General features: G+C 44.9%; 1 protein-coding gene, 2 long non-coding RNA genes and 2 pseudogenes across 4 annotated transcripts; 3 read left to right on the forward strand and 2 right to left on the reverse strand.

The window, feature by feature from the left end:
• Positions 1-294: 294 nt before the first annotated feature.
• On the reverse strand, positions 295-63,322 carry Ak4 (adenylate kinase 4). 2 transcript variants are annotated; one of them, XM_021160493.3, is made up of 6 exons: positions 63,241-63,322; positions 62,635-62,871; positions 23,112-23,231; positions 6,574-6,746; positions 4,152-4,270; positions 295-3,668 (listed from the first exon to the last, which is right to left on the reverse strand). In XM_021160493.3, the coding sequence occupies exons 2-6, from the start codon at positions 62,777-62,779 to the stop codon at positions 3,554-3,556; spliced, it is 672 nt and encodes a 223-aa protein (XP_021016152.1). In that variant the 5' UTR covers positions 62,780-62,871; positions 63,241-63,322; the 3' UTR covers positions 295-3,553. The 2 variants fall into 2 exon arrangements, with proteins under 2 accessions (XP_021016152.1, XP_021016151.1); XM_021160492.3 differs by lacking the exon at positions 63,241-63,322 and adding an exon at positions 63,055-63,136.
• On the forward strand, positions 62,751-63,891 carry LOC147004243 (uncharacterized; annotated as a pseudogene).
• Positions 63,892-76,818: 12,927 nt separating this feature from the next.
• LOC147004244 (uncharacterized) lies at positions 76,819-122,507 on the reverse strand. The gene is made up of 3 exons (XR_015047337.1): positions 122,373-122,507; positions 97,703-97,768; positions 76,819-77,703 (listed from the first exon to the last, which is right to left on the reverse strand). It is a non-coding gene; the product is annotated as an uncharacterized LOC147004244 (long non-coding RNA).
• LOC110293374 (large ribosomal subunit protein uL6-like) lies at positions 115,503-121,321 on the forward strand (annotated as a pseudogene).
• Positions 121,408-131,628, forward strand: LOC110293487 (uncharacterized). Its single transcript, XR_002377801.3, has 2 exons — positions 121,408-122,181; positions 131,045-131,628. It is a non-coding gene; the product is annotated as an uncharacterized LOC110293487 (long non-coding RNA).
• The last annotated feature ends 12,551 nt before the right edge of the window (positions 131,629-144,179 follow it).

Consider the following 144,179-nt stretch of genomic DNA (forward strand, 5'->3'; position numbering starts at 1 on the left):
GACAACCTTGCAAAGGGCTCCGGGTTTAACAGGTAAAGGACGGGGCAAGCAGGGAACACGAGGGCACAAGGACATAGCAACGATACAGCGGGAAAACAAACAGAACCAGAGGCATGTTTGCTTCACCATCATTACTTTGTGTAGGTTCCATTGCTTGCCTCTTTTTGCAAATTATCGACAACTGTGGATAACAGAAGAACTCCCAAGTGGTACAAATCAGAGAGAGCCTGTGAAGCTTTACAGGGTATAAACAGCAATGCAAAGAATAATGAATTTATGAAAACCCATCACATATTAAGCGGAAAAACATTTATTTCTATCAAATTCAATACAAATCAATCTTCAAGCAAGGTAACAAAACAAAACAAAAATCAATGAATACAATGAATAGTTAGGATAGCAGATACAGAACAGACTCTGAATTAAGCACATATACCCAAATCAAGAGGAACACCAACTGTCACTGAAGAAAAGCTGACGTGTCAGCTCCAGGGAAACTTAAACCAACATTGAGTTAAAGACTAGCTTGAACTTGGGGGATCACAGTGAAATGCCATCATAGCTCAATGTAGTCCCCCAGAGATCGGTCCAGCTCAAAAAAAAAACAAAATTCGCAAATTCAGTAGTACAAGTTCTCATAAAACTAGAGAAGCCTTGAGCCCTACCATTTCTTGCAGTTCACACAAAACCCGGGGTTTTCAATTTTTCTTCCCTTTTCCCAAATCCCAGAGAGAAGGTGCAGTACTCCCTGCAAAGGTTTTAAACAGGAGCCTTTTATTAAAAGACACTGTGCTTCCTGTCTGTCACTAGAGGGAGTCAGGATGGAGTCCTGGGCAATGGCTTCCTTAGCCTGTCCCCCTCACACCCAACCACATAAAGAACAGTCAAACCAAGGAGTGCCCTGAGGCAGTTGATGGCATTTATTCTGGCAAGAATTGTGCAGTTTGCCACACCAAAAATAAGGGTAACAGTTATGGCTAATTTTAATGTTTCAGTAGATGTCAGCTTTCATATGGCTTCCTGACACCTAGAATTGAGGCAGATTGACCTGGTCTAAACCCAGCCTGCCTTAACGTCTTGTGTCTGGGAACTCCTTTTGCTTAGGCAAAGAGCATAAAAAGAAATAGCCTCGCGCAGCCACTCTCCCTGAGGCCACAAGCAGACCTAAGAGGCTCAGGGCCCCAGGTTGCTTAGGTCAAGAGAGACAACTAACACCCTGTAAAAGGCCAAGGGTTCCAGAAGCAGGAAAGCCTGGGCAAGACTTCATATCCTGGACTCTTGTTTATAGGAAATATTGGTTGTGCCTGGGAAGATTCACCACAATGCTTATAAAGGCTCGGCGAGTGCGCACTTCACTCAGAGGGCCTCCTTCATAGCACCTTTTTTTTGACATAAATACTGGAGGAATAAACATGCAGCCTTTCCCAAGAGGTTTGTGGGAAGCAAACTGAACGAGGAGTCCGTGAACGTAAAGTCAGAACCTCAGAGACCACCCAGACTCTTGGCCACGTGTGGCCTGAGAAGGAAAGGACGTTGCTTCCACTGAGCCTTCGTCAAGACACTGTCAGTATTTATGACCATTTCCACAAAGTCAGCCAAGCCTGCCGCAGAAAACACCTTTACACCAATAGACATGAAATCACCCAAGACTTTGGAAAAGATGTCTCTGCCCCTTGCTGCTCTTCTGACCCTGGGGTCTCACTGGGGCTACTGTAGTCTACTGAGCTTGAACTGCATAGAGAAACAGCAGTGTGAAGGCAAGGAACTGCTCACACCCTATTGCTCTCCCCAGACTCTACAAGAGGGGAAGAAAAGTTTGAAGTTTTCCTACCTCTCTTCAATTACCCTGAATCCCTTTTACTCCCTACTTCCCTTGGTTCCTGGGAATAATCTCAGGGTTTCCCTCTCCTGACCTGCTCCTCCAGGAAGCCTGGGCTTTTATCACCCAATCCCTACCAAGTGCCAGCCAGATGTAAGCTTCCAAGGTGCTCAGCATCACGACACTGCCCAGATGGTCACCTGCCCCGTGCAGCTGCACTCCGGAAGCTTACTTCTCTGTACTGAGAACATGAGTGGGAATGCTGGCCTGCATCTCCACTAAGGCAGCCGCAGAACATGCACATGAAAAACGACTGAGAGGAACCACGGGAGTCCAGGCAGTACAGGAAGGCAGACAGACTCAGGAGCACAGAACACACGACACCTTCAGAATGGAATAATATCTTAATCCACTAAAGTGCTAAGCCCACCCCACACCCTGACCCCACACAGACTATGAGATGTCACACTAAGTCACCACCAATAATAAAGGACCACCTCCTGGGGACAGGCGGATGCAGGACACCTTTTTAAGGCAGTGGGAAGACATTTCCCTGTTCTTCCCAGAAAAGAGTAAAAATTATAACAAGGTGGCCAACAAGTCTGGGATCCAGGAAGGAAAGTCTTAACAAATGCTTTCTTGACACACAATGACTGATAAAACCTTAGTATCTTCATTTCTGGACTTTATGACCACCTATAGACTGCATCTTTGGAATAGGAAGAAAATAAACAAAAGGACTCTGCATTCCCAAAACAGTAAAGCTGTCTTACTCAGTGCAGGTGCTATGTATAGCTAGTGCAAGATGCTCCAAGCCCTCAGAGGCTTGCTCCCTTTTCTGACCTCTCACCGTCTGGTTAGTCACTCACAGAAGAAAAACACTGACAGCGTTAATATTTAGCAGCATGTTCAATATTCACCTTTCCTTGCACCCAACCATCTCATTAGTCCAGTGATTTCCATACAATTACTACTACTTCTACATAGAAGATACAATCACCCCACATTTCCATAAGGAAGCATTTCCCTTGGTTTTCGAGAACCCTGAAGACTTTGGGAGGATCTTTTTTTAAACAATAAAAGGTACAGGGTGGGCTCAAGATAGAGCAGCTGTTTAGGGAGAAGGAAAAGACTGAACCCAGTCACCTACTTCTCAGTTTGTATAAAGGAAATTCAAGGGGTAAATGCAGAAGCCATCGTGGGACTGAATAGCCTGAGAAGGGAGCAAGCAGACGAGAAGATTCAGACAACAGAAACGAGGATGTCTGAGAGCCAGGGAGAGACAGTCATTGGAGAAAAGCAACCACCGAGTGCAATTAGCATCAACTGTCAGAGTGTATGGCAATGGACAAGCCAGGACCACAGCCCTTCAAGTTCTCAGGCATACAGTGCTGTGGTTTCATAGCCTGTGGAAGGTGGGATAAACCAAAGAGCCCACCACTGCATGCAAAAAGGCTCTGGTAGCTAGCACGTGGCTCAACACTGGTGGAGATCCAGTCTATACTCGTTCCTGTGAAGGGCGTGATGCACCCGCAGAGCCCTTTTCAAAGGCAGAGGAGGGTTTCCCTCTTCCTGAATTCTTTCTACCTACTAGATTTTCCTCATTACTTCAACACTGAAACTAGAAAAGATGCTGCAAGCTATCTCAGCTGGCTTCTAATTGGGCCAGGTCACCAAGACTACACGCATGATTGAGTGGGCGGCCACGTCTTCTTGGTTCTTCCCATGGCAGGCTCAGTATGCTTCTTTGGATTGAATAGGTGTGATCTTGTTGGAGAAAAGTGTGTAAACATAAGGCCAGATTCTGTTAGTCTCCGTCCCAGAAAACTGGTGGAGCACTCCACGGCTCCTAAAAGACAAGCCAAATAAACACCATTTAGGCTGCTTAACATTGCATCAGGATAGGCAAAGATCCAAGGTCAAAAGCAGGTACCATCTTCTAGGCTATTTATAATTTTCCAGCCAAGCCTAGTCTGAATCACTTATTTATACAAATGAATATCAAAATATCTGAGCCGATTAAATAGGAAGACAAGGGTCTGGAGCTGTGAGATGGGACACCTGGATAACATACGTGGAATCTCAATATCAACTGCCAACCCCACCCACCACAGGAGAGAAGTCTGGACAATTTTACAGACAGGTAACTAGACTTAGGTCCTCATGTTCTAATAGTTCCGGAATAAGCACAACAGACTTTAACTCCTATATACCTCCCCACCACTTCGTCTACCTTCTGGGAGGAACGAGCCTTTATACTTAGCCTTGGTCCAGTGCTCTTCCCATCACCAGGCTCTTTGTTATGAATACACTGAGACACATACATACTCACTTGTACAGTTCGATGACTGGTTTTGCCGCATCCTTGTACCGTCTTAGCCTGGCAGCAACTGCTTCAGGTTTATCATCTTCCTGTTGGACAAGTGGCTCACCAGTGATGTCATCAATCCCCTAAAATACCAGAAAGCCAATTAACGTGGTCAACTGTTACTGGGCATTGCCAAGGTCTTTCTTGTTCCCATGTGATCAAAGTGAACTCCAACCACATATGCAACGGGCTTGGGGCTTCGTTGTGACTCTGTGTCCTGAAAAGGCATTAAATCTTAACTATTCACATAGTTATAAATACATCCCACAAATGATACTTAAGATTTATTTATTTTATGTGCATTGGTGTTTTGCTTGCATGTGTGTCTGTATGATGGAGTCAGAACCTCTGGAGCTGGAGTTAAAGTTGTGAGCTGCTATGTGCTGGGAATTGAGCCCTGCAAATTGACCCGAGTCCTCCATACCTGCGCGGTGGCACCCACACGTGTGCACAGTCATATGTACAAACAAATAACTGTAATGTAAGGACAACAACAAAACTCTGGTTCAGTCTCTGGAATTAATGACATGTCCTAAGGTCAAAATAGCCATGATACTAATATCTAGGACCATCAGAGACAAGCATTCTAATGCCAGCAGAGGCAGAAGCAGGTGTTTCTGTCTGTGAGTTCAAGGCCAACCTGGTCTATATAGTTAGTTCTAGACAAGTCAGGCTACATAAACAGATCTCCTTTCCCATACTTTCAATCCCCTAGGAAGCATGGCTGCCTGCACATAGCACAGCAGCAGCATCAGAACTCTGCTCCCGACCCCACAGCTGTCCTCTCTGGGGAAAGCTGCAGACATGAATCTGGCAAAGACATTCTAGGGAAGAACTCTGGGGTCTCAGATGGACCACGAAAGGTAACCACACACACTGAAATCCTGCTGCAGCTGGGGGCTTTGGGATTCACACTGATATTTCGTAATAATACACACCATTATCACAGGCGCTGTGTTGGTGTGAAAGGAGAGGAGAGGCCGTGCCTGACCTGAGAGCCACAAAGCCACTCCCTTTGGAGTATCAGCAAACACAGCACAGTTTCCAGAAGTAGAGTGGCTCCAGGGCAGCAGCCTCACTCTATCCTGGGAAGACACCAATGGCTGGTAGAACAGGCTATTCACTTCCACATGTAATGGTAATTATATGTTCTTTCAGGGGGAGCTGCCCTTTGCATGTAGCATACCAGTAAGAAGAGTTTTTTGGGTATTATAAGAATCGATCAGCTTCTGTGAGATAGGTTTCTGCTTTCCTGACTGGATTTTCAAACTCCATTCTTCTCTCCCTATTGGTTTTCCTATCACTGTACCTTGGGTTACACTTGAGCGGCACACTCCTGCTCACCCAGCCACTCAGAAGGCTAGGACCAGTCTGGCCAACACAGTGAAACCAAGAACGAATGAAAGATTGAATGAACAAACAGATCAATTAAGAGAAAGAAAAAAAGAAAAAAAGGGGACACATCACACATGAACTGACATCATTAAGGGCATTATTGGCACAACAGCGACCAGCAGGGTGACACCAGCTTAGGTCCCTGCAATCATTTACTGCTTCACCTATACTCAAGGTACCACGTCACCTACTCCAGTCCAAAAACCACCAACTGGGCTCCTGCATTAGTTCAGTCAGTCAGAGAGCCAGAGGGAGATCCTAACAAAATGCTGGTCAGAAGTAGTCTGAGCAGACATGGGGTACACACCCATAATCCCAGGCATTTGGGAGACCAAAGCTAGAGCACTGTGAATTTGAGTTGGGCACCTACAGCAGGGAATGGGGTGGAGGTCCACTTCAATGGTAGGATTCTTGAGGAATATACACAAAGGCCCAGGGATTCTGAACCCCAGTACTGAAGAGCAGAGACAACACCATGTTTGTTCTTTCTCCCAACTCTGTAATCGAAGATCCTGCAGCTATTGCCCAGGTCTTATAAAGTCTTATAGCTGAACACTAGTTTTTATTTGCTTTTTGGCCACTCTAATCCCTGAAATCATCACACTTTTTTTCACTTGCTACCGTCATCTTCACAACAGTTGGCTGAACAGAAATTTAAACTTTAGTCCTTTTTAAACTGTACACTGTCATTTGGCTTTAAAAGGGGTCTTCCCAGCATTCTGAGTCTGAGGACTAATCAGATAGAGGTCTGTCTCAATCAGTCAATCAATCAATGATCACCTACAGTTTAATGAAATAACAAGGAGAGCGACACTTTTCCCAGGTCACCAGCAATGCCCTGTCTTGTTAAGCTTTCTAGTCCTAGCTTTCTCCACTCTGGTGGATACTGAATGTAAACTCTTTTCCTATGCTGTTTGGCTAATGCTTTCCTATACCCCCTACCCCCAGACACCTCATACTCCTGTCCTCTATCCAGCATGGTGTATCTTACCTGCACTTGAGGTGGGTTGAAGTCCAGGTTATAGACCCTCCCGCTAGAAGGGTGAATCCACCGTCGGCTCAGACGATCTTTAAGTGTCTCAAAAGGGATATTCAAACTGATTACTAGGTCCACATCACAGATTCCGTCCAGGGCTTCTGCCTGCACTAATGTCCTCGGGAATCCTAAGGGCCAAACAAACAAACAGACAAACAGAAAAATCAACTGTAAGTCTGGGAATAATAAAATCTATATAGTCCAAAAGGATTTAATAGAGACTCTGTAACTACCTCTGTATACTCTTTTATAGCCCAGCTTCTATGCTTGGTCTAAGGAGTCGCATGATCAAAACAGACTGCACTGAACTGAAAAACCACTAACCCAGCCTGTTAACCACTCCCCTTGTGTTGTTGGGCAAACTGTATTTTCCCTATTTTCTCTTCTGCTCAAGAGAGAGTACAGACTCCTATCTGGGTCCCTATAGCTCTTAAAGCCTGTTATTTATTCTCCGGTTACCACAAGTAAATATAGGCCTTGAAATCCTGAATCAATAGACACCTTTACCTACACTTTATGTAACATGTAACCTAAGAAATCCATATGGTACACTTGAAATATGTCAGGAGCAAACGCCCATGATTCCATTATTTGGGAGGCTGCATCAGGAGAGTGGTGAATTCCAGGCCATCTTGGGAAATAAGTGAGACCCTGTCTCAAAAAGAAAAAGAAAGGGAAAAAAAGAAAAAGGAAGGTTAGCCTAAAAGATTTAAGCCTGAGTGAATGTTGTGTCATACACCTTTAATCCCAGTACTGGAAGGAGGAGGTTTGTTTGAGGTTAGCCTAGTCTATATAGCAAGTTCCAGGGCAGTCAGGGCTACAAGTTAAGCCTGATTTCAAAAGTAGCTAGTCCTTTAGAAACTATCTGGTTGCTGCAAAATTTACAGGTCTGTCCAGTTTTCTAAATGTGGAAAAATGACAAGATATAAATCTGGGCTCATACGCACTGTCACTTTCTTCTTCAATAATAAGGTATGAGGAGGAGACTCAGTCACAGAAGCTGAAGTGGGACAGGGAGCTTGCCTTTTAGCTCACGCCCACTCGTTACAGAAACCGTGGTTAGAAGCAACAGGCCTTGAACAGCGTTGTCAGGGTAGGTGCAGCATCCTAAAGCCCTGAACATACTCTGAGCCACTAAAGATATCTGAGCTGTTGTCGTAGGTCCTGAAGAACAGGTTGCCACTTTGATCATGAGGCTTTGAAAAGTTGGCAGTGTCATTTAACGACTTTCAAGATTTTAAAAAATATGCTTCTTAGTCTCAGCTTTAGGCCCAGCTGAAGTCTTAAGGCCTGGATCCCAAGAGTGGTAGGTGGTGTACTCCTCAGGCTGGGTTGAGCACAAGTCATTCAGATGTAATTCTAGCACTGTAGGCTGCCAAGCACACTGCCAGGGAAAGTATGGTGAGCCGGCCCTTTAGCCACTGCTGGCACACCTGTTTTTGAAATGAACACACTGGCAGGAGTACTGTATAAAGGCCTGTCAATCAAGAACATCTATAGGAATGAGCTATCATAGAGACTGAAGGGAGATGTTAAAGAAACGTAGGCATTTTGCTTTTCTGACCTATACAGCTAGCCTTCATTATCTGTTGATCCAAGTTCCCTTTTAGAGGTTTATCCTTGAAATTGAATGGGATTCAAGTTCTTGGAACAATGATCGAACTGTTAGGATATCCGCTCATGAAAAGAACCCCTCATATAAATTCCAGGTTAAAATGTGGTCTATGAAAATCTTTGAGTAAACAAACCCACATCTAAGTAAGAGGAGTCATTTCTGGGGACATGGAGAGAGGCTCAGCAAGAGGGAGGATTTAAGACTCTGGACTCCAACCTCAGCACTCGCATGTGCGCATGTGCACACACATAAGGGAGGGGGAGACAGAGGGAAGGAGAAAGGTGGAGAGGGAGACAGAAAATATGAATCTGACTGAAGAGGTTACTACTCATCGCAACGGTGACCCAAGACAGACTGCCAACCCAGAGAGGTACTTATCCCACTAAACCAGGTTGCTGACAGCCCCTGAGACCTGGGTAAGTGCCCAGAACACAGGGAGATGCTGCCTGGGCAGGGATGCTGAAAGTGGGTTGGATGCACATGCACATTTGGTCAACAGGTGGCAGCATTTACAACTTCTCCACTAATAAGAGATTTTTTTACAACTGGAAGTTGACCCTGTAATCAACATTTGGGAGGAGCTGAGACAGGAGGACTGCTGTAAATTTTAGACTAGTGTGACTACAGAATAAGGGCCAGTTTCAGAGATAGTATCAGGGAGAGGGAGAGAGAGAGAGAATTATTGGTAAATGAGTGTCTTGAAGAACAGGGTGGCAGTACCTACTGTATGGTTAAATATCCCAGCAGAGTGAAGACCAAACTCAATACCCACCTGTCTTAGTCAGGATTTCTATTCCTGCACAAACATCATGACCAAGAAGCAAGTTGGGGAGGAAAGGGTTTATTCAGTCAGCTTACTCTTCCACACTGCTGTTCATCACCAATGAAAGTCAGGACTAGAACTCAAGCTGGTCAGGAAGCAGGAGCTGATGCAGAGGCCATGGAGGGATGGGACTTACTGGCTTGCTTCCCCTGGCTTGCTCAGACTGCTCTCTTATAGAACCAAGACTACCAGCCTAGGGATGGCACCACCCACAAGAGGCCTTTCCCCCTTGATCACTAACTGAGAAAATACCCCACAGCTGGATCTCATGGAGGCATTTGCCCAACTGAAGCGCCTTTCTCCTGATAATTCCAGCCTTACAGGAATTGTCTACCTTATCCTTCCACACCCATCACCACATGGCCATTAATCCAATCTAGAAAACATGCTGTCGCCTAGTTCATTCAGCCTCGAGGTGGAAAAGCTGAAACCTTTCTGAATCCACCACACTGCGCCACTGACTGCAGCATCAACAGGTCTGCCTCAGATCCTCAAGGACTTCTGATGTACAGTGAGAAGTGGCTTCTGGCCACTGGAACTTGGCATCTGGTCCTCGGAACCACCACACGAGTCTGAGGAGGGCGACGAGAGGGGAGGCCTCAGCAACAGCTGCGGTCGGTGGGAGCAGGGCAATGGAAGCAGGGTGCATCCGGCTTTCTAATTTGGAGAGCATTCACAGGGAGGTGCAGAGTCAGGGTCAGCTGCCCCACGCTCACAAAGAACAGGCCCTTTGCCTAAGTGAATGTAACCGTGCAGCTCTGTAAGGCAACAGCCTCACATGTCTGCCCCAGTTGGCACCTTGTGAGAAGCCACTTCCTGCCTATGGTCACTTCTGACCATTCCAACTGTGGGTGTCCAGTTAAAAGATAAGATGCGGCTCCTGGTCATGAGCCACAGGGAGTAGCTATGGCTGGAGGCAGGTGGCATTCACCCAGGCATCCCTAGTGAGGGAGTGTGTATCAGCCCAGAGTCCTTAGCAGCAAAGGAAAAGGAATCCTAACGAGCACGCATCTCAGAGGCCCTGCTCTGTGCCCATATGTGACTGTTCTTTGTTTCCCCGTGTGTGGTTCTAACCTCTGAATCCATCTCATTCCACCTTCACTAAGACAATGAAGAGATTCAGTAGCATCTTGGTAAGAGCTGTGGCCTCTGTAGCCCCTTCTGTACCAGGTGCTCTAGAGCTCCTCCCCCCTTGCTCACTGCAGTGTCCTGGGGTTCTCTAGAACAGTGGTTCTCAACCCTTGGGTCACAACCCCTTCGGCAGCTGCAGAGCAGATATTTATAGTACGATTCATAACAGTAGCAAAATAACAGGAAGAAAGTATCAACAAAATAATTTTATGGCTGAGGTCACCACAGCACGAGGAATTGTGTTAAAGTGTCACAGTATTAGGAAGGTTGAGACCCACTGCTCTAGAACATGATATAAATGAAATGAGAGCTGTGTAATAAGGGGCCCCACCCGTAAGAGCTTATGAGTTAGTGATGATGAACTGACAGACATGATCCAGGCTTTCAAAATTCAAAAACTGTGAGCTAGACAGGGTAACACAAACCTGTTCCCAGCACATAGGAGGGTCCTGGTTCACTTTTTAAAGCAACTTGGTGCAAAAGTAACTTTAACAACTTAGGGTGGAAAGCGTTATTTGGCTGACATGTTCCCGTAAGAGTCCATTCCTGAGAGAAGTCAGACAAGATCTCAAGCAGACACAGAGGCAAGAACCATGGAGTGCTGCTTACTGGCTTGCTCCCAGGCCCACACTCAGCTGTCTTTCTTACACTTCCCAGGACTACCTGCCCAAGAATGGGACCAGCCACAGCAGGCCGGGCCCTCCCCCACATCGATCAACCACCAAGAGGATGCCCACACAGACACCCCACCGGCCATCACTCAGTTGAGATCCCCTCCTCTTAGGAATGTCTAGGTTTGTGCTGATAACAAGCACACAGACGCAGGAGGCTCGGGGTTCTATGTCGTGAAGCCGGCCTGGTTATGAGGCCCTGTTTCAAATACCAAAAGTCTATCTACGTCTGCCTCTTCAAAGTGACCTTAGCAAATAAAGGAAAACTCTTGGGAGACGGTCTACACTAAGCTCTCCTGAGGTCCTCCAGGAAGGAAGATTCTTCCAATCTAATCCTTGGTCTTCTACTTATTTGCGTGAGATATTCTGTATGTCTTGCTGGTGTGCACTTATGTGCATCGCACACATGGCTAATGCCTGCAGAGGCTGTACGAGGTCTAGGATACTCTGGTGTCATAGATGGTTGAGAGCGGTCTTGAGGGTGTGGGATCCTCTGTTCTCAAGCACTGAGCCATCATCTACCTGGCCCCACTGGTTCTTAAAGCACAGAATTCCCATACTGTACCTCCTCCCCTGTAAGGGAAGAGGCCCCTTGTGTGGAAGCAGGAGCTACCACCTGCGAAGCCATATGTAAGAATTCTCTTTGTTCTCTGTGCATAGACAAATTGGGGGAAAACTGGGACCACTATATCTCAAGACAAAGGGACCCAAAGGATTTCACCACAGGCCATTCATGTCTGCACTAAGGAAAATAGCTGGACAAGCATCCTTTGAGGGCCCAGCCACTGGTTAAAGGTGAGGTCTTTCTGAAATGGACGATGTTCATTCAGAAGCCATGTGGAGAACTATGGTAAACCCTGACAATCCAGCTATGAACACATAGTGTCTGCCTACTGGAGGGAAGGGAGTGAGGGCTCTAAGAAATCAAGTATGCAACAAACACGGTGTCATGTAATTCTGACATAAGAATGAACCAGACATGATGCTCGTCCTATAACCCCAGGAGGTAAAAGATCAGGAGTTTAAAGCCATCCTTGGCTACATTAGGGAATCAAAAGCCAGTCTGGGCTACATGAGACTGTCTCAAAAAACTCCAAGAGAAAAGAATGCCACAAGAGCCAGGCATGGTGGCGCACGCCTTTGATCTCAGCACTTGGGAGGCAGAGGCAGGAGGATTTCTGAGTTCAAGGCCAGCCTAGTCTACAGAGTGAGTTCCAGGACAGCGAGGGCTACAGAGAAACCCTGTCTCAAAAAAACAAACAAACAAACAAACAAAAAAAAAAAAGAAAAGAATGCCACAGCACAAGTTATATTGATATTAATAACTAACACATGCCTAGGATTTGACCATGTCTACTAGTAGCCTTGTTAGGAAGTGCATGACAGGACACAGGAAAAGCAGAGACCTTCTGAATGTCTAGAACAAGCCTGATTTTTAAAAATGTTAAGCACACAGACCCATACCAGCTACTGGGAAGGCTGGGAAGGCAGGGCCTTGGAGGCTGGCCTAGGCAACTAAACAAGTGCCCGGGATAGAGCTGTGGTTGAGCACTTCCCCAGCATCACGTGGACTGACTGTGATGGAGATGTCTGTAATCCCAGCGCTCAAGAGGTAGAACCAGGATTAGCAGTCAAGGTCAGTCTCTACTGTCTAGGGAATCGGAAGCCATCCTAGGATACAGGAGGGCCTATCTCAAGGGGGTTAGGTGGATCCAAGCCAGGTATCAAAATGTGATTGTATGTCCCCATTGGCTGTAACTCACCAATTACTGCTATTTAGAAAACCATCACTAGCAGCCTTTGGATGAAGATGTAGAACTCTCAGCTCTGCCTGCACCATGTCTACCTGGATACTGCCATGCTTCCACCTTGATGATAATGGACTGAACCTCTGAACCTGTAAGCCAGCTCCAAGTAAATGTGTGTTTTTTTTAAGACTTGCCTTGGTCATGGTGTCTGTTTACAGCAGTAAAACCCTAACTAAGACAGAAACTAGTACCAGGGACTGGGGTATTGCTGTGATAGGCCTGACCATGCTTTTATTTGAAAGAATGTGGATTTTGGGATTTCGGATTTGGAACTCAGTGGAATGCTTTAAATGGGGCTTAATGGGTCATCCTAGTAGGAATATGGAAGACTTTGTTGCTGGGAGTGATGTGAACTGTGTTGACCTGGCCCAAGAGATTTCAAAGGAGAATAATTTCAGAATGTGGCAAAAAGATTGTTTTTGTGGTATTTTGGTGAAGAATGTGGCTACTTTTTGCCCTTGTCTGAAAAGTCTGTCTGAGGCTAAGGTGAAGAGACTCAGATTAATTACATTGACAAAGGAAGTTTCAAAAAAGCTCAGCAGAGATTTTGTTCTCTGGTTAAGTCTTATGAAGAGAAGTTTGAACAAGCATAGCAAGCTTAGAAAGGAAAAATATAAAATATATGGTTCGAGTATTAAAGGCATACCAGGAAGTGAAATGGAGCAAAATCCTGTGTTCTAGGAGATAACAGATTAAGGTAGTGGGACCTTGGGGCAAGATCCTACTCAGCTAAATTTAGATCCAGGCATAGTGGTACACACCTTTAATCCCATGAGACAGGCTTGCTGATCTCTGCGTTCAAGGCCAATCTACAGAGCAAGACCCAGGATAGCCAAGCTTAGGCAGTGAAGGATTTGGAAAACAGAAAGCCAGTGACAATGTAATAGTACAAGCGGGTCATGTTCTAATTCCTGCAAGCAGCAGAACTCGGCAGCTTCAGCCATGTGGCTCTGGCTCTAGAGTTAAGAATGGAAGGAACTACTGGGACAATTGATGCTGGTTAGCTGGAGCTAAGAAATTAGCAGTGATTATGAAGAGACCAGCATCACTGAAGTGAAATCTTCTGGTACATGTTTTCTGGGAGCACAAAGAAGTTGTGTTCTAGAGATACCCAAGGTTGTACCTTATGCTGCAGCTGGACTTGGTAATGTATAAGAGTCACCCAGGTGGTACTGGTTTTGAAGGCATGAAGGTGTTATGAAGAACAGCTGAGGCTTGGCACTGTGAGAGGTCATGGGAGGCCATTGGAGAAGGTATAGCCTCAGCTGTAGTTGATGACCCAGGACTGAAGGGGTCGGGCAAAGGATTTGAGGCTTGGCATCATGAAGAGAGCCTATGAGAGGCTATTGGTGAAGCCTAGTTGGAGTGGAACACCCCAGTGTATTGGAGATGTCAGTACCATGGGATGATCACCAAGAACAGCAGCTGTAGTGGAGTGATCAACCTGAGCTTAGAGTGCTACAGAGGGCAGAGCTGGAGACGTGATGCCAGCCCTTAGGAGGAATCCAAAAGATCAGGTGGAATCCCAGACACTGAAACAAGAAGCTGTAATTGAAATTGCCTTGGAGACTCCAAGATGTTAAAGATGCCAGAGCCATGGGATATGTGCTGAGGAAAGCTGCTAACAGGGTGTGGAACTAGTCCAGGAGAAAGCAGTTTGTTGCAGTCAACAAAGATGAAAAAGGAATGGAGATCTGAAGACTGCTTTGACATCAGCCATGGAGATGCAGAATTTGGAGTTTGCCCAGCTGGTTTCCTGCCTTGCTTTGGAGATTACAGTTAATTAGTTGGATGAATCTCAGAAGAGCCCTTGAACTTTGGACTTTAACATTGTTGAGTCTGCTATAGACTATGAGGATTTTGAATGGCCCCTATAGACTCATGTTTTTGATCAAGTCTATGAGGGCCAGGGAGTGGAATGTGATGGTTTGTATATTCTTGGACCAGGGAGTGGCACTATCTGGAGGTGTGGCCTTGATGGAATAGGTGTAACCCGGTTGGAATAGGTGTGTCACTGTGGGTGTGGGCTTAAGACTCTCACCTCAGTTGCCTGGAAGTCAGTCTTCCACTAGCAGCCTTTGGATGAAGATGTAGAACTCTCAGCTCTGCCTGCACCATGCCTGCCTGGATACTGCCATGCTCCCACCTTGATGATAATGGACTGAACCTCTGAACCTGTAAGCCAGCTCCAAGTAAATGTGTGTTCTTTTTTTATAAGACTTGCCTTGGTCATGGTGTCTGTTCACAGCAGTAAAACCCTAACTAAGACAGTAACATTCAAATTTACCTCTAGTAGAGACAGTGAAAGTAATCAGGCATTACAATTTACTTGAATAGAGCTAGAAATCTCAGGGCTAGTCTACATAGTAAATAATTAGAACAATAGCCGACTCTCTCCCATACACAGGAATTTACAATGGCCTAGGAAGAAGGTGGGTTGTGGTTTTAGGAGGAACTGTAGTATTATTCATGAAAGGGTTAGCAGACTGGAATTCCCCTGGTGCATGGTTTTCAATGCCCCAGAGGAACAGCATAATCAGGTATTTACTAAAGGACCTCTGATGGTGGGTTTAACAATAGACTAGAATTACAACTATGGCAAGGGCATGAAGCCCTTGCCCCTGACTTCTAAGATTAAGCTGACCTTAGGTGGGGCTGCTTTTGATCCTGGTTGTTAACCTTGATTTTATCCCAGTTGGTTCCTGTTAGCTTTTAGTATGCATTCATCTGTTTTGTTGTAAAAGTAATTTTGCATCCGATAACTTCAGTGTACCTTGGATGGCCTTAATGTATCACTTCTTTGTTTTCTGTAATATATAAGACTGATGCTCACTTTGACAAATTACATTCAGATACAAAAAAAAAAAAAAAAAAAAAAAGAAAACCATTAGCCGGTTTCAATGAAACTAGACGCCGTGTGAAGCTCTGTGCTTTCCCTTAGCATACTACTTAAATGGAAATAAGATGATTTCTCAAGAATATCAAGATATTTAATGACCTTGTTATAAAGTAGAATCTTGGGGACCAAAGAGACGGTTCCACAGTTGAGAGCACTTGTTCTTCCTAGGATCAGAGTTCAGTTCCTAGCGCCCACGTTAGATGGCACATCGCTGACCTCCTCGGGTACATGCTCATAGATGGCATGGCCTCCTCGGGTAGATGCTCATAGGTGGCAGACACTTAAACATATACATAAATTTAAGAAATAAATTTAAAAACTTAAAAGGTAGAATCAAACAGGTCTTGGCTTGATCACACCTTTAGTATCAGCACTCAGAAAGCAGGGGCAAGCAGATCTAAGTTTGAGGCCAGCCTGGTCTACAGACTCAGTTCCAGGCCAGCCAGGGCTGCCCAGAGAAACCCTCTCTTGAAAAAATAACATACACACCTCCCAAAAATGTGATTGATTTTTAATGCACAAACTGAAAGATTTACCCATCTGGGGATAATATCATGGCTACCTGGCTATAAAAATAACCATGGGGTGGCAACCAAACCCAATAGCATTATTTGGTCACCATGATTTGCACGAGAAAGGTTCTCCAAAGATTCAAGTGTTTGAACACTTGGTCCCCAAACTGGCAGGTTTTGGGGGGAAAGTTATAGAACTTTAGGAGGCAGAGCCTTGTGGCAGTTAGCCTGTTCCCAGGGACAGGCTTTGAGACTTACCCTCCTCTCCCTCCCTCACCTACATGCAGATGAAATGTGATCAGCCGGCCTCCAGCTTCCCTGCCATGACATGCCTTCCTCACCATGATGAGCTTGGTTGATTTGGAACTGAAAGCTAAAATAAACCCCTTCTTCCTTAACTTGCTCTTGATCATGGCATTTTATCACGGCAACAGAAAACAAATACTGATCCCTCAGGAAAACCAAACACACAGGAGACACCTCTCTCAAGTTCTACATGTTAAGTACAAAAAAGAAAAAAAAAATATATATATATAGAAAAAGGAATGCAAAAAAATATATATAACCTAAACTTTAAAGAGATGGTTTCACCATGTATCCCAGGATGGCCTGGAACATGCCGTGTATGACCTCGTAGATACCTACCTGCCTCTGCACCAAGGGCGAGGATATAAAATGTGCATCATCACACTGGCGTAACCATGTTCATTTAAGTGCCATTAGGGACAGAAAAACTGTCAAACAACTTGCACTGTATCAGAGCCTCTAGGAGTGTGACAGAGACTATTCTAACACAAGCCTATTTGTCCCCTGAACACAGATGTCACCTCATCTAACAAGTTGGCATCACCTTCCACCCCTGCTATGTCGGAGAGCTTAAGTATGCTTCTAACACTTGTGTGTGTGTGTGTGCACATGTGTTCTTGCATGTTCACACTCCAGTGCTCACACACATGTCCGTGGAAGTTCCAAGGACTACAATGAAGTCACCAAGGTCTGAGTGGCAAGCATGGTCACCTCTATCTCTGGAACTCTCTCTGTCATAGCCCTCCTAAACCCATTGCTTTCTCCTTCACTGTCAAGTCAAGTGCAAAATCAGCTACAAACCGATTTCATATACTTCAGAAACATGCAGAACCATCTTATGGAACACATGGTGGGGTAGCACTCATACACTTTTTCTATTTTACCTTACAGCAACTCCTTAGCCACCTAAACTGGTCTACCAAGCACCCAGAATCACACACAATCACAAGGGCAGCAGGGGAAGCTCCGAGCATTCCCTACAAGGTGTGAGGGAACAGTGAGTGTACTGCTCATTCCCAGTAGACATCTGCTGCGCAGTGGGGAGCAGCACTCCTCAGAGGTCAGCCTGGAAAAGGAAATTAGAAAATGCAGAGAGAACGATGGCAAACCCAGTCTAACCAACTGAAAACAACACCGAAAATGCACTGTGAAACCCTCAGCCCAAGGACCCCTGGTCCAGTGTCTGGGCATGCATCTCCTTCTGAGGGCTAGGTGGGTGGGCAAGCACACCAGGATGCCTCAGGTCTGAGAGCACTCTCCAGGAAAACAAGCATGCCAGGCAAGACTGTAAATGCAAATACCCTGGCTTTCGCAGCAAAGTGAGTACAAACAAATAAACAGAAATCCCTTCAGAAAGATCCAGTGAGCTCGTACTCACAATGCAATACAGCCCCCTTAATACAATTCCAGCTTCTTAAAATGTGAGTCTCAACCCATATGTAACTGATTGTGGGGCTGCAAAAAAAAAAAAAAAAAAAAAAAAAAATCTGGCAATAGAAAATGTTTCTGAATTCAAAATCAAGTGTCTAAGGAATCCAAGCAAGCAATGGTGACCTCACGGCAGTCTTGCAGTCTTTACACGGAGAAGGCCACTGTGCTCAAGGCAGATGATGGCAGGCGTATGGCTACTGGAATTGGGATTCCGTCTCCCTCAGCTTAAGGACAGCCTAAGCTCCATGAGACCCTGGATCGAATGGGGAAGGAGAGGGAGAAAGATAGTTTCATATTCCTAAGGCTGGCACAGAACTGACCGTCTGTCAAGTGTGCCACCGAAACCAGCCGCAGTGTTTCTCTTCTTATAAGAACCGTAATGATGCTGTGCGTGGTGTGACATGTCTTTAATCCTAGCACTCAGTGGGCAGAGGCAGGAGGATCTCTGTGAGTTAGAGGCCAACCTGGCAGAGAGAGCTCCAACACTACATAGTCCCTGTCTCATGAATGAACAGCAAAAGTGTTGTCTGTAAGCCTATTTTAGAACGTTATATTACAGTTACTTATTTGGGGGAGGAGGCAGAAATGGGTATGCCTGTGATGGTCAGAGGACAACTTACAGGACTGAGTTCTGATCAAACTCGAGTAGTTAGCTTTTGTATCAGGAACATTAGCTTGATGAATATCACTCTCGCAAGCATTGTGTACCTATTTTATATACTTATATGCCAAAGGCAACATAAAATCCAGCAAAATGGTGCCAGTGAAAACTGTCTACAAAACCTTCAAGTTATCTTTATCTTGAATTAAAAAGCTTAAAAATTATTTTCCAAACTGCAAGGATGCTTTTTTCCCCCAGGAAAACTAATGCTATGATTTGGATATGAGCTGTGCGCATCCCCCAAAGATCTGTGTGCTGAGACTTAGTTACCAGCGAGACAATGCATGCGATTACGTGACCTTTTTAGAGATGGAGGGTGGTGAACCTTTCTTGGGAAGGATTAACATGGTCCTTGAGGATTCTAACTAATTCCCATGAAATGTGCACAACATCAAGGAACAAGGCACCCTCCCCACTCTGGCTTCCTGAATCCCAACAAGGAGCACCTCCTTGTGTGTGCCCTTACTAAGACGCAGCCCGCCATGATACGATGCAGTCAAGGGGACGCTCGCTATGCTGCTGTCTGACCTTGTGGTTTGAGTAATAGCTGTTCTCCACACCCCGGGCATTGAAACACTTGGTCCCCAGCTGGTGATGCTGCTTGGGAAGGTGACAGATATATAGGATGCCTAAGCATACTTCCAGTTTGCTGTCTTGCTCTGTGTCTGACACTGTAGGGGTGATCTTTCTGCTTCCTACCCCAGCTGCCTGCTGCCATGTCTTCCCTGGTATTATGGACTCTAAAGCCCTGGCACGAACTAATTCATTCTTCCAAGAACTGCTTCTGGTTGTGGTAACTAACTAAAGTAACTAACACAACCTCTACAACGTCAAACTAAATACAACTTTTTGTTTATTCACTGCTCTACTCAGTGTTAGAGCAATGAAAGCTGACCAATGCACCAAATTAAAATATTTTGAAAATCTACCATGGTGGCTTACATCTGTAATCTTGGCATTTGGGGAGCTAAAGAAGACGATTGCTGTGAGTGTGAAGTCATCTGAGCTATTTAACGAGACTCTACCTCAAAAAGAGAACAAAATAAAATAGGTGTTTCCTATCTAAGTGCCGTGGAAGCAGACAGAGATGAACATTTTAACAAGGATGGAGCTGGCCCAGTCGGAGCACGCAGCATCTCTCTGACCGACTTGCTGTTCCCTTGGCTCGCATCCACAGCACTGACTTCCACCCACGGTTAGCAGGATGCTTCTCCAAAGCCATATGGACCGAGACGATGAGTCATCTGTCATGCAGAATTCCTTCTAAGACAGGCCTTTGCACATCCAATCACCTCTAGCACACTCAACAGGCGCATCCTCTGCGGAGCACAAGCATGTGCCTGTGACATAAGGCTTCTAAAGCAGAAGGTGGGGACCGGGCGGTCCTTACACCCTCAATGTGCCAAATGGACAGGCTCCAGAGCTTTGAAGAAAAATCAAAACTGAAAATGTCCAGATGGGCTTTCCGGAAGAGAGATGGGGGGCGGGGGGGGGGGGGGTAGACTAAGTCAGTTGGGAGACTGACGCATTTCACTAAGAACAGTCCTGTGATGTAAAAGACGGAGAACAGCTAAGAGAAACGCAAGCGAGAAAGGACATAACCCAGCCCATACGTGCCTCTGCAACTCAGCTAGACCACATCTTTTCAAGCTATTTTTGAACTTCATACTTCATGTAGTAACCTAAATATTCAGGCCCTATACACCAGCCGACAAATACTAGGAAAACCTCATTTACTTAAGCATTGCTCTCCTAAGCATTTTCATCCAGTCAGTCAGTTCATCCTAAACTCCTTCCTAGACCATCCTCCGCGATGAGTCAAATGCACAAACAGGTGAGGTGAGGGATCTACCTAAGGATGCACAGCCAGGAGCAGTCTGGCTGTCCGCAATACCCATTAGCCACCTCTTCTAAGGAGTTTAATAAGTGAATGATCTCTTAAAAGTACACAAATTTTATTTTACACGGCACGAGGCCTTAATAACTTAAGGACATTTAAAGGAATTACTGACAGGTATTAGCAAAATCAGAGGTCATTCCTAATACACAAAAAATATCTGGGAAATGAATGGTGGTCACACTTAGAACGCCAATTTGGGGAAGGGGTCATTCAGCTGTGACCCCTGCATGTGACTTATTGGGCAAACTATGCCAACTAATCATAGTGGCATGACAGTTACACGGGGAGTAACCAACTGCTTTCTGCTTGGATTTGAGGTCCAATCTACAGAGGGAATTCACATCTAATACTGTAACCTTGTTCAACAGCCCAGTGGGAAAGCAATTGCTGCTGCTTTGCTAAGGGGACATGATGTGCCTGACAAACTGACTTCTAAATATTTATGTTTACGACCACAGATTAGTCCTGCCATCCGGTCTGGTCAAAGACGCTTCTGTTTGCAATGGGTGACTGTTTAAGGAGAAGCTGTAAGGATAAGTGGCTCTTCAGTGTTCATCCCTAAACAGGACATCTGTGTTACCAACCCACCCACACTCACAACCTCACACACCAAGGTTCAGAAAATACCACAGAAAAGCGGGTAGGTGCTGGCTATTTATGGAAACTTGACACAAGCCAGATCACCTGAATTGAAGAAGGAACCTCAATTGAGAAACTGCCTCCATTAAGATTGGGCTTTAGGCAAGCAAGCCTGTGGATCATTTTCTTAATTAGTGATTGATGTCAGAGGGCCCAGCCCACTGAGGATGGTACCACTCCTGGGCTGATGGTCCTAGATGCTACAAGAAAGCAGACCGAGTATGCAAGTAAATCCATGGCCTCTGCATCAGCTCCTGCCTTCAGGTTGCTACCCTGCCTGCCTTCTATGATGAACTGTGACGTGGAAATGTAAGCAAATAAACCCTTCCCTCCCCAGGATGCCTCTGGTCATGGTGTTCATCACAGTGGAAATCCTAACTGAAATAGGGGAGGAGCCTAAGAGCTAGGCATGACACGGCCTTTGCACTTTTGACCTGCCTAGATCGGGCCCATGGCGTTCTGTCCTGGGGAGGATCACAGGCTCTGCCCCTCTCTGAGGCAGTTATATAGACTGCTCCAGAAGGAAGAGACATCTTCCTCAGTGGAGCAGCTGGTGGTTAAGTTGCCCTCACCCATGCTCCTTAATGAAACGCACCCGGGTACATACAAAAGAGTTGGGAAGCAGGGATGGGGGTGAAGGGGGTCAGCTGGAGTGGGACAACAGACAACAAGAGTAAATATGATCAAAACATTTATGTACAAAAGTTCATAACGAAACTCTTAAAGGTATTTTAAGTCTTTCTCCATTAAAATGCTTCCCTTGGTTGTTTGATCAGGGACATAGAAGTTGAGTAATGCCGGGCGGTGGCTCGGACACCTTTAATCCCAGCACTGGGAGGCAGAGGCAGGCGGATTTGAGTTCAAGGCCAGCCTGGTCTACAGAGTGAGTTCCAAGACAGCCAGGGCTACACAGAGAAACCCTGTCTTGAAAAAAACAAAAAGACAAAAAAAAACAAAAAAAACAAAAAAAAAAAAAACAAAAACAAAAAAAAGTTGAATAACACACACAAAAAAGGACTTCCTTTGCCTTTTTTGAATCCCATTGCACTGACTCTGTATTTATCCAATCCCCCTCCCCTCAAATGCATATTTTTTTAATCCACACATTTTTCACCAGGGGGATGTCCATTATATTTTATGTGTGTGAATGTGTCCTTTTACATGTTCACATGTATACCATGTACGTGCCTGGTGCTCAGGAAGGCCAGAAAGAACTAGGACACCTAGAATCGGAGTTGGATTCACGTGAGCTACCGTGCTCCGCAGGGAACCTGCAAGACCAGCACCTGCTAACCACTGGGCCATCCGTCCAGAGCCGACTCTCCTTTTCAAAAACACTAACCCAACTCTCTCGTCAGTAAAAGGCTGAGTCCTTGAAGGAAGAAAAAATGTTTTCTCTTATAAATTTGCAGCCTTTTAAAAAACATTTCTTTACACAGATTTCTACTTTGCTGAGACAGATAAACCTTAAAACAAGAAACAAACTTTTAAACTATTTGCCAAAAATGGGGTCCTTGAAGACACAGCCCTGGCAGAAATTCAGAATGGAATGGCTGGATCATAAATATGCACAGCCCTACACTGTCCCACCAAGGCCCCACTCTGTAACCAGTGGCCTAGTATGTATTATAGTCCAGCCTGACTTACAGCTTGCTGTAATTCCCTGCCTCAGCCTCTCAAGTGCAGAGATAAGATGCATGCCCTCACACCGAGGCTACCATTTTTATAATCATTTCCTATGTAGTCAATATAGACTTTTTAGACACCGTATCTCTGTTGATCTGTGGAAAAACAAGAAAACTCATAGCTGGAATTTTTGCAATGCCAGTGAATGAAGAAGCCTCCTAGTTTAACATGGTATACACAGTGTGAGTTCATCCCTGAATTGTGAACCAAAGCAGTGACAGGCCTCCCTTGGTCAAAGCTTTCACAGTAACGGTCAGCAGATAAAAAACTAAGAGGCTCCATGTTGCCAAATTATAATAGTAAATCAATTATAATATTAAATCATTGCTGAAAGGAACAGCTAATAAACTGTAAAAACATTATGAGAGCAATCAAGGGTGGCCAAGTCCAGCCTGCCCATCACCCACTCACCATCTAACAGCCAGTGCTGGGCACTCCGAGTCTCCAGTTCTGACATCATTAGGCGAGTGATCACATGATCTGGAACCAAAAGACCTTTTTCTAGGTACTGTTTTGCCACGTCACCAACTTCTGTTAAAGAGAGGAAAAAGAAACACTCAAGAAGGCTTCAATGACTGCATTGGCACAAGCCTATAATTCCAGCACTGAGGAGGTGGAGGGAGGACGACCAGAAGTCCAATGTTAGTTATCCTCAGCAATTAGCAAGCTGGAGGCTAAACTGGGCTACATGAGATCTGTTTTCCAAAATATGAGAGGAAAAGAATTTAATACACTCTTGGCAGTTTAGCCTTCTGGTTCATCATCCATGGCACAGTAACAAAGTTTGGATGAAGGTAACTATTACAGTGCTTTATTTAATATTGGTTTTTACTATGGGGCATTGCTTTTTAAATGCCTAGGAGACTATAAAAAACAACTCTTTGAGATATCACAAGCACAAACACAAGAAAAGGAATGGCCAAGATTGAAATAAGGAGGGAGGTGGGACACAAAAGGCTTAGAAGCACTGGAGGTCACCAGGACAATGGACAATGACAAGAACAGGGCCGGAAGACTGGAGAAGGCTCAACCATTCCTGGGGAGACCTGCTGGATTGCCTAAAACCTTGAGCTGTTATCTCATATCCCACGTAGCATCTCACTCAAAGGAGCGAGTCACTGAGAATGACCAGAACAAGTGGCCAGCTATATGGCCAACAGGTGTGTTGATCCTGGCAGTGCTGGGGGTGAGCCCAGAGGCTCACATGCAGACAAGTGCACGATCACTGAGCATCTTACACACCTGGCCATCCACAGGCCCAGAGGAAAGAAGTGAGAAGACACTTCATGTGATGGGGGCACTCAGCATACATGAGGATCCTCAAGCCTCTCAGGTGGAAGGCACACCCATGAGACACGGGGCTACATACGGAGGGCATGGCCTTTAAAGCAGCTTTAGAAAGGTCACGCCCAAACCCAAGATCAGCTACTTAGATTGAGTGAGGGGCCTGGTGCAAACTCAAAATGTAGTCATGGTACTCCATGAAAAGCAAAAGACTTCAGTGGCACAGCAGAGCATTAACTAAGCAGGTGGAGGTCACAGAGCAAGGCAGTGACACTGGAGCAGAATGCCATGGCATAAGCAAAGGAGGCTGATGGGGTCCCAGGCTTGATGTAGGAAGCAGAAGCACAGGAAGATGCCCTTCATCTATCCCTTGAGAGTCCCTTGGCTTGAGTCAAAGCAAGCTTAAAATAACCCCAGGGAAGGCACTCACCCCACTATGTGGCTGACTGAGAGAAGGGTTCAAGTGTGGCATAGGGCCCCAAAGATTTCAGGCAGCTGTGGCCCCCACCCCTACAGGATGACAGCAACATGTCCACTGTCCTCACATGACATAGCTCTCAACCTCTACCTGCCATGAAGACCCACAGCCATCAGGATTAGCCCATGAAGAAAGTCCTCTAGAACAGAGCACCTTGTCATAAAACAGGTCACCCCCAAAACTGGCTCGTACCTGCCCTGGCCAGGTTACTTAGAAGAAAAAGTCCCCATTAAAAAACTAATGCCAGCATGTTTTATTATCCAATTTCCCAAGAAGTCCAAAGATTGAATACACATACTATTACTTTCATTCATTCATTCTCTCTCTCTCTCTCTCTCTCTCTCCCTCCCTCCCTCCCCCTCCCTTACTCCCTCCCCCTCCCTCCCTCCACACAGGGGAGGGTGATGCCAGATAGAAATGGGGTATCTCTAAGTTACACAGAGTGGCCTCTATCTTGAAATCCATGTGCTTCAGCCTCCCATGTGTCAGGATTACAAACATGTTCCACTTTTCTGGCTAAAACTTTAAACTGGTATCTACAGAGCTTCAGCCAACTGGGTCATCATTCCAAAATTCATGCTTCCGAGTTCTGTTAGCTCACATTTGTTTGAGGTTTTACGGTTGTGCACATTCATGGAAGCAACTAGTAGATTGCTGTGGTCAAGTATGCCAGACAGCCAGCTGCAAATGGGCAGCTTGCAGAGCCCATTGTGAGCATCCATTAAATGAAAAGAAAAAAATGCCTCTTTCTAGGGAAGGTGCTGCGTAGGGACACGTGGTACTGTCTAGGACCGGAGATGGTTGCCGGTCTTGTGGCTGTGATTCCACTAAGAACTCACTGGATGTGATAGATGCTGGACCCTGCACCAGCAACCACTTGGCCTGACTCAAAGCTTAAAGCTTTCAACAGCAAAATGTAACAGCAATTTCTACCATTGGGCAAAAAAAAAAAAAAAAAAAAAAAAAAACAATGTCAGTAATTACTGGAATTAAATTACAAAGACCAGACGTAGTAGCACACAGCCTTAACCCTAATACTTGTGAGTCAAAATCAGGAAGAATGCTACAAGTTCAAAGTCAGCCTGGTACAGAGGGGGAGTTCCAGGCTATCTAAGGCTACCTGTCTCAAAAAGACTGGCAAGATGGTGCCACCAGTAAAACCACTAAGCCTGACAACCTGAGAGATGCCCAAGATCTATATAGTGGAGAGAACAGATTCCCTCATGGTGTCCTCTGGCCTCCCATATGCAGGAGGGCATGCACCATGCCACCACCACCCTGACACACTAGGTGGTGTGACTTGGGGAGATTTAGGCGATAGAGCTTTGTTGACGGAGTGATGTCACAGGGGATGGGCATTACACGTACAAAGGCTTGCCTACTTCCAGTCTGCTCTCTGCTTTGTGCCTGTGGTTGAGGATGCCAGTTCTCAGCTCCCCGTTCCTGCTACCACGCCTATGGCTTACTGCCAAGCCTTCCTGCCATGGACTCTTATCTCAATGGAACTATAAGCTAAAATAAACTCTTCCTCCTATAAGCTGCCTTGGTCATGATGTTTATCACAGCAATAGAAAAGTAATACAATGCCCACCTGCCTTATATTGACAAAAGCCTAATATAAGGAAGGTGTGTACTGGCTACTTTTGTGTCAACTTGACACAGCTGGAGTTATCACAGAGAAAGGAGCTTCAGTTGAGGAAATGCCTCCATGAGATCCAACTGTAAGGCATTTTCTCAATTAGTGATCAAGGGGGAAAGGCCCCTTGTGGGTGGGACCATCTCTGGGCTGGTAGTCTTGGGTTCTATAAGAGAGCAGTCTGAGCAAGCCAGAGGAGGCAAGCCAGTAAGGAACATCCCTCCATGGCCTCTGCATCAGCTCCTGCTCCCTGACCTGCTTGAGTTCCAGTCCTGACTTCCTTTGGTGATGAACAGCAGCATGGAAGTGTAAGCCGAATAAACCCTTTCCTCCCCAACTTGCTTCTTGGTCATGATGTTTGTGCAGGAATAGAAACCCTGACTAAGACAAATTGGTACCAGCAGAGTGGGGTATTCCTGTGACAACCTGACCATGTTTTGGGGAGGACTGTGGAAGGACTTTGGAACATTGGGCTTGAATATCCATTCATTGTTAAGAGTTCTGTCAGATGTTTTGTAGGAGCTTGGAAGATAATGCTGAAAACAGTGCAGAAGATGGAGGCCTGGTTTGTGAAATTTCAGAGGGAAAATTAAAGACTCTTTTCAGGGCCATTGCTGTTTTGATTGTGAAGATTCTGTAGTTCTGGTTAGCTGGGGCTGAAGAATCATCTGTGATTAACAAGATACCAGAACTACTAAAGCAAAAACTTTGCATTACTGGGACTATTGATGCTGGTTAGCTGGAGCTAAGAAATTAGCGGTGATTAAGAAGAGACCAGCATCACTGAGGTAACATCTTCTGGGAAGTGTTTTCTGAAAGCACAAAGAGGCTGTGTTCCAGAGATACCCAAGGTTGTACTCCTGCTGCAGCGAGACTTGGTAATATGTAAGGGTCACCCACGTGGTACTGGTTTTGAAGGCATGAAGGGGTCACGCAGAGCAGCTGAGGCTCGGCATTGTGAGAGGGCATGGAAGGCCATTGGTGAAGGTGCAGCCTCAGTTGCAATTGAAGGCCCAGGACTAAAGGGGTCACGCAGTGTTTTAGAGATGCCAGTACCATGAGATGACCACCAAGAGCAGCAGCAGCAGTGGAGTACAGGCATCTGGAGCGTAGAGGACGACACATGTGCTACAAAGGGCATGGCTGGAGAAGTAACTCAAGCCCTTGGAGGAGCCCAGAAGATCGTGAGTTGGATCCCAGACATTGGACGGTTTGAGATTGATTTTTGCTTTTGATTGTGACTGTGCCCTGATATTTTCCCTCTTGAATGTTAGTGGAGCCCACAGTTAAGAGACTTAATTGTAAAAAGACTTTGAATTTTAAAAGAGATGGATATTTTAAAGAGATTGAAATTTTAAGAATATGTAAAGACTGTGAGGCTTTTAAAGTTATTTAGATCTTGGGGATGAATAAGAATGTAAGGGTTGAGGCTTACTAGTGATGTGTTTGTGTGTCAAGTTGACAAGGGGTCAATTGTACTGGCTACTTTTGTGTCAACTTGACACAGCTGGAGTTATCACAGAGAAAGGAGCTTCAGTTGAGGAAATGCCTCCATGAGATCCAACTGTAAGGCATTTTCTCAATTAGTGATCAAGGGGGAAAGGCCCCTTGTGGGTGGGACCATCTCTGGGCTGGTAGTCTTGGTTCTATAAGAGAGCAGGCTGAGCAAGCCAGGGGAAGCAAGCCAGTAAAGAACATCCCCCCATGGCCTCTGCATCAGCTCCTGCTCCCTGACCTGCTTGAGTTCCAGCCCTGACTTCCTTTGGTGATGAACAGCAGCATGGAAGTGTAAGCCAAATAAACCCTTTCCTCCCCAACTTGCTTCTTGGTCATGATGTTTGTACAGGAATAGAAACCCTGACTAAGACAAAGGTGTATGTTTTTCTTCTCAAAGAATCTGACCAGTTATACGAAAGTTTAAAGCAGACAAAATTATTTTAACAATGGGTTACATATTACAACACTATATGGGAAATTAAGGCTATAAGATATAGGGCAGTGGCTGTCAAGAGGAGGGTGGGAAGCAGGTATTTTAAAGACACTATTTTTTACCAGTAATGCTCTATATCTTGGGCTAGATAATAACACCCCCCGCTCTGTGTGTGTGTATCTGCCTGTCTGCCTCTTTGTTCTAAGTGAGAACAAACTGGATTCAGAGGATAAGCCAGTCAAATGTCCACCATACAGCAACTTCCTGCGATGCCTAGCTGGGTCGCTAAAGACAAACATTCTGTACCCATTCAATGCTGCTGAAGAAAGATCCTGGCAAGGGACCAATTCTTTCTCAAGGCTGCACACCCTGTAAGCACCAAATGCAATGTGAAAGGGACAAAACTAGAAGAAACTAGGCTCCCCTTAGTAGCATCCCTTCTGCAAATTCTGATAACAAAACATGGTAGTTCCAACACGCACAGGTTTAAGAGGCCTGATCATCCCTAAACTGTAGCTTTGTGATCCCAAAGACTAGTTCTTGCTCTCTGCAGACTATTCCGGCACTTACATGAAAAATATCGAGTCCTCCTATGAACTGTTTAGCCTTCTTATTACTTTGCTAAAGAAAACACGTGAGCCAGGCATGGTGATAAACACCTTTAATTCCAGCAGCCAGGAGGCAGAGGGTGGAGGATCTCTGAGTTCCAGGCTAGCCTGGTCTACATAGCGAAGTTCCAGGTCACTGAAGTGAAAATTTCTGATTTCTTTGGAGATTCAGTTGTGTCGTATCATGCAGACATGTAAGAGGACCTGTGATGTCTTGAAAGAATATAAAGATGACCCCACAGACAGAGTGACCAGGCTTTGGCAATGGTTCACCTTGCACCACGTAGCTGGTCTTAGCTTGTCATGACTTCATAGAGAGTAATTCACCAAAGAACTTCCCATGATACTCTGGTTGCTTCTTGCTGCTTCCACAGACTCGTGCTGATTCGGCAGGGCCTCACAGTTTCCTCTGCATATCCTGACGACAAACACTGGGATCTCCCCAAAGAGCTTCCTCTAAACTGGTCCATAACCCCCATTTCTTAGTAACCTTTCTTTCCCCTACCTCTGGGTAGGTGGGCTAGAAGAGAGGTTGAAGTGTTAAAGAACCCTAATAAAAGGAGGTTTTGAAAAATCTAAGCCTATGGCTAGCCAAGGCAACACTGTGAGACCCTGTCTGAAAAAAACTAAAAACCCTTTAAAAGTCTTAGAGAAGAGGGTCAAGAGGAGGAGAAAAAAATTATACACACACACACACACACACACACACACACGTGTGAAAGCTTTAGGAAAAAAGTATTTTAGAAAATCTTGGGTAAAGGGGTTTACTGCTAAGCCTGACCTGTGGTGGAGGGGATCCATCCATACAAATTGTTTTCTGACCTCCACAGTACACAGGTGCACACAGAACCAACCACAAATAACAACAAGCTGAAGAGGTAAGTTCAGTGATGCTCACCCACATAAAAAGCCAAGCATGGTAACACGTGATTGTAATCTCAGTGCTGAGGAAGGAGGCAACGGGAGGATCTCCAGAGCTTGTGATCCAGTCAGTTTACTTCAATAACCAGCCTAAGTCCTAGGGAGAGGTTCTGACTCACAAAACAAGGGGGACCACACCTGCGAAATGTCACCCACATTCATCCCAAAAATCGCTTTGCAGCGCACAGACATAATGGTGTCAAGGACTGAGCATGTGGCTGCATCTGTAGGATGCATGTAGAGCCTGCCCCGAGTTCTATCCCCCTGCACTATATAAACCAGCACGGCAGTACACACCTGTAGTCCCAGCTTGGAGGGTGGATATAGGAGATCAACCAAAAACTCAAGGACATACTTCACTACAGATCTGCAGGCTAGTCAGGGCTACAGGAAACCCTGACTTTGGAAAAAAAAATGTCCAAGACTGGGCTTCGTGGATAAAGTGCTTGCCATGCAGTTGTGAGGATCAGAGTTCAGATCCCAAGAACCGACATATGTGGTGGCCAGCCCGTAACTATAGAACTCAGAAAATAGAGACAAGGCATCCCTGGAGATTTTTGGCTAGCCTAGACCCCATCAGCAAGCTCTGGGTTTAACTGAGAAGCCTGCCTCAATAAAGGTGTCTAGAAATCAAGGATTCCTGATGATGCCTCCATGAAGCCGCACACATGAGCAGGCTCGTGCATTACACACACACACACACACACACACACACACACGTTCTCAGGTTGGGCGTGGAGTGACTAACCTCCACTTCCACCTTTCACAAGGTTACAGCAGGAGGATCATCATGAGTTTAAGGACAGCCTGACCACAGAATAAGACCCTGTGTCAAAAATAAGCAAGGCAAACAAACAAGCCCAAGTCCTTTAGAGGTAGAAATTATTGCAAAAATTCCGTAAGTCACTGTGGTACTTAGCCCAAATGCGTCTTTTCAGACTGTCAGGATTCAAGCTTCAGTCAGCCTTGCTGAATCAGGCACAGACTTTCTTTCCTTAGTACCACAAAGATAATCTGCTACTCATAGCTATGAAGAAGATTCTGAGTCTACTGTAATGATAAAGAACATACATTTTATAGCCAGACTGCCTGGTTTCATGTCTCAACTCTATTCCTGTCCTCATTTCTTTAAGGAAGAAGCTGAAAAGGTAACTCACTGGGACTGCAGGGATGGCTAAGCAGCTAAGAGTACTTGCTGGGCAATCGTGAGGACTAGAGTTTAGATCCCAGCACCCACAGTAATCTTACAAATGCCTTAATTCCAAAGCCCTCTTCACACACACACACACACACACACACAGAGCCTCCTCCCATAGCACATCAATTATTAGTTTAAAGAGCAGTGCAAACACTCATTTTAAAAAACATAATAAATCATAAAAAGATGATAGAGTTTCATTAGGCACAGAAATGCAGACATCTACATCCTGAGTATTTTCTTGGCTCTGTACCTGAACATGTGCATTCATAGAACACACCATGAACATCTGGTGGAGTACCACACGCTGCCTCTCAGGCAGCCAAGAAAAACAGGCAGCAGAAGACCACAAGGAAACAGATAAGGGTAAGTGCTTTGGAAGTCAGCCAGAACTTGAGGACTATCAGGCTCAGAGCACTGAAGCAAGTGTTCAGGCTCAAGCTGCAAATCTGTTCTGGTACCCACACCAGGCACAGCGGTCCAGAGGAGTGGGCTTTTATACTTTCTTCCTTCCTGGGGCTCTTTCTCTGCAAACAAAGATGGGACAGCATCCCTGAAACCTGATCCCAGTCCAGTGACTACCCCCATTCAGAGAACAGAGGAATTTCATTTTTCATCTGACCCTAGTCATGGCAGAAGGCTGTCGAGCCACCCCTGGGCAGCAAGTGTCTTGGCTGTGGATCAGCTCGAAGAGCCACTGTTCTCCACGCCTCTGCACAGGTGGCACAAGCTGCCTCAGCTGCTCAGGCATGACTTCTCCCCTCTCTGTCCTTCAGTTTTCTCATAACCTGACAGAGAACTAAAAATGTGCCCAGCACACACCCTCCCAAAACAGGCTGGGAAGGGGAGCAAGATCTGATGACAAGACTTTCCACAGGATTTCCTTAGCCACGGAGGGGCCCTGTGGTACACTGACAGGCCAACCTGCAGTCAGTCACCCTTCAGCAACAGCAGTAGTCACTAAGAACTAAGGATCTGGGGCTGGAGAGATAGCTCCACAGTTAAAGGCTGTTGCTGCCCATGCAGGGGACCTGGATTCAGACCCCAGAACCTATGTCAGGTACCTCAAATAATTCCACTCCAGGGGATCTGATGTCCTCTTCTGGCTGCTGCAGGCACCCACACATATGGCATATAGTTACACAGATAAATAAATAGCCTTTAAAATAAATTATAAAGGCAAAATTTAAGGACTGACCAGTAATTGTCTCAACTATGGGGAAGGCTACTATTTGATTTTTGAAACAAACAGCATGGTGAGCATGGTGGCATACACCTATACTAGGGACAGTAAGGCAGGTGGGCTATAAGTGAGGCCAGCCTGGGCTACATAGCAAGATCCTGCCCCTCCCCTCTCCCCTCTTGAACCCAAAAATTAAAATGTTTTACATAAAAACCTATAAACTTTTTGTCATGCCTGATTTCCTCCTCCTTTTCCCCCCTTTCATTTTTGTATTTTGTTGTTGTTGTTGTTGTTGTTTGTTTCATCAAGTGAAGCCTTCCTACGAGGAGGAAGACCGTGATGCCCAAGTGTCTTGGCTACATGCATGCTCGTCTGTAAGAGTAGTCAGTTCCTAATCCTGGACACACGGATTTTTGCTTTCTGTCTTCTAAGAGCTAAGCTGTGGTTACACTGCTGTTCCTAGTGTGCAGTTTCAAACGCAGAGATAGAACTTGTCTGCCATCTCTTAGATTCCCATAATGGGATCCCGAAGTCTTTCTGCAGACCCCTCACTAGAGCAAAGCCTTCAAAGGCCTTCCCTGCCAGCTTCCTTGTGTAACTGACTCTCGGTCTATAGTCTTTCTCTACCGAAGCACTCTTTCCCTGTTCTCAGAGGAAGAACTCTGCTCAGCTGAGTGAGTCACATAAAGTCTCGCGGAACCAGATGCCCCTTCAACTATTTTAAAGTTATTATTTTATGTGTATGAGTGTTTTGCCTGTATGTTATATCTGTGTACCATGTACCCAGTGCCCAGACACTAGAAAGGGCATGGAATGTCCTAAAATTGGAGTTATAGATAGTTTTGAGCCAGCATGTGGATGTCAGAAATTGAACCTGGGTCCTCTACAAGTGCAGCCAGTGCTCTTAAAAACAGAAAAAAACTCCAGCTCCTATCTCCTTTAAAAACAAAACAAGATATTTTATGTATTCCAGGCTGGTCTGAAACTAGTTGGTGACACTTCTGCCTCAGCCTCCCATGTGCTGGGATTATAGGCATGCACCACCATGCCTGGTCCATCAATATTTTTCAATGCTGTAAATAAAAAAAAAAAAAAGAAGAAGAAGAAGTGAGGAGAAGATAACCACAGTGATAAATATAAACTAAGCATCCAAGATCTAACCTAGACAAGAGAAAGGCAAAGCCTCACGCTAGCAAGTGTATCAAAGGAAAATGTGTTCGCCACAAGGCTGACAGCCTTCATTTGTTCTCTGGAACCCACAGAACAGTAGAAAACTGGGTCCCACAAGTTCACGATAGATAGATAGATAGATAGATAGATAGATTAAAAACAAATGACAATAAAGGATTCAAATACCTATAATGTTCCTCCCTTTCTCAGAGATCCTTATAGGGAAGATAACTTTGATCTAAAATTTTTATCAAGTTTTTAAGAAACCAAGTGTCCAAGCTTCTTCTTCTGCTTCCTCCAGTCTGGCTGTCCGAGGAACAAGCAGATGGGTCTTTGACCAGGAGGTAGAGCCAGGGAGTCAAGGGAGGTTCCGTAGGGGATCTGGGTAAGAAATCAGCAGGTACTGGAAGCCTGGAAAGGGGATTTGGAAAACGTAGAGCCTCCAGCCACGGCAGAGCAGGACATCTACATGCTGACCTCTAGGACAAGGTGGGCGATAGCTAGATGGAGTGCTATTTATGGGTGACAGTGATTTCCAGTGTGCCATGCCACAGTGTTGCTCACCGTAAACTGTCAATACAAGCACTTCATTATCAAGGCACTCTGAAGGAAGGAAGGTACAAGAACAGTGCCCAACATAGGATGGAACCATTCAGAAATGACTAGAAGGCAGAAGTGAATGCCAGGCAGCAGGAAATCTGAAAAGGTATTAAGGCTACCTAATAGGGGATGGGCCTGAGTCCTGTCTTTTCTCTGGGTTTCATGCTAAAGAATTCTTCCATCCACTGTTACATCCCCTACCCTTCACTAAGTTCACCAGGACGGTCTTGTCCTTGAACTAGCTCAGCAGCCATGGCCTTTAACTTCTCATTCTCCTGCCTCATTCTCCCAAACAGCTGATATCACAGGCATGTACCACTTAAGATTTAATTATGTGGGTGAGGTAGGTAGAGATGCACATGTGAGTGTTGGGTGCCCATAGGTACCAAGTGTTAGATCCCCCTAAAGCTGAATATAGAATATAGGCAGTTGTGACCCATGCAATGTCATTACAGGGAATTGAACTCAGGTCCTGTGAAAGAATAGTCTGTGCTTTTAACCACTGAGAAAGCCAGCCTGATTTGCATCTTTTCAATGGAGCAGACAATGCTGGAGGACTTGAGAATTAGTCAATGTTCTGTTAGGACATCTATTCCCTACATAAAACATCCTATTAGGCCTTGCCAGAAAGACTCAACATGTGACCAGGATTTGTGCTGACTTAATAATCTCTTAAAATCTTAGGCCAAGCTGGTCCAGAATCAAAAGGAGGAGGAAAAAAAAAAAAAAACAATGGATGTAAGACCCAGTAAACTAGGTGCTAAAGAGATGGCTCAGTGGTTAAAAGCACTGGATGCTCTTGCAGAGGACACAACACATTGGCTCACAAACATTTTAACTCCGATTCCAAAGAACCAAAGGTCCTCCTCTGGTTTTCACAGGAACAGGCATGCAAGTGGCACATACATACATACATACATACATGCAGAAACACATCCATGTCCATGAAATAAAATTAAAGAAGCAATTCACTGCCATCCTGCTCTCTGGAGGGACAATCCATTCCCATGGTTACTTATATTCCACAGGTGTTAGATCACCTAGACACCCCAGGTGCTTCCCACATTCATCAAGGAGCCTACAGGGCCCCAGCCCCTTGATTTCAACCCATACGTCTACTCTAAAACCTCTGGTCTTCAAACCCACACTGCTATTTCAAATAGCGCGTACCTGAAGTGGAATGCGCTACCAGGGAGACTAATTTTAGAGACACTTCAAAACATTCACACTTATTCCGCTGCCAGAGAAAGGAGAAAAACACCACAGGCACACAGGTCAGAAATGCCCGGGCTGCTCTCCAAAGAGTGCACGGAGAGAGTGACATATTTGCAACAGTGACTTCCCTCCCTTTCTCATTATAAAAACCAGGACATCTAAGAGCCTCCAGAGAGGACTGAAACCCAGGCAGGATACAGCCCTCTCCAGCCACGGCAGCAAGTGAAGAAAGCAGCCAATGAAACTAAGTTGTGTCAAAGTCACTCCACCTCAAGGGTACAAATAGGTGCCGTGCTTTGCTTAAAATGTCAAACGAGTCCCACACACTGTCCCTCTGATCTCTACATATGCCCTGGCATGCATATGCTTGTGCAACTGTGCACACAAGGTTATTTAAGAGGCTAAATATATGGCTCAGTGGTTAACAACACTGGCTACTTTCCAGAAGATTCAGGTTCACTTCCCAACACCCCGCTAGAAGCTCACTAACTTTTGTAACTCCAGTTCTAGAGAATCCAACGTCCTCTTCCTGCCTTGGTGCAGACATATATGCAAGCAAAGCAGCTAGAACCAAAAAAATAAACGACAATAGTTTTAAGCCCACTTTGGTGATATTTAGTCTATTTCACTCTTTGTCTTTTGTATGAACTCCTAAAAGCAACTATACTTACGATTCTGTGTAGATATCAGTAAAATAAATGTGTACTTTGAAATTATAGGGTTGGGCATGGTAGTGCACACCTACAATCTTAGCATCTTGGGAAGCTAAAGCAGAAGGGCGAGTTCCATGCTAGCCTGGTCTCTACAGCAAGAACTTGTCACAGTGAGTGGGGACAGGTCCTCAGAGGACCATGATGAACTCTAACAGACTCCTGGTGTGCACTTCCTAACCCTTGGACCTTTTGTTTTTACAACTTCTGGCTCTTCAGTATCCACTCATCACTAGACAAATTTAAGAGATAACTGAAAGTGCCAGTCACAGTGACTGAGGCTGGGGTTCAGAGCTAGCCTAGGCTAGGCTACACAGTGAGTTCCAGGCCAAACTGAGCTACAGAGGAGGACTATTTCCACAACAATAAAAGGTAAAACAGCAGCAGAACCAGAAGGACAAAAATATTCTCTTAAGGCCCAGAAACGCCACTTGCCAGCTCCAGCGAGTTCCTGGCTTCCATCCCTAGAGCATCCTGCAGCCAACAGCAGTCCCAGCCAGAGCTGGTCCACCATCTGCGGCTGCCTTTCACAGTCACAGCAGAGTGGGGAGAGCAGTCTCAGGCAGCAGGCTGGGCTTGGCTATAGCTCCTCTGCACACCAGTCGGGGCAGTCAGCACTGCAATGACATTCAAAGCACTTCTATCTAGTACAGGACAAGGAAGAGTCACAGCCTCCTGCCTTAGCCTAACTAGCCAAACAAACAGTAATGATGGGACCCATTACAACTGTCCATGGCAGGGTGTGTGTGTGTGTGTGTGTGTGCCTGTGTGAAAAATTCATTCCATAGCCCATACACAGACCTTGAGTTCAGGTTTATCTCAAACTTCCAGCTATCATGAGCTTCTGTAATAACTGGACCCACTACCGATGCCAGATGCACACTCAGCAGGCGCATTTATTGAAATATTTTTCAATGCTGAAAGAAATGCCAAAAGCTAAAATAAAAAGCTACAAAAATTCTAACTCAAAACAGGACCTAACTTGTGCTTCTTCAACTCAATTCTCAAGTCTGTTGGGTCTTCTGGAGCCTTGAAGGTGACTCAGTGGGGGAAGGTCCTTGCCCCAGAGTCCCACATGATGGAAGGAAAGCTCTTCCAAAGCTGCTCTCTGACCTCCATAGAAGAGCCATGCATGGCTTCACAAGCCAGGCTGCCCCTAAACTCCCCATTCCCCTCTTAACTAAGCCTCTCAAATGCCGGGGCCTTCACCTCAAACTGGCATTTTGAGCTGGGTGCAATGTGTGCACCCTACAGAACCAGCTACCTGCCCTGTGGGCTGACACCAAGGATTTCTGGCCCTGACCTGTGTCCATGCTGGATACCAGCAGTGTAACTGTGAACAGCCACCTCCTCCTCCTTCCATGTGCCCTAGCCTGGCTTGGCAACAAGACCTCTCTCAAAAACATAGACAAAAACATTGGTGTTTTGTTCACTGCTATATTAAAACTACTTATATTGTTGGAGGCTTCCTTCCTTCCTTCCCTCCCTCCCTCCCTCCCTCCCTCCCTCCCTCCCTCCCTCCTTCCCTCCCTCCTTCCTTCTTTCCTTCCTTCCTAAGGCAAGGTATTACTCTGTAGCGTAAACTGTCCTGGAATATATTATTATATAGTCTGAGTTGGACTCTTAACTCACAGCAGTCCTTCTGCTTCAGCTTTCTAAGTGCTGGGATTACAGACAGGAGCCACCACACTGGCACTCTCCATAGATGAAGAGACAGCTCAGCAGTTAAGAGCAAGTACTGCTCTCTTACAGAGGACCCAAGCTCAGCTCCCAGCTCTCTTGTCAGGCAGATCACAGCTGCCTGTTAACTCCAGCTCCAAGGGACCTGATGGCCTTTTCTAACCTTGGGCACTGCACTCATGTGCACATACCCACATAAACACATACACATACATATACACATGATTTTTTTAATTATAATTTTTTTTAAAGTTTATCGAGCCCAGGGAGGTAGATCAGTAGTTAAGATCCTTTCCCTGTAACACCAGCCTGTAACACCAGCTACATGGGATCCAGTAACCTCTCTTCTGACCTCTGAAGATACCCACACATGCACATACATAAAGAAAAGAAAAGATGCGGCTGGAGAGACTGCTCAACAGTGCTCTTCCAGAGAGTCAGGATGCAGTGCCAGCACCCACATGAAAGCTCACATTAATAGAGATTTAACTTTCTTAAAAGATCTTTTTATATACACATATGAGTGCTCTATCTGCATATATGCCGGCATGTCAGAAGAGGCCATCAGATCTCATTACAGATGGTTGTGAACCACCATGTGGTTGCTGGGAATTGAACTCAGGACCTCTGGAAGAGTAGACAGTGCTCTTAACCACTGAGCCATCTCTCCATCCCAGAGATTTAATTTTTTGAATGATGTACATTATTAAGATTTCTCGGTTTCTCTCACATCCCTGTAAACAGTGCCTGACTTGCCTCACTAACAATTACTAAACTAACAATTACAGCCCTGTCAACACTTTTTTTTTTTTTTTTTGAGGGGAGGAGGATTTATTTCAGCTGACATATTAAGGGTATGGTCCATCATGGCCAGCAAGGCAGGACAGCAGAAGTGACTCTGAGATCTGACTCTTCACCTTCTGGTAACCCGATGGAACTAGGCGCAGGTAAAGGCGAACGAATGCTGGGCCCCACTGGCACTCAACTTATATACAGGGTAAGTGATTCTCAGTTAAAGCTCTCTGGAAACATCCTTACCGACCCCCGCAGAGGCGTTCATCTGAGGGTAACTCTAAATTCTGCCAACAGTGATGCTCAAATATGGCAGACTTAATAATAGTTTCCCATCAGTTGGACCTTCCAGCAGTGTCGGCCCTATTTCCCATGCTGCACTGCGGACCTCTCTCTTTCTCTTCCGGTCCCAGGTGCTGCGGGAGCCGCAGGTTACCGTGCAGACATGGCCAGATCCAAGAACCACACCACACATAACCAGTCCTGCAAATGGCACAGAAATGGCATCAAGAAGCACACACCTTTAATCCCAGCATCTGGGAGCAGAGGCAGGCAGATTTCTGAGTTTGAGGCCAGCCTCAGAACTACAGAGTGAGTTCCAGGACAGCCAGAGCTACACAGAGAAACCCTGTCTTGAAAAACCAAAAAAAAAGAAGAAAAGAAAAGAAGAGAAGAGAAGAGAAGAGAAGAGAAGAGAAGAGAAGAGAAGAGAAGAGAAGAGAAGAGAAGAGAAGAGAAGAGAAGAGAAGAGAAAAAAGAAAAGAAAAAAGAAAAGAGGCAAGGCAAGGCAAGGCAAGAAACCCCAGCAGACACAAAGATAGGAATCTCTTAAGGGTGTTGACCCCAAGTTCCTGAGGAACATGCGCTTTGCCAAGAAGCACAACAAGAAAGGCCTGAAGAAGATGCAGGCCAGCAATGCAAAGGCAGTGAGTGCATGTGCAGAGGCCATCAAGGCCCTGGTGAAGCCTCAGGCCATCAAGCCCAAGATGCCAAAGAGCCCTAGCCTCAGACCGTCTGCCTTTCATCGCTCACCCCAAGCTTGGGAAGTGGATTTGAAGCTACATGGCCAAGGGGCACAGGCTCTGCCAACCAAAGCCTGAGGTTCAAACAAGGCAGAGGCCAAAGCTCCAGCTAAGGTCTCGGCTTCAACTCCAGCTCAGGCTCCCAGAGAAGTCCAAGCCCCTGTGACAGCCCCATAAAAAAGGCTCCTGACAGTGTTAAGACAGATGGACTGCTGGGACACACCTACCTACCTACACACTATTTGCAGATGACCAGTGTCTTATGCTTTTTTTTTTTTTTTTTTTTACAAATAAACTTGAGACAAGAAAAAAAATAGTTTGCCAGTGTTTTGCTGTAGAGAACACCTCTAGATCTGGACGATGGTGATAAGTGTTTAGATGCCTTCTCGGGGATCTGAAGGCTCCTTCTGATGAAGACTACTCAGCGGAGCCTAGAGACATCTGGTGGGTGATTGAGAAGGGATGAAAAGCCAGGGCAGCCTTAAGATTCTACTGAAATGCTCTTTGTCCTTGCTGCTATAAAATAAACACCCAGAGTCCTGAAGTTACCACCCCCACCTCATGTCCTTAAAGTCCAGGAAGACATAGGCAAATGGTACACGCCCATTATTCTATCACATGGGGGAGGAAGGCAACAGGATCAGGAGTTCACGGCCACTATCAAGGAAAATTTGGGGTCCGCCTAGACTACACGAGGGCTTGCTACAAGCAGTTTTTAAAAAGACAACAGTGGAGTTCTGTCAGCATGGCGACCACCACCTGTGTCTAACCCACCCTGGCAAACCAACATAGGCCTGTTTCTACCAGTCCTGCCCCATCCCCACTCCTTAGCCATAAAAAGCCTTGCCTTCAGATCCTGCACACACCCCGGTCTCCTCTCTATTACTTCTGTGCTACAAGAACCCAAGTCTCGTAATTGAGGAAAATACGTAATAAAAAAAATATTAAAAAAAAAAAAAAAGAACCCAAGTCTCCAGCAGCAGCATCCTCACAAGAAACCTTTAACCTTATCAGGGCCCTTTAAAAGCTGAGTAACCTGAGCTTTGGAGATAAACCTTTAAACTTGAGGCCTTAGAAGTGGAACCACTTGCCAGGCTGTGGTGGCATAAGCCTTTAATCAGAGCACTCAGGAGGCTGAAACAGACAGATCTCAGAATCTCTGAGTTCAAGGCCAGTCTGGTCTACAGAGAGAGTTCTAGGACAGCCAGGTTTGTTACACAGAAGAACCCTGTTTCCAATATGTGTGTGTGTGTGTGTGTGTGTGTGTGTGTGTGTGTGTGTGTGTGTGTGAGATGGTGGTGAGAGATAGCTCAGTGAGTAAGAGCACTTACTGCTCTGCTGAATATACTGAGTTAAATTCCCAGCACCCACATGGCAGCACAGCTTACAACTGTCTGATGCCATCTTCTGTGCAGATGTACATGCAGACAAAAGTACCATATACATAAAATACACAAAGAAATCAAATCATTCAACAAAGGTATCAAGCAAAGGCATAAGAATACTTACTGTTGCATTAAAGACAATTGAAATAGATCTAGCAAGGATCCAGTACCACACTTAGAAATCTACCTGCCTCTGTCTTTCACAAAGGGTCTCTCTAGCCCACACTGCCCTAGTTTTATTTTTTTTTTTAATTTTTTTTTATTACGTATTTTCCTCAATTACATTTCCAATGCTATCCCAAAAGTCCCCCATACCCTCCCCCCCCCCACTCCCCTACCCACCCACTCCCACTTTTTGGCCCTGGCGTTCCCCTGTACTGGGGCATATAAAGTTTGCATGTCCAATGAGCCTCTCTTTCCAGTGATGGCCAACTAGGCCATCTTCTGATACATATGCAGCTAGAATCAAGAGCTCCGGGGTACTGGTTAGTTCATAATGTTGTTGCACCTACAGGGCTGTAGATCTGTATGGCTCCTTGGATACTTTCTCTAGCTCCTCCATTGGGGGCCCTATGATCCATCCAATAGCTGACTGTGAGTATCCACTTCTGTGTTTGCTAGGCCCCGGCCTAGTCTCACAAGAGACAGCTATATCAGGGTCCTTTCAGCAAAATCTTGCTAGTGTATGCAAAGGTGTCATCGTTTGGGGGCTAATTATGGGATGGATCCCTGGAAATGGCAGTCTCTAGATGTTCCATCCTTTTGTCTCAGCTCCAAACTTTGTCTCTGTAACTCCTTCCATGGGAGATTGTTTCCAATTCTAAGAAGGGGCAAAGTGTCCACACTTTGGTCTTCGTTCTTCTTCAGTTTCATGTGTTTTACAAATTGTCTCTTATATCTCGGGTATACTAAGATTCTGGGCTAATATCCACTTATTAGTGAGTACATATCATTTGAGTTCTTTTGTGATTGGGTTACCTCACTCAGGATGATGCCCTCCAGGTCCAACCATTTGCCTAGGAATTTCATAAATTCATTCTTTTTAATAGCTGAGTAATACTCCATTGTGTAAATGTACCACATTTTTTGTATCCATTCCTCTGTTGAGGGGCATCTGGGTTCTTTCCAGCTTCTGGCTATTATAAATAAGGCTGCTATGAACATAGTGGAGCATGTGTCCTTCTTACCAGTTGGAAGATCTTCTGGATATATGCCCAGGAGAGGTATTGTGGGATCCTCCGGTAGTACTATGTCCAATTTTCCGAGGAACCGCCAGACTGATTTCCAGAGTTGTTGTACAAGCTTGCAATCCCACCAACGATGGAGGAGTATTCCTCTTTCTCCACACCCTCGCCAGCATCTGCTGTCACCTGAATTTTTGATCTTAGCCATTCTGACTGGTGTGAGATGGAATCTCAGGGTTGTTTTGATTTGCATTTCTCTGATGATTAAGGATGTTGAACATTTTTTCAGGTGTTTCTCAGCCATTCGGTATTCCTCAGGTGAGAATTCTTAGTTTAGCTCTGAGCCCCATTTTTTTAATGGGGTTATTTGATTTTCTGGAGTCCACCTTCTTGAGTTCTTTATATATATTGGATATTAGTCCCCTATCTGATTTAAGATAGGTAAAGATCCTTTCCCAATCTGTTGGTGGCCTTTTTCTCTTATTGACGGTGTCTTTTGCCTTGCAGAAGCTTTGCAGTTTCATGAGGTCCCATTTGTCAATCCTCGATCTTACAGCACAAGCCATTGCTGTTCTATTCAGGAATTTTTCCCCTGTGCCCATATCTTTGAGGCTTTTCCCCACTTTCTCCTCTATAAGTTTCAGTGTCTCTGGTTTTATGTGAAGTTCCTTGATCCACTTAAATTTGACCTTAGTACAAGGAGATAGGAATGGATCGATTTGCATACTTCTACACGATAACAACCAGTTGTGCCAGCATCATTTGTGGAAAATGCTGTCTTTCTTCCACTGGATGGTTTTAGCTCCCTTGTCGAAGATCAAGTGACCATAGGTGTGTGGGTTCATTTCTGGGTCTTCAATTCTATTCCATTGGTCTACTTGTCTGTCACTATACCAGTACCATGCAGTTTTTATCACAATTGCTCTGTAGTAGAGCTTTAGGTCAGGCATGGTGATTCCACCAAAGGTACTTTTATCCTTGAGAAGAGTTTTTGCTATCCTAGGTTTTTTGTTATTCCAGATGAATTTGCAGATTGCTCTTTCTAATTCGTTGAAGAATTGAGTTGGAATTTTGATGGGGATTGCATTGAACCTGTAGATTACTTTTGGCAAGATAGCCATTTTTACAATGTTGATCCTGCCAATCCATGAGCATGGGAGATCTTTCCATCTTCTGAGATCTTCTTTAATTTCTTTCTTCAGAGACTTGAAGTTTTTATCATACATATCTTTCACTTCCTTAGTTAGAGTCACGCCAAGATATTTTATATTATTTGTGACTATTGAGAAGGGTGTTGTTTCCCTAATTTCTTTCTCAGCCTGTTTATTCTTTGTGTAGAGAAAGGCCATTGACTTGTTTGAGTTAATTTTATATCCAGCTACTTCACCGAAGCTGTTTATCAGGTTTAGGAGTTCTCTGGTGGAATTTTTAGGGTCACTTATATATACTATCATATCATATGCAAAAAGTGATATTTTGACTTCATTTCTTCCCATTTGTATCCCTTTGATCTCCTTTTGTTGTCGAATTGCTCTGGCTAGGACTTCAAGTACTATGTTGAATAGGTAGGGAGAAAGTGGGCAGCCTTGTCTAGTCCCTGATTTTAGTGGGATTGCTTCAAGCCTCTCTCCATTTACTTTGATGTTGGCTACTGGTTTGCTGTAGATTGCTTTTATCATGTTTAGGTATGGGCCTTGAATTCCTGATCTTTCCAAGACTTTTATCATGAATGGGTGTTGGATCTTGTCGAATGCGTTTTCCGCATCTAAGGAGATGATCATGTGGTTTTGGTCTTTGAGTTTGTTTATATACTGGATTACATTGATGGATTTCCGTATATTAAACCATCCCTGCATCCCTGGAATAAAACCTACTTGGTCAGGATGGATGATTGCTTTAATGTGTTCTTGGATTAGGTTAGTGAGAATTTATTGAGGATTTTTGCATCTATATTCATAAGGGAAATTGGTCTGAAGTTCTCTATCTTTGTTGGGTATTTCTGTGGTTTAGGTATCAGAGTAATTGTGGCTTCATAGAATGAGTTGGGTAGAGTTCCCTCTACTTCTATTTTGTGGAATAGCTTGTGCAGAACTGGAATTAGATCTTCTTTGAAGGTCTGGTAGAACTCTGCACTAAACCCATCTGGTTCTGGGCTTTTTTTGGCTGGGAGACTATTAATGACTGCTTCTATTTCTTTAGGGGATATGGGACTGTTTAGATCGTTAACTTGATCCTGATTTAACTTTGGTAGCTGGTATCTGTTTAGAAATTTGTCCATTTCCTCCAGGTTTCCCAGTTTTGTTGAGTATAGCCTTTCGTAGAAGGATCTGATGGTGTTTTGGATTTCTTCAGGATCTGCTGTTATGTCTCCCTTTTCATTTCTGATTTTGTTAATTAGGATGTTGTCCCTGTGCCCTCTAGTGAGTCTAGCTAAGGTTTATCTATCTTATTGATTTTCTCAAAGAACCAACTCCTCGTTTGGTTAATTCTTTGAATAGTTCTTCTTGTTTCCACTTGGTTGATTTCACCCGAGTTTGATTATTTCCTGCCGTCTACTCCTATTGGGTGAATTTTCTTCCTTTTTTTCTAGAGCTTTTAGATGTGTTGTCAAGCTGCTAGCAAGTGCTCTCTCCAGTTTCTTTTTGGAGGCACTCAGAGCTTTGCGTTTCCCTCTTAGAAATGGTTTCATTGTGTCCCATAGGTTTGGGTATGTTGTGGCTTCATTTTCATTAAACTCTAAAAAGTCTTTAATTTCTTTCTTTATTCCTTCCTTAACCAAGGTATCATTGAAAAGACTGTTGTTCAGTTTCCACGTGAATGTTGGCTTTCCATTATTTATGTTGTTATTGAAGATCAGCCTTAGTCCATGGTGGTCTGATAGGATGCATGGGACAATTTCAATATTTTTGTATCTGTTGAGGCCTGTTTTGTGACCAATTATATGGTCAATTTTAGAGAAGGTTCTATGAGGTGCTGAGAAGAAGGTATATCCTTTTGTTTTAGGATAAAATGTTCTGTAGATATCTGTTAACTCCATTTGTTTTATAACTTCTGTTAGTTTCACTGTGTCCCTCTTTAGTTTCTGTTTCCACGATCTGTCCATTGATGAAAGTGGTGTGTTGAAGTCTCCGACTATTATTGTGTGAGGTATAATGTGTGCTTTGAGCTTTACTAAAGTTTCTTTAATGAATGTGGCTGCCCTTGCATTTGGAGCATAGATATTCAGAATTGAGAGTTCCTCTTGGAGGATTTTACCTTTGATGAGTATGAAGTGTCCCTCCTTGTCTGTTTTGATAACTTTGGGTTGGAAGTCGATTTTATTCAATATTAGAATGGCTACTCCAGCTTGTTTCTTCAGACCATTTGCTTGGAAAATTGTTTTCTAGCCTTTCACTCTGAGGTAGTGTCTGTCTTTTTCCCTGAGATGGGTTTCCTGTAAGCAGGAGAATGTTGGGTCCTGTTTGTGTAGCCAGTCTGTTAGTCTATGTCTTTTTATTGGGGAATTGAGTCCATTGATATTAAGAGATATTAAGGAAAAGTAATTGTTGCTTCCTTTTATTTTTGTTGTTAGAGTTGGCATTCTGTTCTTATGGCTGTCTTCTTTTTGGTTTGTTGAGGGATTACTTTCTTGCTTTTTCTTGGGTGTGATTTCCGTTCTTGTATTGGTTTTTTTCTGTTATTATCCTTTGAAGGGCTGGATTCGTGGAAAGATAATGTGTGAATTTGGTTTTGTCGTGGAATACTTTGGTTTCTCCATCTATGGTAATTGAGAGTTTGGCTGGGTATAGTAGCCTGGGCTGGCATTTGTGTTCTCTTAGTGTCTGTATAACATCTGTCCAGGCTCTTTTGGCTTTCATAGTCTCTGGTGAAAAGTCTGGTGTAATTCTGATAGGCCTGCCTTTATATGTTACTTGACCTTTCTCCCTTACTGCTTTTAATATTCTATCTTTATTTAGTGCATTTGTTGTTCTGATTATTATGTGTCAGGAGGAATTTCTTTTCTGGTCCAGTCTATTTCGAGTTCTGTAGGCTTCTTCTATGTTCACGGGCATCTCTTTCTTTAGGTTTGGGAAGTTTTCTTCTATAATTTTGTTGAAGATATTCGATGGCCCTTTAAGTTGAAAATCTTCATTCTCATCAACTCCTATTATCCGTAGGTTTGGTCTTCTCATTGTGTCCTGTAATTCCTGGATGTTTTGTGTTAGGATCCTTTTGCATTTTGTATTTTCTTTGATTGTTGTGCCGATGTTCTCTATGGAATCTTCTGCACCTGAAATTCTCTCTTCCATCTCTTGTATTCTATTGCTGATGCTCGCATCTATGGTTCCAGATTTCTTTCCTAGGGTTTCTATCTCCAGCGTTGCCTCATTTTGGGTTTTCTTTATTGTGTCTACTTCCCGTTTTAGGTCTAGTATGGTTTTGTTCATTTCCATCACCTGTTTGGATGTGTTTTCCTGTTTTTCTTTAAGGACTTCTAACTCTTTGGTTGTGTTTTCCTGTTTTTCTTTAAGGACTTGTAACTCTTTAGCATTGTTCTCCTGTATTTCTTTAAGTGAGTTATTAAAGTCCTTCTTGATGTCTTCTACCATCATCATGAGATATGCTTTTAAATCCGGGTCTAGCTTTTCGGGTGTGTTGGGGTGCCCAGGACTAGGTGGGGTGGGAGTGCTGCGTTCTGATGATGGTGAGTGGTCTTGATTTCTGTTAGTAGGATTCTTACGTTTGCCTTTCGCCATCTGGTAATCTCTGGAGCTAGTTGTTATAGTTGTCTCTGGTTAGAGCTTGTTCCTCAGGTGATTATGTTTGCCTCTATCAGCAGACCTGGGAAACTAGCTCTATCCTTAGTTTCAGTGGTCAGAGTACTCTCTGCAGGCAAGCTCTCCTCTTGCAGGGAAGGTGCCCAGATATCTGGTGTTCCAACCTGCCTCCTGGTAGAAGTTGTGTTCCACTCACCAGAAGTCTTAAGATCCCGTGGAGGGTCCTGTGAGAAACTTGGGGGTGTCCAGAAACTCAGCACACAAGGAACCCCGGTGCTGGAGTGGACCAGATGGAACTTGTGTCCCTAATCAGGCCGGGTTATCTGTTTCCCTAGTTAATGCAGTCTCAGGTCCCGCGTGATTGGATTGAGCAGATGCTGTGTTCCACTTACCAGAGGTCTTAGGATCACATGGGGGATCCTGTGTGGGTCCTTGCGGGTGTCCGGAGACTCCCCAGGCCAGGAACCCTGGTGCTGCAGTGGACCGGAAGGTGGTCGGATGTCTGGAGCCCAAAAAGGGCGCTGCCTCAGAAGCTCTGTGGCTCCCACCTGTCCCTGAAGCTGTCTGCTTCTGTGTGCACACTCTCACCTGTGAGGACTACTTTTTGGCGGAGTCCGAGAACCAAGATGGCTCCCACTGTTCCTGAGGCAAAAGCCTTCCGGGCCAGGTGGACAGGTGTCCTCTGGCCAGGAAGGTGGTCGGATGTCTGAAGCCCAAAACGGGCACTGCCTCAGAAGCTCTGTGGCTCCCGCCTGTCCCAGAAGCTGTCCGCTTCTGTGTGCACACTCTCACCTGTGCAGACTACTTTTCGGTGGAGTCCCTGTCAACACTCTTAAGCCTCCAAGGAAGCTCTACCATCACTCCATCTGTAAGTGAGCCAAGGTTGGCCTCTTCACCCAATGGTACAGAGCTGAGGTGGGTACCATTGAGAGCTCTACTAAACAGTTAACTTAAACATAGTTTTGGATTTTAGAAAGCTAGCACTACAGGGCTGGGAGACAGCTCAGTCAATAGTAAAGTGCTTGCCACGCAAGCTTGAGGGACTGAGCTTAATACATCGCTCAGTAATACCAGAAAGTCACCATGGCGACTTGTACTTGCAATCCCAGCACTAGGGAGACAGGAGGATTCCTGGAGCTCCATCACCAGCAAGAGTTTCAAGAAAGTGAGACCCTGTCTCAAAAAAGGGGAGATCTAGAGAAAACTCAGATGTTGAGAGCACTGGTTACTCTTGCAGAGGACCTGGGTTGCATTCCCAGAACCCACCCATATGGTGGTTTATTGCCTATCATTTGTTACCGAAGACCCAGCATCTCTTCTGACCTCTAAAGGCCCCATGTACACATATGGTGCTCATACATAAATAAACTCATATTAGAAAAATTAAGTCTTAAAAAAAGATGATGAAGCCTGAAGTTATTAATGACACCCAAGGCTGACTTTTGGCTTCCAGACACATAGATGGATTCAAACACACAAGCACATACACATACCAAAATGAGAAATAATGCATGTAATACATGGGACACAATCCAAATAAACTAACAATTGCAGATAACACTGAGCTAGTTATAATCTGTTGTTAATGCATTGATCAAAGCCCCCAACATTTAAGCTGCATTTGACTGGAAGACACCCAGCACCCAGCATTTCTTGTCATCAATTCTACACAATCATCCTAAACTCTTGGCCTGGCAAAGAGGCCCTGAATCAAAGGATAGACGATATGAGCACCCTAAAGTAGTTATAGCTGGTATCTTATGACTCGAGTCCTACAAGCTTTAGCAGGGAGAAGGGGAGGGAGACTGCAGCTCACTAGCATCCATCTTGAGAAGGCCTGGGATACACTTTGCAGATTAGGCTGGACTTGTCTTGCACTGATCCTTCAAGTACATGAGTACATGATTGCGAATGTGAGCCACCACACTGGGTATCCAGAGGGTTTCACAAGGCTACACAGGGCAGAAGCATCTTCATGATACCTGAAATAGCATGAAAATTGAGAGAAAGTAGAATACAACAGCCCTGAACAGCTAAAATGGTCCCATTTAGTCACTGGTGGTGATGCTGGCCATCAAAATAGAGTCATAGTAAAATGGTTGGTTTTTGTTTTCTAAAATCTAGCAGGGTATAGTGGCACACATTTCATATTTGTGACAGTAGCTGTTCAAGGCCAGGCACCGTAGGTTGCATCGGGAGTCCCAGTCTACACAGTCAAACCAAGGCACACCTTTACCTGGTCAACATAGTAAGACCTTGACTTAAGAAGAAAAAAGAAAAGAAAAGAAGAGGGGAGGGGGAGGGAGGGGGAGGGGGAGGAGAGGAATCTATAAGCTAAGTAGATAAGATAGAGGAGGAGGGGAGGGGAGGGGAGGGGAGGGGAGGGGAGGGGGGGAGGGGAGGGGAGGGGAGGGGAGGGGAGGGGAGGGGAGGGGAGGGGAGGGGAGGGGAGGGGAGGGGAGGGGAGGGGAGGGGAGGGGAGGGGAGGGGAGGGGAGGGGAGGGGAGGGGAGGGGAGGGGAGGGGAGGGGAGGGGAGGGGAGGGGAGGGGAGGGGAGGGGAGGGGAGGGGAGGGGAGGGGAGGGGAGGGGAGGGGAGGGGAGGGGAGGGGAGGGGAGGGGAGGGGAGGGGAGGGGAGGGGAGGGGAGGGGAGGGGAGGGGAGGGGAGGGGAGGGGAGAGGGGAATCTACAAGCTAAGTAGATAAGATAGCTCAGTGAGCATGAGGGCTTCAACTCAAGTCCAATACACATAAAAAGCTTGTCGTGGAAGCACGTGCTTGCAATCACAGCATGAGGAAGAGAGACAGCTGGATTGCTGAGGTTCACTGGCTAGCCAGCCTAGCCAACTGATGAGCCCCAGATCCCAGTAAGAGCCTGTCTTATAGAAAAGCAAAACAAAAACATCTGAATAGTTCTTGAGCAACACACCCAAAGTTGACCCCTGGTAAGTGCACACACTTGAGGCATACAAACATACACACTCACACTGGGGCACTCACATGGGCACACATGCACCAACACACATGTGCAAAGAAATAATTAGCAAGTTGGTGGACAGATAACAGCATCAGATCAAGTGTTCATACTCAATCCCTAGTGAAGATGCCTGGTGCAGCCCAATTCAGAGCTTGCAGAGCTAGCACCATCAAGTCAGGGACTTAGACATGCATCCAGCAGAGATGTGTGTCCAGCCAACTGCCTGGGGAAGCTGAACCACTGACTTCCCAGTGTAGCCACTTTTCCACGGAATAGACAATAGTACCATCTGGTGGAAATGCTCCACTGTCTGTCTGCCCGTGCTCCCATACATGAGCTCCTGATCTGATGTTGTTTCCTGTCTGCTACTTCTTTGTAACTTATTATTTATTCCTTCACTTGCTACAACATTCTTAACAAATTGACTGATTCAAAATCAAAAGCATAGCTTTTCTACAGGCAACACACAACACACACACAACACACTCACATGGGCACACAACACTCACACTCACGAATCACTTACACAGGCGAGCACACGCATGATTGGAAGGAAGGAAGGAAGGTCTAGATATATAATCTCAAAATCAACAGTGTAAGAAACTAGGCTATTTTTCTCAGGAAAAGAGACCACTTAAGTTGGCAAAGAGGTTGAAACTATTTTCAGTATCTTTAGAGCCAGTGGATGCAATTTGTGTGACACTGAAGACAGAAGCTAGACAAGTGGATGGGATCTCTGTATGAGGGGAAAATCTCCCAATGATCAGACCTATACAGCCATGGAAGATGCCTGGGGGGAGAGCTATCAGCCACAGGAGGAAACAAGTGTAAAATGGCCAGTTGGGCAGAATGACCCAAAATCCCTTCCAATTCTAAGACATTTAAGACAGTGAATACTTACATCTTACCAGGTTCATTGTTATGCAGACTGTTTAGTCCCTAAGAACTCTGGAAACCCAAAACAAAACTCAGTGGAAAAGAGATTTTGTACTTCCTCCAAGCTGCAGACTTCATTTTCCTAAAACTAAAGGACTGGAGTTGATACCAAGCCAAAAGCAACCTTCCTTTGGAAAATAAAAGAATGTTGTTATCTAGCTATGGAGGATATATCTTAGTTACCCATGGTTACCGCTCGTTTAAGAAAAAACCTGGAACTAGACCTCATATTCGATCTACACTGGCTATTCTAACTAAGAAGTAACAGCCACTCTCTTTAAGAAGACTAATATCCAAAATAAGAACTGAATGAACCCATTTTAACATTGGGGACGCTCTGAACTGATGGGTTTTCTAGTGTAGATACAGTCATAAGCACTAGGGAGGCAAAAAACAAAATTCAGACAAAACTTCCACTGTGTAGTGGGTCCTTACTGCTGGTAAGAATGTAAAACAGAGCAAGGCCAGCATTGTGAAGGCAGAGGCAGAGGCAGATCGAAGGCCAGAACACACAGGAAGTACTCAATGACTGCCAGAGACCAGATGCAAGATGAGTATGGGCTACCTGCTATCGGTCAGCGACTCTCTGAGATCAGGAAAACATTATGACTAGGCACTGAGTGGCATCACCACTGTAAAATACACTGAATACTATGTGGCTTGTGTACATCTCTGGAGGCGATTTTCTTTTGGGTTTTTGATGTTGACTTGTTTTGGGTTTTGTTGATGCTTGTTTCTAAGAGGGGGTCTCATAAGTCATGTTGGCCTTGAACTCATAATCTTCTTGCCTCGGCCTCCCAAATGCTGAGATTACAGATGTAGGATCCCATGTTCAGTTGACTTCTGTAGATTGTTCTGTAAAGAGCAGACAGAGGCCAGCCTCACCTACATGCTAGACAAGCTTACTGAGCCATGCTGCAACCTCTTTATTTGGAAACAGTCTTACTAAATTAAATTACATCCGCTGAGACCTCCCACTGTAAACCAGGCTGGCCTGGAACTCACTCCCACCCTTCTGCCTCTGCCTCTGAAGTTGGGAGTGTAGCCTGTGCCACCACACTTAGCTTGACAGTACAGTATTTTTGTTCTGTGGTGTGGGTCACTGGGAAGTGTGTGGATGTCAGACGTCGAGTCTCTGTGGCCATCTTGTTTTGAGGCAGGGTCTCTCTGTCTTCTTGTGCACGTGCTACAACAGCCCCAGGAGCTTCCAGGCGAGTTTGCCACCTGCCTGTAGGAACACTGGAATTAAAGATGCATGCCAGCCATCACATCCAGCCTCTCACCGGGGGTCCTGGGTTCCAGGAACTGAGCTCAAGTCACCATCAAACTGACATGGCAAGCACTTTTATCTATTGAGCCATCTCCCTGACCCTTTATTTGAACATTTTTAACGGGACAATTTTATCTCAGTAAAGCTGGTTTATATATTAACAGCAGCAACAGGAATGAATTTCTTATAACGACAATCTGACCCACTAAACCTTAAGCTTACTCACTCCATGCATCTCATGAATGGAGTGGGCCACAATCTTCTCTCTTCTCCCTTTAGATTTACTCTACCTGCCAATGTTTGAACAGCAGATCCTTCCTCCACTTGGAGCTTAGATCAAGCATCTCAGAAAGACCTGACTTCAACCTGTCCCCACTGTGGTACAATGCTTGCCCATGGCGGATGTAGTGGCCTTCCAGTGACCAGTCATCACTGTGGTATGCTATCTTCCTGGCATACTTAACACAGGATATAAAACATAATAAATGGGGCTGGAGAGATGGCTCAGTGGTTAAGAGCACTGACTGCTCTTGCAGAGGTCCTGAGTTCAATTCCCAACAACCACATGGTGGCTCACAACCATCTGTAATGTGATCTGATGCCCTCTTCTGGTGTGTGTCTGAAGACAGCTACAGTGTACTCATATACATAAAAATAAATAAATCTAAAAAAAATTTTTTTAAAACCATAAGAAATGATACTTTACCCTGGTATGTCTAAAACCTCTGAATGCAACTGCTATTAATTAACTTACTATTTAAATGGTGACAGACTATGACTGAAGTCATTATTCACAACCAAAGGGAACCCATTACAGGGAGAAGAAAATGAACTAAGATACAGATGGTATGAAGAAGTCCCAGAAAAGTGCCACCTGTGGTGGGAACTGTGCAAAAAGCTTCAAAGCCAAGGCTGAAAACAGATTCAGAAAATGAGAGGCACTAGGCATTCCAGGGGAAAGTTAAGGCTGAGCAATGTCCCCAGCCCACCTGGTCATTGACTTCAAAACTCCACCCACGCATGCACGCACGCACACAGCACCACGCCTCACTGGAACATCATGAGACCTACAACATGAACCATCATAAGCCATAAGTTTGAAATGGTCAGAGAACAAGGTTTGCATACATGCCTCCCCATGCCTAGCTCTGGCACAAAACTGACTCAAATGCCTAATGATGGAACAGTGGGCTCCCGCAATATTGCAAACCTCACACTGTTACAGCGAAGACTCATTTCTACCTCAACCCCACAGATGGTTTATTTTAGACCTATTTGGTCCTTTTGGGGATGGAGGTGGTGCTACCTTCTTCATAGAAGTATTTTAAAATGGCTCAAGGGTAGAGAGCTTCTGGAAAAAAAAAATCTATAAATCTCTAGTCTTACCAAACTTGTTTCCTGAGACAGCAGCCCAAACTGGCCTTAAATTCTCAATCCTCCTGCCTCAGCCTCCTGCGTACTAGCATTTGGAGTATGTGCCACCCTGCCATCCCAACTTTTTGCGCCTCGACACACTTTTGGAGAGCTAAGCTGCATGAGTTTCTGCCACCTGCTATGCTTGTCAAATGCGTCTCCTGCACCTAAGATTTAAGATAATTGCCAATGACAACTTTTAAAGATGAGGCTTCTAAAGGTATTAGCTCACGAGCTCCCCTGAGCATGGGGTTACCTTGCCTATTACAAAAGGTCCGAGGACTGCTCAGTTGTAGTTTATAAGTATAACTATATAGTTTAGTTACAATATAAGGGGGAGAGAAACAACTTACAATTTGGGCATGGTGTCATGGCCTGTAATCCCAGCACTCAGTGCGAAGCTGAGGCAGGAGGATAAGTGATTAAAGCTTACCTGGGTCTCCGTGGTCAGACAACGTCAAAAACAAAAGGGCAGGCAGTCAGCATGATGGCTCAGAAGGGAAAGGCACTTGCCACTAAGTCTGATGACCTATTATTGCTCAACCCCTGATACCCACACCCACACAGCAGAACTGACTCCTATAAACTGTCCTCTGACCTCCGAGTGCACAACCACCCCACACAAATATATATAATAAATTTTCAAAAATAGCAGCAACAAAAAGCTTTAAGCAGCATTTAGCCCTCCCCCTTCATCCCTTTAGCATATGAGCAGTGCTCAGAAAGCCAGCCCAGAATCACAGATCCTCATAGTGCCTTGTACCCGGAACCTGCCAGCTTTCAGATACATACGAAATGGCCAGGCAACATGACACATACCCATGATTTGAGCATGGTAAGAGGCTGGGGCAGGATCCAGTTCACAGCCAGCCTGGGCTACACATTGAGTTACAGGCCAGGCCAGTAAGGACTACATAGCAAGATCCTATTTCTGTCTGCTTGCTCCAAGAAATGTTGAAGTAAATTTCTGTTGCTTTAAACTACAGTGCGAAACATTTTGTGTTAGCAGGCAAACAGGTTAAGATTCTGTCTCAAAATGGCATTTCTAACCAGGTGAGTGGTAGAAGAATCAATCTAATGTCGAGACTGAATATCAACAAAAACAAAAATGCAGTCAATGGAGGCCCATCGATCACAAACTTGAGGGAAACACATCCTACTTAGATCCTCCAGCGTTGTCAGGAAGGTAGCATGAGATAAAGAACGTGATCCGAGCTAAAGATGAGCCCCAGGCTTGAATGAGTTTCTCCAGCTGTCTGACCTAGGAAGGGCAAGTTGCCCAACCCCTGGGGACATTTGCTTATTTTAGAATTATATAACAAGAACTGCTGCTTTGTACATAGGCAGGTAAATTATAACAGGAAGAAAAGGGCCAGCCCAGGCCCTGGCAGATGTTAAACTCCCTGCAAACTTAGGACCAAATACCAAGAATTACAAAGCACCCTGGTCAGTGGTACAAATAAAAAAAAAAATTATACGTTTATTAAAGTACTAAGTCTAGAAAATAATTAATCGTTAGCCTCTTCAGAATCTGATGATCAGGACTAATGCCGCAGTATTTTCACACTAAACAAATGCCTGCTGCCAGGCCATTTCTCTAGTACAAAAGTTCTCAGGTTTAGAGGTGAGGCTGTTAAAATGTAACATCAACCATCCAAATTGGACCTCTTGGGGCTGCACAAATGAGACCTTCTGTACCGTGTCTGAAAGGCCAAAGAGAACTAAATGGGTCGGGGAGGGGGCGGTGCAGAGAGTAACCCTAAAACCTGTCTTATCACTACTGATGCTTTTTAAAAAGTCAATTTGCTCAAAGGAAGTCCATGTTTGAATGTCTGACCCATGGGGAAAGCTCAAAAAAACTTCATAAGGAAAATAACACTTCCATGCCTACAAGTCACACATGAAGCAATACAGAATAAAATAACACCGTTTAATAATTTGTTTGGCAAATAGGTGGCCAATATGCCTTCATAAACTGTCTATCCTAACCATTCCAACCACAATTTCGTGATTATTTGCCATCACTTGAACTCTAGAAAGTTCAAAAGGCCATAAACTGCACTGTATTGCTGGGCAGTGGCGGTGCACACCTTTTTTCCCAGGACTAGGGAGACAAGAGGCAAATCTGAGTTTGGGACCAGATTGGTCTACAGACTAGTTCCAAGACAGCCAGCCCTGTCTCAAAAATAAATATAAAAATAAAATTAAAAAGAAGAGAAAAAAAAAACACCCTACACTGTACTAATTTAAAAGATTTGAAATGTGTGTAAGAAGTACCCCTATGGCAGGTTTAGATCCTCCAGAGCTAAAATTAAGAGCAGTTGTGAACTGTCCACGAGTGCTAGGGAATCAAACTTGGGTCCTCTACAAAAGTAGTTTGTACTCTTCCCTGTGGGGCCCTTTCCAGCCCCTGACACACGACTTTTATGTGTATCTTAAAAACAAAGACTAGGAGCTGAAGGCAAGGGGCGTGGAGCAAATGCAGCAACCTGCCTTAGATCTGGGTGTAGCTCAGCTGTAATGCTTAGGATTGGCATGTGCAGAACCCCGTAAAGATAAAATAACCCTTTGCTTTAACAGTGCAGGTATTAATAAAGACAGTAAAATAAAACCTGGTCTATAAGGTGTGTCCATGAACACTAGTGGACAGCAGCTCTAGAGGTAGTCCCCAGGTATGTTATAACAATTAAGCTGATCTCCTCACCTGACAACTGGTGTCACTTGTCAAATTCAGTTCAAGAAACACCTTGGGCTGGCCAGTTCTATGTCACCTTGACATAAGCTAGAGTCTCTGGAGCAGAGGAAGCCTCAGTTGAGAAAATGCCTCCATAAGATCTGGCTGTGGACAAGCCAGGAGGACATTTCATTAGTAATTGATGTGGAAGAGCCCAGCCCATTGCGGGTAGGGTCCCTGGGATGATGGTCCTGGGTTCTATAAAAAGCGGGCTGAGCAAGGCAGTAAGCAGCACTCCTTGCCTCTACATCAGTTCCCGCCACCAGGTTCCTGCCCTGCTTGAGTTCCTGTGCAGACCTCCTCTGACGATGAAAAGCACTGTGGAAGCCGCATGAACCCTGTCCTCCCCACGTTGCTTTTGGTCTTGGTGCTTCGGCAGCACAGCAACAGTAACCCTGACTAGGACACACTCCCTCAAAAGTACTGCCCGGCAAAGGCTAGCAAGGTAGCTCAGTGGGTAAGCACCTGCCACACAAATCTGACAACCTCAGTTTGATCCCCAGAACTCACCTAAAGTTGGAAGGGGGAAAAAAATAACTCAAGTTGTTCTGACCTACACACAGGTGGGCATGCAAACACACACACACACACACACACACACTAGCAGGGACGCATGCAGTCGATGATAGCAATTGTTTAGATGATAGTAATTGTTTAAAATGTTCTTGGGCCAGGCATGGCTTCCCAATACTCACGACACTGATGCAGCAAGACTAGAGTCTGAGGCCATCCTAGACTACATTGTGAGTTATAGGCCAACTTGGGCTACAGAGCAAGACCCTATTTAAAAAAAAAAAAAAAAAAAAAAAAGGTTCCTCAATCCTACCCCCTCTTAAACACTACAAAAACCATCATCCCCCTGTGGTCTCTGGAGCGAGGCATGCAGTTCTGTGACTCCTTGCTTGCTTCCTGGCTCTCCTGAAGCTGAGCAGCCCTTCAGAAAACCAACCTCATCTCACTGCTGTGAACCCTAAGAGCCACACTGCCCAGGTCAGAACACTCACTGCCCGACGCCATTCACTGCTGCCTGCTTGTCTACCAGGAAACTCTAACCCCAATTCCCAGCAACAGAAAACTAGTTAAATCCATGGGTCTCCAGAGCGCAGCCTGAGGATATCTGAGCATCCAGGAGATGTCTCCAGAGTCCATGAGATCCTCCTTCAACTACTTATCTGTGTGACGTTAGCCTTCAAACACTGCAGCACAAACTCAAGAAGCCAAAGACAACTTTGCGTTCTACCACAAAGCCAGATATTAGAGACTGGAGCCAGGTCTGAAAGGCAGGCAAGATGGCACACACCTATAATCTGAGCATTCTAGAGGCTAAGGCAGAAGGATCCCACAGTTCAAAGCCAGAGTGGGCTCTAAAAGACCCAGTCTCAAAAAACCAAGTTGTGAAACAATTAAAAACGAAAACAACAAACTTAAACTCATAAAGGAAAAGGGGAAATTAAAGCGAGATTACAGAGGACAAAGAAGACTTAATGACTCCATGAACTGTGCACTACTACATTGGCTCTTAGAACAGGAAATACATTAGCAGACAAGTCAGTGGTATTTAGAGAATGTCTGCAAATTAGGTGATGACACTGTCAATGTAAATTCTACTGAGTTATTTGCTTATGAAAATAACCTATGGAAACAATTTAAATATACCTCAGCTGGCCCACAGCTTGCCTAGCGTGCAGAGCTAGCTCTGGCTTTAATCCCAAGCAACATATAAATCATGGAGTGGTGGCCCTGCCTACAGTGCCAGCACCCAGGAGGCTGCAGCAAGATCAGATGTTCAAGACCAGTGAGTGGGGTTTGGGGGTTTGAGAAGACGGCTCAGAGGATCAAGTCCTGGCAAAAGCCGTTTTTTGTTTTTTGGTTTTTTTTAGATTCCCCAAAACCAAGGCTATACCCAAATGTCTGTATACACAGAGCAAGGGATCAAGCCAAGGGCTTCCTGCATACTAGGCAGGATACCAACTGCACTAGTTCCATAGCCCAAGAGACTTAAAACCCGCCCTTCATCCACCTGGGCCTCGTCCTGAGTCTTGCCAAACAAGGAGGAAACTGGAATGTAGCATACCTTAGAAATCTTGGAATGAGCCAAGACCCTGGATAAGCCAGAGAAGGTTAACCATTTAAAGCTGCTTTAGATGTAATCCTGAACTCTGACTAAGGTCTCCAAACCCCTCTATCCTCAATTCTTGGAAAAATTCACTCTTACATAAGGTGTGCATTTATCCTTAATGAGTACCCAAAAGCCTGAGAGCCCTTTGAACGAGGTCATCTTTTCAGAGAGGATCAGCTCACAGCCTCATTTACAATGCTAGTCAGTCCATCTGCAACACCCTGGCAAGAGCTGCAGTTAATATTAATTAAGAGCAGAAACAGGTTCCTTCTTGAACATCTTTTCTTTAGTCAAGTCCAAGATGCTTGCTTCCAAATGGAACCTCTCCAATTCTCCTACCCGTGAGACACTAGGCTCCACTATTAAAAGGTGCCTGGTTTTCTAATACCACTGCCTGCCTAACACTAAAACCGGATCTTCATATCCTTCAGATAAAACTTAGCAAAGAAAGCTATCACAAAATACCAGAGTTCTTGAGGGGTTTGTAGTTCCTTCTGGACACATTTTCTTCTTACTAGCCCTGTTAATCCAGACCTAGAGACTTCGCCCTTCCTTGTCCTAACATTACAGGGGTGTACCACCAGACACTCACCCATGCAATGCCAGGACTCTAACCACCAGGACTTTGTCACTGTAGGGCAAGCACCCTACCGAGCTACATTCCCACCCAAAATTGCAATTTTTGATGGGATACATTCTAAACTTTTTTTTTTTAATTTTATGAGCACTGGAGTTTTACCTACATGTGCATCTATATGAGGGTGTCAGATCTCCTAGAACTGGAGTTACTGACAGTTGTGACCTGCCATGGGGGTGCTGGGAACTGAACCTGGGTCCTCTGGGAAGGGCAGCAGTGCTCTGGACTCTGCCATCTCTCCAGCCCCATGGGATATGTTCTAAAGCTTACCAGCTTTGTGTGTACATCTATGCACAATTGCTTATACACACACACACACACACACACACACACACGTGAGCAGGGGTAGAGGGAGCATAATATTCCCTCTGAGAGAATGTACGGCCCAGCTCCTTGAGAGTTAAGGCAAGTCTTCCTATTTCTTCACAGTGTGTGCTAAGAAAATACAAGCTGAAGACCCGGGGGCGGGCCCTCACATAAGGTATTTGATAAGCCTCAGCCTGTACAGCTCCAGGCAACCTAAGAAAGGCCAAGGGAAAACAACTAACAGGAAGCTAATCTCAAGTCCTTTGTAAGTACTACGCAAACTGAAGCAGGCTAGGTAACTTCTGGTACAAGACACAATTTCTGACTGGACTTGTACCCTTAATCCTGACAACATGAACCCCTTGTGGTGCGTTACGGTTTGGCGGGGCCCAGTTTCAGAGGTAGAATGTGCTGGAAGGAGAAGGTGCAATAAGAGGCACAACATTAAGTTGCTCCTCCTGGCACATGCCTCTAATCCAGCACCTAGGAAAATCAAAGGCCACCGTGAGTCACACACAGACTTGTCTCAAAAGAAAAGGTATAACATACGTACATTATTTTCTTTATTACCCCCCACATCAGGCACACAAACACAGTAGATGAAGCAGCCAGCCATCAGTCTTCCTTTGGCTATATTCAACAAACAGCTGATGCCATCAGCATAGTAAGTGCAGAGGAAGGAGACAGACCCTGCAGAGCAGCAAGGTCAGATGGGCCCTTTCCTGCAGAGCAGCTTTTTGCCAGACTGTGGCTGCAGGAGGCAAGCCATGCAGTTGAGAGCCAGGCTGCGGCAGATGGCCTGAGCTACTTTCCAATTTAAATTGTCACCGAGATTCCACTGACTGGATTTTGCTGGGCCTCATCGCCTTCAGATGTCAACTACTGTGCGTTCAGAAGGTTTCTTGGCTTCCCTAGAAGGTTAAAAGCAATCCGCAGGTGACAGGAAAAGAAAGTGAAGAATGTGTCCTTGTTTATATTACAGACAATGGCCCTAAAGCCCCTCACTTAGATCTCTAGAGACATTCAGTGACATCACACCCAAGTCCACTTGGAAAAAGCCAATTTCAAAACAAACAGAAGTCTTTCATTTCTAGGTTTTTCCCTGGTCAAGTTTTTTTAATTAGTTCAAGGGGGCGGAAGGAAAGAAAAGGTGATTTTAAAAAGCATTTAATTTTACTATGAGAGAAAAGGGTTGAGGAATAAAGGCATTTAAAAGAATAGAAACATTTCAGGTGATGGTGGTGTAAGGCTTTAATCGCAACACTTGGGAGGCAGAGGCAGGAGTTTGGCAGAGGCAGAGGCCAGTCTGGTCTAAAAAGTGAGTTTCAGGCCAGCCAGGGCTACAGAGAAAAAGTTTTGAGAAACCAAAAAGGGGGCGGGGGTTGGGGGAGAAAAAGAAAATTAAAATAATGATGGTTGCTGGAGGGGTGGCTCAGTGGTTAAGAGCACTAGGTGCTCAAAAGGACCTTGATCAGGTGCCCAGGACCCACATGTCAACCATTTGTAACTCCAGTTTCATGGGATCTGATGCCCTCTTTTGATCACTATGGGTACCAGGCATGAACGTGGTTCGCATAGAGATGCAATATCCACACCTGTAAAATAATAAATTAGCCTTTTAAAAAATGGGAGGGGGGAGAACAAAAGACAGCCAAATAAAAAGCTTTCCAAACTCCTAAGTAGAAAAATAAGCTATCTCTCATCTTAGAGCTATGTGTGGAGGGAAGCACAGGCCTTTAAACTCAGCGATCAGGAGGCAGAGGCAGAGGAATCTCAGAGTTTGAGACCAGCCTGACCTACACAGCTAGTTCCAGCATCCAGGTCTAGTTGTACAATGATAACAGAAGTCATTGCCCTCGTGTTCGACAGCAAGCGCAGGAGAGCCTGGGAGACAGCTTTCTTCTCCAACCTGAGAGAAGCATCTCGGAGATCTGCATCTCCTCAACTGGCTCGCCTGACCATTAGGCTACCAGACTCCCCAACTGCCTCAGCATGATGGCTGCCAACTATATGGAAGTAAATGGTGACTTCAAAATCAAGTCATGGCCTTTGAGTGAAGCCAGACAGCCTACCCAATAAAGGCAGCTACCTGACTCCCTCTGATGATGATGAATTATTATTATTATTAAAGAAAAATGCCTATAGTCAAGCCAGAGGTTCAGTGTAAAACTTTCCATTCCAGAAGGAACTGCAGAGGATTATGAAATGTGCTGGGTTTTAAACTACCTTGACTCAGCTATCTTTCTATATATCCTTACTGGGAGAATCCCAACCCCATGCACAACCCCTCCAACTGTATTGCCCCCCTCCCAAACTGTATTTCAAATACTGAAAGACCATGAGAGAGGAGGGGACCGCCTGTATGGAGCTCAGGAGAACAGTGCTTCCCGAGCATTCACACAGGCATGAAGGTCGACAGAGAAAAAGGATCTCACTGGGGAGTGGAGTGTACTGATACAGTAACTATCTCAAATCTAAGGGCAGGTGAGGTGGATCAAAGTATAACGGCACTTGACAGGAAAGCCGGAGGGCTTGAGCTCCCCATGCACAAAGCTAGCACCACACTCAAATAACAAATAAATAAGATTTTAAATTCTAATTTAAAACCGGTTTTGAATGTCGCTCAGTGGTGCAGTACCTGCCTAGATTATTAGAAGACCCACTACACACAAACGCTTCTATCTCTGACACACATATGAGGGAAAGTATCCCTGATTGTCCAAATAAAGGCTGGCTTTTGCAACCTGCTTCAGAGGAATAAGTAGCCTTTCTGATGCTTCAAGTGGTTGCTTTTAATCGCTTTCCAACATTGTCCTCCACCCACCTGTTCATGACCCTAGGTGCTTCTGAAATGCAGATTTATTAACAATTAACCCATAACAAGCCATAACCACCGTGCACACAAATGAGAACAGAAACAGGGAAGCAACACATTTCATAAGGGGTTTGCTCATTAACACTCATCAGCATCCCAGGATGATCTGCGCCCCACAGTAGCACGCCGATAACTCACATTCTTTGGAACCGAGGAAAAGGGGAGAAGGGAGGCACTTGCGAGACTAAGTGATGGGGCGATCTAGACCCCCAACTTCACCGCATCCGCCAAGGGATAACCTCAAAAGGCCACTTGCAGCAAAGCTGCACTCAAAATGCAATCTTTTAGAACAAGTCTCCGGGTCTGCAGGCGGCCAAGCTGGGCTTGAGGAGGAGGGGAGTTAGCAGGGACAGTTCGTCGCGGCCGCTTGCAGCGACCACAGGCCTTTCACCGCCACGCAGCACTTAGCTCCAGGCTGCAGCGCGCGCGAGAGGCAGTGGGGGAGCGAGCCGCAGAGTCCCAGCGCGCCGGCGGCCGCGACTCCCACAGGTGGGCGGCGCGGTGCTCGGCTCCTCGCCGGGGAAGGCGACCCGCGGCTGAGAAGGACCACAGCAGGGAACCCAGGGGCTCGGCTTTCGGGAGGCGGCACGAGAGGCCAGTTAGGGTCCCCGCCGAGAGGCTCGCGTTTCCTTCGGCTTGCCGTGCAGGGTCCCTTCCCACGCGCGTGCGGCCACTGCAGTCCAAGGCGCTGCCGAGCAGCCTCGGCCTCCCCCGGGCGCGGTTAAGCCGCGCGGGCGGGCGGGCAGGCTGGCGGCCGGCTGCATGCGCCGCGGCACGTACAAGCCCGCACGGGCACACGCGGGCGGGGGCAGGGCGCCGGCGCCGAGGGGACCCGAGCCCGCGACCGCCCTGCTCCCTGCCCGACCAACCCGCCAGACTCGTTTCTACCCTCACTCCCCCCGCCTTAGCTCCTCACCCGTGCCGGTCTTGAGGTTCTCCCGCAACAAGTGGCCGCTGGAGAGATGCTGGAGGCCAAAGTTCTGGGCGATCCTTTCGCAAACGGTGCCCTTGCCAGAGCCGGGCGGCCCGAGGATGACCGCGCGCAGGAGTTTGGAAGCCATGGCTTTGGCGGTGGCCAGGACGGCAGCCCGCGCACTTTGCCCGGCAGCCCCTGCCTCGACACCCTCCGCACGCGGGGACTCGCCTGCCACCCCTACAGGGGGAAGGAGAGGCTTTAAAGACTGCCCCGCCCCTCGGCCCCGCCCTCCGCCACCTCCTCGGGCCCCGGCCGCTCCGGTGAACCGTCGCAGCCCCCACCCCACCCCCACCCCCCCACCCCCCCACCCCCCCGGCCTGCAAGCTCGGCCCTCCGGGGTCAGAGGTCAGTCAGACCCACCCGGGTCCTTCCCTGCTGCCCAGTCCAGGCGCGCAACTCCGGGAAGCCCCTGCCGGTCCCCGCACGTGGGCAGAGTGGGAGCAGCTCGCCGGGCGCTTCTCGGTGACTGTCGCTTCCCCCCACAGTGGCCGCTGCCCGCAACTGGAGGGGCCCACCTCCGCCCCGAGCAGCCGGGGAGACACACACCTCGGTGGAAAGGAGCGCGGCCAGACTTAGCCCGGATCCCGCTGGGCGGCGCCGCCTCTGCCCGGCTGGCCACGCGGGACTCGCTGCTTCTTACGTAAGCCGGGAGCCGGCTCCACGCTACCGCCGCCGCGCCCCCTCCTCTCCGCTCCCGGCGTGTCCGGGGCCAGGCTGAGGCTGCGGGGGCGAACGGAGATGGAGACGCCCAGAGAGAAAGGAACCGCCTGGGGACCCGGTCTATTGTCAAGGGGAAGGAAAAACACAACTTGTTGAGCGCCTACCCTGTGTCCAATTCTAGGCTGTGTGATTTTATTATGCAACCTTTACAGGTACCGATGGAGGAAGGCTTGGAATACGTACGCACCATTCGTTCATATACTTAGCAGTGTAAAGTGGACATCTCTTTGTTTTAATCCCTGTGAGGGAATCAAAAGGCCTGAGATTGTCCCTTAAACCAGGGTGGTTTACACCAGTGTTCACAGCAGGCCCTGGCAAGAGTGGAAAGCTGTGGGCGGGCCTGAACTACTTACTTATTGAGACCCAGTCTCAAAAAAAAAAGTAAAAAAAGATCTATTGTATACCCAACGCTCTTCTTTTTGCTTGATATACAACAACAACAAATGATCGAATCCTGGCCCCATAGTTGCAGCCAAAGTTTTAAAACCTTGACTGGCTCCAATGCCAGCGCCCTGAAGAGGAGGAAGAAAAGGATGACTTTGGCTGTACTCCGAGGAAGAGAAGGACAGAGGATCCCAGGGCTTCTTTGCCAAGGATATATTACTCTCAACTCTGCTCACCACCTCAAACGGTGGCTTTCTTTACCTTGCCCCTCACATACCAACCTATACTCCCACATGCCTCAGCCTTTGCTTTGATTTGTTTGAGACAGGGCTTCTCTTCACAGCCCAGGCTGGTCTTGAACTCACGATGCTTTTGCCACTGCCTTTTTTTTAACTAGGTTTTTTTTTTTCATTTACATTTCCAGTGCTATCCCAAAAGTCCCCCATATCCTCCCCGCCTCCCTTCCCCACCCACTCCCACTTCTTGGCCCTGGCGTTCCCCTATACTGAGGCATATAAAGTTTGCACGACCAATGGGCCTCTCTTTCCACTGATGGCCGACTAGGCCATCTTCTGATACATATGCAGCTAGAGACACGAGTTGGGTGGGGGGAGGGTACTGATTAGTTCATATTGTTGTTCCACCTATAGGGTTGCAGATCCCTTTAGCTCCTTGGGTATTTTCTCTAGCTCCTCCATTGGGGGCCCTGTGATCCATCCAATAGCTGACTGTTAGCATCCACTTCTGTGTTTGCTAGGCCCCGGCATAGCCTCACAAGAGACAGCTATATCTGGGTCCTTTCAGCAAAATCTTGCTAGTGTATGCAATGGTGTTAACATTTGGAGGCTGATTATGGGATGGATCCCCGGGTATGGCAGTCTCTAGATGGTCCATCCTTTAGTCTCAGCTCCAAACTTTGTCTCTGTAACTCCTTCCATAGGTGTTTTGTTCCCAATTCTAAGAAGGGGCAAAGTGTCCACACTTTGGTCTTCATTCTTCTTGAGTTTCATGTGTTTCACAAATTGTATCTTATATCTTGGATATTCTAAGTTTCTGGGCTAATATCCACTTAGTACATATCATGTGAGTTCTTTTGTGATTGGGTTACCTCACTCAGGATGATGCCCTCCAGGTCCATCCATTTGCCTAGGAATTTCATAAATTCATCCTTTTAAATAGCTGAGTAGTACTCCATTGTGTAAATGTACCACATTTTCTGTATCCATTCCTCTGTTGAGGGGCATCTGGGTTCTTTCCAGCTTCTGGCTATTATAAATAAGGCTGCTAACAGGATTATGGTAATGGGTCACCAAGCCCTGCTGCCTACTCTCTCAATTCTGTTTCCAAGCTACATGAAAGCCCTCAGTTTCTCATCCAAGTACTGGGATAATCACCTGTACGTCTGTCGTCTACACCCTTCTATTTTCTCTGCAGTTACAAGAAACACTGCTAAAGTAAAAACCCATCTCTGCTACTTGCCCACCTCGGTGTGTCCCACCTCCTTCCTAAGGGGCCTGCCTGCTTTGCTGGAATCCTTTGCAGAATTCTGAGCATAACTGAGAGATGGTGAAACGCAGTGTAGAGAGGACTCCGTGGGAAAGAGCCTCCTAGATTCCCGGCTGTAGTGTGTGACGGAGGCAGGAGACAGAGCCTGATATGGTATCTTGCCAATCCAGCTTCCCTCGTTGCCATTCCACACACAGTCTTGGCAAGACGACACGCTCAGGCCACCAACCCCCTGTGCCAACGTTTGTTCCATAGACTCATTTCCTAAAATACCCCAGTGTGCTATAGACGTTACTGTGGGCTCCTTCGATGAGCCTTTTGCCGAAGAACAAAAAGAAAGGCTTCGAGTGTGAGGGGGCTTACATCTCTTAGGCTCTTGCCATATGCTCTGTAATAAAAACAGCTGATAGTTCTTTACGGGGATTGTTAGACAAGAGCCTACATCAGAACCACCTAGAGAGCTTGTTAAAACATCTTGCTGAGGGCCAGAAGGTGGCTCACTTGCAAAGTGTGTGCCACCAAGGCATGAAGACTTGAGTTCAGTCCCCAGCACCTGTGTATTAATGGTTGGACATAGTGAAGGCAGGAGGAGAGGCAGGATCCCCGAGGCTTATTGGCCAACCAATCCAGGCAAACTAATGAGTTCCAGGTTCAATGAGAAACCCTATCCCAAAATGCAAAGGGAGCCACCTTCCCTGGGACTTCCATTCATCAGGAGGGCTCTGATAGCTCACCACAGGAAGGAACCACGGTGCTGTTGGTAAGGAACTTGGCTGTTTGTCCAGGAACCTCAAAAAAGACAGTTGGCAAACAGAAGTGCATTCTGGAAAGAACAACCTGAAGCTGTTGACCTTGACACGATTCTGAAAAAAAAAAAACAAAAAACAAAAAACCCACAAACCTAACTTTATCTCTTTAAAGAGCCCAGCAGAGTTGGGCATTGTGGCTCACAACTTTAATCCTAACAAAGGGAAGAAAGCACCAAATGGATCTCTGAGTTTAAGGCCAGAAGAGTGCGTTCTAGGCCTGCCAGGGCTACATAAGCGAGTGTCTCTGTCTCTGCCTCTGCATGTGTGTGTGTGTGTGCATGTGTGTGCGCATGTGTACACACACAGACAAAGGCCAGTAGAGGGATGGAGAGATGGCTCGGTAGCAGTTAAGAGTACTGGCTGCTCTTTCAGAAGACACAGCCAGGTTCCATTTACACCCACCTAGCAGCTCACAACCATCTATAACTCAAGGTCCAAGGGGGCTGACCGCCCGCAGGAACCAGGAAGGCGTGTGCTACACAAACGTAAATGCAGATGAAACACCCTTCCGCATAAAATAAAACGAAATAAAATTGTAAAACCCAGTAGGAAATCTCCTTTTTGTTGTTTTTTGAAACAGGGTCTCGATGTAGCCCTAGATGGCCTGGACTCAGTATGCAGACCAGGCTGACATGCATCTCACGGAGATCCGCCTGCCTCTGCCCCAGGAGTGGTGGGATTAAAGGCCTGGGCCACCACACCCGGCTAGTCCATTTATTCTGAGACTGTGAGTTCTTGGAGGGCACATCCTCATTCTCTTTTTCTAAAGTCATAAACTACACTTTGCTGACCCTGAAGCTAGCGAGCAGCTTTATGGGTCAAGGAGGACAGCAGAAGGGGAAACATCCAGATTCCAGGTTCTGATCGTCACATTAAAACTACCTTTCCTGAAAAGCCCTCATTTGCCTAAACGGAACCTTATTTAGAAACTTAGAATTATCTTTCTCAATCCCCAAGACACCAGTCTCCTCTGTGGCGTCTTGTGTCATCTTTCTCCCCTCTGATCTGAATGGCAACATCAGTTTCTTTCCTCATCTACATTGAACAGTGTCTGAAGCCATAGGCTTTGTGTCCTCTTGATGAGATGTAAGCCTTGGGCTTTTGTTTCTCAGTGTCCAGAGACACTGAACAACTTTAAATTTAGATTAGATTAAATTCCAGCAGGAAAAAAAATAAAAATCTTAACCCTTCCATTAAGTTATGTAAGAAATGCTAACTGTTAAGTTATTTTCTAAATAATTTCTTTCCAGGAGCTGGGGAGCTAGATCAGTCTGTGAGGTGCCTCTGGTGCAAGCATGAAGACTGCAGTTCAGTTCCCAGCACTCTTGTAAATGTATCTATAGGAAGTGGTATTCTCAAAAGTGGCTAGCATAAATCAAAATGTTCATCAGATCTGAAAGAAAGGTCTATGTCCTTGTGTGGCTCCCCCAAGAAAGTTCTTTTCTCAAGGTAGTGCATTTAGACAAAACCCACCTTTCTCTCAGGGGCTTGAAGAAAGTTCCCACTTGGTAAGGAAGAATCATTATCTTTATCTCTGGCAAGAGGGACACCTGTACTGTGTAGCTATGATGCCTACTAACTTGTTAAACTCAAAGCTAGCATCTAGGCTCCCTTGTCTGCTGACAAGCCCCATCCTAGCTTACAAGGGCCCCTCTGTCCCGTTCCCATTTAGCTGGAAAAGTGTCCCCTGTCCTTGCTTTCTCTTCCCACCCACAGAGCAGCTATTTTGATGTCTTTATGGATCCATTTTTATTCAGTTCTGAGGTATCAAATATTCAGAAAAGGGTATCAAATATTCAAAATTCTTGTTTGGTTGGCTGGCTGGCTGTTTGTTTGTTTTTGAACCTTAGGCTCAAGTAGTCCAAGATAACCTGATATCCTCGGGTATCACCAAGGATGATCTAGAGTTCCTGGTCCTTCTATATCTACCTCCTAAATGCTAGGAGAGCCCACCTCTCAGCAAGATTTCGTTGTTTGTTGTTTGTGGGTTTTCTTGGTTTAATTTTGGGAGACAAGATTCCTCTATTATGTAGCTCTGGCTGTCCTAGAACTCACTATGTAGATAGTGATGGATAGCCTTGAACGGACAGAGATCCACCTCCTTTTGCCTCCTGAGTATTAGGATTAAAGTCATGCACTACCACTCCTAGCTGAGAGTTACTTCTTTATGGAACAATAAACAATCATGTCCATCTCCTTAGTATGCAGATTTATCTCATTTTAATAGGTTGAAAAATTATACATATACTAAAATTGTTTTTAAATTAATATCTCTATTATTACAATTCATTGTTTGACTTGTATGCCTAATATATGGGGGGTCATGAGTGGAAAACATTTCAGCATTTCTGGTTAAGGTGAGTTACTTAATTGCCAACTGATTCTGCCACATTTGTTCATTTAATAATGCACACGGAAGCCCTGTAGCAGCAGCCATTGAGCCAACCCTGGGGACATACAGGTAGTCAGGAGTCCCTGTGCCAGATGTGGAGTAACAGCTGTAATCCCAGCCCTCAGAGGCAGAAGGATCCACAGTTTGAAGCCTCTCTGTTCTATGTAAGGGGCTCCAGACCTGCTGGAGCTATGTAGCAAGATTCTGTCTTAATAACTTACTACTACCAGGATCAAGGAATCCAAAATCAGGAAAAGTTTAAATATGTCTGCCAGGAAGCTTTTCAAAGTAAAAGAGGGTAATCTTAGTTTTGTTTCATAGCAGAGCCTTATACAATCCAGGCTGGTCTCAAACTTACTACATATGGAAGGATGGCCTTGAACTCTTGATCCTCCTGACTCAGCCTCCCAAGTTCGTGCATGCATGTACCACCCTCCCTCTGCCCCAGCCAGTCAATGGATGTTGAGTAAGGGCATTTATTCAATAAAAACTATAAACATAAATTGCCTCATCTGTATTGCTTGACACTATTCATTTAGGTCAAGTCCCAGAAATCTACTGGAATCACCTGGGCTGTGTTTTGATGAATGTGTCCCAAAGGTCAGTATGGGAAAGCCTGCTTCACAAGGCGGGAGGTACCGAGAGGCGCTATGGGTATTTAAGAGATGCCTTCTGCAAGGTTCGTAGGTCACTGGGAGCCACACATTCAGAAGGCATGTATCTGTCTCCATCTGTTTCTCTCCCCCTTCCCATCGCCCTCTTCCTTCTGTCCCCAGACTCACATTACCATCCACAGTTACCTGACACTACACTTGACTCTCCAGAGCTATAGGTTAACATAAACCTCTTCTTACTTCATAAGTAGCCAACGTCTGTCATTTCATTACAGTGACACAAAGCTGACTGTTACACAGACCAGCTGTCAACATCTTTAGGGAAAAGCATACTATCTCATGTTTGTATTGGCCAGCAAGCAGCCACTGATGATTAAACAGGTTCTGTACTCTCATCTCATGCCATTCTGTTTGTGTCTCACCTACTCCGACCAGCTCTTTTCCTCTCAGATCTGTCCCTTTCAGACCTTGGATATTCTCATTATCTGACTAAAGAGGGGCCGCTAACCAGACATGGAGGTGTAACGCAGGGTCTTAGCACTTGTGAAACTGAGTCAAGGCCTGCCTGGTCTATATTTCAAGTTAGAGGTCCTCCAAAGCACTGTAGTAAGACGTTATTTGAAAACCAAATCAGAACAAATAGCTGGGCGATGGTGAAGCTCACCTTTAATCCCAGAAGTCAGGGAGGCAGAGGCAGGTGGATCTCTGAGTTCAAGGCCAGCCTGGTCTACACAGTGAGTTGCAGGATAGCCAGAGCTTCATAATAGAGAAAACTTGTTTCAAAAAATTAAACCAACAAAGAAGAACAAACAAACAAATTAAACAGGGGACAAGAGAGGTGACTTGACAGTTAAGAGCACTGGCTCCTTATCCAGAGGACCCTAGATTCCCAGAACCCACATGGTGGCTCACAACCATGTATAACTCCAGTTCCAGGAGGTCTGATGCTCTCTTTTAGCCCCTGCGGGCATCAGACACACATGTGGTGCACAAACCTACAGGCAGGCACAACATTCATATACATAAAATATTTTTAATTAAAATTAAAAATAAAATCAGTCAATAAGAAGGGGGTACCTGCTCAACCCTCAAAGTCCAGCTTATTCCCCACCCACTCTGGCCCTCTGCCTGGCTCTACAACAGAGTTAAACACACAGCAGGTTTTTCATATTGTCTCTAGGTTAGAATTGTACTGGCTATCTTGCTTCACATTTAGAACCCCGTAAACTACAAAGAGAAGGCCATGGAACCCAATCTAATACCCTTCTTTCTTAGAAAAGTGCCTGCAACATCAAAGTTTAAAACAAGTGAGTAGGGGCTGGAGAGATGGCCCACCAGTTAAGAGCACTGACTGCTCTTCCTGAGTTCAATTCCCAGCAACCACCTGGTGGCTCACAACCATTTCTCATGGGATCCAATGACCTCTTCTGGATGTGTCTGAATACAGGTACAGTGTATTCATATACATAAAATAAATAAATCTTTAAAAAACAAACAAACAAATACAAAAACAAGCAAGCAGAATTTCTGCTGATTTGTTTCATCGACTGTGAGGCAGGTTGCCCCTCCTGTGCATGGCTTCTAGCTTCCTCCAGAAGGCTTCACTGACAGTTTGTTACAAGAGTTAGGGTCAGAGTCTCTGAACCTGGCAGCCCTGACAAGCTGGGCTCAGCCACCTGTTCTCAGTAATCCAATAAAAAGAGTAAGAAAGAAACTAATATTGAAAAAAGGGAATAAGATGTATTCAGTGTGAGGGCATTGGAAAGAGGAACAATAGGGAATCCTGACACATGGTTTAGATTTAAGTAGAAGGCAAGAGTTATGTGTAAGTAAGCAGCCATGATAGCTTTAGGGTATTCATCAGAGAAGACTGCTCAGACATGGGTTTAGGCCAGCTGGTTTACATATCATGTTCTGAGCCAGCTGGGGATAGACACGAAGTGAGACTCTCTCTTAAAAGCACAAGAATTTAATAAATTGAAAACTTGGCCCGGGCTACAGAATGAGTTCAAAATAAGGCTGAGTAAAACCCTGTCTCCAAAAAGTACCATTGTGAGCCAGGGCCAGCACTGGGGTGCAGCCTAGCATGGCTGATTCCAAAGCTTCTAGGCTTACTTTGGGGAAACAAAACCTAAGAACTCCATATCTAGACAGGCACCATGTCACCAGCCTGGGATCCTAGCTCTTGGAAGGTGAAGGAACAAGGTCAGGAATCCAAGGTGAATGGATCCAGAACTTCATAAAGAGTTGTAACAGGGATCAATCAAACAAATTACCACCTGTGATGGTTTGTATATCCTTGGACCAGGGAGTGGCACCATCTGAAGGTGTGGCCTTGTTGGAATAGGTGTGACCTGGTTGGAATGGGTGTGTCACTGTGGGTGTGGGTATAAGATCCTCACCCTAGTTGCCTGGAAGTCAGTCTTCCACTAGCAGTCTTTGGATGAAGATGTAGAACTCTCAGCTCTGCCTATGCCATGACAGCCTGGATGCTGCCATGCTCCCACCTTGATGATAATGGACTGAACCTCTGAACCTGTAAGCTAGCCCCAATTAAATGTTGTTTTTTATAAGACTTGCCTTGGTCATGGTGTCTGTTCACAGCAGTAAAACCCTAACTAAGACACCACCTGATGACAAAAAGAACACCACCCCGTACCAATAGAGTCAATAGAATATAGGAAATGTTCTTTAGAAGAAATCTCATGAAGTCTATTCAGCTTGGTTTCAGACACAGTGGTCTGATATCCAATGGGACAGAGGGCAATACTTTTTATTTGCCTGAATTGTCATCTCCCAGGTTTACTACTGCATCTGCCTAGGCCTAATCTTGGAAGCTTCTAGCCTTCTTACAATCTTATCTAGGCCTGGAATATTATCAGCCTTTGAGACTTACTGAATAACCTCCCCCTTTCTAATTCCTTCTGAGCTCTGGCTGACTGGTCAATTCAGCTGTTCTGGCTCAAACTGATTCAGTCTGACTTCTCTCTCAGCCTCTGACTGAATTGCTCTTCTTGGCCTCAAACTAACTCAAGCAACCTGTTCTAATCTTCAGGCTCCTTCTGGTTCTCTGGCTCCTTCTTTCTTCGCCGGTGTCTAGCTTATTCTCTCTTCAACACGTCTCTGTAAAATTGCCATCTCCTCTTCTTCCTCCCTCTTCTTCCTCTTTCTCTTCCTCTCTCCTCCCTCTCCCTCCCCACCCCCTCTCTCTGATGTGAGTTGTTTGAGGACTTCCTGGAGTACATGCATCATGGGAAATCAGAAAGCTATTATTTTCTGATTGGAACTCCCAGTTTCAGACTGTGTTCATTTGCCTCGGCCTCGCTTCTGTTTGTAGTTAGTGTTATCATTTTCACCCACCTGGGAAGTTCTCTGCAGTTCTTCAGCCTGAACTGTGCCTGGGACGGTTCCCCGAAATCTCCTGAAATAAACCATGGTGAAGAGGAGCCATTTCTTTTGCCAAATTACTTCTTGACACATGAGATTTTATTAAGGCAAAGGGGTTCCCTCTCCTCCAGTGATCTAATAAAATAACCAGATGGTGGGTGGTCTTTTCACACTGTTACCACCACCAGGGCAACCAAGAGCTTTTGGTCTTCCTGCAAAGAGCTCTCCTATTGGCAGGTATAGAGAACTGCCATCATCTTTACCAAACTCTGACTTGCCAAGTGACTTTCTCAACAAACGATGATAACTCGCTCCTGAGGATGATTCCCGAGTGCAGTGAAAGTGTTCTGAGCGTCGGGTTGTGTTTTTCATCCTGGGAATTAACCATCTCTCTTTACCCTTCTGTGTGGATCCTCTCAGAAAACCTTACCTCAAAATTTCACCCTTCTGATAATATTTCAGATTTCAAAGCAACAACCCCTCTACTTGCCACCACACCCAGAGACTAGAAGGCAAAGATCAAAAGCCTCATTCCCTGTTTTATTCCAGAGCAGAGTCGTAGAACGAACACCATCGGCTCCCAGAGGCAGACCGACGGGAAGGTTCTCCTTTTGTTCATTCAAGGAGGCTGTTCTTTGTTTGCACAGGAAAATAAACGTTACATTTACATTTGGCACTCAACACGGTTAGAAGAACAACAAATTGTTATTGAAGAAGGAAACCCACCAATGTTGCAGAAAGCAATAGACATCTGACTGAAGTGTCACAGATAGGAGACATCTGACAGAAGGCCGCAGAATGGAAATTCACCTGCGATTATCTCCAGAGGAAACGTCAGTTCTTTGATTTTTATTTCATCTGGACCACCAAGAGACTCAGAAACTCCAAAGCAGCAGGAACCTTGAGCCCAGCCCAAGGAATGGCATAGGAGCCTCTGAGACAGTAACCCACCCCAAAAGACGATTTTCATTATATAGACAGACTTTCTGCATTAGAAAAGTGAGAAACTTTATTTCAGATCCCTTAAGACCAAGGGTAGGAGTTGAGGGGACAGAAAGGTTAGTTTTGAAAACCATATAGCAGTACTTATATGGAAACTGTGACCACAGGAATAAACCCCTCCCTACTTTCAATTGTGATGTTTATATATTTCCTCTCAAAAAAAATTTTTTTTTTTTTTTTTTTTTTTGGTTTTTCGAGACAGGGTTTCTCTGTGTAGCCCTGGCTGTCCTGGCACTCACTTTGTAGACCAGGCTGGCCTCGAACTCAGAAATCCGCCTGCCTCTGCCTCCCAAGTGCTGGGACTAAAGGCGTGTGCCACATCGCCCAGCAGAAAAATATTTTTAAAAGAGCTATACAACAAGAAAAATTAGCTATGACATTACAAAGGCTTGAGAGATATAAGACAGAGGAACTAAAGAGTCCAGAAAATGCTTAATTGTGAGCCTATGGTACCTAATGAAATCGAAGATCAAGATAGATGGCCTATTGATGATGGAAGAGAAGTCCAGCTCAAATGCAAGTGCCTAAATGTCTAGTTTATATGTGGATTCATAAAGATCTAATAATACCTTGATAAATAAAAAGGGGGAATACGCTTAACTGAAAGACACTGGGTTGTGGGGGGAAAAATTGCTGAATTAGATCAACCTGTATATTTTAAAGATGGTTTAACATCAGAATGGAAGTCAGGGAATGTGTTAAGTTGGGAAAGAGGTTTTGTCTATATTTCCACAGAGGATGAAAGGCTATGAGCTCCATCAAAATTGATAAAGATGCAATCTGAGTAAGAGAAGCTTGCACATGAAAGGCATGACTCAAGGAAGGAAGAGACAGGAAGTCATCAATGCAGACAACTCAGAAAGCTGACCCCACCCTGCAGACAGAGTTAAGGCCTGACCCCTAGCATAGCTGTAACCCTTTTGTTCTATGCCTGCCAGTCATTTCATGCTGTTGTAATATGCCTGCCAGACATTTCCTATTGTTGCTGTAATAATGATACAGAAAAATAGCTTGACTTAGAGCAGAGTCAAGCTGACCACATACCCTGTTAGGTTCTGTACGTTCTGAGGTCTGTTAATCTTAAATTTCACAACCATAAACTTTACTCAGAATAAGTCAGTTAGAACTGCTCTGTCTAGCTAGCCAAAAGAGCTTGAGTCAGAGCCAACCACCAGGCAGCACTCCCTGCACCTGAGCTCTGTTTTTGCAGTTTTAGCCTTTATAAACGCCCTGAAAAACATTCAGGGTCCAATCTTAGCTCCCAAGTCTAGGTTGTGACCCTGATCTATCAGTCTTGGGGTGCTCAGTCAGTAAACTATTCTTGCTTAACTCAGACTGGAGAGTCTGAGTGGTTTGTGTGGTGATTCCTGAATCCCAAGAGAGATAGCTCGGCAAACCATCTGAAGAAGGACAAATCATTTATTAAACAGGCAGATTGGGAAAAAAACGTTGATGCTGAAATGGACTGTTGCTGAAGACAGACAATCAGGACTGCAATTATGAAGCATCATCCCCTCAACAGATCTTCCTAAGGACATTCAGACTTAAATTTTGAGGACTGATCATTGTTTCAGATTTAATAGTTAAACTGTGCACAACTTTTTAGCTTAAACAGAAAGGGGGAAGATGTAGCGGGATTTTAATCCAGCAATGAGACTTCTCTAGCTGGAACATAGACACACCCTTAGTACATACCTTTAACAGCAAAAGTAAAGTTAGTTGGTAGAAGAAAGCACCCATGTTTGAAAGTGATGTCTAATTGAGGGGCAGACAAAGTGATGAATCAGAGAAAGATTTGACAGACTGAGTCAGAGATAGGACATGCCCAACTCTTACAAGAAGAGACAGGAAGGAAAAGTGACTTAAAAGAGCAGGGTGGGGGGCAGGGGAGGCAGTTTTACCAAGAGAGTTTTATAGAGACAGGCTGAAGAGAGAACAAGCTATTATACAGGTGAAAACAGAAGGAGCCAGAGAACCAGAAGGAGCCTGAAGATTAGAACAGGTTGCTTGAGTTAATTTTGAGGCCAAGCAGAGCAATTCAGTCAGAGGCTGAGAGAGAAGTCAGATTGAATCAGTTTGAGCCAGGATAGCTGAGCTGAACCAACCAACCAGAGCGCAGAAAGAATTGGAAAGGTGAGCTTATTCAGTAAGTCTCAGAGGCTAAAACAAACAAACAAACAAACAAACAAAAAAAACGCTCTAAGCCTGGATAAGATGAAGAGGCTAGAAATTTCCAGGACTAGGTCTAGGTTAGCAGATTGAGGCTACAGTAACCTGGGAGATGACAATCACTTCAGGCAAATAAAAGTTACTGTAACAGGGCAAAGTTTCACCCCTACCCCTTCTTTTTGACTTAGGAAGTTTGCTTAACCTTCCCAACCTTTGTTTCTTTACCTATAAAAAGCGGACACATGTTCTCACCTCCATCTCCACACTGGGGACAGGAAGCCCCAGGAAGAGTCATGTTAGAGCCAAGAGTGGAAGTGTTCCCATCCATGCAGAGCCAGCCTGGGTTACATTGTGAGTTTTGGGCCAGCTGCTACATGTGTAGCAAAACCCTGCCCTGGGAGGGGGGAGGGGGGGAAATCCCAGCAATTTCTAGGCTTCAGACAGCAGGATCATTCTGAATTCAAAGCCTTCTTGGGCTACTTAGTGAGTTCCAGGCCAGCCTGTGCTACAAAGTGAACAAAGGAGTCTCATTAACATCTGATGTTTGCTGAGTGCTGTGCACATGATAAGGTCAGAGTTTGCAACTCAACAGGCAAACCAATCAAAAGGCAGTATTGTCTCTGGTTTACAGGTCACAAAAACTGATACACGATCACTGGATGGTCAATGATTATACAATAAGTCAAGAGTGGATTCAAACCAAGTTGTCTGCTGATAAGTTCCCCCTCTTATCACCTAGGGACCTTATCTGTCTTGTCATCCCGTGTCCCAGGTCATTGATGAGGCTGACACTTGGCTGCCAAAAATAACTTAGATGAATGAATCAAAACCTTCTTAGGCAGGGATATAGTTCAATACTTGTTTATAATACTCAAGACTCTAGACCAGGGCCAGCCAGATTGCTTATTGGGCCAGCGAGATGGTTCACTGGGTAAAGGTGCTTGCCCCCAAACCTGATAAACTGACTTCGATCCCCAAGACCCTCATAGTTCAAGAAGAGAACTGGCTCTCAAAAGCTGTCCTCTGGTCTCCACACCAGTACAGTAGTATGCCCTCCCCTTCCCTCTCCCCTCAAATAAATATATAAATGGAAAAAGAAGTTTGAGCCAGGTGTCATGGTGCATGCCTTTAATTCCAGCACTCTGGAGGCAGAGGCAGGTGGATCTCTTTGAGTTCCAAGCCAGCCTGGTTAACAGAGCAAGTACCAGAATAGCTAAAGGCTATATCTCAGAGACTCTATCTCAAAAATCCAAAATTAACTTCCTAGTCAGAAAGAGGGATACAATGTCACTCACCTGGCTTCTTTTGATAAACTGTTCAGGGATTACTTATTTATTGTGTCCTCTTGGATGTAGTTAACCTGATCAGACTGAAGTTGTCCTTCTAGTGCCTTCTGTAAAGCTGATAGATTTAAATTCCTTAAATTTGTTTTTATTATGAAAAGTTTTTCTTTCTCCTTCAATTAATATTGATGGTTTTGCTGGGCATGGTAGTCTGGGCTGGCATTATGTCATCTTTCAGAACTTGTAGAATGTCTGCCCAGGCCCTTCTGGTGTCCAAAATCTCTATTGAAAGTCCACTGAGAGGCTCTTCTAATGACCCTGTCTTTCTAGGTGACTTCTTTTTTTACCCATATCTTTGTTCTCTATGCTTATATGCCAAAGAGAGTTTCTTTTCTGGTCCTATCTGTTTGGTGTTCTGTATACCTCATACATTTTGATAGGAGTCTCTTTCTTTAGATTTGAAATTTTTATTCTATGATTTTTGTTAAAAGATATTTTCTGTGGCTTTCACTTGAGTTTCTTCTCCTTCCTCTATATCAATTATTCATAGGTTTGGTCTCTTCATATTGTCCCAGATTCCCTGAATGCCTAGATTTTTAATTTATAGTTCACATAGTCTTTGGATGATTGATCCATTTCTTCTACTTTGTCTTCAAGACTTGATATTTTCTCTTCCATTTCATTCCATCTGTTGGTGAGGCTTTCTTCTGAGCTTGTTGTGTTACTTCCTGCTTTTTCTTTTCCTTTTAAAAAAAAATTATTGGTTATTTTATTTATTTACATTTCAAATGTTATCCCCCCTCCCCTGGTTTCCCCCCTGCAAACCCCCATCCCACCTACCCCCCACTTCTATGAGGGTGCTCTCCTATCCCCCACCCACACACACACACACTCCTGCCTCACTGCCCTAGCATTCCCCTACACTGGGGCATCGAGCCTTCACTTCCTACTTTTTTCAATTCAGGTTTTACTTCAGTTTGACTTGTCTTTAGCCATTCTATCCCTTTGTTAAATTCTATTTTCATATCTTGAATTGTATTCATTATTTCATTCAATTGTTTTCATAGTCTTCATTCAGACATTTTTTCATAGCCACTTAAGGTCATTGAACATATTCATAATTCCTATTTCGAAGTTCTTGTGCTTCAGCTAAGCTGATCTCTCAGGGGGTGTTATAATAGGTGCTGGTTTCCAGAGGAGGCATATTGTCTTTGTTGTTTACCTTTGTGGTTTTGACATGGGATCCCAGTGTGGATATTGACTTTGTTGAGTGGGTGTTTGACTCTTTGTCTTTACCCCAATCTGTCAAGCTGTGCACCAGATGAATGATGTTTGGCTTTTGGTCTTGGGGACATTCTGAGTTTCAGGATTCAAATTTCAGCTGGTCCCCAGATCAGCATAGTTGGAAGGATCGCTGAAGTTCTGGTTACAATTCTGGGTTCAGACTCTAAGCGGTCCCATATTGACAAAATGGGTAGGCTCAGTGATAAGTGATCTGGCAGGAGAAGGGGACTGACTCTGCAGGTCTCAAGTAGAGTTGGGACCACAGTTCCATGTGGTACTGGATCCCAAACCCAGTGGTTAGTTGGAACTCCAGGCTCAGAACACTACCCCCCCCCACACACACACTTTGTTTATTTAAAGACAGGGTCTCACTATGCAGCTCTGGCTAGCCTGGAATTTACTATGTAGAGAGGGCTGGCCTTGAACTCACAGATATCTCATGCTTCTGCCACCTGAGTTCTGGGATTTCAGGTCTGCCCCTCCACACTGGCTTTCATACTCTGTCATTATTCCAGTTTGCTTAATTTCTATGGCATTCCTCTGTCCATATAAAGTGACCTGGTCCTGGTCCAGGCTCAAGTGTATCCATCTGGTCCCCTCGACTCTTTTCCCTCTTCTATGTCTCATCTCTGATTATGTACCCCAGCTCAAGGCTCTCACATCACCAACATGCCACCTTCCCTAGCCCTTTCCCTTGCAGAAAGAATTGTGTTTATTATCTCTCACCAAACTAGCCACTCAGTCATTTAATCTGTCACTACATTTATTGAAGGCCTTCTTGGTCCAGCCCTGGGAATATAGCCAGACATTGCATTCTGGCAGGGGTGACTGACAATTAATATACAATTATTATAAAAATCAAGTATATAGTCAAGGCATGAAAAAGTTGCTTGAATAATGAACTAGTAAGTGATTAAGAGTGTTAGCAAGACTCCATCTCAAAAGCAAAACAAACAAACAAACAGGTGTCTGGTATTGTATACCTGCAATGCTAGCACTAGAAGGCAGAGGCAGGTGACTCACTGCACATTTAAGGTCAGCCTGGTCTACATATCAAACTTCAAGGCCAGAGAGGGCTACATAGTAAAACCTTCTTTCAGAAATAAAACAAACAAGTCAAGTGGTTGTGGCACATCCTTTAATCCCAGCACTCAGGAGGCAAAGACAGGTGAATCTCTGAGTTTGGGGCAAGCCTGGTGTACAGTGTGAGTTCCAGGCTAGCCAAGGCTACAGGGTGTGTGGTCTCACACATCTGCAGTCCTAACACTCAAAAGGTAGAGGCAAGAAAATCAGGAGATCACAGTCATCCTCCAATATAGTGAGTTTGAGGCCAGGATGTGTTAGTGAGAACTTTTCTCAAAACAGATAAATAAAAAGCAAACCAAAATGTAGCACCCATTTGAAGACAAAAGTCCGAAACTGGTGCTTTATATCTACAACCCATTCTAACACCCAGGGTCCCCTTTCATCTCCCACAAGAGTCCCCTGGTTGACTTTTCAATAGCACAGACCTTAACGGGAAAGGGAAGGCTCCAGGCCTCTGCCTGGGCTGAATAAAACCTCTGACACCAACATGCTGCAGTGGCATCAGGGAGGCCCAGAAAGTCAAGCTCTGGAACCACTTCTGGGCCTCTGGGAAAAGTAGGAAAAGAGGCTCCTGCCTCTTGGCTCTGAGCCAAAAGAGCTGCTAGTGGGAGTGGAAAATTTTCATGGCAAAGGAAGAGGAAAAATCAGATCACATTTCCCACTGGCAGAGCCTATTTGCTCAGGAAGCTCTTGGGGCACTAGCTGTTCATAAAAGGAGGATATTCACAGAATTATGCCCTGGTTATGGCTCTTTAAGTACCCCGGACACACACACACACACACACACGTCCCTGTTTTTCTTGTCTTCATGGTGCAGAACCTCCAGTTAGCTGGGCAAGCCTCGAACCACCTAGCCACACCCCCAGGGCTTCTTTTCTTCATCTCTTTGCCTTTAGGTCTGAAGGCATGTCTCTGAAAATTGCAAATCCCCTGGGGATTACGACCATCATGAAATGAAGTGAAGAACCATTGGCTCAGCACGGAAAGTTATCCCTACTAGAAGAATTGGATGCTCCTCTTCCACCTCATAAAACCTTCCAGGTTCCAGAAAAGAGAATCTGGGGGTCCACAGAGGCTGTCCCACCATCCCCTAGCCAAGACACTTGGGTAGGAACCCATGTACAATGGACCCAAAGAGGCCAAATGTATAATCACAGAATCATATTCCTAAAAGGGTGTAAAAGCCACATATCCCAGCTCCATAGGAGTTGCCAATAAAATACTTGATCACTGACGTATAACATCCCTAGAGGGATATGTTTCCCCTGGTTACATATGAAGACAGGAGCATAGTAGCTTGCCTGAAGTCACCATGGGGGTAAGGCTCCATGCTTTTTGCCCCAGCTCCACAGTCTCTCTGAATAGCATTCCTGAATCACGAGCAGCCTCTTCTTGGATGCTTGCAGCAATGAGGACCTATAGCTTTCAGAGGTGACCTATTGGCAACTATGAGAATAAATTTAATTAAATGCCGGTTGCTTTTTGTCATTGGTTACATTGACAACTTTAAATGACAAGTCTCTAGGTCTCCTTTACTGTGCTTGTGCCTTTCAGCTGGTCCTGCACCCTCCTATTCCTCTTTCCTGATACACTATGCTGTTTATCAAAAGCCCAACTCAATTGCTTTGGCCAGAATTTCAAACAGTAACCATTCAGATGTAAACTCTGGGAGAGGGGAGAGAGAGAGAGAGAGAGAGAGAGAGAGAGAGAGCAAATTCTTAGCCCTGGCATAGAGTATGCACTTGAAGCATTTGCTGATGTGTAATTAGGTCCTGTAGATGAAGGTTTAGTAGAGAACAGAGCAGGGCTCTCCCCTCCCCACTCAGGATGCTTTCAAAGTTGACCAATGCAATCTTGCTCAGTGATAGATTTCTTGACGATAAAAGCTCACGGCTGTATCAGCAAGCTTTGGGTTTTGAGAGACTGTCGCAGTACAGTGGAAAATGACAGAGATGATGATTGAAGACGTCAACCTCAGGCCTCAATGTGCTTGAGCACTTAGGTGCTAAACAAGCAACAAAACAAAACAAAGCCATGCATATGTGCATTCTTACACAGGACACAACACATGCATATGAAAATGAGGGAGGGGAAACATCGTGGCCCATAGACAGGCAGATCCTCCTGGTCTTGGTGGTGAAAAGGGGACTGTTTCCATCTTTACACTGCAGAGGCAGTGCCCACTGTAGAATGAGCATGCTCTTATACTGCAGAGGCAGTACACACAGTAGGATGAACATGCTCTTAACACTGCAGAGGCAGTACTCACAGTAGGATGAGCATGCTCTTTGGCCAGGATGTATCAGGGCAAGAATCTCAGCTCTACCACTCTACTACACTCTGGCTGTGTAGACTTGCACCAGGTACCTCTCTCCCTACTTTCATTGTCAGTATCTGTAAAGTAGGGATAAAAATACCATTGTCTCTGGGATACTTTGAGGTTTCAAAGAGATAGTTGGGGCTGGCGAGACGGCTCAGTCAGTAAGGGGACTGGGGACTGCTGCACAAGCATGAGGACCTGAGTTCATATCCCTAGTACCGAGGTAAAACATGGGTTTAGAGACATGCCTTTAACCCCAGCGCTAAGAGTATAGGGCAGCCACAGGAAGATCCCAGGGACTCGCTGGCCAGCCAATCACTGAGCTCTGGCCTCGGTGGACAAGCATGTTAAAAATAAGGTGGAGAGCACTCAAGAAAGGTACCAAACATCAGCCTCTGGTCTCCACACACATGCACCTGTGAGCACACACACACACATGCACACACACACACACACATGTACTTCCACATACATTACACACATGAAGTAGTAGCTATAAGATGCCTAAAACATGACATTATTAATTTAGTCCAACACAATTAATTACTCCTGGGGCCAGCGAGATGACTCAATGGATAAAGTGATTGCCAAGAAATTCCAACTACCCAAGTTCAATCCTCAGAACCAAGGGTGAAGAGAGAAGCAACTCCGAAGTTTCCCTCTGACTTCCACATCCACACTGCGACACGTGCACCCACACACTCGCATCCTGCATGCATAGAAAAATAATAGTTAAAAATGAATGCATGGCTTCCATCTTAAGTTTGTATACCTGCAGCCTAAAGCATTCAAAAGTACACACAGCACACAAGTCGACCCCTCTTGCAAGAGCAACAAGTGTTCTTAACCACTGAGCCAGCTCCTCTCACTCCCTAAATTTTAACAAGTATTTGCAATAAAATCTAATTCTCAATAAGCACTTTAGTAAAGTAGGCACTTTTCTTTGCTGTGAAGAAAAGTAGCTGGAGGATGCCTATAGAAGAGCATTCATGGTATATCTCTATGGTATAGTTCTAGGGGCAGAGCACATGATACAGTCTTCTGCTCTGCAACCTAACGCCACAGAGTCTGCAGTAAGGTAGTTATCAACTTGATGGCTCCAGGCCAAGCTTCCTCTGGGTTTCAGAAAGATACAACCAACACAACAAAGCACCAGCAATCAGAGATGCCACCCTTCCGTTCACTCCGTGAGCACTGCAAAGCATGTCACATACTACAGGGACTGTGATAAGACCCTGCCAGCACAGCCAAGGGAGACACAGTGGCTGCCTGAGAGCTGTTCACAGCCCGGGAGGGAAAGGCGAGAATGTAAATATTGACAGGACAGAGGGACCAAGGTACAGAGAGTATATACAAACAGTAGTAGAAGGCTGGTGTGATGGCCCAACAGGTAAAGCCCTTGTTGCAAAAGCCTACAGATCTGAATTTGATTCCTGAAAACCAGGTAAAAGGTGAAAGGAAAGAACTAATAGCACAAAGTTGGTCTCCAGTCTCTGCACATGCACCTGTCCCCCACATCAAACTCCCATCAATAGACAGATGATAGATAGACAGACAGATTGACAGACAGGCAGACAGATGAATGATAGATAGGTAGGTGATAGATAAATAAATGATAGATAGATAGATAGATAGATAGATAGATAGATAGATAGATAGATAGATGAAAGATAATTGATACAAAAGTTGAAAGAATTTAACAAAGAAAGTAACCGCTTGATTTTAAAATCTTATATTTGAGCAATAGACAAGAAATTAGCTTTAAAAGCAATGAGATAGTGCCAGAGAAATGGCTTAGTAGTTAAGAGGGTTCATGGCCCTTTTAGGTTTACTCATTCTTTTTTATTTATTTATTTATTTATTTAGAAACAGGTTTTAATGCTATATCCCTGACTAGCCTGGAACTGGTTTTGTAGATCAGGCTGACACGAAATTCACAGAGCTTCTCTTGCCTCTGTCTCTAGAGGGCTGGGATTAAAGGTGTACGCCTCTATGCCCAGCATTAAAGTGCTAACTGATTGTAGAAAATCCAAGTTTGAGTTCCAGCACTCACATCTGGGAGTTCACAAGTGCCTGTAACCCTAGCTCCAAGAGAACAGTGCCCTCTTCTGGCCTCTGAAGGGAACTCACCTGTGCTTGTGTGCACACACCCACACCCACACAGATACCATTTAAAAATAATAAAATAACTGTTTTAAAGCAATGAGCTGAGGGATGCAGACAGCTTGGCTATAGAGGGGCAGCTGGCCCTGCCCCAAACAAACCAGCAAGCTGAGGCTCAGAAGACAGGATTGCTCTTTTTTGCTTACTTGGAATGTGTGTGTGTGGGTGTGTATGTGTGGTGTGTGTGGTGTGTGTGTGTGCGTGTGTGTGTGTGTGTGTATGTGTGTGGTGTGTGTGTGTATGTGGTGTGTGTGTGTATGTGTGTGGTGTGTGTGTGTGTGTATGTGTGTGGTGTGTGTGTGGTGTGTGTGTGTGTGTGTGTGTGTGTGTGTGTATGTGGTGTGTGTGTGTGTGGTGTGTGTGTGTGTGTGGTGTGTGTGTGTGTGTGTGTGTATGTGGTGTGTGTGTATGTGTGTGGTGTGTGTGGTGTGTGTGTGCGCGTGTGTGTATGTGTGTGTGCGTGTGTGTGTGTGTGTATGTGGTGTGTGTGTGTGGTGTGTGTGTGCGTGAGTGTGTGTGTGTATGTGTATGTGCATGTGTGTGGTGTGTGTGTGTTCTCCATCCATCCATGCGGGTGCATGTTTGTGCACATGTATGGAACACAAAGGTGAATCGCAAGAGTTGTTTCTTGAGGCAGGATCTCTCTTTGGCCTGAAGCTTGCTGCTTAGGTGAGACGGGCTGGCCAGAAAAGCCCAAGGATCCTCCTGTCCCTGCCTCCCCAGTGCTGGAATTACAACATCATGCTATCACACCTAATTCTAATTTTTTTTAACATGGGTGCTGGGCTCAAAGTTAGGTTCTCACGCTTGTGCAGCAAACATATTACCCAGTGAGGGGACTCTCCAGTCTGTTTTTGTTGTTTGAGACAAACACAGGCTATCACTATGAAGTCCTGGATGGCTTTGGCATATCTGAGGCAGAGAGAGAGAGAGAGAGAGAGAGAGAGAGAGAGAGAGAAAGAAGAAGAAGAAGAAGAAGAAGAAGAAGAAGAAGAAGAAGAAGAAGAAGAAGAAGAAGAAGAAGAAGAAGGAGGAGGAGGAGGGGGGGGGGGAGGGGGGGAGGGGAGGAGAGGAGAGGAGAGGAGAGAGAATTCCAATTGAACTATATTTTCTAAGGTTCAGCAAGTAACATAAGCTCTGTTTCTTCAGCTTTACAGTGGGAAGTCATAATGTCAGCTCGTAGGATAAAGTAGTGTGCTAGTTCGGCAATAGTTTGTCCTCATCAAAATCTATGTTGAAATTGTACTGTCATTGTAATATGTCTGGAAGTGAGACCTGTGTGGTGACCATGTCCTCAAGAGGGATTGATGCCTCTCTCAAGAGAATGGGTCTGTTCTAAATAGGGACATAGTGAGAGTGGGTTGTGACAATGCCACGTTGGCCCTGTGGTCATCCCTTCCAAACCTGTGTATTTGTCCTTCTGCCTACAGCCATGAAAGAGAGCTGTACCAGGCCTGCAGCAGTGCTATGCCCTTGGATTTCCCAGCCTCAGAACTGTGAGACAAAAGATACCCCTTGTCTTAATTGCAGTCATAGATATTTTGTTACAACAAAAGAAAACAGAGATAAGAGGTTCAGTGCCTGTAAATTTGCAATAAGGGTTGATAAGGTGGCTTGTGGGTAAAGGTGTTTACTGCCAAGCCTGACAGACTGGCTTGGATCCCCAGGACCCATTTGATGAAAGGAGAGGAAAGGAGAGAACTGACCAAGTTATCCTCTGGTCTCTACATGTGTGTCATGACACATGCACTGTAGGGTGTATCTCTTGGCCTTCCCCTTCCCCCATAAGCACCCACAAAATAAATAAATGTAAAACTTTGAAAAGATTTAGTATTTTATTTGACTTGTCAATGTTTCTCCTGAATGTCTGTATGTGCACTCTGTACCCACCAAGTTCAGAAGAGGAGGTTGTGTCCTCGGGAACTGGAGATAAGGTGGTGAGCCACGATGTGGGACTGAACCAGGATCCTCTGCAAGAGCAGCAAGTGCTCTTCACCGCGGACTCATCTCTCCAGACCCCAGAAATGTCGTTAAAACATTGTAAATAATACCTAATTCTCAGTAAGCTCTGTAATATAAATATATCCTGAATCCTCTCAAGTGTCTGCTTTAAACCTTCAGAGGCAGAAACTAAACAATGCCCTAAGAATCCAAAAGAGCCTTCAGGGACTCTTAGCCGATCAGCTGATGTTGCCCACTGACCGACCACCTTTCTGCACTCATCTACCTACCCTGGGGGTGGGGGCATAGTTAACTCTGGAGGTGCTGCAAACGTCTCCCTTCCTCTCACAGACCCCACCCCCACCCCGCCCGTCTTTAACCTGCCAGTGTTCCTGGTTCGGCAGCATCTTTACCGTCTCCTCCCCACCGTCTCCTCCTCACCGGCTCCTCCCCGCAGAACCATACGCATGCTTCACACTCAAGTGACTTCTTTGTGTTTACTTAGGGAATTCCTAGTTTATACAGAGCTATTTATAAGATGCAGGTTTTTAAATATGTCTTTGGTGTTCCTTATAAGGAACTCAATGAGTCATAAAGCAGTAGGCTGAGGGAAAAAAAATAGCTAATTATAAATGAAAGGAACCGGTTCATTCCTAAAACAAGCATTTCTTTTTCCTTCCATCTCCCTTTTTATTTTTATATTTTGTTTGTTTGTTTTAAGACAGGTCCTGTCTCTGTAGGCCTGGCTGGCTATCCTGGGAACTGAACATGAAGACCAGGCTGGCCTAGCCTCAAATTCACAGAAATCCACTGTTGTCTGCCTCAGAATACAGGATTAAAGGTATGCGCTCTCATTCACACAGAAACATTTTATTTTTGATATTTCTTTGTATTTATTGTTTACATTTATTTTAATTATGTGTGTATGTATATATATATATGTGTGTGTGTGTGTGTGTATGTGTGCATGTATCTGCAGAAGCTAGAGATGTTGGATCCTGCTAGGCTTGAGGTATAAGTGGCTGTGTATTGCTTGATGTGGCTACCGGAAACAGAACTTAGGACCTTTGCAAGAGTAATACAAGTTCTTAGCCACTGATCCGCCTCTCCAACTACCTAACTCCCTCATTTTATCTTTATGCTTTTACTTATTGTTATTGTTCTTGTTTTATTTGGTTGGTTGGTTGGTTGGTTGGTTGGTTGGTTGGTTTTGAGACAGGTGTCATTATGTAGCTCTGCTGCCATTACATAGCCTTGGCTGATCCGGAAATCACTGTGTAGAACAGACTGGCCCCCCAACTCACAGAGATCTGCCCACCTTTGCCTTTCTTTCAGTTCTGGGATTAAAGGTAGGTACCATCATCCCTGTGCATATTTATGTTCCTTAAAATGGCACTCCTTGGAGATTATATAGACGGTCTCTATTGAACCTTAAATAGACAAATAACATGGACTCAACATTCACTGGTAGCTGAAGAAGAAGCTACTCGTCAGAGCCTGATAGAGTAGGCACATGGGAGACGGGCAGGGATCTTGAGTTCCCTATCAGCCTAAGCTATTTAAAGAGACTCTGTCTCAAAAGACTAAAAACTACAACAGAAAGTGAGAGGGTACTGGGGAGAGGCTTGTCATGAAAAATACAAGGATCAGTGTTCTGTCTCCAGTGCCCATATAGAAAGCTGGATGTAATGGCTCATTTGTAATCCCAGAGCTGAGAGGTAGGGGCAGACCACCTAAACTAACCAATCAGAAAGCCCCCAGGTCCCAGAGAGGGAAGCCGGCTTGATAGATAAACAAACAAACAAATGAATGAATGAAAGAATGAATGATAATGTGTTTGGCTTCTAAGGACCCACACCTGAAGTTGACCTCTGGCCTCTGCACATGTGCACTCATGCACACCCCAACACACACACAGGCACATACACAAAACAAAAACAAAAACAGCTGTGTATGTCTCCAGGTCTTCTCTCTCTCTCTCTCTCTCTCTCTCTCTCTCTCTCTCTCATTCCACCCCTGGTGCCCAAGGAGTTCAGAAGAGTGTTGAGTCTCTTGGAACTGGAATTCCAGATGGTTGGAAGGTGCCGTGGAGGTGACTGATGTGGGTCCTATGCAATGCAGGACAATTAGTAATCTTAATCCGTGAACCAACTCTCCAGTCCCAGTTGTCATTTTTTTATGGCCTCAGGGAAAAAAAAATCTGTTAAGATGTAAATGAAGCCCTTTCTTCTCTCTAGATACTCCTGTACTAACTGAATAAAAAGTAATACAAAAATGTTGCTTGCTGGTAATGGTACACACCTTTAATCCCAGCACTCACTTAGGAGGCAGAAGCAGACTGATCCCTCTGAGTTCAAGGCCATCCTGGTCTACAAGAGTGAGTTCCAGGACAGCCAAGGCTGTATACAGAGAGAAATCCTGCCTCAAAAAACCTAAATAAATAAACAAATAAACAAATAAGCTTCCTGTCTCCCTTTCCCCCTTTACTTTTTACTGCAGAATTCTCTTTATTGACGTAAGATACTTTATACCAGTGCTTTTCAACCTGTGGGTCATGACCCTTTGCAGGGAGTGTCAACCTTTTCACAGGGGCTGCCTATAACCACAAAAACCACAGATATTTACATTTTGGGTTGTTTTTTTTTTTTTTTTAGATTTATTTATTTTATGTATGTGAGTACACTGTCACCATTCTCAGACACACCAGAAGAGGGCATCGGATCCCATTATAGATGGTTGTGAGCCATCATGTGGTTGCTGGGGAATTGAACTCAGGACCTCTGGAAGAGCAGTCAGTGCTCTTAACCGCTGAGTCATCTCTCCAGCCCTGATATTTACATTTTGATTCATAACAGTAGCAGGATTATAATTATAAAAAATAATTTTATGGTTGAGGGTTACCACATCATGAGGATCTATATGAAAGGGTTGGATAAGTCTTCTGGAGTATGATATTCTGGCATGGGCTGTTTTCTGAATTTCTGATCCTGGTTCTTGGGTCTGCCTGAGGACCAAGTGAAATACAATAGGCAGACCTAGGTCTAGGTATAGCTGAAGAGGCAGGGAGACAAATGTAGATGTTCAAGAGACATGAGCTTCCTTCCCAGACTTTATCCATATGGTCTTCTGGAGTGCATCCATCCAACCATCCACCCATCCAAGCATCCTTCCACCCCACATGCATGCATCCATTCCACTGATCTTCTCATTCAACTAACCTATCCACTTATGCATTTATCCATCCATCCATCTATCCTTCTCATCCTTCTGATCTGCCCATTCAACTAATCTATCCATCATCCACCCTTCTATCCATTTCTCTATCTACTCATTTTTCTATCATTCTACCCACCAATCCTTGAATTTGTCAATACTCAATGAGCACACACCATGGCAGTATACCTTCCTCACTGATGGAGAGAAAAAGCCCTCCTTGTACACCCTTCCCCACCCACAGTACCCAGCTTTATTAAAGAACTGACTAGGTTTAGAGAATTACATCATGTAGCTAAGGGCTATTTCTTGAATAGTCAGAAATAGTTCATGTTGCCAGGAGCATGCAGGATGACTATCCCATTCAGCCAGTGAAGTAAGGAAGGCTAACCAGACACAGTGTCCACGCTTATGCTACTCCTTCAAGTCTGTTTATACATCCTTCTACCAGGAAGCCTGGTGTCCCAATACTGGGATTCCTATGCTGTGTTCTCTCCCACAGAAGTGAGCATGCAAAAGAGCTAGGAAAACATTCCTTCCAGGCGTAGTATGTGCAAAAGTCTCAAGGGAAAAGCAAACAAACAAACAACAACAACAAAAAACATATCCTGAACCCAGGCATGGTGACAGACACCCATAATCTTAGCACTTGGGAGGTAAAGGCAGGAGGATCAGGAATCTTAGGTTATAGTGAATTCTAGGTCAGTTTGAGATACATGAGATTGTTAAAAGAGAGAGAGAGAGAGAGAGACGGGGGATAGTCAGAGACAGACAGAGACAGATCAAGAGACAGAGAGAGATGGAGACAGAGAGAGATAGAGAGACAGAGAAACCTAATTAGAGGCAGGAGAGACGGGTTAGCAGTTAAGAGCACTGGGTCTTCTAAGGACTAGGGCTTGATTCCCAGCACCCACATGGCAGTTAGCATTCTGTAAGTCCCAGAAAACCAGATGCCCTCTACTAGTCTTCATGAGCACTGCACGTGTGTGGTATATAGACATGTATGCAGGCAAAGTACCCGTGCCTATAAAATACTCTTTTTTTTTTTTTTTTTTTTTTTTTTTTTTGGTTTTTCAAGACAGGGTTTCTCTGTATAGCCCTGGCTGTCCTGGATCCTGGAACTCACTTTGTAGACCAGGCTGGCCTCGAACTCAGAAATCCACCTGCCTCTGCCTCCCGAGTGCTGGGATTAAAGGCATGTGCCACCACGCCCAGATTTATAAAATACTCTTAACTAGAAATTTTTTAAATTAATAACAAATAAAGCTTGGGAGCTAAGGAGATGGCGTGCACCACCAGACCCAGGGCTACTTTTTTATTGTTTACTCAACCATGCAGTTTCTCTGACTCTTGCTCTTACATTAAGTCTCTCTAAAAGATGTGTCCTCAGCAAGGGCAATATCGCCCCCAAGGGGGCAGAAACTAGCTCTTGGAAGTTGAACAGAAACCATTTATAAATTATTTTTATGAAAACAGAGGTTAAACAGCTCCATCCCATACAACTGAGATTCAGTAGATCCACCGGCAACTAGAGCTTGATTCTACTGGCAGCTCTGGAAACATTGTAGCTATCCCACAGAAGAGGGAAGAGCTGGGGGACTTAGCCACCAACACCCATCAGAGGATAGTAGAAAGCCACTCTCCAGGGGACACTCACTCCAGCCTCCAGCACTAAAAGCACTGCGCCTCTAGTATCTAGGGAGTGCCCCGAGGCCAAAAGACCAAGATGAGCAGCCCACACCACCACAGGGAGAAAGGTGAGCAGCGAAGTAGGAAAAACACTCAGGCCTTTCCCTTCCCACCGTTCCCACACCCTAAACACCACGAGGCCCAGCCAGAGCCAGCACTGCCCCAGTGGCTTATGTAGCTGTGGCTCACAGCTGAGGCTAGTAGAAGCCCTCAGCTCCCATCACCCCTGAAGCAGGGACCAAAGGCCAGGTACCGACTTCCTGCAAGGCTATAGCCAAGCCACTTGCTCACGTGCCATATCTATGACATGGTCCAATCAAGATAAGAGATGACAAAGTGTATGACAAAGAGATGACTATAGAGTGCTGTGAAAATAGAAGATAGCATCCTTGTGCTGTCTACATTCCCCAAGCTCCTAACATGCTTTCGTCAGGCCACACAGTTGAACTTGGATGCTGTCCCATCTTTTAGCCTTGTGTGTTCCTGTTGTCACCATGCCTATGCAATCCTTTGCCCTGACTCTGCTGGGTCTCTTGCAGCTACCAACTAGTCCTTCTCAGGACTCTGCTCCAGGGGTTCTCAGATATTCTCTCTCACCCCGGGTACCAACATATTCATTTATATTTGCCGGTGTCTGCGTGTGGATGTCATGTGGCCTTCACACAGTATCACCCTTGCTGTGTAGATACCTCGCTGGAGTTTTCCTATTCTTCTCACTGGACTTCAGATTCCTCGGAGGGAAGAAAAAACATTCAGCACACAGTAGGAATTGACACCCGCACTGCCTCTAACCCATGTCTCCCTGACGGATACACCCAGCTTGACTCCCAGTCAGAGAGGACAGACATCCTGTCATGATGTGGCTCACCTACAAAGAGTGCCACATAAAAACAGCTTGTGGGGCTGGAGACTCAGCTCAGAGAGTAAGAACTCTGGTGCTCACCCAGAGGACCCAAGTTCGGTTCCCCCGCACTTATGTCTGGTACCTCACAGCTGCTACAATTTCAGCTCCAAGTGATCGACACTCCCTTCTGGGCTCCTCAGACACCTTCACACATATGACATCACACACAGACATGGACAAAGACACATAAATAAAACTGTTAAAAAAAAAAAGCCAGGAAGTGGTGGCACATGCCTATAATCCTAGCATTGGGGAGGTAGAGACAGACAGATCTCTGAGTTCGAGGCCAGTCTCATCTATAACCCAAGTTTCAGAACAGCCAAGACTACACAGAAAATGCCTGTCTTGAAAGAACAAACAAACAAACAACAACAACCCCCCAAAACAGCTTGGAGCTAGGTATGGTGGGACATGGAACATGCCTTTAATCCCAAAATTCCAGAGGCAGAAGCCAGGGGCTCTCTACAAATTCAAGGTCATCCTGATCTACAGACTGAGTTCCAGGACAGCCAGACTATGCAGAGAGACTGTTCTCAAAAAAGTCAACAAATTAACAAAACCCAGCTTCTAGCATGGCAAAAAAAAAAAAATCAATCAATAAACAAAAATAAAGTCACGGCCTTTGGAAGCAACTATGACCTCTCCCCAGCGCCTCTTCCTCTCCACGCTGCATCACTGATCAGGACACATAGCCAGCTTCCAAGGACAAGACTCAGGCTGCATGAAAAACTGGCAAAATGATATCTCTTTGTGTGGCATCAATTAAATGAGGGATATATTTGATTATGAATATGACTGAAAAATGTGCTTTTAGGCTCTATTATAGTAACTTTCTCTTTCAAAATAGGTGACACTGCCTTTTGTTTTTACAAAAAAAAAAGCATGCCTGACTTATATAATTGAAAAGAATTTTAACATATTATAAACACAGCGCTATCACAGTGACATCTAAGTGGGGTCCACAAGGCGTGGTCCTGATACCTGGAGCCTTGGTATGGAGAGATTTCCAAAATAACCAGGGGCACCAGAGCAGTTGGCTGGGGGCAGCGGAGGCAGTTCTTGGTGCTCTGGCTGTGCTTTGGTACAGTCTTAGCTTTCCACTGCTATGATAAAACATTATCACCGAAAGCAACACAGAAAGGAAAGGCTTTATTTCATCTTTTGACTGCATCACTGGGGAAGTCAGGGGAGGTCTGGAGACAGGAACTGAAGCAGAGGCCACGAAAGAACACCGCTCACTGTCTTGCTCTCTTGTGGCCTGCACAGTTTGCTTTCTTATAGCATCCAGAACCACCTGCCCAGAGACAGCACAGCACACAGTGTGCTGGCCCCTCCCACATCAATCCCAGGCTTGTCTCCAGGCCAATCTGATGAGAGAGACATTTTCTCACTTGAGGGTCCTGCTTCTGAGATGAGTCTAGCTTGTGTCAAACTGACCCACAGAAAACAGCATAGACACTGCCTGCTAGCAGTTTGTCCTGTCTGCTTTAAAGATTCATGAGGATGACTGTGGCTCAGCAGATCTGTAGAAAGCAACAACAATGAACAGGAGCTGCTAATTTGACTGATTCACGTGCTTCCAACCCAGTTTGCAAACATCAAGCCAGGAGCGGAGAGTAAACCCTGGGAGTCTGCAGAATGGAACTCCACTTCCTCAGTGAGTAAGTGGGGAGATGTTTCTGGAAGAGGCAGGCAAGGCCAACCAGCTGACATAAGCAGCAGATATGGAGTTGTATTCTTAGACATGCCCCTCACCCCAGTCATCCAGCCCCGTCACCCAGCGGCAGGCAGCACAGTTAACCTGCCTCTAGCGAGCATCTGCAGGGGCCAGGGTTGCTGTTGTGTGAGTGTGAGTTAGGCAATCCATGACCTCTATCCCCAGTCCTGAGTGCAGCTTTGGAGCTGAGGCCATCATGCCCTGGAGCATTGTCTAGCCTGGCAGGGATACTAGGGTCTGCCTGGCTGTGACCAGCAAAGAGATTAATGTTAACAATTTTTTTTATATTGAAATAAAATGGAAAGTGTAATAGTTTGTCATTTAAGGATGCACTATGACCTGATAGTCGCAAGATGAAATAAAGCCTTTCCTTTCTGTGTTGCTTTCGGTCATAATGTTTTATCATAGCTTTATGAGAGATGGCCTTCTTGTACAGTCTAGATTTTGTATCATTATATTTTATAAGCATTAACCCAACAATCATTTTATACTCCTAACTCCTGCTTGCAGACACTACTGATAGCTTTGTACCTGCATGCATGCATATATATATATATATATATATATATATATATATATATATACGCATATATGAACACACATCATTTTTATCTTAGTAAAACAGAGGCAGAAGGATTTCTGAGTTCGAGGCCAGCCTGGTCTACAAAGTGAGTCCCAGGACAGCCAGAGCTCTACAGAGAAACCTTGTCTTGAAAAAACAACAACAACAAAAAAATATATATATGCATACTTGTATATATACATACACAAACATGCGTGTGTGTGTGTGTGTGTGTGTGTGTGTGAGACACTTCAGATATCCATGTAGCACTGAAGAACCTGCTCATTTAACTTTCACATTCTGAGTGCTTACTCTGTATAAGAATATTGTTCATGCCACCAACAAAGCCTGGTCTATTTAGGAATAGAGAGAGGAAAATAGATCAGTAAATCATGTTGTATAATATGTACATGCATACATCTAACTGTTACATTTTACTTATGTGCTTGCTTATCTGTGTGGTGTGAGTGTGCACGAGCATGCTCTTGGGCATGTGAAGGTCGGAGGGCAGCTTTTATGAGAGTTGAGTTTTTGTTTTTGTTTTATTTGGAAACAAGATCTCCCTATTTAACTCTGGCCAACTGGAACTCACTATGTAGACCAGGTTGGTCTTAAGCTCACAGAGGTCCTCCTGCCTCTGCCTCCCACGTGCTGGGATTAAAGGCATGTATCACTAGGCTTTGCTAAGAGTTGGTTCTTGCTTTCCACCTGACCAAGCCAGGGTCTCTTGTTGTTCCTGTGGCTTGACGTACTTTTGGCCTCCAGTCTTCAGGTATCTTGCATAGGAGGACTGGGACTATGGACACATCCTACCAAATCCAACTTTATACATGAGCTCCAGGGATCTACCTCAGGTGAGCCATTAGGGAGCATTGCTAGCTTCTTTACCCACTGAGCCATCTCCCCAGGCCCTATGCTTTTAAATCTGTGGGCGTGTGGACACCTCTAATGGGTTTCCAATACTCTCACTTTTCTGTTTTCTTTAGTGGGCTGAACACTCCCCTTGCAACCTTGTTTATTATTTTTCTTTTCAGAGTATTTTGATAGAGACAGCAACATTAAATGTGAATGTATAACCAACCAGGTTTGAGGAATTCTGGTACATTCTAAACTGAGAGTTTGAATTAATGAGTCTCTGAAAGACAGAGTTGACCAGATTGTCATCAGTATTCTAGCTTCTGGTGTTCTGTCAGTTTGGGCCCTGAAAAGACTGGAGATCAGCAGATTTAATAATGGCAGTAGCAACTGAGTCCAGAAATAATAAAGACTGAAGCCATGTCTGCAAGAAAACCCATACGTGTTCAATTTCATACACAGAACTACAAAATTTACAGTCAACAACTGCAGGCAGGAGAACCAAGAACAGCAAAGGAGCCATGTTCTGTATCTCTGTGGCTGGATTCTCTCTGTGCAAGGAACTCTGAAAAGCTGGCCAATTTCCACTTTGGGGTAAACAGAGCAAGAGGGAATTTAGGAAATTGCTTATAAAAGGGCTTAAATGGTACCCATTTTTTTAGTGGTATTTTCTTTATTTATATTTCAAAAGTTATCCCCTTTCCCGGTTTCCCCCTCTCCTGGAAACCCCCTATCCCATCCTTCCTCCCCCTGCTTCTATGAGGGTGTTCCTCCACCCACCCCACAACTCCAACCTCCCCTATCTCAATTTCCCTATACTGGGGCATCTATCAAGCCTTCATAGAACCAAGGACCTCTCCTCCCATTGATGCATGCATGACAAGGCCATCCTCTGCTAAATATGCAGCTAGAGCCATGTGTACTCCTTTTTGTTGATGGCTTAGTCCCTGGGAGTTCTGGGGGGACTGGTTGGTTGATATTGTTGTTCTTCCTGTGGGGTTGCAAACCCCTTCAACTCCTTCAGTCCTTTCTCTAACTCCTCTATTGAGGACTCTGAGCTCAGTCCAATGGTTGGCTGCTAACATCCACCTCTGTATTTGTAAGGCTCTGTCAGAGCCTCTCAGGAAACAGCCATATCAGGCTCCACCTCTTAAGCATGCACCTCTTGGCATCCATAATAGTATCTGGGTTTGGTAACTGTATATGGGATGAATCCTCAGGTGGGACAGTCTCTGAGTGGCCTTTCCTTCAGTCTCTGCTCTACACATTAGCTCCATACTTGCTCCTTTGAGTAGTTTGTTCTCCTTCTAAGAAGGACCAAAAATGATACTCAATTTTAACTAGCCTCCTCCCTTTGTGTGTGTGTGTGTGTGTGTGTGTATGTATGTGCATATGCATGTATCTGTTTATGTATATGTGTATGGGTATGTGAGTATGTATGTACGTATGTGTGTGTGTATATATATATAAATATAAATATATATATATATATATATATATATATATATATATATATATGATTTTTCTTTGTGGTTGTGGGGATTATACCTAGGGTCTTAACATATTCTCAGCAAGTTTTCTTTTACTGATCCAAATCCCTAGCCACACATGAGAGAGCTAGACAGAGACAGACAGAGACAGACAGACACACACACACACACACACACACAAAGGGTGTGTATGTGGAGGGGGGGTAGAGACAGACAGACAGACAGAGAAGAGAGAGAACACATTAAAAACAATAATGTTAGGAGCCAGGTATGATGGCACACCCCTTTTATTCTAACACTTGCAGAAGCAGGCAGATCTCTGTGAGTTTAAGAAAAGTCTGGTCTACCTAAAAATTTCCAAGGCATTGAGGCCTAAATACAGAGACCCTGCCTCAAACTAGACATTCACCCTAACAACAACAAGAACAAAAGCCATGCTATGGCTCAGTGGCTAAAGTGCTTGCCACCCAGCTTGATTAAGATCCTGGGATCCCCAGTGTAAAGGTGAAATGGAAAAACCAGCTCTGCAAATTGTCCTCTGACCTCCACTGGCTCACTGTGACGTGTGTGTGCCCGTGCATATAATTATAATAATAGAAAGAATAAATCATTTTGAATGACAAAGGCAGACAACTAGTGCTTACAGAGTACTTGCCATATGCCATAATGTACTTCATATTTACTGTCTAAAATTCACACATTTCTGGGGCTGGAGAGATGACTCAGGGATTATCACCACTGGCTGCTCCTCCAGAGGATCTGGGTTTGGTTCCTGGCACCGACATGGCAGCTGACAGCCATCTGTAACTCTAGTTTAAGGGAACCATTACTCTCTTAAGACTTCTGAGGGCCCCCCCAAACATGTGATGTACAGAAAATTCAGGGAGACACCCACATACACAAAAGAAAAACCAATGACTAATAATAATAATAATATTATTCAGGCATTTCAACCTGTGGCCTTCAAACCCCATCACTCTCAGCAGAGAGCTAGGACTACAGCAGCCTAATACATTTGTAGATGTCAACCTCAGGTCACAATGTCACAAGGTTAAACACCCCCGGAATCATTGGAATCATTCTTTCAGTAATATCTCACTTTAGAAAAAGAATCAGATGAAACAATATTTTAAAAAAAAATTAGATCATGTGGGTCAGCCAGATGGCTCAGTGTGGAGAAACCCTGCTAATCAAGTCAAAGTCTACTATCATCCAGATAGCCTTCTGAACTGAATGCAAAATGGGGACTCCCTTTACCAGAAGGGCTTCTCCTTCTCTGACCTTGTCTGGGGAGCTTAAAACCCCTATACCCTCTGCCCTCAGAATGCCACATAGCCTTGGTTAGATCACAGGTTCAGCTTCCTGTCTCCTAATGAGAATCCAATTCGCAAGCCCCTGAGATCCCTGGAGTCCTTACTCCTCGCCCAAGATTATATAACCCATTTTCACCCCGATTAAAGTTGATCTGTTTCCCAGAAGTTGATTCTGGAATGTGTCATCATTTCCTTTCATACTGACCGGCCATCTGAAATCCTGTTCATCGATTCTGCTCCCTTTGTCCTCGTGGCCTGGTGGCCAATGACCCTGGAGAGAAGAGAGACTCACAGTTTAGGAGGTAAAGGTACCAAGCCTGATGACCTGAGCTCAATCCCTGGGTCCACATGGTAGAGGTAGAGAACTCGTTTCCAAAAGTTGTCCTCTGACCAGAAAATGAACATCATGGCATACAAATACATACATACATACACACACACACACACACACACACTCAGAGAGATACACACACACAATAAATGCATGCACGATTTTTTTATGTATATAATGTGCCATACATAAGCGTCTTTCAGACTTTTGTTGTTTGCTCATTGTCTTTTGAGAAAGAGTCTCATGTAGCCTAGTCTCACCATAAACTCACGGAATAGCAGATGGTAGCTTTGAACTCCTGAGTCTCTGCCTCTATCTTCCAAGAACTATGATTATAGGCATGGACAACACACACAGTTGTCAAAAAAAAACTGCTTTTTAACAGTGCAGAAGAACAGAGACTAAGAACCAAAAGCTGCAAGACTTTATAACATTTGCATGCCGACACTTAAGAAATGTGACGTATGGTAGTTAGTATGAACTACTGCAAGAAATCAAGTCTCTTCTTGAAGAAACGAAGCCTTGATTTTTAAGTGTTATAAAGCTCTTGCTTTTGAGTTGTTTGGCTTACAGAAATCACATATTCACAGTGCTGAATAGCTTTTCCTGCATATATGAGGAGTTTTGTGATTTGACGAGCCATATCCCTATCTGGCCACCACCACCATCAGAGTCCTAGATCCTCGCGACAGTGCATCACAGAGGAGCACACCATTTTCCTCACAGACAGGTCGTTGTCTTTAGTCATTACATGCCTGAGCAAGAGTCTTGGCAAAATGTAAATCAAAGGAAGAAGGGGTGATACAAACAATTTGTCACCTGCAGAGTTATTTTTGAAAAGCCAAGCCACAGATCCCAATTTATAAAGGAGCACACACAGTTCCTCAGAGTCGGGACCCAATGTGGCCAAGTGGCTAAGGTGATGGATGGCCCAGTCTCTGGGGTACTCATGATGTCTACATACTCAGCATGCAAATCTAGGATTCTAGGGCACTCTAAACAAAATCAATCCACCCACAGACATGCATGCACACAATTTAAAAATAATAAAAGTCCTTTAAGAGCTATACAGGTTGGAGCTGGAATGGTAGTTTACCAGGTCAGTGTTTTCTGTGCAAGCATGAGAGCCTGGGTTCAGATCATAGAAGCCATGTAAGAAACGGCACGGCAGCACACACCAGCAACCTCAGTGCTTTATAGAGTGGAAACAGGAGGATTGCGATGGCCTGCTGGCAGCCAGCCTAGCTCCACATTGTATGAGAAATCCTGTCTCAGAGGGATAGTGCCAAGGGATAGAGCAAGACACCTGACTTCTTCTGGCCTCCATACATGCTCATGTACACATGTGTGCTTATATTCCACACACACATACACATGTACACACATATATATACAGAGTTATGAAGTATTTCATTGACTATAGTATAACTATAATGAGGGGACTCACTCACTAGATACACATCTCAATCCTTGCACATGCACTCTTGGTTTTGAGACAGGGCATCACCATGTAATTCTAGCAAATGGTATCTTGCTATGTAGACAAGACTGGTCCCAAACTCATGAGATCCACCTGCGTCATCCTCCAGAGTGCTGGATTTAAAAGCATAGGAATCTTTTTTTTTTAATTTTTAATATTTTTATTACATATTTTCCTCAATTACATTTCCAATGCTATCCCAAAAGTCCCCCATAGCGCCCCCCACTTCCCTAACCACCCATTCCCATTCTTTTGGCCCTGGCAGTCCCCTATATTGGGGCATATAAACTTTGCAAGTCCAATGGGCCTCTCTTTCCAGTGATGGCCGACTAGGCCATCTTTCAATACATATGCAGCTAGAGACAAGAGCTCCGGGGTACTGGTTAGTTCATCATGTTGTTCCAACTATAGGGTTGCAGATCCCTTTAGCTCCTTGGGTACGTTCTCTAGCTTCTCCATTGGGAGCCCTGTGACACATCCAATAGCTGACTGTGAGCATCCACTCCTGTGTTTGCTAGGCCCCTGCATAGTCTCACAAGAGACAGCTATCTTTGGGTCCTTTCAGCAAAATCTTGCTAGTGTATGCAATGGTGTCCGCGTTTAGAAGCTGATTATGGGATGGATCCCTGGATACGGCAGTCTCTAGATGGTCCATCCTTTCATCACAGCTCCAAACTTTGTCTCTGTAACTCCTTCCATGGGTGTTTTGTTCCCAATTCTAAGAAGGGGCACAGTGTCCACATTTTGGTCTTCATTCTTCTTGAGTTTCATGCGTTTAGCAAATTGTATCTTATATCTTGGGTATCCTAAGTTTTGGGCTAATATCCACTTATCAGTGAATACATATTGTGTGAGTTCCTTTGTGATTGTGTTACCTCACTCAAGATGATGCCCTCCAGGTCCATCCATTTGGCTAGGAATTTCATAAATTCATTCTTTTTAATAGCTGAGTAGTAAATGTACCATAATTTCTGTATCTATTCCTCTGTTGAGGGACATCTGGGTTCTTTCCAGCTTCTGGCTATTATAAATAGGGCTGCTATGAACATAGTGGAGCATGTGTCCTTTTTACCGGTTGGGACATCTTCTGGATATATGCCCAGGAGAGGTATTGCTGGATCCTCCGGTAGTACTATGTCCAATTTTCTGAGGAACCGCCAGACTGATTTCCAGAGTGGTTGTACAAGCTTGCAATCCCACCAACAATGGAGGAGTGTTCCTCTTTCTCCACATCCTCGCCAGCATCTGCTGTCACCTGAATTTTTGATCTTAGCCATTCTAACTGGTGTGAGGTGGAATCTCAGGGTTGTTTTGATTTGAATTTCCCTGATGATTAAGGATGTTGAACATTTTTTCAGGTGCTTCTCTGCCATTTGGTATTCTTCAGGTGAGAATTCTTTGTTCAGTTCTGAGCCCCATTTTTTAATGGGGTTATTTGACTTTCTGGAGTCCACCTTCTTGAGTTCCTTATATATATTGGATATTAGACCCTTATCTGATTTAGGATAGGTAAAGATCCTTTCCCAATCTGTTGGTGGTTTTTTTGTCTTATTGATGGTGTCTTTTGCCTTGCAGAAGCTTTGCAGTTTCATGAGGTCCCACTTGTCAATTCTCAATCTTACAGCACAAGCCATTGCTGTTCTATTCAAGAATTTTTCCCCTGTGCCTATATCTTCAAGGCTTTTCCCCACTTTCTCCTCTATAAGTTTCAGTATCTCTGGTTTTATGTGAAGTTCCTTGATCCACTTAGACTTGACCTTAGTACAAGGAGATAGGAATGGATCGATTCGCATTCTTCTACATGATAACAACCAGTTGTGCCAGCACCATTTGTTGAAAATGCTGTCTTTCTTCCACTGGATGGTTTCAGCTCCCTTGTCGAAGATCAAGTGACCGTAGGTGTGTGGGTTCATTTCTGGGTCTTCAATTCTATTCCATTGGTCTATTTGTCTGTCACTATACCAGTACCACGCAGTTTTTATCACAATTGCTCTGTAGTAAAGCTTTAGGTCTGGCATGGTGATTCCACTAGAGGTTCTTTTATCCTTGAGAAGAGTTTTTGCTATCCTAGGTTTTTTGTTATTCCAGATGAATTTGCAGATTGCACTTTCTAATTCGTTGAAGAATTGAGTTGGAATTTTGATGGGGATTGCATTGAATCTGTAGATTGCTTTTGGCAAGATAGCCATTTTTACAATGTTGATCCTGCCAATCCATGAGCATGGGAGATCTTTCCATCTTCTGAGATCTTCTAGAATTTCTTTCTTCAGAGACTTGAAGTTTTTATTATACAGATCTTTCACTTCCTTAGTTAGAGTCACGCCAAGATATTTCATATTATTTGTGACTATTGAGAAGGGTGTTGTTTCCCTAATTTCTTTCTCAGCCTGTTTATTCTTTGTGTAGAGAAAGGCCATTGATTTGTTTGAGTTAATTTTATATCCAGCTACTTCACCGAAGCTGTTTATCAGGTTTAGGAGTTCTCTGGTGGAATTTTTAGGGTCACTTATATATACTATCATATCATCTGCAAAAAGTGATATTTTGACTTCATCTTTTCCAATTTGTATCCCTTTGATCTCCTTTTGTTGTCGAATTGCTCTGGCTAGGACTTCAAGTACAATGTTGAATAGGTGTGGAGAAAGTGGACAGCCTTGTCTAGTCCCTGATTTTAGAGGGATTGCTTCAAGCTTCTCACCATTTACTTTGATGTTGGCTACTGGTTTGCTGTAGATTGCTTTTATCATGTTTAGGTATGGGCCTTGAATTCCTGATCTTTCCAAGACTTTTATCATGAATGGGTGTTGGATCTTGTCAAATGCTTTTTCCGCATCTAACGAGATGACCATGTGGTTTTTGTCTTTGAGTTTGTTTATATACTGGATTACGTTGATGGATTTCCGTATATTGAACCATCCCTGCATCCCTGGGATGAAACCTACTTGGTCAGGATGGATGATTGTTTTGAGTGTTCTTGGATTCAGTTAGCAAGAACTTTATTGAGTATTTTTGCATCAATATTCATAAGGGATATTGGTCTGAAGTTTTCTATCTTTGTTGGGTCTTTTTGTGGTTTAGGTACCAGAGTAATTGTGGCTTCATAGAATGAGTTGGGTAGAGTACCTTCTGTTTCTATTTTGTGGAATAGTTTGTGAAGAACTGGGATTAGATCTTCTTTGAAGGTCTGATAGAACTCTGCACTAAACCCATCTGGTCCTGGGCTTTTTTTGGTTGGGAGACTATTAATGACTGCTTCTATTTCTTTGGGGGATATAGGGCTGTTTAGATCATTAACCTGATCTTGGTTCAACTTTGGTACCTGGTATCTGTCTAGGAACTTCTCCATTTCATCCAGGTTCTCCAGTTTTGTTGAGTATAGCCTTTGGTATAAGGATCTGATGGTGTTTTTGATGTCTTCAGGATCTGTTGTTATGTCTCCTTTTTCATTTCTGATTTTGTTAATTAGAATGCTTTCCCTGTGCCCTCTAGTGAGTCTGGCTAAGGGTTTACCTATCTTGTTGATTTTCTCAAAGAACCAGCTCCTTGATTGGTTGATTCTTTGAATAGTTCTTCTTGTTTCCACTTGATTGATTTCGCCCCTGAGTTTGATTATTTCCTGCCGTCTACTCCTCTTGGGTGAATTTGCTTCCTTTTGTTCTAGTGCTTTTAGGTGTGTTGTCAAGCTGCTAATGTGTGCTCTTTCTAGTTTCTTTTTGGAGGCACTCAGAGCTATGAGTTTTCCTCTTAGAAATGCTTTCATTGCGTCCCATAAGTTTGGGTATGTTGTGGCTTCATTTTCATTGAACTCTAAAAAGTCCTTAATTTCTTTCTTTATTCCTTCCTTGACCAAGGTATCATTGAGAAGAGTGTTGTTCAGTTTCCACGTGAATGTTGGCTTTCTATTATTTATTTTGTTATTGAAGATCAGCCTTAGTCCATGGTGATCTAATAGGATGCATGGGACAATTTCAATATTTTTGTATCTGTTGAGTCCTGTTTTGTGCCCAATTACGTGGTCAATTTTGGAGAAGGTACCATGAGGTGCTGAGAAGAAGGTATATCCTTTTGTTTTAGGGTAAAATGTTCTGTAGATATCTGCCAGATCCATTTGATCCATAACTTCTGTTAGATTCACTGTGTCCCTGTTTAGTTTCTGTTTCCATGATCTGTCCATTGGTGAAAGTGGTGTGTTGAAGTCTCCCACTATTATTGTATGAGGTGCAATGTGTGCTTTGAGATTTACTAAAGTTTCTTTAATGAATGAGGCTGCCTTTGTATTTGGAGCATAGATATTCAGGATTGATAGTTCCTCTTGGAGGATTTTACCTTTGATGAGTATGAAGTGCCCCTCCCTGTCTTTTTTGATGACTTTGGGTTGGAAGTCAATCTTATCAGATATTAGAATGGCTACTCCAGCTTGTTTCTTCATACCATTTGCTTGGAAAAATTGTTTTCCAGCCTTTCATTCTGAGGTAGTGTCTATCTTTTTCTCTGAGATGAGTTTCCTGTAAGCAGCAAAATGTTGGGTCTTGTTTGTGTAGCCAGTTTGTTAGTCTATGTCTTTTTATCAGGGAGTTGAGTCCATTGATATTAAGAGATATTAAGGAAGAGTAATTGTTGTTTCCTGTTATTTTTGTTGTTAAAGTTGGCATTCTGTTCTTGTGGCTGTCTTCTTTTAGGTTTGTTGAGGGATTACCTTCTTGTTGTTTCTATGGCATGGTTCCTGTCCTTGTATTGGTTTTTTTTCTGTTATTATCCTTTGAAGGGCTGGATTCGTGGAGAGATAATGTGTGAATTTGGTTTTGTCGTGGAATACTTTGGTTTCTCCATCTATGTTAATTGAGAGTTTGGCTGGGTATAGTAGCCTGGGCTGGAATTTGTGTTCTTTTAGTGTCTGTATAACATCCGTCCAGGATCTTCTGGCTTTCATAGTCTCTGGTGAAAAATCTGGTGTAATTCTGATAGGCTTGCCTTTATATGTTACTTGGCCTTTTTCTCTTACTGCTTTTAGTATTCTATCTTTATTTAGTGCATTTGTTGTTCTGATTATTATGTGTCTGGAGTTATTTCGTTTCTGGTCCAGTCTATTTGGAGTTCTGTAGGCTTCTTGTATGTTCATGGGCATCTCTTTCTTTAGATTTGGGAAGTTTTCTTCTATAATTTTGTTGAAGATGTTTGCTGGTCCTTTGAGTTGAAAATCTTCATTCTCATCCACTCCTATTTTCCGTAGGTTTGGTCTTCTCATTGTGTCCTGTATTTCTTGGATGTTTTGAGTTAGGATCTTTTTGCATTTTACATTTTCCTTGATTGTTGTGCCGATGTTCTCTATGGAATCTTCTGCACCTGAGATTCTCTCTTCCATCTCTTGTATTCTGTTGCTGATGCTGGTATCTATGGTTCCAGATTTCTTTCCTAGGGTTTCTATCTCCAGTGTTGCCTCATTTTGGGTTTTCTTTATTGTGTCTACTTCCCTTTTTAGGTCTAGTATGATTTTGTTCATTTCCATCATCTGATTGGATGTGTTTTCCTGTTTCTCTTTAAGGACTTCTATCAGTTTGGTTGTGTTTTCCTGTTTTTCTTTAAGGACTTGTAACTCTTTAGCCATGTTCTCCTGTAGTTCTTTAAAGTCCTTCTTGATGTCCTCTACCATCATCATGAGATATGCTTTTAAATCCAGGTCTAGCTTTTCAGGTGTGTTGGGGTGCCCTGGACTGGGCGAAGTGGGAGTGCTGGGTCCTGATGATGGTGAGTGGTCTTGGTTTCTGTTAGTAAGATTCTTACGTTTACCTCTCGCCATCTGGTAATCTCTGGAGTTGTTATAGTTGTCTCTGTTCAGAGGTTGTTCTTCTGGTGATTCTGAGTATCGTCTGTCAGCAGACCTGGGAGACAGGCTCTCTCCTCTGAGTTTCAGTGGTTAGAGCACTCCCTGCTGACAAGCTTTCTTCTTAAAGGGAAGGTGTACAGATATCTGGCGTTTGGACCTCCTCCTGGCCGAAGAAGTAGGCCGAAAACAGGACCTTTCCCAGATGCTGTGTTGCTTTGGCAGGTCACAGAAGCTGTCAGCTTCTGTGGTGCACACTCTCAGCTGTGCAGACTAAGTTCCTAAGTTCAGTGGAGGCCTGGATCCAAGATGTGCTCCCTGCTCCTGAGGCAGAGGGCTCCTGTGCAGGGCAGACCACTATCTTCCAGCTCGGAGGGTGCCGGATGTCTGCGGCCCCAAAAGGGTGCTGCCTCAGCGGCTCTGTGGCTCCCGCCTGTCCCAGAAGCTGTCTGCCTCTGTGGTCCTCACTCTCACCTGTGCAGACTAAGTTCGGTGGAGTCCCGGAGCCAAGATGGCACTCCCTGCAGGGCAGACCTCTGTCCTCAGGCTGGGAGGGTGCTGGATGTCTGCGGCCCCAAAAGAGTGCTGCCTCAGCGGCTCTGTGACTCCCGCCTGTCCCAGAAGCTGTATGCCTCTGTGGTCCTCACTCTCACCTGTGCAGACTAAGTTCGGCCGAGTCCCGGAGCCAAGATCAGGAATCTTTTTAAAAATATATATTTTAAAATTTTTATTTATTTAAGACATGAATGCTCTGATGCATATACATCCGCCTGCCTGAAGAGGGCATCAGATCCCATGTGGTTGCTGGGACTTGAACTCAAAATTGAACTCAGGACCTCTGGAAGAGCAGCCAGTGCTCTTAACAGATGAGCCATCTCACCAGCCCCTTAAAAATATAAATTAACTCTGTGTGTGTGTGTGTGTGTGTGTGTGTGTGTGTGTGTACCACTGCCTACACCTGAAGTTCAGAGAACAACTTATAAGAGTCATTTTTCAGGGCTGGTGAGATGGCTCAGTGGGTAAGAGCACCGACTGCTCTTCCGAAGGTCCAGAGTTCAAATCCCAGCAACCACATGGTGGCTCACAACCATCCGTAACGAGATCTGGCGCCCTCTTCTGGAGTGTCTGAAGACAGCTACAGTGTACTTACATATAATAAGTAAATAAATCTTTAAAAAAAAAAAAAAGAGTCATTTTTCTTCTACCATGAGGGTCCCCAGGACCAACCTCAGGTTATCAGGCTTGCCTACAAGTACCTATATCCACTCAGCCATCTTGCAGGCAAATCACTCATAAACATAAAAACAAATCTTTAAAATAGAAACCTCATCTTCTTTGTATAACCTTTGCTTTCTGCTTTGAGATGAGACCTGTCTCACATTCTGTAGGTTTGGCTGGCCTGGTAGACCACGTTGTCTATACCAATTTGGGCTTTGCCTACTCTAACTCATGACTAATTTTATAGCTTATCTTTCAAAAAGATATTCTTATTTTTTACTTTCCAGGAGGCAAAGGTTCATAGGCAGCTGTGGTGGTGCATGCTTATAATCCCAGCACTTGGAAGGTAGGAGCAGGAGCTAGAGTAGGCTTGAGGCTTGGGTTATGTGAGACCGACTCAAAATAAAAGCTGATTAGGGAGCTGGAGAAGAGGTCCCGTGGCTGAGCATACAAACTGCTCTTGCAGAAGATCTGAGTTCAGATCCCAGCAACCGCATTGGGCAGTTTACAACTGCCTGTAACTCCAATTCCAGAGGAACTAGATGCCTGTCCTCTGTGAACACTGGAAGTCATAGGCACACATGTATGTACATGCATGTGCATGCGTGCACACACATACACGCACATAAGCACAATAAAAATAATCATAAATTTAAAAAGTCCAAACAAATAAAATAAACAACAGCAAAGATGTCTACAACCATAGCAGGATGTTGGTCCACAGTTGTTACAAGGGTTAAGGCAAATCACAGAGGCGAAGAGGAAAAAATCCTATGTGTGCGAGAGTGCATGAGTAATGCCTTCCTGTGACAGAGTATTGCCAGCTGCCATAGCTGGAAATCAATGCATAGCTGGAGATGCTGGCGGAACACTCCAGTCTTTAGAGGACACTCTACCCTGCCCATAGAAGTACTAGATATTTGTAGTGATAGTGCCGAGCGATAGAGAGATGCTGACTGACGTGACGAGAGCAAAGCATTTAAATGTTACTGTGAGTTATAACTGTTTGAAAACTAATGTCAGGGGCTGGAGAGACCATTCCATGACTAAGATCGCTTGTTCTTGCGGAGGACCAGGGTTCGAGGACCAGGGTTCTAATCCCAGTTCCCATAGAGCTGCTCACAATTGTCTGTAACTTTAGTTTTAACATCCTCTTCTGACCTCTGAAGGCATGTAGTACACAGATATACTTGCAAGCAAAACACTCATACATAAACTATGTCTTCTAAAAAAAAAAAAGGGGGGGCTAAGGTCAGTCCAGTGAGATGGCTCAGTGAGGTTAGGCCAGTGAGATGGCTCAGTGAATGCTAAGCTGGACAACCCGGTTCAATCCTCAGGACACACAATGGAAGGAGGGAACTGCCTGGCAAAGGCTGGCCTCTCACTTCCACATACAAATTATGGCCTGCGTGTATATGAGTGCAAACACACACAATAAATAAAATGTAATGAAAAATTGTAAAGCTAATGTGGGGCCAGCCGGAGAGAGGACTCAGCGGCTAAGGGCACGTACTGCTCTTCCAGAGGACCTAGCTTGGTTTCCAGCACCTACACGGCTATGCACAACTGTCTGTAACTGCAGTTTCAGGATCAGACACCCTCTTTCAGCCTCTGTGGGCACCAGGCATCTATACATATGCATGTAGACAAAATATTTGTATACATAAAGTAAACACAAATAGTTCTTAAAAAAGAAGCTAATATAATTTTCAGACAACATAATGATATATGAAAGATGAATAAAGGGCTGGATATAGCTAAGTGACAGAATACTTGATTATAATGTACAAGGTACAGAGTTTAATTGCAATACACCCCGCTACTCATACACACACACAAAACTCCAAATTACCAAAATGAATGTAGTAAAGATAATAAGTATGTTTAATGAAATTGCAAGATACCAAATTAGTACATAAACCCCCCCCCACCTCCGGAGTAGGTGTGACTCCAGGTACAAACTACTGCGCCCCACTTGTCTGGCATATTTAAAAAACTTAAACATACACTGAACTTAACAATTCAACTTCTGGATAACCCCCTGAGATTAAAAAACAAACTATGTTCACATAACAGGCTTGCATTAAAATACTTGCAGCAGTTTTACTCATTATGACCCACACTTGAGAAGGGAAGGGATCTCCACCCACTGTCAAGCTGACAAAATATTGTATAGCACTGAGTAGGATATCACCACAATACAGCCTTGTAAGGAACGGAAAGAACCAGTGCCTAGTTGTGTGGCAGCTAGGGCACGTGCCACACAGCCTGGGGATCAGAGTTCAACCCCTGGAGCCCACATGGCGTCAGGAGAGAACTGACCCTGTGGGTTGTCCTTTGTCCTTTGACCTTCACATGCACACCACGACAGGCACACACATCTCTCTCTCTCTCACTCTCTCTCTCCCTCCCTCTCCCCCCCCCACACACAGTCCTAAATGTCAAAATAAAAAGGGAAAGAATCAGACACAAAAGACCATGTACTTTATGAATCCATTTCTATAACAATTTTAAATTCTAGGTAGGATGGGCTAACCTGTAGAGACAGTCAGCTCAGGGGTTGCCTGTGACTGGGGTGGGAGCAAAGATGGAAACAGAAAAGCAAGAGGGAGTCTTTCTGCTGTTGTTATAAAGCTGAACTGTAGTGTTAGCTGCATATTTAGATACTTGCTGAAAGTCAAGGTTCCAGTTAAAACGGGTAGGTTGTTGCGGTCTCTAAGTCAAACTTCAGCCTGGTGTATGGCTCGGTCGTAGAGTGTGTGCTTAGCATGTGCAAGGCCCTGGGTTCCATCCCCAGCAAAGATGTCTGAAAGCAAAACCGACAGCTCTTGTGTCTGTGGAGTATCTGTCTCTGACCACACCTCCTGCAAAAGCTCTCCTTTCATACTCTTGGAAAACCCCGGAGGAGTGTTAGAGTGGGTGGGCTAGCAAGAAGCTCTAACCTGGGGGAAGGTGTCTTATTATCTCATCAGAGAAAATATGGGCAGGAGCTCATTTAGAAAACCACCTATAGACAAAATACTCACAGGAGGAAATACGGAGACAAAGTATGGAGTAGAGACTGAAGGAAAAGCCATCCAGAGACTGCCCCACCTGGGGATCCATCCCATATACAGCCACCAAACCCAGACGCTATTGTGGATGCTGGGAAGTGCTTGCTGACAGAAGCCTGATATGGCTGTCTCCTGAGAGGTTCTGCCAGAGCCTGACAAATACAGAGGGACTGAGCTTGAGGGTCCCTGATAGAGGAGATGGAGAAGGGACTGAAGGAGCTGAGGGGGTTTGCAGCCCCATGGAGGGAGCAACAGTGCCAACAGGCCAGACACCCCCTCCCCAGGAGCTCCCAGGGACTGGACCACCACCAAAGAACATACATGGGGGGACCCATGGTCCTGGTCACATATGTGACAGAGGATGGCCTTGTTGGACATCAGTGGGAAGAGAGGCCTGAGGGCCTGAGGGTGTTCAATGCCCCAGTGTAGAGGAAGGCCAGTGTGGGAGTATGGGAGTGGGTGGGTGAGGGAGCACCTCATAGAGGCAGGGGGAAGGGGGGATGAGATAGAGGGTTTCTGAAGGGAAGAACTGGAAAGGGGGAAACATTTGTAATGTAATTAAAGAAAATATCCAAAAAAAGAAAGAAAAAAAGAAAAAGAAAAAGAAAAAGAAAAAGAAAAAGAAAAAAGAAAGCCACCTATAAAGTGCTAAAGTCCTTAAATGTATGACCTAGGCATTCTTCACCCTCTTTCTCTCCTCCTCCTCTTCCTCTTCTTCCCCACCCTCCACCTTCCCTATCTCTTTCACTCCCTTCCTCTTCCCCTTATTTCTCTTCGTCTCATATAATCTAGGCTGTCCTCAAACTCACTATATATTATCCAAGGATGACCTTGAAATTCTTACCTCCCTGCCCCCGTCTCCTGAGTGCTGGGATTACAGGCTTGTACCCCCCACACTCAGTTTATGAAGTGCTGGAGATGGGACTCAGAGCCTTATCATGGAGGCAGTCACTCCATCCACTGAGCTACATTCCCAGGACATTCGTCACTCTCTTATCAAATAGTCTGTGGTCTTTACTATGGTAAGTGTGGCAGCTACAAAACAATGAACACTACTGACCAGGACCTTGTATTTTGGAGCTTCTAATTTTTTTTTAAGATTTATTTATTTGTATGTGCATTTATGGTTTGCCTGCATGTATGTCTGTGGGAGGGTGCCAGATCCTCTGGAGCTGGAATTACAGACAGTTGTGAGCTACCATATGGATGCTGGGAATCAAACCTGGGTCCTCTGGATCAGTGAGTGCTTTTAAATGCTGAGCTATCTCTCCAGCCCTGGAGCTTCTATTCTTGAAGTATGAAGCCAGCTACAGATGGATGGATAAATGGTTGGGTGGATGGATCAACAGAGGAATGAATAGTTGAATCAGTGGCTGGATTGATGGATAGAGAAACAGGTAGATAGGTGTGTAGGTGAACACATAAATAGATAGATAGATAGATAGATAGATAGATAGATAGATAGATAGATAGATTGCTATATGATAGATAGATAGATAGATAGATAGATGGATTAGATAGGTAAAACAAAGTACTAAGAAATTAAATTCTCTGTAGACTTAAAAGAGTGACAACACACACACACACACACTCAGACACACATATGGACACAAGCACTCTAGGACTACATAAAGAAACTTTGTCTCAAAACAAGACAAAACAAAAGGAGAGTGACCGCAATGAATGACTAAACCACAAGAGGGAGCCAGTCATGCAAAGACCAGAGGGAGGAGCTTTTTAGATTTTTTTTTTTAACTGTCCTGAGCCCTTGAAATCCTCCTCCATTCATTCCCTCTTCCCTCTTCACAACACTTAGATTTTCAGGAACAATAGAACTTTGTTAGCCATTTTAATCCAGCTCTTCATTTTACTATTCTTACACCTTTTGCAGCTGGTTGTAGCTGGCAAACACACACATATAAGCACATACACACAGAGAGACACACACACACAGAGACGCAGGAACACAGACATGTCACACATGCACACACACATGCACGCACACACAGTGAGCTCACTTTAACCACGCAGCTGTCAGGTTTCCCAGCTGACACAATGTATTTCTCAATGAGTTTCCGTTCTCTCTTCTCCCCATCCACGCCTCAGCTGCTGACCTCACCACTTTCCTCTTCTGCTGTAAGCCCATACTCCCAGTGTTCTCAAGGTGGAGCTAGAAGTACCCTGTCCAAACAAACAGACACTGAGACTCAGTCTTTCCATGTCTAGGCTCCATATGTGTTCGCCCACTTCAGTCCCGCCCCAGAACACCAAGAATCTTAGTCTCCATCCACCATGAAAACTCAAAACCCCAAACCAGCAAGTCCTGCCTCTCTGTCCCCAAGGCTCCCTCTATCAGATCATTTCCCTCAGTGTAATGACACTGCTGTCACTCCAGCCACTTAAAACCAAACAAGTGTCACCTCTGGCTCTCCTCCCCGCTCTGATTACATCTTATTTCCCTGTAATCAGTCCAGCCAACCAGGTGTCTGAGTTACCTCTTCTAATTTCTCTTTTGTTCTCTCTGGAGTTCTTCCCTCACTCGACCTTGTGACTTGGGAGCTGGAATAAGGAGACCCAGTCTCAAGGGGGGGAAAAAATCCGATTCAGATGATCACGTGACACCATTGGCTGAGACTGGCTGTTTAACCACCCCCTCCCTACCAACAAAGCAAAACCTTCCAGTCAAGAAAAAGTAATGAAGCAATTTGAAGTTAGGGTATAGGTGTCAGAGGGCCTGAAATGAGAGCAACATTACCTGTACTATAAGAATGAGTGAGTTCACCTCCACCCCTCCTCCCTTCCATCTCTTCATCCCTCCATCCCTCTATCCCTCCATCTCTCCATCCCTCCATCATTTTCCCTTTTCAATCCTGAGTCTACCATCTCCCAGCATGTCTACGCAGGCTGTCTGAATGGGTATCAGGCAGACCTGTTCATCCTTTAGGAAAAAGGCCAGTGTGATGCATAGGGGTCTTCATTTAATATGTTCTTAACTCTGACATTAATGAAACCATAAATCACTTCGCCCTAACTAGGAATCGGAGTCGGAGGAAGAGACATTGCCAAACAAAATCCACTTATTGTAAAATGAACATCGTTGCCCACTTGTGGTCATTTAAACATATTTATAAAATTGTATTTATATTTACTAATTTGTGAGTATATGTTATATGGCAGTATTCATTTGGGTGTGTGCACATATGTGCACACCCTTGGAGGCCAGAGGTTGACAGTGGGTATCCCTGGGCACTGTCATTTTTTTTTTTTGAGGCAATGTTGCTTACTGAACCGGGAGCTCATTCATTCACACACACACACACACACACCACCCATGCTCTGGGTCACAAACTCACATTCATACCTGCGTGATTGGCATTTTACATGGGTGCCAGGATGTGAACTTAGGTTTTCCTGTTTTTTGAGACAAACCTCAGCCATCTCCACAGCCCTGCTTGTGATTATTCTGTAGTTATTCTGTTTCATAAATAGCCCAGCCTGCAATTACATAGCCTGGCCTCAGGGGGCCTTTGAAATCCTGGCTATAGCTCTTGTTGCCTTCTTTCTGTGAGGACTCCAGTGACTCGGGAAGTGAGGTAACTGTAGAGGCACCCACAGGCAAGGTGCATGCTATTAGAGAGAACAGATGAGGTAAATGTTGACAGCTGTACCATTCAGGTTAGTAGAAGAAATCTCACGGGACAATACGGATCAGTGTTTAGTAAGCACACACTATGGCCTGTGTATTGTGGTATTTGGTGGGTTGACCAATTTATGCATATGTTATATGCATGCCTGTGCACATGCATGTACACCTATGTGTGCACATGTGGAGACCCGAGAAGGACATTGGGTTTCCATTAACACTGTCTACCTTAGCTCCTTGAGTCTCTCCACGAACCTGCAGCTACACTTTCTTATATTTTATACTTTTGTTGATTTGAAATCAGTAAAACCTCGAAAGCCACACACATGTCTTAGTCTGCTTTGTGTTGCTGGGATAAGGACCTCCACCAAAAGCAACCTGGGAAAGAGCCTATTTGACTTACATATGCTCAGCCACAGTCCACTGAGGGAAAGCTAGAGGCAAGAGGCCATGGAAGAGTGCTACTTATTGGCGTGCTTCCCCTGGCTTGCTTAGTTTGCTCTCTTGGATGTCTTGGAATGACCTACCCAGGCTTGGCACTGTGCACAGCAGGTTTGGCCCTCCCACGCTAATCATTAATCTAGAAAAATGCCCCACAGGGTTGCCTACAAGTCCGTCTTGCGGAGGCATTTTCTCAATGGAAGTTCTTTCTTTTTAGATGACTCTAACCTGTGTCAAGTTGACAAACCAACGTAACATACAAAAGTAAACAGATGGGTGGGGCATGTTATACCTAAGGAAGCACTTGAAACTTAAAGCTCACATTTTACAACACTCAGGACTCTAGAATGGTGCCCCGCAGGCTCCTCCATCGTGAAGATGAGAAGGATCTGAACCGTGGAATGGTTTCTGTCGTCTTTTGAGTAGGCAACACTGTTCTTTTCTGTTATCGGAAAACAACCATGAATTCTGGCACCAATAATGCTCCAGTGTGACTTTACAGGTGGTCCCACACCACAAGAAGAGCAGCCACAATGCCATTCAAAACTGTCATGCCACAGTCCATGTGGGACTAACATCCGGTCAGTTTGCTAACAATCCAGTACCTACATCATCTTCATTTGTCAAATATTTATCATGCAAGTATTCGACAACCAGATAGGTGGCAATGAGCAGGGAGCAAGGAGGACGGCAGACAGGAGGAGGAAATAGAGAGCACCTGGACAGGCCTCTGCTGAGCCATGGCTTGACTGGCTGCAGCAGATGGGAAGACGCCATTGTACATATTGGGCAGGACTTGTGACTGGTCCCCATCCAACCGGAATAGAGTCCTCTCTAGGTGGGGACTAAGTCCCAGTGCAGAACCTTCCCTGCAAGTCATAAGCCACTTGGTTCCATCTCTTCTCTCTACCAACTGTGCTGCCTTCCTGCCTTCCTGTAGTTGGAATAAATACATGGATGGAGTCAAAGGGCTGGGGTAGCAAGGCATTGATCCTCACCCCAATAAGATCTCCGAGTTTCTAACTTTTAGAAAAGTGAAATAAATAAGAAAATACCAGCCAAGCCCAATGGATCTTGTCTCTAGTCCCATGAAGTGGGAAGAGAGAGAGAGGAGAGTTCAAAGTCAACTTTGGGTACAAATTTGAGCTCAGTGGTCTCAATTAGGTATGACTGGCAGCATATCCAAGTTCAGTTCTCATGTCTGGCTGCAAGACTCCAGCTCCAGAGGCTCTGATACCTCTGACCTCCAAGGGCACTTACACTCTCACACACATGTGTACACACTCACAAAATTTGAAAAAAAAAATCTTTAAAAGGGTGAGTATAATCAAAATAGGTTGTATGAATGAAAATGAAACGAGACCCATCGTTCATAATTAATATGTAATAATACAACAATTTTTAAACTAGAAAATATCAAAGTAAATTGTACGTACTCATTATAAGACACAGTTTGTCAGACTTTGGTTTCAGTTGTGATGAGGTATTCCCTGGATCAAAAATGAAACAATAAAAGCCAATTGTGCAATGATGTTACAATGACCATGACTGGGGAACACACTGTTCACAGAGAGCAGACTGGGGATGTGGCTCAGGAGTAGATGAGTCTCTATTATGCTGAAAGTTCTGGGCTTGAGTCCCCAGCATAAAGCCTTGGGGGCAAGGAAGGAGAGGGGAGGGAGAGGGGGAGGGGGGGGAGAGATCAGAGCATGCTTGGAAACTTCCATCTCCATTGTCCCTTGGCATTTGAAGAAGCAAGGCGAATGCCAGGCCCTGTAGGGAGGGACTATCACTATCGATGCCAGGAAGAACTTGAAATTTGCCTGTAAATTAAATTGCCACGCTAGTGCCATACATTTTCCAAACCACCTTCCCAGACTAGATTCCACTCGAGCTTCTTGCGCATTGCAGCATGAAAAGAGAAGAAGTAGCCTCAGTGGCAGGTTTCAGAGGCGCCTTGTCCAAGTTTTAATGACAAGAAAACAATAAAACCGGGATATCTTTTTTTTTTAATTGTTATGCTCTTTGCCTCATCTACTGTGAGAACGAAGACCTTTCTCAGCACTCAGACTGCCAACATTCCAGAAAATTCCGCATCACTCCGAAGGGGTGCACAGTATTGTGAAGGGCCCCTGGGGAACTCTGCGGAGGGACTTCAATCACATCAATGTAGAGCCGAGTCTCCTTGGAAAGACAAAGAAGAGGCTCCGGATTGACAAATGGTGGGGTAACAGAAAGGAACTGGCCACGGTCAGAACCATCTGCAGTTACGTTCAGAACAAGATCAAGGAGGTTACACTGGGCTTCTGGTAAGATGAGGGCTGTGGCACCAGGCGGTGGTGGCCCACGCCTTTAATCCCAGCACTTGGGAGGCAGAGACAGGCGAATTTCAGAGTTCGAGGCCAGTCCGGTCTACAAAGTGAGTTCCAGGATAGCCAGGACTATACAGAGAAACCCTGTCTCGAAAAACCAAAAAAAAAAAAAAAGATGAGGTTTGTGTATGCTCCCTTCCCCATCAACAGTGTTGTTCAGGAAAATGGGTCTTTAGTTGAAATCTGAAATTTCTTGGGTGGAAAATCCATCTGCAGGGTTCGGATGAGGACAGGTGCTGCTTGTTCTGTGTCTCAAGCCCAGAAGGGTGAGTTAATCCTTGAAGGAAATGATGCTGAACTTGTTTCAAATTCAGCTGCTCTGATTCAGCAAGCCACAACAGTTAAAAACAAGGATCTCAGGAAGTTTTTGGATGACATCTATGTGTCTGGGAAGGGAAGGGAAGGGAACGGTGCAGCAGGTTGGCAGGTAAGACCTAAGGTACCCAGCTCAGAAATGAGATCCTGGTTACCAGTGCAATGGGGGCTCTTTGGGGACAATAAAAGACTTACATATTGAAGGAAATTATTGTTATTTTTATTATTTGTAATTTTGTGTATCAGTGTTATGTCAGCATGTGTGCAGTGCCTATGGAGGCCAAAAGAGGGAGTCAGACCCCCTAGGCCTGGAGTTAATGATAGCTGTCATGATCTCTATAGCCCCAGGGTTGCCTTTTTGGAGTCTCTTCATCATAGTAGGTTTGGGGAGAATCGGGGTTCAGAGGACAAGAACTGAAGAGACCAGAACACATCTTCAATAGCCCAGCCTTGGGTGCTGAAAGTAACTTACATGGTTCGTGATGCTGCCCACCTGAGATGGCATTCTAGTGCTATAATAAACATCAGACCCAAAAGCAACTTGGTAGATAACAGGGTATCTTTTATCTTACATTCTGTCTGGAGGGGAACCTAAGGCAGGAACTGAAGCAGAGGCCATGGAGGAGTGCTGCGTTCTGGCTTGTTCCTCAGGGACGGCTCGCTTTGCTTTCTTGTACAGGTCAGGGCCACTTCCCCAGGATGGCTCACACCGCTCACAGTGGTCTTGGCCCTCCCACATCAACTATTAATACAGAAACTGGCCCACAGGTTTGCCTATCTGGGGAGTCTTCTCAATTGAGGTTCCCTTTTCTCAGCTGATCAGTGTTTGTGTCATGTTGAAGACAACAAAAACAAACAAACAAACAAAGCAAAACCAAACACAGCGCCGACAAAAACTTAACACAATCCCTATATAAGCAAGATATAGGCTAGTATGATTTAAGATATAGAGATTAAACTACCTTCTCAAGGGTAATTTCTGTCTTAAGGAATAAAAGCCGTAGGGAGAAAAAAACCCACAAATATAGATACATAAAGTTTTTCTTGCTTGAAACCTGTGCCACTCACACACTTCAATTTAGACTCACTCACTTCCTCAGCTAGGGTCTCATGTAACCCTGTAAACTGGTCTCAAGCTCATTTTGTAAGAGAGACTAACCTTCAACTCCTGAGTCTCTTGCTCCAGTGCTCCACCCCCACCCCCAAATACTGGAACTACAGGTGTGGGCTACCACCAGCCAATCACATACTTCTTGAGGAAGTTGAACCAATATGTGTATTATTAACTTGCTAGATTTCCCAATAGACGAAGCCTAGTGTCTTATCCATTACTGAATTCCTCATGGTGGATAATGAATAAACACTTGTTTAATAAAGTACAACTGGGGCGTGAGTACTTCCAGAGCAAAGTCCTTATCTTCATCGTGCATGTTTCTTAGCACCTGACTCAGGGCTGGGAACAAGTTCCTTAGAAAATGATTCTTGATTAAAGTGTTTTAATTAATTAACAACTAGAAGGGCTTCCTATTAACTCCGTTTCTCCAAGAGCTCGTCAAAGATACAACTGGGATGCTTCTCACAGGGTGAAAGGAACCTGCTGAGAAACTGCTTTTTTTTTAACCACAGAAGCACGCCAATTCGACTGAGTTTCTTCGTTGGTGTGAGAAGGCAGCTTTTCACTCTTCAGAGAGGGAAACTCTTGGCCTATGTTCTGACTGGGCTTTGCTACAGTGTGGATGGTGATGGATGGTGATAGTTCTAAGCTCTTAATCACATCTTAGGTCGATACCACAAAGCAGCAGGCAGTGCTCTGCTGTTCCTTTTGTCCGGCCCACCTGTTTGTCTGGCCGTTTATACATCTTTTCAAGGTTACAATTTGAAGGTCTTGAGTTCGGAACCTATTCTGGATTATTTTATGTCACAGAACCTTTCACTAATAGGAACGGGATTGAATTTCCTTGGTTCGCTTCATTTTCTACTGCAATATAGCCCCGGGTAGCCTGGAACTTGAGCTCCTCCTGCCTCTGCCTTTCCAAGTGCTGGGATTATAGCAGGAGCTACTCCCGGGACAGCCACTCTCCAGTGAACATGTTGTTCCAAATATCACGCTTAGTGTTTTCTATGTCTTTTCACTAAACTTTAATCCTAAGGTGTTATGCTCATCATATGGGTAAAGAAGTGAAAAGCAGCCGGGCGTGGTGGCGCACGCCTTTAATCCCAGCGCTTGGGAGGCAGAGGCGGGCGGATTTCTGAGTTCAAGGTCAGCCTGGTCTACAAAGTGAGTTCCAGGACAGCCAGGGCTATACAGAGAAACCCTGTCTCGAAAAACCAAAAAAAAAAAAAAAAAAAAAAAAAAAAAAAAAAAAAGAAAGAAAGAAAGAAAGAAAAAGAAAAAGAAAAAGAAAGAAAAGAAAGAAAGAAAGAGAAAGAAATGAAAAGCACAACTGAGAAGTAGTTTGCTTAAGTAGACACTGTTAGGATCATCAGAACTAAGCTCAGCACTGACTTGTGGTGCTTTGAAAGAGAAATGTCCTCCATGCTCTCAGACATTTGACCGCCTGATCTCCTGCTGGTGGTGCTGTTTGGGGAGGTTCTGGTAGGGCAGCCATGCTGAAGGAAGTATGTCACTGGAGGCAAGCTCTGAGATTAGAAGCCACCTACCTCATCCGGTTTGCTCTCTCTGCTTGGAGCTTGCTGTCAAGGATGTGAGCTGTCAGCTTCCTGCATCTGCTGCCATATCTGCTTATTGCTATGCCTCCCCACCAGGTTGCAGTCATGTCTCTCTGGACCCGCAACCCCCCCTTCCTTCTATAGGTTGCCTTGGGGATGGTATTTTATTACAGCAACATAAAAGTAACTAACACACGACAGCAAAAACCATGCCCTCACTAGGACATGGGTTTTATTTATAGGGATTATCATTTTTTAAGATATGTATTTCTCAGGTATAAATTTGACAACTAGCGGAAGATTATTGGGACTCCTGAATGCATTTAATCAGCAGCTATGTAGTAATCTTGAAGACCAAAATTTGACCTTCAAAACGATGTGTGAGTGCTCATGTATTGATGGCAAGAGACGTGGGTGTTTTTCCTATAATTACACTCTTGGAGTTCTCATCAATTTCTTTTTCTCTTCAGCTTTACAGTTAAAGGAACAGATGATTTAGTTACATAATTAGGCTTCTTCCCACCTCAATGAAAGCTTATGGTGTTATAGCTAAGTTATGACCATTCTTGTGGTTATCGAGAGTAGCACATGGGGCCTCTAGCTATTATCTGTCCTATTCATAGATACAGATATACGCAGCTATGCAACAGAATCTCCCAGGTCCATATATATATATATATATATGATCTTGACTTTAACAATACATAATGCTCCTTGGAGCTTTAAATAGAATTGGATGAACCATTTATTTTCCAATCGTTTGAATTGTAAATATGGACATGCATCTTTTCAACAGCCCTTTTTGGCCTGCTACTAGCACTGGGAGCTAATTCATAGGATCCCAGACCTAGAGGTTCTGAGTTAGGGTGCAGATCAGGGACATTGTTTCCCTAGCATACATTAGGCCCTGGGTTCAGTTCCTACTCCCCTCTAAGGAAAACATAGAACCTATGATTTGATTCCTAACTCAACAAGATTAACTTGCAGTTCAGACTTCAAGCATTTGTAGTCTAGTCCATGAAAGCAAAAGAGCAGGAGTCGGCATAACTAATTTATTTATTTGAATTTGAGAGAATTCAAAGAAGAGGAGCCAAATACAGAAAGAAAGAAAAAAGATGGGGGAAAGCAGTTAGTTTAAAAAGTTGAGAGAACAAAGTATGTTTTGCTTGGATGTGCAACCAAAGAAGCCTGCCAAGAATGGTCAGCAAAAGGTGTAAGAGCCATGAAACGACTTCTGTCCAACCTCTACCGGAAACACGCAAGGAATTTCCTAGGCTGGTCAGGATTGGATTGTGGGAAAGGTCTCCTTCAAGCCTCCCTTGGCTTTTATGGCAAGAAAACAGTGTTGACTACAGAGAGCTGTGGTTCTCAAAGCTTGTCCCCACTAGCGGAAAAGACAGTCATTGTCCCGAATCCCGACGTTGAAAGGCACCATGAAATAAATATTACGAAGACACAATGGCTCATGGAGGAGAGCTTTCAACTCTGCGAACAGGACAGAAACACTTCACAGCACACATGTTGCCTTGTTCAATGACAAGGATGCTCCCCAGAAGAGGAAAAGAAGCTGAGTTCACACACATATTTGAGTCAACACTCAAAATAGGTGCCGGAAGGAGGTCATGAACCCCCGCAGCAGTCCTGTGGGGTTAGCAGTTCTGAGTTATCCATCTTTAAGTTCTAGGCACAGGAATGTTACAAAACGGAACTACAGCTGCACAGTGCTAGGCTCTGTTTTACCCCCTCAGATGTCTCTCGGTCCAAACAAACTGGGGTCTAACACGGTATTTGGCCTAGAGCTACGCTGTGTCTCTCACCTGTAAGTGGTAGCGCCTTAGTCAACGCTAAGGTCCACTTCTCCTTTCAATCATAAGAGAGGCACGCAGAAGAGAAACAAAAGTGAAAGCTCTTGAAGGAACACACACTAGTAACGAAAGCACCAAACTCTGTCACTGAGACCTGGCAGATTTCCAGACTTTTATCCTTTCAGCAACCGTGAACTCTGGGCACCTATCACGTCCTGTGAATGTGAATTAACACGGTAGAACACGAATCGGCCCAAAGCTCTGCAGCAGTCTTCTCAACCCTTCCTAGCACTGAACCTTTTATTTAAATTTCTACCTCAATAAATCCAGCCACGATGCACGCCCTCGCCCGAACAAAACAAAACAAAACAAAACAAACAAAAAAGCCCGCAACGCCACAAACCATCCCTAAGCTGTGCGTCCAGCTTTAGGAAAAGAGAAAAGGAAGCAGAAAGAAAATCTGAACTGGTCTGATTCCGCCTGCCCTCGCCATGTGGTGGTCCTAAGGACCAGCCTCGGCGCGAACTGTTTTACAACTTAGAAAATGCAGCGGTCTTTCGATTCTGTCAATTGAATGGACCACTGGGCCACTGGAGCCAGGCGAGGGCAGGCAGCCGTGTACCCAGCAGAAGGATGGAGCACAAGGCCCGCACAACCAGGATCCGCGGACCCTGATGATGGGAGGATGCTCGGAGCACCCCAGCCTCCGGCTCCCCGGCACGGAGAGACGGGCGCGCACGCGCGCACACGCACCACGTCCTTCGCCTGGAGTTGTGTCTCGTCTCCCTTTTGTTTTTCTCCCTTCCCGGTCATGAGACCCGGAAGTTTTTTTTTTTTTTCTTCAATCCTGTCTCTCTCCCTTTTCCACCCCCCCTCCCCAATCTATCACATGGCAAAGCTAGAATAAAAACAGAAAAATGGCGACGGTCACGTTGTGGCGAGCCTTGCTGCGTCATTAGATAATCCTCATGCAAATAGCGGGATGAACAAAGAAAGGGGGGCTCGGGACCCCCGAGGGCGCAGGTGGGTGCGGGGTGCGCGCGGCCGCGGGGGCGGCGTCCGTGTGCGCGCTCCGGGTGCTGCGCTCTCGGCCCCGGGCTGGCGGCGCGCCCTGGCCGGCCCGCGGGGCGCAGAGAGCGGCTGTGCGGCGCGCGCACGGCGCTCGCACTCGGGCCGGCCCGGTACCCCGGAGCCCGGAGGCGGGGGCGGGGGCGGAGGCTGCTGCTGGACGCCTTTGGGCGCTCGGCGCCAGCTCCGGTAGGCGGCGGACCGCGCGGGGCCGGGCCCGGAGCTGTGGCGCACTCGCTTTTCCCCCCCACCCCCGCCCGGTGGCTGGGCGCTGGCGCGGTTCCCTCGCCGTCCCGCGGCCGCTGGAAATAGAGCCGGGATGTTGTTTACATGACGGATCCGGCGGGAGGAGTCTGCGAGGAGGAGGCGGAGAGAGGAAGAGCGGAGTCCCCGCGGCGGCGGCGGTGGCGGGCCGGGGTGCGGGCGAGCGCCGCGCGGTCCCCGAAGCCTGGACACGGGAGCCTAGGGTAGGCAGGCGGGGGCGCGGGCTGCGGGAAGGCTGTCAGAGTGGGCTTTGCGGTTCCTAGCCTGTCACGCAGACTCTTGGGGGGCAGGGGGATGGAGAATGGAGAGAGGTTGGGAGAACCTCTGTTTCCCCTCACGTTTGGGAACGCCCCCCCTCTCATCCCCACTCTTTCCCGCTTCTCCCTGGACTCACCTGTTTATTTCCACCGCTCAGGGCTCTGGGTTTTTGTTTGTTTGCTTGTTTGTTTTAAACGTGCGCCAGAGGGGCTGGGCTTATTATTATTATTATTATTAGCGAGATTATTGGGAAGGCGAGAGGGTGTTGCTGTAATCGATCCTAGTCCAGGTCGGTTTTCAGGAGGGGGAGGGGACTTGGCGAAGACCCGGGCTCCTGGCCGCAGCTGACCCCGGGGCTCCTCCCCGCCTTCCCGGTGAGGAATCCTTTCCCTTGCCCCGCGAAGCCAGCTGCCACCTTCCCGGAGAAAGACCACACCTATGCTTCTTCCCGCTTTGGAGGCGAGGTGAGCTAAGAAACCAGACAGTGCCCTGCCCACCAGAGCTTGGCCAGACCTCGACACCCCAGAATTGGTCAAAGGCTCTTCTTTTCACCTGCTGATAGCGTTGGCACGTCAGCCCTCTCTCTCTAGTCCCCAGAAGTTGCAATTCACACTTTACGTTAGAATTTGTCTCTTTCTTCACCCTTCTTCCCACCGGCAATGAACTGTTGAGTTTAAGTTGAGAAAGAGAGGTGTCTCCCGCCCTGCCCCTAGTGAGGGTTTTTTTTTTTTTTTTTAAATTCCACAGTAGGTCTTCCACTCAGACCTGCACTTCTCTAGTCTCCTCTATCTCCCACTAAACTTAGCCCAGAGCCAGGCCTAAGCTTTTATTCCCTGTGGGCCGCACCCTGGCCCCTTGCCTTTCTACCGAGCCAAATGCCTCTCAAAGCACAAGGCACACCCAGCCCCAAGTCTCTTCCAGGAGGGAGGGAAGAAGAAGGGATTGGGGGGGGGGGTGTCCTCAAGTTCCGGTTTCCAAAACCCCCGTAGCATTCCCCTCTCGGAGCCTCCTGAATTCTTCCTAACAGCTGTTTTCTGCAGTGCCTTTTGCTCCTCTGGCCTTATAGATGTTTGGAGGGAGTGGATGGGGATAGCCACCCCCACCCCTTTCCTAGAACTAGGCAATTTTTTTCTCCTCTGTCTTTTCATTTATTATATTTCGAATATAAAATATGCAAGTGTGATTGCCTGTTATTAGAGTTGATTTTCTTCCTGGCTGGTGACTAACTGGGACTCCAGAGGGAAGGAGAGGTGAGGGATGGTGAGAGGGGAATCGTTCACCACCTATGTGTCCTGGGAATTGCCAGAAGAGACCCTTCTGAAAAAAGGCACTTCTCCCTTCCATGACATCACCACTAAGCCCTTCCAACTTTAGCTTCAGAACAGGAAGAAGGCTCAAAATAGAACTAACTACCTTAGGAATCCAGTTCCTTCACGAGATCAACTTTGAAATCAGCGGCTGGGGGAACAAAGTGAGCTGTGACCTGGCGTGAAAGGGAAGAGAAAGCTGTAGTGTTAGTAAATGCTTTTCTCGAGGTAGTCTGGAATACTGAGGCTCATGAATGATACTGAGGTGTGGTGTTTGTTTATTATTCATATATGTTGGCATGTAAACAGTAGCAGGTCTTTGTATGTATAAAGTGGGACTCGTGGGTTATGATCTGCAATCCTGGTAGATCAGCCTGGTAGACAGAAGCTAGGAAGGGGTACTTGAGGAAGAGAGAGTCTTAGGATGCAGTGGCAGCTGCTCTCTGTAAGTTGAGAGGCTTAGTGTAAACAATAATTGTAACTTTCACAGGGTGACTAATGTCCTAGACAAAGAAGCCCCAGTGTCAAGGTTTCTCCCCTTTTCCTTGGAAATTAACCCTGGTTGTTCTCTGTGTGGCTCTCTCTGGATCGATTGCTCTCTCTCTCTCTCTCTCTCTCTCTCTCTCTCTCTCTCTCTCTCTCTCTCTCTCCATAGACCAGGCTAGCCTGGAATTCAGAGATCACCTGTCTCTAGGATTAAAGGTGTGTGCCACTACGCTTGGCTGGCTATGCCCCTGATTTGAGATAACACCTTTCTCCTTACCGAGCCGACTTTCCAGAAACAGCTGCTTTGCAATGTATTGTAGAAAAAGAACATACTGGAACAGTTGGTGTATACAGCAGCAAAACTTGCTGCTCAGTGGGTTAAGGGCTTGTATCCCGATTCAGGTTTAAAAGAATCCAAGTGACTGACAGAATAGTCTGTACCAGCTACTACTGTAGCCCCCAGCAACCCTAGGCTCCAGCCATCTAAACTAGAGAGGCTGATGAGATTAAGTTTGAAACTTATTTAACTTTTAGAATCCATAAATGACTCAGGTATTGTAAACTTAACTGTTTGGGAAACAAACATTAGCGTATATATCTATCTATATCTATATCTATCTATCTATATATAGTGGAATCTAAATACAGATTAAATATCTCTTGAAAATTCAGAACTGGAATCAAGGTATGTTTTAAGTATAAATACAGTGGATTTTTGAAGGCAGTATAGAAAAGAAATACAGGTTTATAATATGTCCCTTACTAATTTTAGTTTAGTGGGGTAAAGGTTTTGTTTTCCTTTTGGATTTTCAAGACAGGGTTTCTCTGTGTTGCCCTAGCTGTCCTGGAACTCACTTTTTAGATCAGTTTGGCCTTGAATCCTATAGATCTTCTTCCCTCAGCTTTCTGAGTGCTGGGACTAAAGGTGCGCACCACTAAGCCCAGCTAATTTCAGTTTTTAAAAATGTGTCTACAGCCAGGCAGTGGTGGTGCACACCTTTGATCCCAGCACTTGGGAGGCAGAGGCAGGTGGATTTCTGAGTTCGAGGCCAGCCTGGTCTAAAGACTGAGGGACCCAAGCACATGGAACTATTCCTCTGTCCTAGCACTCCTAATGTCTGCTTTTCAGAAGGTTAAAACCAAACTAACAAAATGTAAAAAATTTTAAGGGGGTAGCAGTGGCTTGTGGGAAATTTGGGAAAACTAAGGTACCTCCCAACAGCTGCTTGTTTAAAAGTCTCCTGGCAGTAACAATGTATCTGAAAACACTAGGTGACGTGGCAGCAGTTGTGACACATGGTGACAATGTTGCCAGTCTTCTATTACCTTCATTTACTTTGTATTTTCTTTTAATTTCATCTCCTTTAGAGCTCAGGATTGCCAACTCCTGACCCTCCCAAAACTATAACACAGCAGCAATAAGGAATGCTGCTTTAGAGAGGGGGGGTTGTTTTGTCTAAAGAAATTCAGTAATGGCACTAGGAAGGCATTTGTTTGTTTCTTGAGACAGGGTCTCATTATGTAACCCTGCCTGGCCTGAAATTCACTACATAAACCAGGCTGGCATCAAACTCAGAAATCAACCTGCCTCTGCCTCCTGTGTGTACTACTATCCTTATTTTATAAATGACAAACTGTCCAATATACTGCAAAGAAAGAAATCAAATAGACAATCTTACTGATAACCAGAGAAATGAAGAGCCAGTGTTTGCTGAACTTTTGGGCATGGCTGAGACGTGCTGAGAAGGGACATGAAAAGAACATTGTGTGACTTTAGAGAGAGTTGACTGGTTATTACCTCCACACAGTGCCAGGCTGTGCAGTTGTCCCCACTCAGTGAGTGACATGTCACTGTGGCATGCCTTGCCAGTAGAAACATGTTCATTTCACATGGATAAGGCTAGGAACGAGAATGGGGGACCCTGCAGAGAAGTGGTGTGTGATTATATTTATGGCCTAGCCAAAGGGTGTAAATTGGAGATCAGCATTAAATCTTTGGTATTATCCCCTTTAACTGTGCATTAGGGATTTTCAAAACCTAAGACTCAATATTTAAATGGCAGTGCGGCAGTAAATAGGACACTGTAGCCTAACAGAAAAACCATCAGAAGTTTTAGGGATGGCTAGTGGTGGTGATCAGTCTGAAGTTAACTTTTTGTTATGTAGCCCAGGCCACCCTTAAACACCAGATCTTCCCGCAGTAACCTCCTAGTGCTGGGATCATGGCCAGCTACAATTAATATTTTTTTCCTGTTTGTAATGAGTAACTTTGTAAGAAGTTGTTTTTATTGTTATTTTGGGTAAGTCTTCCAAAGATTCTTTTTAAGCTTTATTTTTATTTTGATGTGAATAGGGTGTTGTGCCTGCATGCTTATCAGTGTACCATGCTAGAAAAGGGCATCAGATCCCCTGGAACTACAGACCATTGTGAGCTGCCTGGTGGGTGCTGGGAATTGAACCCAGGTCCTCTGGAGCAGCAAGTGCCTCCTAACTACTTAGCCATCTTTCCAAATCCCTGACTATATATATATATATATATATATATATATATAGTTATAACTATATATATATTTTTTAAGATGGGCTCTTGCTCTGTAGCATAGGCTGGCCTCAAACTTAATGCGTAGCCCAAACAGGCTTCAAACAAAGCAGTTCTTTTTCTTATCCTCCCAAGGGCAGGGATTACCAGTGTGTGCCAGTGCACACGGCCTCAACTGGGGTGGTTTTGATTACTGTAAAAGCATATTCTATAGAGGTAAGCATGGAGTGGAAATTACTTGTGAGTAAACTATAAAGTCAAAATTCTGGGTATAAAATGCAATCCAGAGCAGAGTTAGAAAGTAAAGTAACTTGAGTAGCCAGGCTAACTACATTTACACCGAGCTACATGGATTAAAAGGGAAGGCTTTTAAAAGAGAGCATATGGAACAATCTGATTTCTGTCTCTTGGACATTTTTGGATGAAAATCATGAGCTTGAGGAACAAAGCCTGTTTTTCATTGTTTTTACTCAATTAAATTTGTGTGTGTGTGTATGTGTGTGTGTGTGTGTGTGTGAGCCATGGCACTTGTGTAGAAGTTGTGGAAGTCTGTCCTCTCTTTCATCATGTAGGTCTCCAGGGATGGAACTCGGGGCATCAGCCTTTGGAAGAAGCAGTTTTTACCCACGGAGCCATCTCTCCAGCCCTCTGCCTGTGGGACTTTGTACATGTCTTCTCTGGAAGGATGTTGGTTTGATCTCATCCACATGGGCCTGCTCCTATACAGCCTGAGCATTTTTGAGGCCAGTGCCCGAAGTGGATGGAACAGTGATGTGCGTCTTGGTGCTGGCTGTGTTTGAATGTCAGGGCTGGCTTTGAACAGAACTTGTTGCCTTGACTTTTAACCGGTCTTTCTCCTCAAGGAAGAGGAAGAACAAAAACAAAAACAAAAAAAACCAATCTGTAACCTTTTCCAAGGTTTTCCACAAGTCTTTGGCACATTTAGTTTCTTAAAGTGTAATATAGCCGAGTTTGCAGCAAGGTGCGCACTGCATGCACTACTGAAGCTCCTGGCCAGGCAAGTGCAGATGTGGAGACCCCTGCTGCCAGGACACTGCCATACTATTTAATATTGTCAGTCAGCTGGATTATGGTTTTCAAGTTAAAGGAGTTGGGGATTTGAATTAGCCAGCAACAGTCTTCAAACAGTTCTGACTTATGGGCAACTTCCCATGCCTCCAGTTATGTAACACATAGGCAGTTTAATGGCTTCAGGTCATATGTTAATTTTTTTAGCTTGCAGTTGGCAGGAGCACAGTGTACCTTCAGTCAGATCATTTGTATTCTGTGTCACTCAGGAGCAAGGTATATGGCACAGCACTGTCTCTGAAGGACTTGGATTTTAAGAAATTTTTCGGAGAAGTAATTATGAAGAAATTGGTTCTTTTTTGTTGTTTTGTTTTTAAACTTTGGGGTTTTTTGTTTTGTTTTGTTTTGTCTTGTTTTTTGTTTGTCTGTTTGCTTGTTTTTAAGACAGGATCTCCCTATATTTAAGGTTGACCTAGAATTCACCCTCTAGCCCAGGCTGACTTGGAACTCAAAGCAGCCATAATGCTTCCCCAGTGCTGGGATTGAATAGGCACGACCCACTATGTCTGGCTGTTTTGCCTTTTGTTGGTGTTGGTGTTCGTTTGGTTTGGTTTTTCAAGACAGGGTTTCTCTGTAGCCGTGGCTGTCCTGGAACTCACTCTGTAGGCCAGGCTGGCCTCAAACTCAGAAATCTGCCTGCTTCTGCCTCTGGAACGCTGGAATTCAAGTGTTTTTCCATAGATGGAGAAGATTCTGTGGTCAGGAGAAATTAAGAATTAGTATTTTTATACTTTTTGGTTGCTCAGATCTCCAAACTTTTTTCTTTGGTAACAATCAAAATAGCTTTGTTTACATAACCTGTGTATGATTTGGGTGAAAACGTGCAACCATTTCCAGGAATCAAGAGTTGTGGGCACCAGCTTGTTCCTTCTTTTAATCTTCACTGCCACCTTGTGTCTCAACTCTGTATTACATCAGTTTGCTAAGCCCTACTTGCCGACGACGCCTTCCTTAACTTTTAGCTATCTTTGCACTTTGGAGAGGTTGTTTTTCATTTCTGCGGAGGTGGATTTTTCATTTGGTTATCGCTTTTCTAAAGATGAAGGTCAGTTCTGTAGTACATAAGAGTTTCCTGCTGAGCTGCATTCATTGTGCTATTCTGGCTTTTGGCTCCTGATCTAAAGAATTGATTCCCCTGTCTGACTTATTTGAGGCAGAGCTGATGTCTGATCTGCATATAGTGAGTCTTGGAAATTGAGCGAATGACTAATTGAAAACACCATTATTTTTCAAATACCTGTCAAGCTCTGCTCATGCTGAAATTGTTCGAGACGTAACTGACATGAGAAAATGGAATGAATCATGGTTTTAATACGTTGGTATGCTTATGTTGACATTCTGATCTTACAGACCTTTTGTAAACACCTCCCAGGGTAGCCTAGAAGGCACAGAGATCCACCTGCCTCAGCCTCCCTAGTGGGAATAAAGGCATGCACCACCATGCCCAGCCCTTTTTGTACCTTTTATTAAAAGCAGGCCTCCTCTCTGAAGTAACTTTAGGGTATGTCTCAAAGGTACAGCTACTAATAATGAAAGTGATATTGTGTTGCCTTTTTTAAAAGAGACATTCCAGCACTGCAGTGGTGGTGCATGCCTTTAGTCCTAGCATTTAGAAGGCAGGGGCAGATAGATCTGTGAGTTTGAGGCCAGCCTGATCTATAGCAAGGTCCAGGACAGCCAGGCCACAGAGAGAAACCCTGTATCCATTATTATTTTAATTATTGCATTAATAATTTATTTTCTATTATACCTAGTATAATAGATAATGTATGGTAATGGTTATGTTGTATATTAATAACTATACACCATATGTTAGTGATTTTATTAATAAATATGTTAGTAATATATTTATTATTATTATTTAAAAGTCATCCCAAAGATTTCTAGCCTCACATGATTTTACCTGTAGAACTGGCATAAACCACAGTGAGAGCATGGCGTGGGTGAGCACCGCCCAGCGGGTCAATAACATGATTTTTCAGAGTCCAGAGCAGCAAGACTGATTTGGGAGGAATTGCTTCTGAAAGTACAAACCACTAGTTTCTGTTTCATGGTCTGGGTTACTAGGAAACCAGATCTCCATACAAAACATTCAGTAATGTTTGTGAGTGTTATCAACTGGATATCCTGGACAGTGATGAGATGAGCAGGGGAGAGAAGGAAGATCCAGTGTCTACAGAAACTAATTTGGACCTGAGTTGCTTAGTTATAAGATCTTGGGCAAATCACAGAATGTCCCAGGGTTACTGCGTTTTTTTTACACTTTTTTTAAAAAGATTTTTGTTTTTTAGTTTTTTGAGACAGGATGTTTATGTATTCCTGGCTGTCCTGTAGCTTGCTATGTAGACTAGGCTGGACCCAAGCTCACAGACTTCTTCCTGCCTCTGCCTCTGGAGTGCTGGAATTAAAGGTGTGCACCACCTCACTGGCTTTATTTTTATTTTATGGATTTGAGTGTTTTTTCTGCGTGTATGTCTGTGTGCTGTGCGTGCGTGCATGTGTGTGTGTGTGTGTGTGTGTGTGTGTGTGTGTGTGTGTATGTATGCAGTGCCCCCAGGGTGCAGAAAGACAGCATCAGATCTTGTGGATCTGGAATTAGAGATGGTTGTAAGCCACCATATGGGTTCTGGAAATGGGACCCAGGTACTCTATAAGAGCAGTCTACACTCTTAACTGCTAAGTGACCTCACTAGCTGTGTGTGTACATGTGTGTGTGCACATGCACATGTACTTTTGAAGTTAATCTTTCATGCACGCATTTGGTTCTTAATCAGATCCCTCTCTGACTTCCTGCCCCGAGTTTCATTTTGTTTCTTCGATCTGTAAAGCGGTATCACGTTGCTGAACCTAGTTCCCTAATTCCTTTTTGGATGGGTTTGAGAACAATTCATTGTTAACTCCGTAGGATTTTATAAAAATTAAATGAAGAAACAAACAGAAAAGTATTGACTCTTAGGCAGCTGTGAAGCACCCTCTGATGTTTGGTTATGGAACCGTGCGTGTCTCACAGACCTCACAGAGATCAGCCTGCCTTTGCCTTCTGAGTGCTGGGATAAAGGCTGGTGCCAACAAGCCTGGCTCTAAGAAAGGGCGTGAAACTTAACCTTCCTGGAATAAACACTTGGTGCATAGGTATGAGATTGGGGTCTGTGAACATAGAGACATACTGGGGAGTGTAAGATGTGCATATAACCAGAAAGTTCACTTGTGCTTATTCCATTTGTGTGTGTGTGTGTGTGTGTGTGTGAGAGAGAGAGAGAGAGAGAGAGAGAGAGAGAGAGAGAGAGATGCGTTCACCTTTCCTTCTAGTGTAGTTCAATTGGTCTTTACTGTTTCACCCTCATCAAATGACCCCTTTTCTTCTGTCTGCTTTTTGCCTCCATCCAGAAGTGCATCTTTCAGTCCTTCACTCCGAGGGGCACCTTCGAAGGGGGGTGACGTCACTGACGGACACGGTGACTGACAGGCTGCCCTGGCTCAGTTATCACAGTGCTGATGCTGTCCATTCTAAAGGTACAGTACTGTGATAACTGAAGGATGGCAGCCATCTTGCCTTCCTCCCGAGAAGTCTCATCACAGCAGGCGAAAGAGGAATGGGAAGCAGGACACCGGGACAGGACCAGACACACTTCACACCGCTCCTGTGTTCACCACTCTTCCAGGCTCCATTTGGTAACAAGGAGCAAAGCAATGTAGCAGCCTGCACAGGGTATGAAGCCGGTTATGCTGAGGACAAACAGGGTCTGTGGAACCTTTCATGTCTGGGAAGATTGACACTAAGAAAGTCCTAAGGACAAATCAATATATCTCAAACGGAGAGAAACGATCCATTTTATAAACAAAAAAAGTAACTTAATTGACAGCTTTGCATTTGGTCCTTCACTGTTGGGTGGTCAGAGTTAAACAGGGAATGGCATTATGTGTCAAACAGTTTCAATGTCATATGAATAAAATTATATCTGATTAAGGAATGGATAGTGACATGACTTTTTCAAAAAAAAATTTGTTATGGACTGTCACCTCTACATGGAAATATTATTTTATTCTATTAAGTAAATAAGACCACTCTACGTGACAGCACAGATCAGCTTCAGAGATCTGAAGTTAGAGATACCAGCCAGTATCTTGGTTGCATGAAAATCTAGAACCTTAATAGAGGATGTGTCTTCAGCCCACATCACCTTAAAAAGTACCATGAGTGGGATCTGTGAAGACAGCTCTGTCATGCGGTGTGTGCTTGTGTAAGTACAAGGACCTGAGTTCGGGCCCAGCCTCAGTATGAAAATCTGGTCGTGGCAATGTGTGAGGGTAATCCTTCAGTGCTGAGTGCTGAAACTCAGAGAGAGGTAGATCCCCGGCGCTTCCTCGCCAGCCAGCCTCACCGGATCTCCAAGCAGAGTGAGAAAACAAGGTGGACGGCTCCTGAGGAGTAACACTTGAGGTTAACCTCTGGCTCCTCCATGCATGCACACAATGGCATGTGCACAACATATAATTGGAGTAGAGAGTGAGGCTCTTAGAGAACCCGGGATTTATCACATTTCTCTCTGTCACTCATCCCTCCTAAGGACTTTGAATACACAAGCCAGTGAGTACCACAGTTGGTGACACTTTTGGGTCACAGTCTAGTGTGGGGCCCAGGCAATTGCTTGGACTATGTGTTTTAGGCTCCAACTTAAACAGGGTCCTATCACCTCTTCCTAGACTAACATGTATGTCTGGGATCCTTTCTACATGGTAAAGGAACTGAAGCCATGACTTACATGTAGAAAGTCATGCCCATTTGAACTTAACCAATAGCAAGGACCCGGATGGGCCAGGAGAGCAAAGCCATACATGACTTTTAGCATATGTTGACACGTCCACTTAGTGTCTTAGTTTTTAGTACTCACTTCTCTACCAGGACAGAGGAGGAAAACCAGGCGCTGGGAGCCACCCCGTCTCTTTACCAGTTACTCTCTCTCTTTACTTCTTTCCTTTCTCCACCCAAAAAGGAGCCAAGCTGGTAGGCCACACCTGCTTGGCCACACTGACCATGTTTACAGCATGGTACTTAAAGTGTCTTCACACAGTTTCTCATAAACCATGAGCCAGGCTCCCCTTTATGGGTTATAGGGAGGGAGGGCCCCTCTTAAAATGCCTTGGAAAGGAACTTTTGACAGAAACCCTGAAAGGACTCAAGAGAAAGTTCTGGGATTGGTGAGTCTTCAAGTAATTGGAAACACTCCTAAATTTTAGTGTTTTAGCAGGTGGAAAAAAAGTGCTTGAAGAAGGAACAAGTTTGTAGTCCTTGGCTTTCGGGTGGATTTCACCACCTTCCTGACCTTCCTGTTTTCCTTCATACTGGTTTTACAAAAATTCATCAGGTTTGTTACTTGCCTAAGCTTGACCTTACAAGCCACGTTCATGCACGTGGCATGTCGCAGTTGTCTTATTCCTTTTGTTGTTGTGGTGATAAGATGCCCTGACAAAAGCAAATTCAGGGAGAGAGGATTTCTCAAGGCATCAGGAGCTTGAAGCAGCTGGCCATGGTCTGTTCATAGTAGGAAGGAGAGGGTAATGAGTTTATGCTCACTGTTGTTTAGCCTGCTTCCTCCCTGTTACACTGTCATGGCTTCCTGCCTAGGGAATGGTGCCTACCATGGTGGGCAGCTCTTCAACCTTAGTTAATGTAATGAAAACAATCCCCCGACACTCACAAAGGATAATACTCCACAAGCATGCCCAGAAGCCATCTCCTAGGTGATTCTAGATTGTGTCGAGTTTACAAAAACTATCACAACTATATTGGGTGTAGTTTGGACTCAACATTCGGTTTCTATAGACAAGACTCAGGCTGAGTCAGGAGAACAGAGGTAGTGGCTCCAGAAGCTTACCAAGGCCTAGGGCCTTTGAAATTTGGGGTGGATGGGTGTGGTGCACCCCTGTGATCTCAGGTTTCTGGAGGCAGATGCAGGATTACCCATGAGTTCAAAGCCAGATTGGTCTATGTGAGCCTAGTCTACATAGTGGCAGACTAGCTAGGGCTACATAGTAAAACCCTATTAACAACAAAAGAGACACTTCTGAGTAGCTGTTAGATATAAGGCAGATGAATTGGGGGGGGGGGTTGTTTTTTGGTTTGTTTGTTTGTTTTTTTGTTTTTCAAGACAGGGTTTCTCTGTGTAGCCCTGGCTGTCCTGGAACTCACTCTGTAGACCAGGCTGGCCTCGAACTCAGAAATCCGCCTGCCTCTGCCTCCCAAGTGCTGGGATTAAAGGCGTGTGCCACCACGCCCGGCTAAGGGAGATGAATTTAGTGCAAGTACATGAGAAGTGATGTAAGAATAAGCTGGTGGGACCCAAGGTATTTTGGTTAGTTTTGGTTGATGTAGTCATTATATATCTGTATATATCCAAAGGAAGCAAAAAGAAGGGGCTGGGAGAGATAACTTGCATAACTATTTTCGTAGGATTATTAGAAGTAGCAGAAAGCTAAAAGCCACCCATGTGTCCATGGATGGATGAGAGGTGTGTACATACAGTAAAGCATTAGGCATTTAAAGGGAAGAAAATGGTGACACCCTCCACCATGGGTGAACCTTAAAGGTACTGTGCTAAGGAGGGCAGACACAACTGAACAGATGCTGTGTGACTCACTCACTCGAGGATCTTAGAACTAAGTTAACTGTTGCCAGAGTCTAGAGCAGGGAGGAAGAAGGGAAATTGCCCTTGAGGGATACAAAGTTTCATTTGGGGAGGCTGAAGCAATTCCAGCCCTGGATGGTGATGGTCTTCGAACATGAGTGTACTTAATGCCCAGAGGACTGGCTACATAAAATGGTCAATTTTGTGTATCTCAACAATAAAACATTTACAGTGATGCTGCTGTTGACTCTTCAGCAATAAGATTGTGTTACACGCTGCCTCAGTTTTCACTGGGAAGATATGGATAGTACTGTTCCAAGTTAGCAGTTAAAATGTAACTGCCCTGTCCTTTTGACTTTAATGTTCTCAGCTCTGTAGCCCCGTGAGTATGTGAGTATATTTCCAAACATAAGGTGGCTTTAGTTGGTAGAACAGAAAAACGAGAACTGAAAACAGTAAAAGTCTACTTAGGGCCTGTTCTGGGCAAAATGGGCAGTAATGGTGTTCATGCGGTCTCCCGGGCTTGGACTTCCGTGGTATGGTAGTAAAGAGACAACCACCTTCATCTCCTGGACCATGGAGATAGACGGCTCAGGGGGTGAAGGTGCCTGCTGGACATGCCTGGCAAACCAAGTTCAATCTTCAGAACCCATGGAAAGAAAAAAAAAAAAACTGACACCACAGAGTTAACCTCTGACCTTTGCGTGTTTTCCCTAGCTTCACGCATGTGAATCCTGGTCTTTTGCCTGGAAGCTTCCTAAAGGCACGCCACATACTTGTCTACACGATTAAGTAATGAAAAACTTAAAAATATATTCATCTCCAAAGTAGTGAAGTATATATATATAGCATGTTATTTCTGAGGAGATAGATAGACATGCAGCATACATATTTGAGGTAATATATTGTTTTATTTGAATATTTTGGTAATTCGGGTTTTTTGGGTTTCTTTGTTTTGTTTTGTCTTGTTTTGGGTTTTGGTTTTGGCTTTGGTTTTTTGAGATGCTGAGATTTCCTGGCTGTCCTAGAACTCAGAGATCCACCTGCCTCTGCTACCCAAGTGCTGAGATTTAGAGGCGTCCGCCACCACTGCCTGGTTTTAACAAGCCTCAGCTATGACCAGTTCACTGAAGAGACGTCCTGTTTATGCTCTCTATCGCGCATGAATGATTTTCCTAATTTAGAAAATTTTAATTTTAAAAAGGAGAATAAAACCCAGGACTGGAAAGAACACAAAAGCTAAAATGTCTTTTTTTTTTTTTTTAAGACTAAATGTGAGATGTTAGTGACTGTGTTCAGTGGGGTGTGTGGCTCAGGACAGGTGAAGCTCCTAGGAATGTAGGACCCACTACTTGTCCAGGAGACCCCAGATAAGGATGTGTTTGACTCCACTGCCATAGAGGATGGGTGACTTCTCAGTTACTGTGTCTTCAAATGCATCTGCATTAAACTTGGTGATGTCGGAGTTCTTTGAGATAGGGATCTTCTGGTGTCCAGGGAACTTGAACTTGGCCCTGCCAGGCCATCCATTACCTGCTTCTTAATCCGCAGCTTCAAGCAGATGGACATGATGACCTGGCCATGCGACTCCTGGTCTTTGTGCCCTGAAGTTTCCTAAAGGCATTCCACCTACCTGCCTGGCATCTCGGTTAGGATATCAGAGATGTGAGTATCCACCAGAAAGCTGTCTCCAACATCCTATAGGGCAACACATAGAAGCACCAGGCTGCCCAGTGAGGAAGCTAGTGGACAAGAATTGGCTACAGAGAAATCACTTTTAAAAACAGGCTGGAGAGATGACTCAGCAATTAAAAGCACTGGCTGCTCCTCCAAAGGACCTAGGTTCAATTCCCAGCAACCACATGGTAGCTCACAATTGTCGGTAACTCCCATTCAGTGGGCCTGACTCCTGTACATAGACATACATATAGGCAAGAGACCAGAGTACATGAAATAAAAAAACAAACAAACAAAAGTAAGCATTCATTTGTAGATAGTACAGAGCCTTAGCTTGGAGTGAGCACTCAAAGGAGGTTGTAGTGGGCATACTGGTCGACCCCAGCCAGCACAGAGTTGGAGCCAAAGCTAACTCTTGCTCCTGCCACGCACAGACTTCAAATGCTTTGCTATTTCTAGGACATTGTAAGCCCTGTGAGTAGTAGCAAACTAATTGTATCATGAAAACCTGTCATTAGATTTTATTTCTTTCTGGTCAGTTCTCTGGGCCACGGAGCTCTTTAAGTGTCAAGGCTTCCTGTTGGTATCTTTGTTTTGATTTTTTGTTTGTTTGTTTTGCTTTTGAGACAGTCTCATGCAGGCTGGGTGAGGATGGCTTTGAACTGACGATCCTCTTCCTATGCCTTCCAAGTCCTGAGAGTACAGGCCTGCAACACCCTATGCCATTTTATATGGGGCTGGGAATAAAACCCAGAGATTTCTGTGTGCCAGGCAAGCACTACCAGCCAAGCCACATGCCCAGCCCTTGGTTTCTCTCAATAAACAGCCCTGTAGCCAGGGTTGGCTTGGAATTCAAGGCAGTCCTGCTTTAATGCTGGGTTACTGGTGTGAGCCAGTACACATGGCTGATTTTTTAAAAAGCTGTTTTCTTCCAGAGAAATTATGAATTATTTATGTAGATAGCCTGCCCTCAAGGAGGTGGACCTCCTTGTGGTCACCTGTAAGCTGGGGGTAGTGACTTCTTTCCTAGAGTGAAGAATAACTGATGGGACAGTGGATAAACCTAACATTCATGACCTTCTCCAGGTACTTGGACAACAATGAAAATGTGTCTTCATCTACTAGGATGTGAGGGGAAACAGAATTTCACTTCTATTCTAAGAGCTCAAAAAGTCATGGGAACAGCCCAACAAATACAGCATTTGTACCAAACATCTGACCAGTACTATCAAGAATTGCCATGGTTCTCAAAAAACAAGGAACTCCACCAGGCATGGCATCATATCTCTATTCTCAGCACCTGGGAGGCAGAGGCAGGAGGATATCTGAGTTCTAGGCATCCCAGGGCTACATAGTGACAACCTGTCTCTGAACACATCACAGAGAGAGAGAGAGAGGGAGGAGGGCAGGGAGAAACAACAACAGCAAAGGGAAATAAATTCAGTATATCTAGCAGAGCTCCTAGAAGAGGAAACAAACAAAAAACCAAAGTCATTAGGAAAAAATACACGAAATCTGAGCAAAGTCTGGACTGGTCCTTCAACTGTAACATGCACCTTGTCAGGTGTTCCTGACAGAAGCTTTGGGGATAATCTGTGAGACCTCTGTAGGACCTTTATGATGTTTCTACGGATCTTAAGTTGCTATAAAGCTCACTGGAAAACAAATAACAAATGGATGATAGAAGGGAAGTCTTTTAAGTTGTTTCCTTCCTCAGACATAGATGCGGCTCACTGGGCTGGAATCCCCTTGGGCTCTGCATTCCCTTGTCCATCCCATGATGACACTCTCTTGCCAGAAGAGACCCACCAATGAGAAGGCGTGCCTGGAACATTGTCCTTTTCATTTGGTTGTAATTCATGCCTACAATGTAAACTATGGTCATCAGAACTCACCTGACAGGGCGATGAGGGGATGATAACTCTGTGCATTCAAACCGTTCCTATACTTTTTTTATTTTTCATGAACTCGTGAGGTGAATAATCTTAATTTAAAAGTGGGAAAAAAACGAGTTCTATTTTAGTTAGAAAATCCATGTCTGTTTTCTGCTTCAGTCTTTGAAATGATGTAATAGAATCCCTGTGATTCCAGTTGATTGAGATGGTTTCCTGGTATCTTCTCTTTGAAAAGAGTACCTTGCTTGGGACTGAGACAATCTTGGGGTCAGTTAGTGGCAGCTGCCCTGAGTGTTGCTGAGAGGTCTGTGGAGCTGTACCTGAGCTGCTCAGGAGAGCTGTTGCCACACACTCACCTCTTCTGTGATCCCCTAGCAGTGCTGGGGGCATCAGACTGAGGAACAAGACTTTATGTCTAATGGTTTCAATGTATACAGCAGCCTCGATACAGTAGTCCTCTAGGAAGGTAGAAGTTCCTAGGATTAACTGTTAATAAGGTCTGACTTCTAGAAGGGATGCCTTTGAAAAGAGAGGAGTCACTTTTGTGGAGTACAACAATGGATATTTGTTTCTGTTTCTATTTTGTTTCTCAAGACAGGGTTTTACTATGTAGCCCTGGCTGTCCTGGAACTCACTCTGAACACCAGCTGGCCTTGACCTCACAGAGATTCTCCTGTCTCTGCCTCCCAAGTGCTGGGATTAAAAGCATTAGCCAACACTGGCCAGCTGCATCAATGGATCTTTAAGCAAAGTTTAACATTGTAATATATTTTGTTTAGACATGAGTCTTCCCATTTACCACCCTCTCGTTTTTGTAAAGAAGAGTCTAGAGCTAAGTGCTGTGGCTGAGGTAGAACCCCCAGCATGTCTGCAGCCCTGAACCTCACCCTCAGCACTGAGGGAAAAGCAGCCCGGTCAAGTATCAAACTTACTGGAATCTCATTGGTCCGATATAACATTTGTCAACTCAGTGTGTTTTCACCAGTTTCTTGTGTCATCTCTGTCTCTGTGCCACTGAGCCATGGTGCTGGCCCCCACAAGGCTTTTGAATGTCACAATAGGTAAGGTTTTGAAACTAGATCAGGCATGTGTAAAAAAATCACAGGAACTTCCCACCACACAGACTATCATCTTCCTTCTACTCCCAGGCTGGCTTTGAACTTGCTGTGTGACCAAGAATAATCCTCCTGCCTAAGGCCTTCTCTCTTGAGTTTAAGGCTTACAGTGATTTACTGTCCCCCTTCCGTCACCACCCAGCTTCTGCTGTGCTGGGGATCAAACTCAGAAGTATGCCCACTGAGTACATCCCCTGCCATAGTTACTTTAAAAGTGTTTCCATAGCCAGGGGATGGTGGCACACACCCTTAATCTCAGAACTCCAGGGGCAGAGGCAGGTAGATCTCTGAGAGAGTTCCAGGATAGCCAGAGCTACACAAAGAAACCCAATCTCTGAAACAAAAGGGAAAAGTTATTTCTTCTTCTTCTTCTTCTTCTTCTTCTTCTTCTTCTTCTTCTTCTTCTTCTTCTTCTTCTTCTTCTTCTTCTTCTTCTTCTTCTTCTTCTTCTTCTTCGTCTCCTTCTCCTTCTCCTTCTCCTTCTCCTTCTCCTTCTCCTTCTCCTTCTTCTTCCCCTCTCTCTCCTCTCTCTCTCTCTCTTTCTTTCTCTCTCTCTCTCTCTCTCTCTCTCTCTCTCTCTCTCTCTCTCTCTCTCTCTCTCTCTCTCTCTCTCTCTCTCTCTGACATTAGCTGCATTTGCCATGACACACATGAAGAACAACTTTGTGCCATTGCTTCTTTCCTTCCACATTTACATGCTTCCAGCTTGTCAGGGGTTCTGCAGCAAACCTTTACCAACTGGGCCATCTCAACTTATTTATTTATTCAGAGACAAGCTCTTACCATATAACTCTGGCTGCCCTGACACTTGATAGGTAGACCATGTTGGCCTTGAACTCGCTAAGATCTTAGCCTCTGCCTCTGCCTCTTTTTTTAAAAGTCTCTCTGTCTCTGTCTCTGTCTCTCTCTGTCTCTCTCTCTCTCTCTCTCTCTCTCTCTCTCTCTCTCTCTCTCTCTCCTTTTTATTTTGTCTTTGCCCACAACCCTTAACTCAAAACACCCCCCCCTCCAACGAACAAAACCAGAGGCAAACCTGAGTCTCCTCTCGGACCCCGAGCTTGCTGTTTCTACATTATCTCTCTAGAGTGAGTTCTGTGAGAACAGGAACCATGACCTCCACCTCAGAGTTCAAAGCAGCTGGCACAGAGCTCCATGCGGTTTATAGGAGCAATCTAAGCAGAGTGAGGCTCTGGTGGAATCTTTCTTGTTTTCTGAGAATGGGTGAAGAGAGATAACAAGGTTCTTTTCATCCCGGCTTCTCAGAGCCCAAGAGTGGCTCTGGCCCCAAGCCAGCATTTTCCTACAGATGTGTCAAAGGACTTGGGTCCCAGTAGAGGCAGTTCTCCAGTTGCTCCTGTCACCCCTGCCAAAGGCCAGGGTAATGTCACTGAGAGAACTGCTCTCAGAGAAAATTCAGTTTGGATATTGTTATCTGAAAATCGGGGAGCCACTGTCCTAAAAAGGAGTACTTCTTAGCCAAGGTCTGGGAAACAAGGAGGAGGAAGGCACTATTTATTTGGCAGAGTGAGGATGTCATGTTCTATGGACATGTGGCCTCTAGTGAGTTATGGAAGATGGCTTGGGATGGAGGCTTTCCTCCACTGTTCACAGAAGAGCAACCTGCAGCCTGGGTGTGGACTGTAGTCCTTCAACAGAGCTAACTCTGTGTATCCAGGACTGAGGCAGATATGGATGGCATCCCAAAGGAGAGTCCCTTGGCCAGTCAAAAGACTCGCTGTACACAAAGTGTGAGCTCCACAGAGGCTCTTGGCACTCTTGAACCTCAAGGTAAGCTGGCATTTTCATGCAGTTCTTTTGAAAGGTGAGGTTTCTGCAACAGCTCTGAATTCACTGTGGATGAGATGGCAAGAGTTGGAGCAGACGATCCCCTCTCTACCCCAAGCAACTCCAGCTTTGCCTCAGCTACAGAGAGGGAGCAAGCTCTGACCCAAATAAAGTCTTAAAGCAAAACAACTCAAATTGGGAAGGGGTTAATTTGTATTATCCTTACTACTCAAGGGGAAGACATCTAGATAGGCAGAACAGTAGAAGCCATTGAAAATGGGCCGATGTTTTAGTCACTGAGTGAAACTCTAGACAGAGTTATTCACTGAGAGGAGGAAAAGACAGCATCCCTTCAGATAGTTTGCAATGCCAGCCTTTCTCCCTGGAAGATGTCTCCTTACTCAGTGCTCCTTGATGCAAGGAGCAGTGCAGCCCTGGGCTTTGCAGGGACCGTGGACTTCTGCCACCCATCCCCTCTTTCTCCATAGAACAATAGCGACTCTGTGGGCCAGCAAGATAACTGAGTGGCTAAAGGTGCCTGCTGTAAACCTGATGACATGAGTTCAATGCCCAGAACCCAAATGGTTGAAGGAGAGAACTGATTGTATAAACCGCCCTCTGACTTCCACATGTGTGCATGCACAGGTAAATACAAACACACAAATACGTATGAAAACATGGGAAGCAGAAACAACAAATAAAACAGCAACTTAGCAAGATGGTAGAATCCGGTGGGCACATTTATCTAGAGGACACTTGGATGAGTGTGGACAGGGACCTATTGAACACAAAAGCTCTCATCCTGGAACAGTGATCCTCAACCTTCCTAATGCTGTGACACTTTAATACAATTCCTCATGTTGTGGTGATCCCAACCAGAAATTATTTTCGTTGCTACTTCCCAACTGTAATTTTGCTACTGTTAGGAATCGTAGTGCAAATACTGGATATGCAGGATATCTGATATTTGACCCCTGTGAAAGGGTCAATAGGGGTTGAGACTCAGAGGTTGGGAATTGCTGTCCTGGAGTGAGGGTGCAGGACATCCACATCGTAACTGCTATTCTCTGCGAGCATTGGTGTAATAGTTGCTCTTCTGTTGCTGTGGTGACCAAGGCAAGATACAGAAGTAGTTTAATTTTGCCTTACAGTTCCAAAGTGTTACAGTCCATAATGATGGGCATATCACAGTAGGCAGCAAGCATGCTGGCCGGAAAAGGAAGCCGATAACTCACAATTGGAGTCATGAAACGAGAGAGAGAGAGAGAGAGAGAGAGAGAGAGAGAGAGAGAGAGAGAGAGAGAGAGAGAGAGAGAGAGAGAGATCTCATTGAGAGTGCCCTGAGACTTTGAAACCTTGGAGCCAACCCCATGAAAGGCCGATACCTCTTAGGCCTCCTCAAGCAGTTGATAATGGGGACTAAGTGTTCACATTCCAGAGCCTATGAGAAACATTTCTCATTCAAATGACCACAGATGGATTCACTAAGAATATCATCCTGAAGATCCAACTGCCTTAAAAGAACAGCACGTCATTTATGTGAGCTTGTGTGTTTGCAGGTGCCTGTGGGTTCAGGGACCAGAGGAGAGCCTTGGGTGGTGGTCCTCAGGTGCTTCCCAGCATCCTGAGCCAGCTGACCCCAGAGATACCCTCGTACCCTTCCTTTTCTGTCACCCCCCCCCCCCAGTGCTAGCATGTGCTACTGCACCCAGTATTAGTTTTAAATGTGGATTTTAGGCCTCAAACACAGGTCCTTGAGTTTGCCAAACATGCACTTTACTGACTATGCCATCTGCCTAACCGCCAGCTATGCTTCTAGAGGCACCTGCCTGCTTTAATACCAATTCTACCCAAAATCAAGGTACAGATGACTGACAGGAACCTCTGGTCCTTAGTCCCATCTCAAAACTGTCAGTGAGGAGAGCCTTAGAAATACATCTACTCTAGTGTTTCTCAGACTATGGGTTTGACTCTGTTAACGGTCTCTTGAACAATATTTTTTTTATAAATATAGCTCAGTTGGGAGAGCGCCTTTTTTATCCTATGCAAAGCATGTATTCAGTCCCCAGCACCACATAACACAAGACCCGCAGTTCTAACACCCGAGAGAAAGAGGCAGGAAGGTGAGAGGTTCAGGGTCAGTTCTGTTATAAAGTGAGTTCAACGTCAACCCAGTTGGGTTTATCGTTCTAAAATGCCCTCAAAATTAATTTTTATTTCATTTGGTTAAAAAAACAAAACCAAAAAAACCTAAGTCTAAGAACAACACTGGGCAGTGAAATGGCTTAGGAGGTAAAAAGAACTCGCTGCCAGTCTGATGCTAAGTTCTAACCCTAAGACCCATGCTGTGCAAATGGTTCTCTGTTTGCTTCATGCGTGCCATGGCACGGACTCAGTGCGCATGTGAAGCGCACACAAATTCTGACCCTGCCTCAGAAAACAAGAAATATAAATAAGCCCAAGGTGGTGGTGCACATTTTAATACCAGCACTAGGGAGGCAGAAGCAGGAGGAACTCCATAACTTCAAGGCCAGCCTGGTCTACAGAGCAAGTTCCAGGAAAGCCACGAATGCACAGAGAAACTCTGTCTTGAAAAACTAAAAGGGGGAGAAAAAAAAAGAAAAGAAAAAGAAAAGAAAGAAATTAAACAAAAATAAATGTTACCTTAAAATGCATGAGGAACCCAGCAACATGGACAGTTTGAGACCTAGCGAGGTGAAGCATTTTGTCCTCGATGCCCCAGTAGTCCTTTTGAAGTATAAGGTGATCACAGCTACTGCTAGAAAGAGCTGATTATTCAACCCCCCTAAATCCCCCCCCAAAAAAAAGGTCAGAAAAAGAGACACTGTGCTATTAGTAGCCTCCAGTTCTAAACAGAACCCCTCATCTTGGGGATGGCTGGTAGACAGACACCAGTGACCACCCTAAGGCTTCTGTTTACCTAGGGATTGCAGAGAGAACTGGCAGAGTAAATGTCTGCCCTGCCCCAGTGGTGTGCCGAGACCTGGCTGTGAAGCTGCCCACATGGGAGAGTCCAACCAAGAACACATCAAAATGCCCAGGTCAGGGCTCAGAATGGCAAGCTGCCTGGAAAACTGCTGCCCAGGTGCAGGCGACTGATGGACTGGAAGGCTTTACCAGGCTAGGTGCACAGTGCAAATCCTTTCCCATGCCTTCTGGGCAAAATCCTGAGATCTGCCAACCCATGTGCCTTTGTTGGAATCCTGCTGGCCCCAGCCAGTCAGCACGGCTAGGCTGAGGGCTGGCTAGAGTGTTTAGCTGAATACTTCCGTATGTTTTCCTGGTTTGTTCTCATAACAAGTGACCTTAACCCAAGTCCTAGCAGCACATGCTTGTGGAATGTGCTCTCCTGGGAAATACTGCCTTATTTTTTCATCCCGGGTAGGCTGGAGATGTGCAAAAA

This window comes from Mus caroli, unplaced genomic scaffold, assembly GCF_978045245.1.
Source record: "Mus caroli unplaced genomic scaffold, Mus_caroli_1 scaffold_6, whole genome shotgun sequence".
In the NCBI taxonomy this organism is placed as follows: Eukaryota; Metazoa; Chordata; class Mammalia; order Rodentia; family Muridae; genus Mus; species Mus caroli.

What these genes read in the sequence shown, in the direction of transcription:
- Ak4 (XM_021160493.3), bottom strand. Translation starts at nt 62,779, where the DNA reads ATGGCTTCCAAACTCCTGCGCGCGGTCATCCTCGGGCCGCCCGGCTCT. An exon ending in GAACCTCAAGACCGGCACGG is followed by an intron (nt 23,232 to 62,634) that starts GTGAGGAGCTAA and finishes TCTCTTTAACAG; the next exon opens with AAGTTGGTGACGTGGCAAAA. An exon ending in CCAGTCATCGAACTGTACAA is followed by an intron (nt 3,669 to 4,151) that starts GTGAGTATGTAT and finishes CTTGTCTTTTAG; the next exon opens with GAGCCGTGGAGTGCTCCACC.